This window comes from Chiroxiphia lanceolata, chromosome 3, assembly GCF_009829145.1.
Source record: "Chiroxiphia lanceolata isolate bChiLan1 chromosome 3, bChiLan1.pri, whole genome shotgun sequence".
NCBI classification, from domain to species: Eukaryota; Metazoa; Chordata; class Aves; order Passeriformes; family Pipridae; genus Chiroxiphia; species Chiroxiphia lanceolata.
Window position 1 is genome coordinate 22624999 of NC_045639.1, and position 144179 is coordinate 22769177.

The following is a 144179-nucleotide window of genomic DNA, read 5'->3' on the forward strand; positions in this document are numbered from 1 at the left end:
GAATGTCTAGTTTTTCAGCATTAAAGTTAATGCCGTGTTAGATTCATTTTTATAAGAGAAGTCATTCTATGAAAGAAATTATAAAAATAAATTTGTATCTAACATATATTTTAACTGAGACATATACTGATATATTTAATATTTCTAAGTATATCTATTACAACATATAATATTTCTAAAAAGTACTGAGTCATGTAAGGGACCTGACACACAACCTCATAGAAGAAACCCTTAAAGAGAGGGCCACTGAGGGAGGAAAAATTTGGAAAACTGATTTCTGGCAGCCTGACCCCCGGTGCAAGAGCTTCCCTTTACTTAGCAGAATAAAATCTCTGCTTCAGAATTTGTTGACTTCAGGGAATTTCCTGCAGAAGAAATCTCTCCGTGGAGGCATTTAATCTCTCTGCACTGCACCACGGGGAAAACCCAGGAGCCCTCCCTGACCAGCTCTGCTCTTGCTGGCCCACACATGGGAAAGGCCAGGTCACCCTGTGCTGAAGCTGCGTGTTCTGCCTTCACCCTAACTCAGACCTCTTCACAAGCACGTGCTGGGGAAACAGTGCCATCCCAAACAGCATCTGTGGGTCTCCCTGGGTATTTCCTAACAGAGCTCATGTTCCTGGCAGGTCTGCTCACCATCACTGTGGTAGTGGTTTGACGCTAACATCCATGCTCCCAAATCCCTTGGCAGCTATAGAGGAGGTTCCCTGTGGTCTCCTGTCTGTTCTGCAGTGGGATACAGCAGCAGCCCATGCTGCTCCACCCAGACCATGGGAGGACAAGGCCACTGGGGCCTCATCCAGGTAAGCAATGGGATGAAGTTCTTTTCATCGCTGTTGACATGGGTATGTATTTCCAATTCTGTTTTCTGCTGCTACTTTGGAGTAGCATATTATCAGTTATCACCATGATAGCTATTTTTATTCCAGGAACATTGGGCCTCGTTACAAGGTATATATATACCCTGAAAAGTCAAAAAAATGAATATCAGCTAATTTTTCTCTAATTCAGAAAATAAGCTAAATCTTGATCATCTGTTTACTTTTACATGCTTTCTAAAATCATAATGATTTTCTATGCTAAATAATTTTCTGTGAAGATTTTGGTTTGGGAGCTCAGCTTTAACAACAACAAAACCCAGCCAACCTGTAAGGGCAAGCAGTACTTGCAAGATTTTATCAGTTACTTCCAGAAAACGCCCCTTGGTGCCTATTTCACTCTGCTATTTTAAGTTAATTTGCAAAGCTTTGACAAGGAACAAAGGTTAAATACTTGGAATTTGCACAGGTTGTATGTCATTGCAGAATGCTAAATAAATGTTACAAATAAATGGTAGTACCTCCAAGAAGAAAAAAGGTAGGGCACGGGTGCAGCTGCCCTGAAGATCATTATAAGAAGAAAATTCCTCTGGAGCCAACTGGGAAAGCCGGAGATAGAAATGCAGAGTATTACAGAGGTACTGCTTTTAAGACTGTGTTATTAGGGGACTCCAGGTAGGTATGGAGCTGAGCAGAACTCTTTTACAAACATTTCCTGTTATGTGTTACTCTAAGGAATAATACCTGAAGTACAGGAACCTGCTCTGGTAATACTGGAGTACATTTTAGCAGCGTGAGCTGAGGGCTGAGCTTTGGTAGTTTAGGGATATTGGTAATTAAAAGCAGTGAAAATAGATGTAAATCCAGTGGCACAACATGCTATGGAGGTGGGTATTTGTAGTTATAAAACTACAGTCCTGGATGAGCTTATAGCAAATCAGATTAAATTTAAGACTGCTAAATATTGCAATGGGAATTTATTTCTGTTAATGGGACTCGGATTGTTCTGTTTATGTGTGGTTTGGGTTCTGCTGGCTGATTTTATCAACATATGTTAAATACATTTATGCTGGTCATTTTAGTAGCAGTTGGCATGCAAAGCCATCTCCATCAAAAAGGTACATTTCATCCCTTAGCAAGTAAGAAGTGGACAACTGAAGGAAATAGATCTAGAGCTTGCCCACTGTCATGCAGCAGGAAAACCGTTGCAGAACCTCCAAGCCCTGACTCTCCTGGCAAATGGGGGGTGCTGACAATGCAAGGTACTGTGGCAAACCTTTCCTCCTCCAGCCTTCCTCAGCCATAAACAACTTTTTTACCAGTTCTGGTCCTCATCCAGTTCTGAGAGTCAGTGACGATAATCTGAGCATGCCAAGTCTGGCCTCAGCAGATTTTCTTGTGAAATAAAGAACACAGTGTGATATGCAATTTTCTTCTGAATTCTTTGAATATGTGTCCTGGAATACATGGTTTCTGCTAACAGTTCTGCTATCAGCACTGTTTTCTGCATTTGACTCCCCTTCCCACTTGTATAACTGCGGTATTTTATAGGGAAGTTGTTAACTGGTTATTTTCCCTACTAGTACTCTAGCAAATTGTAGTAGGTTTGAGTTGATATTTCAAAATTAGATTTCTACCTTCACAGCTAATCCTACGAGAAACTAAGCATCCTTGTAGGAGGTATGAAACCAGTGGTGTTCTGGGTGCTCAGCACATCCCTGAATAAGGCCTCATTGGAAGGATATCCAGCCAAAGTTGACAAACTTATAAATACAAAGTGCCCCAGTTTCATTCAAAAAGCTACTTGTACACAAACAAACAAAGTCAGAAAAAAAACCAACTTGTTTCTCAAACTATTTTTAAAAATTCTGAGAAGCTAGTAATTTCAAAATATTTCAGAGAACACTTGAAAAAAGTCATGACCACTAAGATTTTGTTTTATTTTTTTTTTCTTTTTAATATGGCTTATACATATTGTGGTTACTTTTTCTGCAATTTATTCAGAACGTATTTGTTATAATGCTTCTCTGTACTTTTATCATTAGCCTGCACAGATATTTCAACTACAGAGAAAAGATATCTCAGTGTGGTAATAGTGCTCAATTTTGCCTTCTCCTTAATGGTTTTCTTCTTTTGTATTATTCCCATACATACGTGATTCAAAGCATTTGTGAGATGACCTCACTTTTTTTTTGTTGTTGTTTCATTTTGATCTTGTTTTCCTGGCTGAGAGGATGTGTGTCACTTGTGTTTTGAAATGAACTCTGGCAAATACAGCCGCTTCTTGAAAAGATCACTGCTCCTATTTGAGCATGACTTTGCCATAAATATGCAAGTGGGAAGAAAACTATGAAGACTTGTCGTGTGAGCAACCCACGGGCTCAGTCTTTTCTCCTCATTACTGCACAGTCCTGCTTCTGGATCCTTCCTCGCAGAGCACATGACCTACCTCCCAGCCGTACATGACACCGAGTGCCAAAGAAGGGTAATTGTATTATAAGACTTTTTAATTCCCCAACTTACTTCAGCTGTTATCAGCAGCTGGTTACTTCAGCTAGCTGATATGCCTCGGTGTCTTGTAAACATTCGGTCTAGTACTGTGCATTACTCATAGTTGGAAAATCACTTTGACTCCTGTAGCATAATTATGTTAATGTCAAATGAGTCACAGGGAAACAGAAAACTTGTATCAGAGCTGCACCTTAGTGCCAGTTTCTGAATGCTCCTGTTGGCATGACAGAAGTAGGTTAGGGGATTTAGGGGAAAAAACAACTTTCATTTAATGAGTGATTTGAAATTATGATAATAATGATTCATAAGGAAGCCTGCACGACAATCAAGTTCAGATTCACTGAAACATAAAATTGGTAAGAGAATAGCCTGCTTGATTATTTATAAGAGCAAGAATGAAAAGGACTGAATTTTTAAAGACTTACTTTCCCAGGAAAACTTCACAGATATGTTTCGCACATAAACAGCTTTTCACATTCATTATCTAGTTACAAGGGCAGTCATTTATTTAAATTGACATCTTAATTAGATGACATTTCAGAGTTAAGCCCCTCTGATGTTTCATTAATTTTACCTTTCTTGGTTTAGTTAATGCAGGTGATCATTCAGGAAAAAAAAAGCAATACTTTTTCATCTCACTTTTGGATCATAATACAAAAAGCCGGAAGCTCTTCAACAAGCTAAAAGTTCTTGTAACATAACTTGTCCTAACTGAAAGCAGACGAAGGGATGGCAAGAGCAGAATTCATTCCAGAGTTAAAAGACACAGGGACATACATCTGTGATACACTGACCATCTCAGGGCTAAGCTGCAGCACTTCTTCTCAGAAACACAGAGGCAAGTTACTCTGGTATTTGCCTACCAGGATTTTACATGCCCAAACATATATCAATATTCCCATGTGCCAGCCTGATGAATAGGATATACCATCTCAATGTAAACAGAGGCTTTTTTGGTTTTTTTTGAGATGGCTGAAACTTCATTCTCTGGACACAAGAGTTTTAGTATTCTGACAGATTCCAATGTGCTATTTAAGAAAAAGGCTCAAACCTAAGCAAAAGGCAAAAGCTGAAATGAAAATTATAACCACATAATTTAAGTCAGGAAAAAAAAATCACTCAGGGCAATGTAATAAAAATCTCTGTGGATAAGCAACTGCCTTTACCTTAATGTTCTATTTGAGAAGAAGACAAGACTTACATTTCCCTGGGAGCTCCATCTCTCTGAGCATTTCCCTTTCATCTGTTGTCTTCTCATCTCATGCCTTTTCTGACTTCTCTCCACTTACCCTAGAAACTGTTAATAAATTAAATCTCACATGTCCCATAAGAAACCAACTGTTGTTACTAAATTGAGTGGAAATATAAGGTCATGCCATAGGTGACTAAGTACACTCCAGATTTCCCTACGAGCCATGATCTAAATATGATGCCACAGCATCATCTCGACCTTATACTGAGTGAGGGGCTTTATTTCAGAGCACATCCCCGACCCAGAGATAACCTACTATGGCCAACATCTGCAGTTCGAAACTCTCAGCTCTTAGCTGAGTTAAAATTGTAGTTTTTTATGTCAAACATTTTCATGCCTGATGTATCGGTGGAAAATCTTTACTGTAGTACTTGCTGCTCCTGTGTTTCACATAGAAGTATATAGCAAATACATCAAGGACTTATTACTTTGTGAATTAGCATCGTTTTATTAACGATGTGCGTTTGTGGTCAGCCCTACAGAGGCGGACAGACTCTGTCCATGCGATGCTGCTGCCCTGGGGCAGGACCTGGCATTTCCCTTCCCCCGTGTCCGTGACACTCCCGAGTTCCCAGGCCCCGGGGAACAGCTCTGGGGAACCGGAGCCACAGAACCGTGAGCGGCGATGAAGAAAAGAGCTCAACACACCACCCGGGCGGCAGCATCAGCCGAGGCCGATCGGGGCTGAACCGCCCGGGAGAGCCGGGGCGGGAAGATCCCAGACTTGGGGTCAGACCTGCACCCTGGGAAACTGGGAGCTCTCACCGACGGGTCACCGTCCCCGCCAGCCCCTTCATTCAGGACGGCGCTGCGGGGCTGTGCGGGGTCTGTGCGGGGACTGTGCGGGTCTGTGCGGGGCAGGTCCCGGCCCCGGGCCCCCCCCCCCCCCCCCCCCCGCCGCCCCAGCTGCGCCCGTCCGTCAGTGCCGCCCCCCCGGGCGGGGCCGCCCCGCGCTGCCCCTTTAAGGCAGCGCAGCCCCGCGCGCATTCCAGCGGCCGCGTCACCGTTCCGGGAAGCAGGTGGCGTCATCCCGCCGCCCCGTCATCCCGCGGCGAAAGGGGCGGGCGCTCGGAGACAAAGAAAGAATTAAAAATAGAAGGTGAGGGCGCGGGGAGCGCTGTGACCGGCGGGCGGGGCCGCGGCCCCGGCGGGCGTGACGTCACGGCGGGCGCGCGCCTGCGCGGCCCCGCGGGGCCATTTACGGGCGGTCCCGGGGGGCAGGTGACGTCATGCGGGTGCCGCGTCACGTCACGTGCGCGGGGCTCGGTCCCCGCATCCCCCTGTAAGGAGCGCGGGAATGGGGAACCTGGTCCCGGTCTAGCCCTGACCGCCCTCCGGAGCGGGGAGCCGCGGCCGCGGCGCTGGTTCCTGCCGACAGTCCTGCCTCTGAGTCATGGAAGGAGCAGCAGCTTCGGGTGGATTTATGGCTCACGAAACAGAGAGGAGGGTTCTTTGTGCGACACCTGGATTCCCCTGTATTTGGCGTCAGCAGTGGAGCCGGCGGCGATGCTTATCCCCCCTTTGTGGGGTGCTGTGTGAAAGGATAACTCTGTGTCACACTGAGAGCAAGAGCAAACAGCAAAGCCTGGTGCTCTCGCTCCATACTGTGTGCTCTCCCAGTAGAGAAAAGCAATGTGTTACCCGGGGGGATAGTTTCTACGCCCACTGGAATGTGACATTCCCCACAATTATTACATAAGTGTCATGTCAAGGATGCCATTGATATTACGATCCTTCTCTTAACTACAGCAATGACAGCAGTAGCTTATATCTAGAATCTTAAAAGGATGCTGTTTCATTTCTATTCCAGTTGCCAAGGCCGTCTCTGTCAAGAACAGCCTGAGGATGTTCTGTAGCCTTTGTGGTCATGTACTCTCTCTGTGAAGGACTGGCCTTGTCTCTTGTGGCTTTTTGCTAAGAATCAGATACTCTGAAAGGGTATTGGGCCACATATGCAGACAGTATTTGGTAGATGAGGCTTACACACTTGTTACTGTAACTCTATGTGTTTCAATATAAAGCTGCTGGGTCCTTTTGATCCCTTCTCCATGTGGCTTTTTGTGTGTGTGTGAAATTGTGCATAAAAGTTGGTGACTGTATGTCTGTTGCTTTCTGTAGACTGTCCCGGCAGCTTGAATAGATCTTTAGCTTGATTTGCCATTTTCTCAGCTTGTTTGAGTACAAGGAAAATGTTGTGGGCCATGTGAAACAAGGAACTACATCATCAGCAAGTAGCTTCTACTACACTAGTCGCTGTGAGCAGTTAAAAGACATAGAAAAATTCACTAAGAGTTACGCGGTAAACACCAAATAAAGGTCCTTATAAAACACCTGTGAAGTAGCTTGAAATTTCTTGACGGCAAAATGAGCATACCAGCTTCTGTCCCCATGTGGCTGTGCCTGCATCAGCATGCGCTTGCTCTTAAGCTTTCATTTTATGTGAAAGGTAAAATTGTTAGACCAAACCTAGACTAAACTAATCTGAACTAATCTGTACTAACCTGAATTAAATCTCAAATGCGAATATTTTCATTCCACAGTTTAACCAAGTAGTTAATTTGAGATTATTTCCCAATGGTTTTGGATAGGCTTAGCCAAAGTCTTGACTGGAAAATTGAAGGAAGTAGAGATTCAGCCCTTTTTGTGTGGCAACACACTAGAAAAGGCAGCGAAATTTTGGCAATCCTTCTTTTTCAGTCTTTCTTTGTGATAAAGCAGCCTATGTTTGCAGAGGTTGTCTATCCCATTTAAAGGGCTTTGTTGTGCAGTGTAGTGATGGTGGTGTGGTACAGTGCAAACTTGAACTAAATAGCGCTGTCCCAGAGCATTCCAAGGGAGGGGGGTGTGATTAGTAAAGGGTGGCTGTGTCTCCTATTAGACTGAGTCATGCAGGAATAGAAAAGAGAAGTGTGCAAGCTTACAAGGAATGCAAGCCTTTCTCCTTCAAATGCTTTAAAAAAAATGAAATTCCAGAAGCCTGTATCAACAAATTTTTTCTGTTCCTAAAACCAGGATGATAAAGCTGTTCTCTGTCAAAAACCTGGATTACTTCATTAGCTTTTGGAAATGTAATAGCTGCTACTTTTCCGTTAAACTCTTTCTCATTACATGCTACTATGAATATACCTGTTAAACAAAATGGTGTTTGGACCAATATAATTGCTGGAAGTGCAACACAGCAGCCCCAGGATACATTGTCAGTTCTGGAGATAACACTGCATCTCTTCTGAAGGGGGCATTTGCAAGGCTTACGTCATCATTTAGTCACCTGGATGACTGTATGCTGACAAGGAAACAGGCTTTTGTATGAGCTACCAGAATATCATTGCAAAGCTTACTGTAACTTGAAGAAAAAATCTGTACTGAGTGCACGTCTTTGCAGGTGATGTATCCTATACTAGAACTTCCCTGCAAAATAGTTAAATAATCCTCTCATCCTGGAAAAAAGAGGCCTGTGACTTGAAGTGAAGCTTTCCTGGAATTTTCCATTTACCCTTCATGGCTTTCAGGTGGTGCCCTGTCAGAAACAATCTTCCTGGAAGTTTATGAGTACTGAGCAGTATCAGACTATGTATGAGTCTTGCATAATAAATGCCCTCTACAGCAGAGCTATGGATTCTACTCATTTCCATCCCATAATGTGATACATTTTTTTCAATATACTGAATGTCCTCGTGGATGGGATGAACCCAAAATGCTACCAGGCATTGGAATGGGCCTGTCAGCAGCTGGAGAATATTTTCACAAAGCACTCCAATTAAACCAATAGAGTACCTCCAAAACATAAGCCCAGAGCTTAACTTTTTAACTGAGGTGAACACTTAAAAACTGTGGTTTCAACAGAAACATAAATTTGACACCTAATTTTGTCATTATTCTTCCTGTCAGCTCTTTGCTTTCACACAGGTAATAATCAACAGCTGTTCTTTAAGTTCCCTTTTATCAAGGTGTTTTAATTCTTATGAGACTTATGAAGGTCCATGTACATTTAACAAGTTAGATCTATTGATCTGATTAAAAAAAAGCACCATATATTTTCTATTGCCTTCTATCTCTGGAAACCATTTTCAGAGCAGACTAGAAGGAGTTTCTGATGGAAGTTGGATGTATGTGTTCCCTGACTCAACGGGGCTCTTTGTTTTCAAGGAATAGAAATAAAGAGTTTCCTTTAATTATAAGCCTGAGGGCAGAGAGAAAGGAGGGGTGATTTCTGTTTCTCAGTATGATGTTTGTGATTTAGTTCTGCCTGGAGGAGTTGCAGTTTTGTTGCTAAATTATAATTGCACCTTTCCTGTGGCTATAGAGGAGATTTGGCAATGTTACACTTCTGATTTGTGGGAGCTCTCCAAAAAGGTAAAGAGGAGTTTCTTCTGTGACTTGAACATGCTACTTTCCTTCACAATCATGAGGATTTCCTTTTGGTATGAACCAGGGCTGAACGTCAAGTCAGTTCTTGCAGTCTGGCTTTTTCGTTGTGGAGAAAACATGATGCATTTGAAATGTATTTGAAATATCATTTTCTCATTAGATCGTTATGTTATGCAAGGTGGAGAATGGCAGTTACCCTTAAAGCTATTTATTACAATTTATTACACTGTGGTTGTGAATCTAATGAGGGAAGCTGGGATTCAAGAAGGGACATGATGAAAGTTTTTGTAGAAGTGGGCATAGTTGGGATGATGAAGGTTTATGAGAACATTAATGTTTTAAAAAAAGTTTACAAATCCCTCAGTGTGTACAGTTCTTGATCAGGCTTAGGCACTAAGTCAGTATCCTGTAGTTTTCTTCATGGAGCCTCCTGTTTTTCTAGCAATGCCAAAGTAAAGAATTCATGGCTTTTTGCGAAATGAAGGAGTCACCTTATCTTATTCCTTGGATGATAACAGCAGAATTATCAGTGATCATGATGATTCCTTTTTTCCTGTAGAAAAGTGTATTTAAGATGTGAGCAAGAAACTTAGGATATGTGCAGTCTACCACAGGGTGTTTTAGGTAAGTTGTTTAATGCTTTCTGACAAAGACAGATAGTATGTTTTGTGTATCAGAGCAATGTGGTGAGCATAACCTTAAGACTGTTTATCATGCCAGTACCTAAGATAAATAGATATTGCACATTAAAGGCTTTACCCATTTTTTTTACCTTTTACTACTTTCTACAGCGTCTGTAGGAGCTGAAACAATATAGCTATTCATAGATTCTGCTGTAGTCTAATAGTCTCACAAATCTATTTATTCCATTTGTGACATTTGTTACATGATTGAAAATTTGAATAACTTATCCACAAAGTTGCCCTTTTTATTCCTATTCACAAATCCCTGTAAGAGTTAAAAGCATTCAGCTCTAACAAATTTTTTGATGGTTTACTGTGAATTAATTGAAGTTTAATTCATATAGTAAGGCTATCATAGCTTTTTATTTAACAATAAACTTCTTAATAAGTCTCTTAATTTCCAGTTGACATTTTGTCAATTGACCCAGTCCATGCACGAGGTCAGTGCAGGATTGTTACCTGGTAGCATTTATCATGACAGAATAAATGACAGAATTTACAAACTTTTTGTTGTTGCCACCACTGTTTACCAACAGTGCAACTTGAAATTTTACATAAAATGTGATTCACAAGATTCAGAAATAGATTAAGCCCTATTGCTGCATTCTCCATTCTTTCCTGTCCTCACTCGCCTCGCTCCCCACCCCCAAATCAAAGTTTCCAAGACTGTAAAATCAAAATGTTTCACATAAATCTTCTTGGTGCAGCTCAGGCTCCTTGAAAATTTTTTTCTGTTCTGTTTGTTTCTTTAAAAACTTCTTGTCACTTCCTCTGTATCCACTGGGTCTTTTTTTTTGTTTGCTCCAGAGTGATACTTGCCTTTATCTAGGACTGAATATTTAGTGGTCTGGAACTCTGGTGTTCAGCTGTTATTAAAAAAATGTGGATAACTTTATTAAGTTCACAAAGAAACGGCTGTAGTTTACTGTAAATCACAGTGGGAAATATATTTCGCAAAGCAGGAACAGTTGTGTAAAGAAGTTTAAAACAAGTTAAAACCTCGTTGTTTTCCCCAAGGGCTCCTGTTTTTATAACTGTTTAGGTTCATACATTCTTTGGAATTTGTCTTTGCTTCATAATGCCTTAGAAAATGTGAGAGGTTGAAAATGGACTCAATAGATCATGACTACCATTTTGAAACTTCCATAAACAACAGGGCACTGTGTACTGCAGAACATTTATCTAGTGAACACAGCTTAGCAGAGGTCCTAAATCTGTTTCTCATTCAGTTGAATGCACAGCAGAAGCAAAACCAATGCACGAACATGTGTCAAAGCAATAGATTTAAACGTTATCAGAAGTGAACATCATGCAGTTTACACTGGAGGAAAGGATTGTTGCTTTGTTAGAATTTAATCTTTAATTTAGTTGATTTTTCTACATGTTTAAATCTCAATTTTTTTTTAATTGAGTGATTCTGAGATGGTATCTTCTTTCTGCCCCACATTTAAAAGTAATGTAAATCAGATAAAGTTGCTTTCCAACTGGGACATGATCCTGTCCCTGTTGAGTTCAGTGACAGTTCTCACAAACTGAAGTGATGGCGGACTGGGTGTGTAGGTTCTTGGGTGGAAGACACTGGTCCTTCTTGTTTTCCTTTCTTCATATAGATTCATGAGTGACCAAAAGCCACAGGTTTAGCTACTAAAAACCACAACCTACACAATGCTAAAAGTGAAGATCATTTTAAAATTTGTTTGGTTACATTTGACTGGCTATTTTTAAGATCACTTCAATGCGCTGATTTTGTTTGTAGTCTACTGCTCTTCTTGCTAGTACCAGGTATGTAAAAATGTATATTTCTGGTCTTGGATTTGTGTTTGAACTTGGATAACTTCTTACGTTTATGTTGCTGTAAGCGGGGTGCTCTAAGGCTTTCTAATTAGCTTTTGTGTGATTTTGCATATTTCTGGAACTGAGAGGTTTCCTACAAAAGCTTGATTTCTTGATCATCCCAGCAACATCACTAACTTACTTCTCAAAAGACATTTCAGTGTTATCACATGCCTAATTGTAATTTGGCTTTTTAAGCTTTTAAATTTGATCTGTGTTATATACAGTGAAACGGTTTTTAGGGATTGAGTTGCATAATACTTGAATGTTATTCAAAACTCTACTAAAAACTTATTTAATTTTCATCTAATCTATCGTTGGTTTATTAGCATTTTAGAAACATGAATTACAATAATTTGTCATGATAGCATATGTCCTAAAAGCCCTTTGTAATCTGGAAATTTATTTTTTTTTTTTTTTTAACTTTTGTGCTACATGAAACAGAGTACTTAAAAATAAGTCTGATTTTGTTTTAACTTCTCTGATTCAGATTGCTTTTAATAACTGTGATTACTGTGTAGTATCCTGCCTGCCTTCTGGGTAGTTATGCCATCTCTAGTGCAATCTTTGTAAGGGCTTGAGAATGCAGATGAAGAAAGACAGGTTTTATTCTTTTGCTACTTGACAACTGCTGTAGTGTTTTGTTTTTTTCATGATTGCTGTTCTGCTTAAAAGCTAAGTTATTTTGCACTAAAAAGAAACAGTTTTCAGAGCTGTTGAAAATAGGAGTGTATCTGTAATAAAGGTTATTATGATTAATTTTCATGCTTGTTCTCTGAAAAATATAATTTCAAATCTAAAAAGGCATATGTTTGTTTACTTAATGATCCCTTAGAATATGTTCCTGTGTCACTGAGATCAGTAATAACAGGATGAGGTAAGAATTGATTATTAAAGGTAAGATTTTGAAGTTCTTTGAGCATTTTAGCACTAGTGGATGATATTATGCACCAAATAAAGTAGAAATTATCACTTATTTCAGAATGAGTTAGCGTGAGGCTGAGTTTGTTGAAAAGGCCTGTTTTCACTCAACTTGGAATATGAGGATTATCTGTTGACAAATGTATTTAAACCAAACTGGTGTGAATACAAACCAGATGTTTCTTGGGTACATTTTTATAGTATATTTGAACCATACAACAAGGTGACACATTTTTCTTATCAGTATTCCTGATTTTGTGTGGAGGAAATATATATTCTAAGTGTCACTTTGCAGATTCTTGTCCAGTTGCAAATAGCAATCTTGTACAATATTGAGTGCAGCAATGAAAATCTAGATAAAAAACAGAATTACCATCTGTATAAAAGAAAATAAATCATGTTTCTGTAAAACAAATAAGCATTCTTTTAAGATAATTTTCAGCAATCATGTTAAAGACTAGGTTAAATCTTGATTTCACTGAGCACACAAGAGGCTGTCAACGAGTAGCTGATGTCTAACAGAGAATGTAGGACTGAAAACCATGTTAGTATTGTGTGTTCCACACCTAGTTGCATTGATTCAGAGATATCTTCATGTTATAAAACTTTCAATGTCCTGTTTATTTGCTTCCTGTAAACCCTCCAAGTGTGACAGTGAAGATAATGTATGCCCCCAGTCTTACAGTCTCTTTTCCACTCATGAATGTGCTTCACAGGGCCAAGGCAGAGGTGGGACATAATCCCTTCCCTACAGGAGTGAGTTAGCTGCACCCATAGACTATGGTATTGGAATGTTTTAATTCCGTAGCTGTTGATTTATAGTATTTCTAGTAACAGGAGCAAGGGATATTAGTTGGAGTTGGTTTTCCTTTTTTTTCCCCCCACTTGATGTTTCACAAAGATGGGCTTGACAGTTTATGGTTTATTGTGGTCTCTAGCATTTGTAACAAATCTTTTATGATGATGGTACTCATATTAACAATAAGAGCTACGATTTGCACAACTAATTACTGTAAACTGTCCCTTTAATGTGTTGTAATGTTAACTCTTGATTCATTCAGTCACAGCTGTTAATATGGTTGGGAAGATGACTCTCATGGTCTTTGCCTGGTTTTGCTCAGTTCTTCGGTTCATAAAAGAGCATCTCTCCCAGAATTGAATTATAAATTTATGGTGGAAAGTAGTAAATTAAAAGAGAGAAGTCAGAGAGAAGAAATACTTTCTGCCCTTTCCTCAAGGTCTCCTTTAATTTTCGTTACGTGGTGCAATATACAGAGAACATGCTGAAAGCCACTAGTGTCCTTTTTCGGATATCTTCAGATACCTTTTCTCAAAAGCTTAATGGTTTACCAAAAATCCTTATAACATCTGACACTGGAGGTGACCTGAGGTTTTCCAAGTTACTCTGGCAGTTGTGTTAGTGAAGTATTGCATAACTTTCAAATAGGACAGTATGTCCTTCCTGCTTGTATCCCCTTTCTGAGAGCTTCCATTTTAGGATGTTTAGTATTAGTTCATTTTCTTATAACTGATGTTCTGATAATACAGGGTATGAGTTGTACATAATATTTGACTGTGTACAGGTGAGTGCACACTGGAATCAGAACTTTACAGAGATCAAATGAGTCCTTTTCTGAAATACACTGTGCATGTCTATTCCATCTCATCGTGCACATGGAGAGACACCAAAATTCTGAATAAGCTCATGGTAGCCATGTGTCATGACAGTGTGCCCAATTTGAGTCTTTGAGGCATAGTGCTGTTGTGATTAGTTGAGTTCATACTGGAACTATGGCTGAGACAATATACAAGCTCATATTGCATAGTACAAACTTTAACATATATGAAACTGGGAAGTTCTGGTTCTTTCCTCTGTCCTTTTCTAAACATGTTATACAATATGCTTACCTTGTTCTATTTAGATAAATTAGGTAAGAATATGAGCTGGCCATAAAAATGTAATAACAAGTTGACCCTGTACACTTTAACTATAGATATGTACAATGTAGTATAAAAATGTATTTGGCATTTTTGTGCTTGTGTAGCTTTGTCAGTATACAGTTCATCAGCACAAAAGGTGTGTTTGTGTAGCAGTCTTGTTTAGGTTTGATCATATTTTTTTTTCCTCTACTTAGTGATGTTAATGCCTTGCAGAAAGGCAAGAGCATTTTAAATAACATCAGCTTGTTGGGTGAATAGGCCATAGGTATTAGCAGATACACTAACAGGTCTCCAACAGTGACAATGGCTTCTAGCGTTGTTTGCAAAGTCTGGGTATATAAAGTCTAAACAACATGAAGCTGAAACAGGTGCCAGATTTACTGGCATTTAACTCTATTTGTGAGTGCTCAGAAGTCTGACTATTCTCAGACAATATGTCAGTTTGGGAACTTCAGTCATCCTTATTTAGCAGATACCCAAGGGTTCAATGTCAGTTGTCTTGGGGCTGGGTTGTTTTTGCGTCGTGGCTTGTTTGATCCAGGCGCTACTGAAAGCAGCACAAGTCTCTCCGTTGACTTTGATTAGTTGATCACTGTATGACATAATAAGCGTGTGTTTGATTAATTCTCTGCAATTCCAAGTGTGTGCCCACACATAATGGAAGACCATCAGTGGCCATTGTCACTGTTAGTTTTCAGAACTACCTCAGTCTTATCTTCAGACTGAAACCCCCAGTCCTGCACAGTATTACAAATAAGCCATGTAAACAAAAGTTCTTGTCACATAATTGGGCTCAGTAGGAACAACATTTTCTAAACTTGAAACTTTCCCAAAGTCATGGGCACAGATTCATGTGATATGTTACAAAAGTTGCTGATTTCATTGTTTGGTTTTTGAACATGACTTTCAACTTGTAGACAGCTGAAGGTTACTGCAGCCTGTAAGCAGAAGGGCACAAAGGGCAGAGTGTTGCATAGCGATTTGTGCTATGACTCAGCTTTTGCTGAAAGTAATACTCATTTGGTTTCTCCCACTTCCTCCTGATTATCAAGAAGTGCCCTACAGCACTGCAGCAAAGAAACACTGCCTGTTCAAAGAATACTTTCAAAACTTATTAGAAATAGTGAACTGCAGGAAAGAAAAAGCAGTAACTAGTAGAGTTCCTTTCTTAGCTGTGAAGTTTGGGGGAAGTACACATGCTACAGTGTTATTTCTTAGTTTAGGGGCAAAATGTTTGTCGCTTCTTGTATATAGATGTCATAAAACTTTGGACAAAGACAAAAACTTTCTAACAAATATTTGCTGGATAGTATTGTCTTACTGAGGAGATAAAGTGTCAGCTTGTCATAAGTTTTTATATTACCTTACTATTACATTACCTAAATCACCTTAAAATTTATGAATAGCATCCACAATATAGTAGGGAAGTCACATGTTTTTGTATCGTTGCAAAGCACTGTCACTTTGAGGGTTGATGCAGACTTGCATGATGTTCGTACCTTCTAAATAGACTGTGATTCTCAGGAGCGATGAAGTACCTTTTGAAAGTCATATAAAGAAGAATTATAAGCATGATCAGAGTATCAGTCTTCTTTTTTAGAATTTCCCGCTCTGTGAGGTGTCTTCTGCCTTTTTTTCCATTTCACCATGTATATCCATCAGTATTTTCACATGATGAAATGGATAACAGGTCAGAGTGGTATCTACTCTGATCAAAAGCACCAAAAAGTACTCATTCCACTTGGTGCCAAGAAAAATCTATCGCTAATGCTCAGTAGATGCCTCAACCGAGAGCAGAAGAGATGTATCTACTCGAAAAACAAGATATGAAAAGGTTAGTAAGCAGTTTTCCCTTCTACATGTGTGCATAGTAGTCATCCCTGGCCCTATAATGTTCTTCACAATGGAAATTATTGCTGTATTTGAGAATTATATACAGATAAAACTAAGTATAAAGGAACCATTGAATAGCTTTTTAAATATAAATGTGCATCTCTTAGAGAGGATGGGCTACTTTTTCTGTAGTAGCAATGCTTATTGTCTCTCTGGTTAATGTTGTTGTTGTCTTCAAGCCTAGGAAAATAAATGTATTGAAGTAGACTGTAGAGTGTCTTTCATTCTATGCAGAAAGGTTGCTCTAATTCTTTATTAAGAGGCCATTAGATAACAAAGCACATCTTAGAATATTGTCTCTACTCAAAGTATAAGATTTTAGAAGGAAAGTTTTCTGATGGAATTTCTTTAATCTTCTTGGGTATTGGTATTTTTCTTGCATAAAATCTTGCCTCCTACCTGAGGAAAAAAAAGGAATAGGTAATAACTGTAACAGACAGATCTTATTTCTTTCTTACTAGCATGTCAGCATGATCTTGTACTGATTCTACATTTAGGAGCCTTTTTTTGGTCTGCCTTATCCCCTGATATCTGCACATGGAGTAAGAGAGCAGAAAGGTCTTTTCTTCCTTCTCTGTACACTGTTGCTCTGTCTCTTCTCCTTGCAGTCTCTCTAGCATCCTGCCTCTGCATTTCTGGCCCCTGTACACAGTCTGAGCATGGAAGTCATTTGAGAGGAGGGAGCAGTCAGAGTGCTTTTGTGTATCCAGCTCTCTTGTAATAATTTATAAGGAATGCATCAGGAGCACAAATTGTGGAATTTGGAGAACTGCCCTAAGTTGTGCTGATGGTTGTTCATGACCCTGACCCTCACTGAGGAAGGCGCAAGCCACCTCCCTTACATGGTTCCACCACTGCTGGCGTAGAACAGCAATGAATCTGAGTTGATGTGGACAATCTGTAGGTGTTGAGAGAAACCACACGGCAGGAACAACCACTGTGAACTTGACTCCTGTCGTTGTTGTTGGGGTTTTTTTCTGCTGTGTAACTCATGTCCTCACGTTAGCCTAAACAGGTACCACAGTATAAATAAAGTGATGCCTGAGATAATGCGTCCGTTCAAGAAATGCACTCACTTCTGTGTGGCAGGGTGAACTTGGGTGCATGCTTCCTGGGTTCTTTTATTACAGTGGATTTTGCTACTGTCTGAGTTGTTTGTGGATTGTTTATTCTGGAGACATGAGAGTAATTGTGAACAATTGTGAAATGCTAATAGCATATAAGCATTGTAAGCAAGTAACCACACTAGGAAGTGGTGATGTGAGTTGTGTAAATTGACCTTTACCTGTCCTTTAATCTTCCAGTGCCATATCAAGCTGGGTTGTTGGGTTTTTTAATGTATAAATAGGACTTAAATTGAGATCAATATTTAACTTGCAACTTGAACCAAGATTATAGCAAAACTCAATCTAATATCAAATTTCAAAGGAATCTGCGGGAGATTGTCTCTTGGATCAAATAGTAATGATTGATTTGACATTCCAGTCTCATCCCTGTATGGACCTTTTGAAGAATGAAAGTATTAATTCCTGTAAACATAAAGGCAAAACCTAGGGAAGGGAGGGCACTGATCATCCAAGCATGTACTCTGAATCAAAGACTACAAAGAAGCATAGATATATATTTGATTTGCTAATCTTGTGTAAGGATTCAAATTGTATTGCTGTTGTAAAGCTTTCAATTCCATTGAGCTTCCAACTGCCAAAAATAGACCATTTTGTTAGACCATCTCTGAGCATTGTGCTGCCCCACCTACATCTCTGCAAATATCCCAGAAAATTATTCCAAAGCTAGAATAGGCATGTCTAGATTATATTGCAGCCAGTGTTATGACTGTATTTATAATTACTGTAAGTTAACATAATTTTTTCCTTTATGAGAACAACTCTTGGAGAACCTTCTCTTTCTCTTTGATTTTATTATTTCTGTTGGTATAAGATAAAAGTCACTCAGACTAAAGGAGAACAAAAGTTTTTTCTCATGGAAAAAAAATGATATGCTGGTATGAACACATCTTACATGAAAAAAAGTGTGTCGGTTGAACTTCACACTTTTCAAATTCTAAGTGCTGATGTACACAAGAGGTTTTAAAGTAACTTCAAAAAGGACCTTATGATGCATACATCTTGGGTAATTCTGGACATTCTAATTACAGCACTATTTTTACACGTACCCAGATTTAGCCATGTATAGATCTGTAGATTTTCTGTTGTAGGGAAGTGACATAGTATAGAATGTAAAACTGAAATGGCCATATTGAATTAATCTTTAGTGTTCAACTTAAATTCATAAAGATACTTAAATACACTTATTCTCAACAGGTAAGAATTCTAACACTGCAGTTTATAGTAGCAAAAAATTACTTGCTGGAATACTAAGTGACCTGAACTTTTCTAGTCTATCGTTTAATCTAAATGTATTTACCAATGGCTCAAAAAGCATTTTATGTTAAATAAAACTACATACTCAAAAATCACTTGACTGAGGTACAATGTGTTTAGTGAATAGCCAACTTAAGACCCAACGTGAACAACCACCAAAACAATGGTTTAATGCGTGTGGTAGTTTGGCTTTATGAGAATGTTTTGTGGGAGCCACCAGTATGCTGAATTTCCATTAGTTTCCCATGTAAAAGTGATCTTTCTCTCTTTCCTTCATAGCTGCACATCTGTATCCATGGCCACCTTCATGAATCTGAGTTTGCTTCTTGGCTGCATGCACTGGGGGATTCTGTTGGCATAAGCAGAATATAACTATGCCCTGGAAAAAATAGGATTTCTGGATCCTTGTTTGTTTCCTGTACTGGATGTGCATTGCCTGTTCTTTCATTGCTCTGAATGCTGAGCAGACATTACATTTAAATATTAATCCTGCATAGATAACTCTTCTTCCTAGGTCAGCAGGAATGTTCATGGAAGGGCTTGATACAGTTCTGTATTTCCACTTTCAGTAACTGTTGAAATGGCCATCTCTTTTACCTGATAATGTTAATTTTTCACATGAAATCAGGCAGTTCTGTTCTATTTGATGACACCAGTTCAGAATTAAAATATTTTTTCTTAATGCAATGCCATATACATTATTCATAATTGTGAAGCATAGTTACTTAATCAGATATATCTCAAAATACGTACAGAACTGTTCAGGTTAACCATCCAGTCTAATGCATCATCTGTGCCTATGCTGATCTAAAACTTTATCTCATCTGCCAGGTTTTTCACCAGGTAATGTCATACTCACTGTATTTTGCATAACAAGTTATTTGGGGTTTTTAATGCATAAAATGTAACAAGCATTGTTTTAATGAGCATATGGATGTACTTCTCCATATGAGGGGGATATCACAGGGAGTGCAGTTATTAGAATAGGATCAGATACTCTGTTCTGTATGGTAGCTACAGTGTCTGTTTTTAAGATAGGTTGGATACAAATTCCAGATTCCAATCGCTATGTTTCAATTAACCTTTGTATTAATATACCTTGCTATACAAACCACTGTGTTCATATACATTCTTTACCAGGCTGGTGTTCCAGAGAGCACCAATCATACAGTTTGGTAACAAGTAATTTATTTAATGCATATGTATGAATACACATAAAACTGCTGGTTTTATCTATAACTTACTGCTATTCCGATGGATTTAATATTATCAGTTGTAAATTAAATTAATTTATCAAGTTTAGTATTTTCTGTATGAATTTCTAATCAAGAAAGTTCTATCATGAAGAAAAATAATCCAAGGAAGTTATTAAAAACTTACAACAGATAATTAATTTATTTCCTTGTAGCGGATGTTGCCTCACATGCAAATGGAACCTTTTTTACAAATGATTGATTATTAGAATTGCAGAACGTATTACAAAAACAACAGTCATTTACAATAAATATTTAGTTTTCAGTCTTGTGTTCCAGTAAGGCTGTTTGGAAAGAAAACAAGTATTGGGATTTTGGATTACTCACTGTGTAGGTAATTCCTAATCTCTGAAGAATATACATTCTACAGTCCTTGGAAAGTGCACTGATGACTGTATAGGAGATATTGGAATTGCTTATTGCATTACCAAACACTTGATTAGTAAATAATGCTCTACCTAAGAGAATTTTGCTTACAGAGAAATTCCATGTTAGGAATGGTATACCACAGGCTTAAATGAGAACATGTTTTGTTTTTCTCAAATCTGTGATCTGGAATGGCAGCATAGAACGGAGTTATGCTGTGCCAGAAGCTCTTGGTAAAATCCCAAACCCCCACAGAATATATTTAGTTTCATCTTTTGTTAAGCAAGGCTCATCCATGCTTGCAAATCTCTTTAAAAGATATTACTGTTATTACTGATGTGGATGTCTGGAAAATGTGTGTTAACTAACATATACAAACATGCAGACTACGTATTTCTGATGTTGAAATAGTACAGTTAATGAAATTACATGCTTTTGTGGCAAGACTAGCATAAATGTAATTATTCAGAGGCAGGGTTGTGAATTATTTTGATTGGATTTTGGCATTAAACTTGAAGTTAGGTTTGTTTCATGAAGCAGAAAGTCTGCTTTTGGAATGAGATATATGTAAACTTGTTCACAGTATTTCCTTTCACTACCAATCATTCTTATATGCCATGTGTTCTAAACTAAACAGTCTAGATTCCAGATGAATGTTGGTGTCTGCACTACAAACATCTGGTTTATCATCCTTTAGTACTGGTGAGAGATTTCCTCTTTTCAACTCTGAGTTGTCTATGGAAAAATGTTCTGTCTGTGGATTGATCAGGTCTCGTTATCCTCAGTTACTCTGACTTCAGCACAAATGTGGGTATTTTAAATCAAGCCTTGCTGTGTTGATAGCATTTAAAGTTGCCACTGCTCTTGACAGGAATGTTTTCAGGTTTTCATAGGTCAGTGTAATAAATAGGTTTTTATAACCTGCTTTACCTAATTTAATAATTGTTTAAATATATTTCTGCCTTATCTGGGTTACTCCTCCTCCTATAATCCTATATGTTTGAAAGTTAGCTGTAGAAACCTTTGCTAAGCTTCTCATAGTCTGACTTTCTTCATGGAAGTCACGTCTCATATTTAGTTGCTTACTTCATCAGGCTTATTTGCTTAAATGCTCTGCTATGTCAGTGCTTAACAATTTAATCCTTAACAACACTTAAGAGTATTGCATCACCTATATAAGATTTAGAAAGCTAGTGGCCAGGCTGGGTAATTCTAGGAACCCAGTTTCTGTATTAATCTGAGAACTGTGAGTTAATGGTCATTCTCTCAGACAAGTTAATTTTCCCTCTCTGTTTTATATCTGATTTCAGCCTTCAAGAGTTTGGAATTTTCTGAAAAAAACTGAGAACAGGGGTTGTTCTCTGAAATGTATGAAGAAGGCAGGATCAAAATTTGTAAATAAGAATTCTGCATAGAATCGAATACATGACTTTTATTAGAATACTTGTTGAGGTTTCGTATTACAGTTGTGAGATTAAATTCAGTCTATCAAATGAGAAACAAATTGCAGTCTCCTTTGTGCGAGGATCTGTCACCTTATATAAGCATAGATTCAGGACTTTCTTTAAGCCCACATCCAGTGGCTTTTTTATCACACTTTTTGTTTTTCAGCCCTGAGTATATATCAGGAAGGATACCATTACATAGGCTTTCCAAAAGATTTCCGTTTTGCAATGAACTTGCTACCAGGCCTCTGACAAAATTCAGAAAATGTATTCAGCTGTATTTATTAATTCAACAGAATGATATGAGTGATACTGACTGAGCAAAATGCGGTCTAACACTCAAGACATTAACATTTCTGACTACAGTGTCTTAATTTTTAATGAAGCCATACCATTTATTCCAAAATTTCAAGGAATACCCTCAGTATAATTTTGATATTTTCAACTGATTGTGTTTATATATGAAAAATCTAGTTTCTGTTCAGTTTATTTGATTTTATTTCATGTGTCTTAGCCTCCTGGAACATTTCTAGGTGGTCAAGCAAAGAAAGTCAGAAGGCCTCATATAAAACAGAACAGTAGGGACTTGTGATTTAGGGGTAAGGAATAACGAAAGGCAAGCAAAGTAATAGTTGTTGAAATGGATGGAATTAGGATTGGTGAAATGAGGATTCTGGTATGATTTCTTTCTGTTGTCAGAAAACATGATTTTTCAAATGTAAAATGTTTTCTTACAATAAAAAGAATTCTTGTCATCTTGTGGAGAAGCAGATGAGCTACTTCATTTAAATTCTGTTTTCCAGCCAAGCAAGCAAGAGCCTGAGGGAAGTATGGAGACACATTTATTTCATTTACAAAAATGCAGCTATTATATCTTTATTTTCAAGGCCTCCTTGCACAGGAAGCTTCTGGGTCTGAAGATCAACATTCACTGCTTCACGTGTCCCAGACTGAAAGATATTCCACATATGATGTCTTGTAACATCTTGCAGGGAGACACTTGGAGACAACTTACGCATTTCTCCCTATGCAGGGTTTCATTTTGCCACTCTACTGTGGAAAGAACTACTGTCATTAGACAAACTGTTTGGATTAGGAAAGTACTAAGAAATCCATCTAGCTACTTGAAGTGTAGTCAAAAAATTGCAGGGCTTTGTCCTTGTGAAGCAGCATCCTGCTGTTCCAGTCCTTTCTGCTAGCACAAATGGCTTTATGTGGACTGATTTACTTTTAAGTCAGTTATGTCAGACATGTTTCATAAGTCACATTGTGCTTTATTGCTGGAATTAATCCACTTCTGACTTTTTAGGTTAAATTAATAGCGTTGTTGAAAAATGTAAGCTGCCCCTGGCTTGATTATAATAAGCTTGTATGACCATGATCATGATGACACCTAGAGTTTGTCAGTCTCCAGCAATTTTAGCAAGGAATTGTGAGGCTTGGTAAGTTGGAAAATGAAATTATGCCTTTCTTGGTCCTTCACACATCTTCTGCTTCTTAAGGATGACTTATTAATTATATGGGGTTTAAAAGTCAGAACATTATATAGTTCCTTCCTGTTTCAACATTTCACAGAATGGTAGTAATATACAGATTATTCATGGAAAAGTTACAATAAGTTAACAGTACAGTGATTCCCTAATGGGTGTGTTTTGAGGAGTTAAAAAGAACAAATAACAGTGCATCAGCCTCATGCTTAAAATAGGTTCATGGTGCATATGATTAAGTGATACGACTCACGCAGTTTTGATTACTGTGCTCTGATTTTTATCACATTTTGTGAGTTAGGGTTGATTAGCTTCAATAAAAACTTGGACAAGAAACATTCACCGACACTTTCTGTGTTTTAGGAATTGGTATTAAAAATTTGGTATTTGAAAATCACTCTTCAAGGAAGGTGCAGTGGAAAGCTGTGATACAGAGGTGTCTTTGAAAGAAGCCATTTGTGGTTCAGTAAAGATTCTTTTCAAGGTTGTTAACCTGTATATCCTTAAATTATGTTTATATAGCTGCCTGAATTATTTCTGTAGTTTCAGTTGGAATATATTCCCTAACCAAAACAGTTGTGTAACACAGCTTTTACCATTTGCCCTGTGGATGCTTACCTTTCAGTTACAGCTGAAGTAAGCTCTGGCTAATTTCTAATATAGTTGCACTGGTTAAAATTTTTCATACTCATGTGTTTGAATATTAATTAGGATTTTAGGCTTATTAATGTTGTTATTACTGCATTTTGTCAAGACATAGGGCTGTCATCCAAGAAGTCTCTATCTGTCGGTTTACAGTCTTGCCTGAGGGTTGACAACTGTTTTGTTCTTAGAATTTGGAGTGTATCTGTTGTAATCAACTGTTGTTGCTAAAATGTTTAAATCTGTAATGTAAATGCACTGGAGGACTATGAAAGATGCCTTGTTTTCTATTGGATATAATTAAATTTCAGGTTTTTTTAAAATGAATACGTTATGTTCAACTAAAGATATATAAACATATCTTGTTCTATTTGATTTTCTCTTTAAAGTGCTCGTATATTTTCCTCCTCTCTTAGCAGTCACAGTTTTTGCATCAGAATGGGATGTTTGCATTTGAGAAATTTTTCAGCAGAGCTTGCATCTTATTTTCAGAATACTAGTATCTTACTCAAAATTTGGCAGGAGTGTGTGAGCTAAAACAGCCCCTTACAGTTTAAATCTTTCCAAGGTTCGTGTTCCTCACTTAGGAACCATGACATGGCAAAGTATTCTGAGGTTAGTGTGAAACCTGAAGGGTGGTTTTTGTGATGAATACCAGGTCCAGGTCTATACAGTGAATCTGCCTCTTACAGCTGTGTCAGTTCATGTTGTCAGTGTTTACTGTTATCACAGTCCAGGCATAAGAGACAAGGGACTGATTTTTATCATGCAAGATATTATGGCATATGTCATATGAATTAGAGTAGTATCATCTTGCTTCTCTAAATATGTGTGCTTGGGTGGAGGGACTTTATATAACAATGATAGCTGTTCCCTGCTCTCATTGAACACAAGGGGAGATAACTAAGTGCCCAAGCCAACAGCATAATAAAAAAGAAGGCATTTCAGTTTCCAAAAGTTCAAATTAACTTTTAAGAGCAAAAACTCTGAACCACTGTAGTTTGTGTATTAAGTATCACACTGACATTTTATGCTGCCCTTAATGAGATGAACCCACAACTTACAGCATTAGCCACACCTATCTGTCCTGTATTTTACCTAAATCTACCTGTCTTGGAAATGTCTTAAAAATTAAGTCAGTCTTAATTTTGATACTCTAGATAGGCTGTCTGTCCTTCCACAGTCATGGTGGATAACTCTTGGGCTTGCTGAGGGAGAGGCCATGGATGATGTTTCTAGAAGGTGTAACATCTGTGGTACTAGAAGGTGTTCTCCACCTTGCCTGAGCCAATAGTGACATGGTTGCATTATGTCTTTGTGCACTGTGCATGTGACTTTTCCATATCCCTGACCAAAACTTTGTGATTTATCCAGGATAATTTAACTGCATGAGTAAGAACATTTCTGCAGTATGCATCTTTAAGTTATCTTCTAATAGAGAGTTATTTTGCCCTTTGCTAGGCCTTTTTATTTTAGTGGTTGCAGAGGTTAATGGGATGTCTTGTGTTCAGATTGTGATGCTACTTTTATATGGCTGCAAAAAATAGCTTGGTGATACAATCCTTACACTTGTAAACCTGAGGAGGTATAGGATCCCTGGAAGTATAGGTCAGTTGCAGTATTTAAGGGCTCTTCTTCACTCAGAGGCACTAAAATTTTAACCTTTTTAATGTTTGCATGTGAATAATCATGTATTGTTAGAGTTGCACAATTTCCAATTCCCTGCCACCCCCGCCCACCCCAGGCCTTGTTATGATGTGCTGTTGAGCTGAAAATCAGAACCAATCTCCCCCTCTTGGGCTCTGTTCCAGCAGTGTTTATGTCCTTGGGAACAGATGCTTCTTTCTCATACTGTCTGCTGTTTGCCTGCAGTTGTTTCCCAGTTCCTTTAAATCACAGCACTGAGATGCCAGCAATCCAGATACTAGAGATTCTGCTTTGTTTTTCCCAGGCAGAAATGTGATTTAGTAGTTACCTGTTCTTTGACTGGAACTTTTTAAGGCACCTTAATTTTAAGTATTTGGGCTTTCTGTAAAATACTTCATATGCTGTAAATGAAGATGTATCATCTCAAAAACGAGAGTCACATGATTGATTGCAAATGACTTGAGTTTACTGCATTTTGTTGTAATTTGGTGATGTCCTCACCCAAGAAACAGCACATGACTCTTTGTAAGCTTGCCATCTCCAGGAGGAAATTCGATAAGGCTTTCAGAATCTGCGTTGTAAGGCCAGTAATTGCTGTGATCCAATAAGGGAGTGCTCTGTGGTGGCATCACTCGAGAGAGTAAGCGTGGTGTGACTGCTGCTGGCTTCTCGGATCATGCTGTCTAATGAAAGATTAATGAGGAGATGATGCTTTGTAAAAAACATCTAATACTGCCACTAGGTCACAAGTTTGATTTGAACCAATCAATATCATTCATTCTCCTAAAGGTAGCTAATGATAGCATGCTTATGAGAAATGAAATGGCCTGCTATCTAAGATAGCCTGCTCATTCTTACTGTGTCAGCTTTAAAGAAACAGTATTCATTTTATAATGTCATCTAAACCTTATGAAGAAAGAAGAGCTTAAATTCTGAGGGAATATGTTAAGAAAACTTTTTTTATAAAAATGAAACTCAAGACAACTGAACTAAAGGAATTCTTATATTAAAAGTAGAATTAAAACTCAAACGTAAGTTAGAAGGCAAAAAGTCTCATATTCTCAGAGTTAATAATATTTGAAAGAAAAAAAAAAGAGTTTGATTTGACCTTGGGGTTTAAAGATCAGATGTACATTAATGTGTGTGTGTTCTTAATCCATGGCATGACTCACTTGTCCATGAAAAGCAGGGGGTCAAGTACCCACCTATGTCGTATTAACCCATCTGAGGAGAAAAGGAAAGAAGTTGGACCATCATTTCTCCTTCAGGGCAAGATAAGTTGCTCATGTAACGTAGTGAGTCTTTTTAAAAAAATTATACCAGCTATATTAATTCCAGAAAGCAAGTATAGGACACACACAGGAAGGTAGGTATTCAAGTATTTCCCTCAGAGATAATCCTATGAGAGACTGAACAATCTTAGGGTTAGAGAGCAGAATGAGTAAACCCAAAATCAATCTTTTCTTCTGAACTTCTCACTAAAACCTTTGAGCTAGATTTTGCATTCTTACTTTTATCTGAGTAGTATTGTGCTGTGTGAAAGTGTTGACAGTTACTGTAGCTACACATGGAATAAAATACTGTAAAATATGGATAATGGAGCTTGTCTTTTGAGCTCTTGATTATGAGACTTCAGTGTTCCAAGATGTAGAGTGGGAACTCCCTACTTTTCTTTTAAAAAAACAAAGCAAACCCAAAAAAAGCCCCAAACTCAAGTTCAAATTCGCTAATGAAATATTCTGATTTTCATAGCAAAATAGTATTGCTGTTCTCTAGGTGTATATATAGGACCATACTGACCTTGCTCCAGTTACTTTTTAGGTACAACATAATATTCTGAAAAATCATGATCATTTATTTCCTAGATGAAAATAGTATTTGAGTAGTATTCAGGATACTTGCCTGTGTGCTACTTTCTTTCTAAGTCAGTAACAACATAAACTTTGTAAATGTTAGCATTATTTTCATTAACAAGTTACATTCCTATTACCTGGAACAAATTGAAGTTGTCACCAAAAATATCAAGTTGTCATCAAAATAATAATACTAGAAAAATATATTAAAAGCAAAGCAAATTTTCATGGTAACATCATTTTCCAAGAGCACAGGTGCACCAAAGTGCTCCCTTGCAGTGAGTAAGCAGTGTTTGGTGAGTAAACCACTTCTAAAGCACTGAATAGAAATTCTAATAGCAATTTCAGACTTGTATTTTGCCACTTTTACACAGTAGAAAGAAAGATGTATATTGTCATTAGATGACAGTTCTTAATGTTTAGCTTTCTAGTTTTCATCATACAATAGGGGTGAGAACAAATAAGTCACCCCTAGCTGCAATTTGAGGATCTTTGCTTCAGTCACTGAAGCAGTATCTGTTTGATTTGATTTCTTCCCCTCTGTATTGATTACATTTTCCTTCCAGACTGCACTATGATCAATTGCTATCGCATTTCTTGGATTAACTTGGATTTCTCATCTTTTCTATTTCCATTTCCTTTTTTTTTCTTATTCCAGTAAGTGCTTTAAAGTTTTAAATGTTTAAATAGAACCTCTTTCCCATAAAGTCTGGAATTTACCAGGATCCCTTCTTAGAAGAGGAGCATGGTCTAATGGACAACAAGCTGAGAGATGGACGTTGCTGTGTTCTTATCCTAGTTGATTTACTTTCATGGTCTTAGGCAGGTCTCTAAACTACCTACCAGGAGAGCCATGAGGATTAATTGAACAGGCAAACTGCCATGTAATGCTTAACATTGTCTGACCTGAAAAATACTGTACATTTACTGCCAACCTTGAAAACAAACCCAGTGATGTTAATGGGGGAAATGATGGGATTTTTAGTGATCTTGCCTGAAGAATGACAATAAGATTCTTGACTCCAGCAGTACAAATTCATAGTTGCACAGACTTGAGGAAAACACTGTCATTTTGTTTCTCCTTGGTAATCGATATTCCTGCTGAAGTTTCCTGTAGCTCTCAGAGAAAAATATAAGTTTTTCTGTCTTCGTGAGGATCCATGTTGAAATGAATTTCAAACTTGTTGCTATCCAAAGTCCTGGAACAGAAGATAGGGGGAAAAAAAGAGACATGTAGAAGAAAAATATGCCAAAGCTGATATCTACAGAAACAAAGTAGTACATAATGCTGGTCATTTTAATTTGTGATTGTTTACATGTAAAGGGTATTGTAAAGGAGATATTCAAAGTAGTAAATTTTGTCAGCTTATTAATTAGTTAGATCAGACTTTTGTTTCATATGACCTGTTTTATCTATATCTTTAGCATTTATCTTATTTTTATTAGTGTCAAACTGCTCTGTAATTGCTCTATTGTGACTTAATTTTTCTTGAGTGTGAGTGACAAGATGTTGCATGTAATATGTTTCATTCTGATTAGCACTTTGTATCCTGACATTAATACTTCTCTGACTTTCCTGACATCTCACACAGAATATCTTAGTGTTATGTGTGCCACATCATAGTGATTGCTCATAGTCATCCTCTGATGCACTAGAACACCCTCTTCTTTCTCATTTCTAATTTCCAGCTTGTCACGGGAATTCTTACTCCTGTGTGTATGACCATGCGCTTTATGTAATTTCATTCTGTTTCTGTTATTGCACAGTTGTGTGCTCTCCTTTGGTGTGGAATACAATCTATCTTTGTATTAACAGCTTGTCACAGACCTAGTTTCTCTGCCAAGGTCATGAGGGAAATGATTAAATATGTCCCAAGACAGATACTTGAGGAATTACCCTAACAGTTTCTCTCTATCCTGATATTAGAGTTGTTTGAATTGTTTTCTTTTTAACCAGTGCTGTAGAAATACAAGGGCATATATTCAAAATTTTCCCTTTAAGTGTATACACGTATCTTAGATTGTAAAAATCATACTGAAGTATGAAAATGGATCCTCCAACAGCGGTCAGAGAAGTTTCTTAGGAAGTTTCAGACGTTCTTCAGGCATTTGCAAAGCAGCTTCACTCAGTCTGCTGTACCAGCACAAAGATTTCCAAGCCAAGCATCACATTTTAAAAAAGCATCACTGGAATTGCTCTGACTCTGCTCCCCGTGTAACCATGAATAACCATGAATACTGCCAAGGTTGAAGCATGTGTAATTTCTTTGGACAACCTGCTCCAAAGTTTGGGTGGTGAAAAAGTTTATTCTCATGTCAAGTTGCAGCCTTTCTTGTTACAATTTGTCATTTTGTGTCTCATCCTTCGGCCATGCAGTGCTGAGAAGAGCCTGGCTTCATCTTCTTGGTAACCTCCTCACAGGTGTCGAAAAGCTGCCAACAGCTCTTCCCAAAGCCAGGCGGAATAAGCCCTCTTCCCTCAGCATGTCTTCACCCAACCTCTGCTCCAGCTTGCTGACGATTTTAGTGGCCTTCAGTGAACTCACTCTGGTTTATCAATATCTTTCCCATACTGGGAGGCCCCAAAATGGGTGCAGTACTCTTGATGCAGTATTCTCAATGCCTGTATGAAAAAACCTGCATGGGGTTTTTCCTTCACAACTTCCAGACATTTGTTTGTTCTTTTTAAATTTCATCATTTCATATCCTACCTAGGGACCCTCTAGCCCATCTAAGTTCCTTTGGCTGGTGGCCCTGGTCTTGGGCATATTTGACTGGTCTGCCCAGTTTGGTGTCGTCTGGGAACTTGGTGAGAACACACTTCATTGCCTTCTCAAGATCATTGATAGATGTAAAACAGAACAGGTCCTGGTACAGACCTGTGTAGTACTCCACTTGCTACAAGCCTGCAGGCTGAGAACAACCTGTTAACCACTACCTCATGAAACCAGCTATCAAAGCATTTTTTTACCCCTTACATCAAGTCATCAATGACACTTTTTTAATACATATAATTCAGTTATTTTAGAAATACGCTTAAGCCTTGATAATGAGGGACCAGGATAATCTAGAGCAAAGCAAGCTGTGGATAATACTACTGCTTTTAAAGCTAAACTTTTAATCCTAAATTTATTTCATTTATTCTTAGCTGATCCTGACCGAGGAAGTCTCTGAACTGGCTCTTCAGTGTAGAGTTGCCCAGAGTGGTGCATTATAATAATTTGTAATGATAACTTGAGTCTAGTGAGGTTCCCTATCTCAGATGAAGAGCTGTGTGAACTATGTTAATTCTGAACTCAGGCTTGCCCGAGAATCATCTGTGTGCTGTTGCTTAGGCATGATGCAGTTAAGCTAGCATGCACATTGCTATTTTAATTATCTCTGCCCTCTGTCCTGATTTATATGCAAAATAGGTAGCCAACTCAGAAATTTGACTGAGTTATTGGATGTGGACCGACAGTGGAGTCTCTTAGTAACTCGATAGATGAGCCTGAGCACATCTTTAGTTCATATTTTCCAAGGCAACCTCCTGCTTCTATTTGGCACACGATTTGGCAAATATAAATTAAATCATTTGGTAAACTTGTTTTCCGATGTCGTTCTCAAATTAAGCAGATGTTTAAATTATCCTGTTTACCTTTATAGTTATTTGAAATTGTAAAATAAAAGGTGAAGCAGGAACTTCTTTAAAACTAGGCCCTGAACATTTTGTTCTTGAGTTTCAATTGAAGTTGAAACTTTTGGAAAACTTGCCACCGATGTCAATGGGAATAAGGTGGGGCACGTTTATAGAATAAAGACATTATGTTGGCTCTTAGTGGTGGAATGCATGTGAATAAAAATGGTTTGTCTCACTAAATGTTCAGATGTTTGCCTGAAATCACTTTCAATATCCTTTCTTGTTCTCTATACAGTAAAGTATGTAATTAGGGAACAAGTTATACAGCAAACTCAGTTTGAAAAATGGATTTTTAAAGCATAAAAGAGGCAGTGACTGAAGTCCTGCCAGGCTCTATCGAATACTCACATGTATTATATTGTAAACATAATATGGTTATACTGTATGTTGTCATAATAATTGGCAATGGTATTGGAGTCAGTCATTTAGTGCTTTGTTCATGTGGTAATAGATGGCAAGGGCTACAACGTTTGTTGGCAGGAAACTTGTTTTCCTTTCTGTTTTTCTTCGCAAATTGGTTTCAGAATAGTTTTGTGGGGTTTTTTCAAACTGACTGTCTTAGGATCCAGATGGCTTTATCTCTTTTTAATGAGATTTGGGATATGCTCCTTAAAATTGGTGTTCACTCAGTGCTGCCACAAAAGCCGCATTCTTCAGTTTTCTTAAAGCATGGCACTGTGACAAGAGAGACAGGGAAGACTAAGTAGAGATGAACAGCACAGAGGGGTGGATAAAGATTCATTAGGATCCAGGGCTGAAAAGTAGCCTCAGTCAGGGGAGAACATGAAAAATGAGGCTGGAGGACAGCAAATAGTTTTAGATTACTGGATAGGAACAGCTTATCTCTTTGTGTCTGTAGGCTTGATTTCTGTCAGCCTACCTCATGCAGGCCATGCTGCTGGGTTTCAGCAGGCTGACATGGGACGGGACCTATTCCTTGTGAGCAACTGCGGAAAAACTGCCCTATTCATTTGTGAAGGTTCTGAAGGGGCAGTCAGAATAGGTAACAGTGGGGAAATGGGCATTTTTTCCTGCAGAAGCTTCCAGACATTTGTTTCTGAGTTCGTTGCTTCAGCTTTACAGGACACAACCCTCTTCAATTTATTTCTTTTAAGAGCCAGACCACATGCAGGATAGGGCTCTGCAGGGTCCTGAAAGACAATTTGTAGTGGCTTGAGGCATTCACAGTAGGTCTGCATTTCAGTTGTTATGGAGTGAATTTCACCTAATACGGGTTTAAAAGCTGAAAAAATGTTGCCTGTACCAGCTTTCCACCTTCCATCAAGTTCAGACTATAAGCCTCAACTTACTTAGCTTCAGATTCTTGTAAAATCTGAACCAGCACACAACCTGTGCATCACCATTCTTTTACCTTTACATATATCTTTTACTTTTTGCCAGTTTGAGTCAGCTCTTCCTGGCTTTAGTTACCCATGATATAGCCGTACGCTTCTACCCTTTTCAGCCTTCCATGCCTTTTCTTGTAGTGTTTATGTGCTTGTCCTGCCTGTGTCTGCGTCAATCATTTTCCATCTCATTTCACGTTATGTACCAGTCTCCATCTCAAAGCCCATTTGTGTCTAGTCTCCATTCTCACTGTTATTTAGTGCCTGATGCATTTTTGGTAGTCTCCTTTAGATTTCCAGCTGCAGAATATGCCACCTCCATGTATCTCTGGTTCTGCCAGCAGAAAAGCAGTTGCAGTGTAATCAGTTCTACGAGAATGTCTTGTTCCTACAGAGCAGACATTACTTGATTATGTTTTGCATTGATGCGTGCGCTTTGGCTTTCTTTGTTGTCCACAGAGGCATTCTGAATCTGCCTGGGTAGTTAGATAGAAGGGATGACATTCAGCTGCCATGAGATGCCTCTACGTGTAATCAGCACTTAGAAACTGTGTATCTGTGGGTGGAGAATAGCACCTTTAGTTCAGTCTTGAGAGAGAAATGAAAATTGGTAGAATACTTGCCCAAAGTTATATTTATCATGACCTCTGTCACTCTTTTCCCTCTTGGAAGATGCAATCAGATGTGTGACTTCCTACCTGCTGTGGTACTTCCCAAATTATATGGGGGGATTTAACCCAGTACTCAGTCATAGGGAAAATTGATTTGAACCACTAATACAATTTGAAGTAATGTCTTAGTTCTTTAGGGGTCTCATATCTAGGGTATATCCTTCTATAACTGCATTTAGTTTGTGAGTATCTTTTAAAATTCACCAGTCAAGATGGTTTGGTAATTTAAGACTTTGTTGAAAAACAAATATCTCAATATCTTGTCAAATATCTCAACCATTTCCACTTAGAAAGCACACAAATTAACATTGCAGTGTTTTTTTCAACATTTTAAAGTGTTTTTGTTTACCTGCTGGGATGTAGTCCTGTACCTGATGCAATTGCTGTGTTTTTTTCTCACTAATATGTAGCAACATATGTGTGTGTAAATTCTGTTGAACAGTGGATTCTCATCTCAGGTATCATCCTTGCAAACTGCAGTTGTCCTAAGTGCTTTTCTCCTCGATATTCTGATTGTTAGTTATGTAGCTAATCTCCATTTTAAAACAAAATTTGCACATAAAGTATTATTCATTAGGACATGCTAACAGGTTCTCTCCCTATACCAGTGCTCTGCACAGTAAGACATGCATCAGCTGCGTGGATCAAAACAGAATCAGAACAGGAGAGTTTTCACAGCACACAAGGCAGCTGAAAATTGTTTTTCAAAACCACTATAAATTTTTTGTGGTGTACTTTACACCCTGTGAAGGGAAATCTTCATGCAACAGTGCCCAGTACTGTAATGGGGACTCATTTAGTTTGTACTTTAACCATATAAAAAAGTCCTGATGTCTGCACATTTTTCTGTGACTTTTGTCCACTCTGCTTCTTTAGCAATCAAGCTTTTTAGACCATGAATAATCTTGCAGGTAGGGCTGTACTTAACCACTCACACCTCTTTCTCTGTGGGGAATGGCAGAATCTGATAGAAAGGTTTCTTGTACTGGAGTCAGTAACCAGAAATTGGGCCTGCTTATATCCTCTACACTGGAAAATTCGGAAAAGAGTAGGTTTGACATTCCTGAGATTCTAAGGTAATATGCTTGAAGGCACACAGCAACCTAGCAGTAGGAAAATTCCCTCTCCAAATGTTTTACAGCTTTATTGTACCGTGTAGTAAAGAAGGAGAGGAACACACAGACACAGCTTTTCCTTGATGAGTCATCTTATTTATTACAATTCTCCCTTTGATACAGTTATTTTCAAAGAGGCTTAAAGCTCTTGTTTTCTTCAAAGTGGCACCGTTTGTTAGAAAACGGAAAGATCGTGTATTATCTTGTACATGTACGTCTTACATGAAAGGTTGTGTAAGCTTCTCCTTCTTGCACATTGATAAATTCTTACTTACCTTGTTTTGGAGGCTGCTCAAAGGACAGACGCAGAGTTTGTAAGCATGAATGGGTGCTGCACCACTTTGGAGTCATGCTGAACTCTTTGTCCTTCATAATACTCTACCCTTTCAACAAGTGCCGTGGAAAATGTTGGCTGCCATCCTTTAAACAGCACAGTATCTGCATTTCCCTTGATCATCTGTCCCAGAGCAAAGTTCAGTAGGTTGAGGAAGTATTGTTTAAGTGCAATTGATCTAAAAATATACCAAAAGGAAGACTACTGTATATGAACAAATCACGGAGAGGCTTTATATAGGCTTGTTGATATCTGTAAATGCATAAAACAAGGAAGCAGCAGCTAATGACATGGTTATTTGTGGAAAAGTGGAAGATCTGACTGTTATACCATGTTATACCATGTAGAGAGCCAAGCAGTTGCTCCTGAAGAAATTGTGAATGGCAGTAAGAACCCCCAAATTGGAAAATTAGAACTATTTCCATAGGGTTATGAACTCTTTGCTCCAGGTCTTGCCTCTGCAAATCAATGATAAATCACATATTAATGTCAACAGGATCAGGCATTAGTGAAGTGGTGTCAGCTCACTTCTTCAGAAGAGAGAGAAAAATATATTTACAGCATCCACATAGGGGGGAAAAAGCCAGAAGGAACTAGTAAGTCAGACAGTTACTTTGCTGACTCTGTCATAGGTCATTATTACCCAGTTACCTCTGTATAGAGTACTTTATGTTCAACTGCAGTCGTAAGCAGGCAAATACATGCTGAGCTACAACACTCAAAAAGGTATCCAGACTTGAAGACCTTAAGAACTAAAGATGCCATTGAGAATTCCTATGGTAATTTCAGCTATAAATAACTTGTTGTTTAATATGCCATGTTTCTACATGAACTTTGTGTTTACACTAAATAACCATTAGGAACCAGTATTTTCTGTATATTAAGTCAAGGTAGTTAATAATGTTAAAAAGTAAGTCTTTCCTTCGAACGTGTCACTGTAAGACATTTTCCTCATCAAATAATTTTGTTTGCCTTTTTTTTTTAATTCTATTTTGAAATCATTCTTTCTAAAATGTGAAACTTGTTGTCATGATTCACTGCATGTTTCACCAGTGAAAAAGCTGGGTTTGCTTTCCATCTATACATACAAGGAACAGATTAGGACCGGCTTTTTGGTGTGTGTTTTTGGTGTTTGGGGGTTTTTTTGCTACAATGTCAGCTGTTTGTCACCTGTAATTCTTGGTACTTTTCAGACCACGTGTTTTCCAGGGAGGAGACTTGGCTGGTAGTGGAGCTTTTAGTTCTAATGCCCGTACAGTTGGCTGTATTAAGACATGTTTAATTAGAACTGGTTGAGTTTATTAGGTGATTGAAATTGTTCTACATTACTATCTTTAGCTTTCATCCTCACAGTTTTATTGATCTCACAAATCTTATCATGGATGTATATGTTTATTTTCATATCATGAAAGCCCGAAAGTTTGCTGCAAGTCTCCATTCATTATTACTTTGTTAGATCTTTCAGTTTTCAGTTCATTTAATAAATTTTATTGATAGTATTGTGCTAGTTTTCTTAAGAAGAACATCACACACTATTAAGTTCACTGCTCTCCACAAATATATTGCAAATATACAATTAATTTCATCATTCAAATGTCTGTCTCACTTTAATTATTTATTAAATTTATAACAACTTTATTACCTGGAAGCAAGGTCAGACTAACTGTCCATTAGCTCTCCTAGTCATCCTGCTGGCCTTTGTTATTATTGGCACAACATGAATGCTTTTCCAGTCAAGTGGGATTTCCCTGGAATGCCTTAATTTATTAAAATAAACATGATTAGCTCTCAGGTCTTCCCAGTCTTAGTTCTTAGTTGTGAGGCAAATGAATTGGCTGATTTTAAAATGTTGATTTTTAGTGCATGTTGTATAACATCCTGCTTCATTACCAAGGGACTGGGAAATAGTTCAACATCATCATGTGACATAAGAACAGCTGTCCAAATATGGAATCAAAATATTTCTAAAAATGTCTGTCTCTTCTGCATCACTATTAGAAGTTTTATCCTTTCTATCTGGCAATAGGTTTCTGTAACTGCTGGGGATATTGTAGTCTTGATAAGTTTGGGTATTTTTTTAATTCTTCATGTTACATTGATGCTGTCAGCTGTGGACTTTCCGCTGATGTTGCTAGCTTATTTTATCAATATTTCTCCCTTTGTATCTCCTAAGTCATATGGATTATTACTGTTTATCTGCATTATTATATAGTACCTTTTTATTATGAACTTCTGTTTGCACTTGAATAGTTAAAGAAGACAGTATTTTTGGGCAAAATTATCGTTTCCTTGATTGTGGAATTACAAATTTGTGACCATCCTAAGTTTTCTTCTTGAAGAAAACTTCTCACTTATGACTTTCCTACATCAATTTCAATCATCATTTTAATTACTCTGCTAGGATTCTGAACTTGCAGGTTAGTGACAACTGTAGCACATATATCATGCTTATGGCTTTATGCAACAGTGTCTCCCTCATCTCATCTACTCATTATGCCCTCTTAGTGTGATTTGTTGGGTTTTTAAATCAAGTAAATTCTTGCACAGAAGTCACTAATAATGGCATAATTCTCTTGCATTGGGGATATTTTCATGTTCTCTGGCTTATTACCTCTTCCAGTCTCAGTACATAAAGGACTGAAAAATCTCATGCTTTAACATTGTCTGCCATGGTAATTCAACTTTGTCAGAGACTGAGTATGTACTGGATTTGCTTTCTTACCAATGTCCTCAGGTGTTGCTACTTTAATATCCTCCTACCTACTCCAACTTGTCTCCAAATCAACAAGAGGTTAACACTTGCACTGTCCACTTTTTTAAGTTTTTCTAAGAGGTTAGATTATCATGGCAAATGTATTTTCATAAAAAGAAGTCAAAGAAGTCTTTCCAAGTTGTGCACTTGTATGTCTGTTATCCATCTAAACATTCTTACTCTGAGCATAATGTCATCTGTTCCAGAAGTGATGCTGCAAAAGGAAGATTTCAAATATATTTCATCACATTATGTATGTTCTCTATGCAAAATTGTCACCAGCATGCCTTCCACAGTGGTAAACCATGAATACAGAATCTGTGATTCTACCAGCAGAAGCCAAAAGTAATTTTATTGTTTTTTATGATATTATACAGCAGACGCTCCTTTTAGTTTTGTGCATTTTGCCTCTGTGACTCAGACTCCTGCATATCTGGAGGATGTGTCAGCTTTTTATTCCAAACTAGTGTATGTTTTTCTCCTTTTAGAATAGCATGTAGTAAATTAAATGGGATGATATAAAGGGTGTTGAGGGATCTATACTGTCCAGCTGATTTGTAAGTGATGTTAAAGACTGCTCCTAGGAGTAGAGCACAGTGAATATTTTGCAGTGAGCATTCAAATTTGGTCAGCATTTTGAAGCAATAGCCATTCAGAGATGATAAAAAAATGTGGCTTGGACTTACCTCCTTGCTTCAGTATTTTAAATCAAATGCCTTCCAAGGGCAGGACCCTTAGCAGTGTTCTCTGCTCTGACTTCCTCTTTCCTTTCTGAAATATAATTATCAATGTAGTTCTCCTGTCTCCTGCACTCCTAGCAAAAACTCTTTCTTTAATACACATATGTTGCAATTAAACTTTTTTAAAAAATCACTTTATTAATAATTATTTTAGTAATATTCCTGCTTAAACCTGCCAATTAGCTCAAACTAGAGAGGAAACTAGAAGTAAATAATAATTTCTTGTGGTATGTTTTCCTGTCTGAGAACAGACTACTCACAGCATTGAGCAGAGGAAAGGACAGTTGATAAAATTCAATTGCATCTCTTCTTTCATGGGCTTTCAGTCTGGTTTATAACTGAGGAAGGAGAGAAACAATAACCAAGCGGAATTAGGATGTACAAAGAATTTTAAATGCAGGCTTTTATTTTCCTAATTCTTACCTTGACAGAGATTAAGAACTTAATGATGCCTGAGTGTCACATGTTTAACCTGTGGTCTTGATGTGATTTCTCCGGATCACGTTGCTAAGGAAATCTTGAGGGTCTCGTGAGTACATAAGAACACTGATTTCCTTCCTGAACAAAGGTCACAGAAGTACTTTCTGTGATAAACCAGTACAGCCCTACTGCAGTAGCCATGTTATGTTTGATACAATAAAAGCAGAAAAAGTACTAAGAAAGAGTCACAGTGGCTGAGCCACACAGTCTTTCTGAATCCAGACTTGTTTGGATGTTTTGAAAGAGAAAATGAAATTGTCACATGGTTGCTCATTACATAGTGACTGAATTGTTTGAAACTTGTGTGTTTTGGGAGTCTGCAGCTGGGAAATCCCCAGCATGTGACTGGTACAGCTGTGTTTGATGGTGTAGTTAAGCTTTACTGCAGACCTGAGTATTTCACCACATTGCATCTTATACCTGTGGGTGTCTGCCTGTTGCAGCATTCCATTAACTGCCAAACATTCCTGGACTTTCAGAATTTGCATCATCTTTTGATCATCTGAGCTGCTTGAACTGTGCTAATCTTTTGTTGATAAAGCAGTGGAAACAGAGTTCCAAATGAGGCAAAGGCAAATTTCTCTTTAAGGGTGAATACAGTAGCTTTAAGTCATCTGCATTTTTGCCACACTGCCAAATGATATAAATCAACAGTTAAGAAAAGCGGAACTTCTGAACTTCTGCTTTTCTTCAAGCTATTTTTATGCTTATCCATTCCCATCTTGTTCCTGTGTTTCATCCTCCTGTGGCATCTTGTCAGCAGTTGAGATGGTGTGTTGTTTGGGATGGGAGCTCTTTGTTACTTATTGGTAAAGTGCCAAGGGTAATGAGACCCAATTCCTTATGAGGTTTACAAGATTTTTTGTAATACAAATCTAATATCAACTAATGGTTCGTTGGTTGACTCATTTTGACCCACTGTGTTGTCTAATGTGTGGAAGTGTTGGGCACATGCTTCTAGCTGCCTAGTTGGAAATTTGGATCATTAGCAACTGCAAAGCATCCCTGTGGTGACTTCACCTGATTGGTAGTCAGCCTTTTTCACAGTTCTTCCACTCCCTGGAGATTTTGTAACACACTGTGGACTCCACTGTCTCTCCCAGATATGAACTCATAGTGCAAGCAGCAAGCTCCATGACATTCCAGGAAACCACCTCATTACAAAATCTTGTATACTGTGAGAAGAATACACCATTTTTCATTTTTTGCAAAGTATTTGCAGGATGGTATCCCTTGAAAATATATTTAGCCTTTGCTTCTCATATTTACCATATGTTTCTTTTACATGTATGATGTCCAGGTAGAATCTGGTGGAGCTCTGATCTTTCTCTTTTATCTCAACCCTGTGGATTGGGGTTTGGATTATAATGGTGCCACTTTAATCTTTCTGCCAAAGCTTTGCATAACCTTTAAAATACATTTTCCTCTTGGTGTGCATCACCTTGTGTTTCTAGAGACCAAGTAGGGCTTTTTCTATGATATTTAATGAATTAGTTCAAAATGCCTAATACGGTGAGATGTTTCTAGTAGGTTCCTGAGAGGATTTTGGTTGTGTCTAATTTTACGCCTGCAATTATGTTGTGGCAAAAAGATCTGTGGTGCAATGCTGTAGCATGTTAACTTTACCTTGTCTAATTCTCAGTATAAGTTGTGTTTGTTGATAAAATTTAATGTTTGTGCTCAGGGCTGCTTGTTATCAGCTTTACACTGTAAGGAGCAGAAAGGAAAGTTGTACAAATAAATGTCACTTTTTAAATACAGAACAAGATTATCTGCAGATTGGTATATTATTCATATGACATTGTTTCTTTTTTTATAATATTTTTCAGAGAATTATACCTTTACAAGGCCACTACATATTCTTTGCCTTTGCTTATTTCATAACAAAGAGCAACCTGTGCTTTAGTGGATCTGGTTAGTCTAAGGATGGCAAGAGATGACAGAAATGTTTAATAGACCATGTAGTAAGGACTGATTAGCACAATAGCAAAAAAATCATGAGATGTGCTATTATTATTCCCCCAATTTGTTGGTTCCTGGTTTCTATATGTTATATATATTTCTCTGTATTGTGTTTGAGGAAGTAGTCAGATGAAAGGTCACAACTGTTTTATGAAAGTGGGTGAATCATATACTGATTCACTGTGTACAGGCAGTGAATGCTCAGTGTATTTGTGACTGTGCATTCCTGTATTAGTTTGCCATCCATTCTGCTGTGGAAACCAACTTACAAGAGATGCAAATCAGTTAAACAGAAACGGCAATAAAACTTGATGGATGGACTTGTACTGGAAATTATATAGTTCGTTTAAACTGCACATTTAGTACAAATTTAGGCTGCCTTCCTCCCAAATCTTTGACATGTAATTTAGATGAGCAGGTATTTGCTTGACAAAAGTAGGATGCAGGAGCGTGACCATTGCTTTGGTCATGAGATGGAGAATGTACTCCCTTCAGACTTTTGTGATCATATGCAAATGTTGTAGCTTAAAGACATGTTGCCTCTCCAGATTGACATGAAAATACATAGAGCAATGTTGGGGTCAGGGACAGGGTCTCTGTGACAACTCACGTGATTCAGAGCAGCAGTTTTGCTCTTCCTTTCCCGTTAGTGGCACTTTGGGTTGGGAAAACTCCCACAGCCAAGGTTTGAGGAGGACAGAGAGGGAAAAATCACATGACACAGACAAAAATTTGGAGTAAAATAACCACCAAAGATTGTAATCAGGATGATGGAAGAGTCTGGGTTAGTTTTGTTTCCTTTTTCTTTAAGATTGTCCAGGAAAAAGTTGATGCACTTTTAAATGCCACATCTGCTCAGTCACCTGGCTGACATGCCTAGATCTAAGTTACACATCAAATTATATATCGTAGTGGGATTTAGCCAGCCTCACGTGCTTCACCACAGTGGGGTAGGTCACCTGACACTATGAGGAACATAGTATGATAATTAGGAAATCTTGTCTTTCTTCGTTTGTCCCCTCCAAAATAGACAATGTCATGCTTGTGGGAAGATATCATGCTAGCAGTTTTGGGGAGTGATGCTTTTCCCCTGAACAGATACCACGGGTATGGTTACACGCGTTGATACCATACATATGGTTACCCAGCACCTTTTCCTTGTGCTGACATGACAGCATCCTGATTCTCACATGGAAAAGCAACCTTTAGGGCTGAAAAAGCAGATCAAGCCAGCTCAGGCATTTAACCTGTTGTTACTAAACCTTCTTACCAAGACCAGCAAAACTTTAAAACTGGAGAATTTCCTGTAATTTCAACCAGAGCAGACAAGAATCCATCTACTAGAGGTACTATCTTCTACTTGAGGCAGGGACTGTACTTCTCATAAATCATGTAGTACAAAGCTTTAAAACTGGCTAATACAGCCACAGGTGCAGCTGTGATATGGGCAGGGGACTGCATGAGCATTAAGCAGTCACATGACTGGGTACTGCTCTATGGAGTGAGGTTAAAAACAGTCCTTTTGAAAAGGCTGGAGAATCTACTGTAAAGTACTTGGAATCCCAGTCGGTATTTAGGATCCTATCTAGGAAAGTACTGCTGAACATCTGTATAGTACTCAGCAACTGAAGGCTAAGCAATTTCATTCACACATTTCTTGACTGAGGTCTTGATTTTCTTCTAATGACAAGTATAATTACAGCTTGTCTGCTCTGACCTTTACTTGGCTTAATGTAGGCATCCAGGCTTGCAAGTTGTACAGTGTACAAAGGGAGTTCAAGTTTGGTTTTCTCTTACTACACCTACAAGTGGAATGCCAGTCTGATGTGCTCAGAAATGAAAATAAACACTGAGCAGAGCAAGTAGAAGCACTGTTGGACAGAAGGGTTCAGTATAAGTTGGTCACCATAACTTCATTTGTATAATGCCATCCTGAAGATTTATTTTTTTAAGCAGAAGTAAGTCTAAAGAAATTTATTTTTCAGCCTTTCCTCTTTAGATGATATAGGATTAATGTATGTGGTATTGAGCAAATTTTCTAAGTTTCACAGTGCACATCTTGGAAATTACCTTAAAATATATTTATTGACTACTGCTCCATTCTAGCAGCCATTGTGTTTTCTGCAGCTAAATGAAGGCTTTAAAACCTGATTTGCAATATGAATTGATGAAACTGGGAAGAGAGATAATATCTCTGTAAAATATCTGTAACTACTTACCTTCAAATCTGCAGGCATTTTGCAATATAGGATCATAAAAGTGGTTTTATCCCCTCTTGGTAGGCACAGAGCTTATCTCTTTTTTAAATCAAAATGTACAATATTCAAGGGGAAAAACTAGAACTACTGATTCCCCTTAAGTTTTTTTTACAACTATTTATGTAAAATCTCCTTTTCTATGACCAGTTTAAGCTTGTAGATACATATGTGACTGTATCTAGGGGAAGATGCAGCTGGGCTAAAGAGATGTGTTTGTGTGTGCTTAAATATTCCATTTTTAACTAGTTGGGTGTGTTCCTGAACTCAGGTGGTTTTACTGATGCCCTGTATTTGTTGTAATTTTATATTAAAGAAATGATACTGTGTTTTAGAAGATACTCAAGCGTGTCAGCAGTTCTGGGAAAAAAGTAAGCACAGGCTACTCAGATATTTGAACAAATTGTACTAATAGGCAATACTAAGTAATCGTGAGAGGGGGAAAGCACATATGCAGAAGAAGGAGCTGAGTTTGGGAACTAAAACAGAAAAACCACAGAGTGAGTAGGAAGCATATCTCGAGTAGGAGTGAAGCAAAGCTGAGCAAGAGCTCTCAGAGCAGCATCATGCTTTACCAGCTGGGGGCACTTTCAGCTGTCGCATTTGTTTGATTCTTGCACAGCTGGAGAAGATCTGACCCTGTAAAAGGGCTTGTTAGTTTTATCTTGAAAGTATAGCTGATAAATAAATTGGGTGGAAAAGAAGAAAAACAAACAAAGAGTAAAGTAAGCTCTTGTTTCTGCCTTCTCTCTGTGGGAGGTTTCTAACTCTTTAGCGAGAGTGCAAGTACTCGAGTAGTTTGAGTACTTGTAGTTGGCACAGCTGAGAGGCTGAAACTGCGGTGTGGAAGCATAGCCTGGAAACAAGGTCAGGAGTCTCCTAAAAACAGTCTGGCATTGATGAAAGTTTCTATGCTCCCAGCAGCAGAGCTACACCTGAAGAGTCCCACTTCTTCCCTGGCTCCTCCTGTTCCTCTGCTGATCCAGCAACCTTTGCAAGTATGCTGTGAGTGATGGGGTGAAAAGCCCAGTGAGCCAGATAGAAGTGGACAACAGCATGAGAGGACGGTGGAATGCCTTGAAATGAAAAATTAATGCTAGTTATTAAAACTAGCAGTTAAAACGAATTATTGTTTGTGAACTTAGGAATAATTAAACCAACACTACTTTGTAGTTAAATTCTGTACTAGAATCTCCTAACTGGAAAAACCTACCTGAGTTTTGGCCAGGTGCTCAGGTTAAAATGTTAAGAGCCGAATAGTTTGACTAGTGCCAAAGTTAAATGTGCTTCAACAGTGATTAATGGTCATGCTCAGCCTCCACCAAGGCTGTGGTTTCACAAACCCAGTAGTGTCATCTATTTGTCATTCATTCTTGGTTACTGCCCATCTTCACCCACATATTCACGTATGCCATCGTAACAGTTAGTGTGACTGCACAGTGAACAAGATGAGGAAGTTGATTAATGTTTTTTAAAATTCTTTTTTTTTTTTTTGGGGGGGGGGGGAGGGGGTAGGAGAAAGTTATTTTCCTCAATACAGTTCAGTGTATGCCTGGACCAGCAGTTGTCCTGGTGCAAGTAAGGTGGTGGTATAAGCTGGGAGTAAACTGGAGGTAATAAGGTGTTAAGCCAGCACTGTTGCTGAGATGTTTGTGAAAATAAACCTTGTTTTGGTGCAGAGGAGCAGGAAAGAGGGCGTAACTAAATCTTTTGGGAATTTCTGGGTTATATATCATTATTTTGCTCAGAACAGAGGCCTATATCTGAGTGCCTGTGGATCCCCATTCAGATCCCTCCTTTCTGTAGCAGGTTGAACAGGAATCTCATTGCTTCTGGAATGAGCATGCTCTGCTAGAATGGAATGGACGTAAGTTTATTCACTGGTAGAAAGAAAATAAACCCTAAACAACCTAAAATTTTCTGTATGATACTGTTGATCTTTGGTGCAGTCATCTCATTGTCCTTTTCTCCATTGTGCCCTGGGCCCTGCTGCCACGGGAGGTGTTGAAGCATGCAGCATATTGAAGTCAGTGACTTGATTCCTAAATGGGATCAGAGTTGTGTTGTAGGACACAACGAAAAGACAGTGATATTAAAGAATAAAGAACAGTAATTGCCTCTGATATTTTCTTTATTAACTTTATTATATGAATTCATTGATCCCTTCAGTTCTGTGCATAGTTAAGTGGTCAATTGCTAGAAGCCTTTTTCCAGATTTTACTCAGTTCTCAGGTAGACAATTTTCCCATCAAAGCTGATACCGTTTTGCCTGAGAAGGGGACTAGTAAAAGGGAGAGTTTGTGCCATGTAGCAGCTTTAAGTCTTTAAGACTTCTCTGTAACCCCCAACCTGACAGAGAAGCAAAGACACCCCATCAGCTCTGCCTGGCACTCCCAAGCATTCTCACACCCAAGGTTCTCTTTGCTGTGGCTGTATGTAGGTGCTTCTATCTATGTCCCAGTAAATCATTAATGTGCCGTTCTTTTCTCCTCCTCACTTGACTACACGAAGCCTTCTATCTTCAGGTTGTCAGGTTCCTAAACTGGGTTGAGTCCAGGAGTCTTCCCGGCCCGATGCAGCGTTTCCAGGAGATTAGGTTATACTGCTCTCTGGTGGTAAAATATTCTGCTCACAGCCCTCCAAGGCAGGCACTGCCTTCTCTGTGCTGCTCACACCTTAATAATGTTCTTGAAGGGCAGTGATGCTGTTCTGGTTTTGCAAAGGTTGTAACGATGTACAGGTGAAAATTCCACGAGTTACCCTGTTGATAATTAACTCTTCTAATAGAAGAAAATTCACATGCTTTTTTCTGCCCCCCTCCAAAGGGATAAGTGTAGAAATAAAGACGTTCATAAGAAACAAGTGTCGTCTCCAGCCAGTGTCACTTTTTCCCGCAATGAAGCAGTAATCTGAGGGACTTTAGATCTCCAGAGTGCAGCAATTAGGTAAGACTTAATGATTTTCATTAGTACAGATAGATAAAAAGGTGTTTCTGGTTTTGTCTCTCTGTTTTCAGAGGCCACTCTTCAGGACTTGGCAGATAGACAAATCCTCAACAGAGGTCATTTGAGTACAACAACTGGATAGTGAATTTAACACTGATTAAAGTTAATTTGAGGGGTGGCAGATGTATGTGCAGTGGGCTGTAGCTCACTGTGTTACAAAGTATTGCTCTAAAGGCATCCGTGAAGGATTTGCTGTGGAGGAAATAGCAGGAATGCAAGTTCTGTGACTTGTCAGACAAACCACATTATTCTGTGCCTGTGTCCTGTAGTAAATAGCTGTTTGCATGGGTGCCTTTGCTTTGTATGTAATAGCTCACTGACATACAGTGATATCAAAGTGTTGCTTAGACTTTAGTACACGTATGGTTCACCACCTGTGTGGTTGTGATGACCCATCCTTAAGGGAAAGGAATCATCTAAGATTCATAAATGCTTGTGGTCGAAAGGAACAACAAAAGTCAGAGGGTTCACAAACAATCAGAAAGTTTTATTAGTAAATTACACACTTGGCATGGAAATTGGTATGTTAGTTTTCTCTGACCTAGTATATAGGCACATGGCAGTGCGTTTTGGATAAAGGGGTAGGGTGAAAGGGAAGAGAGACAGGAAGAGTTGAACTAAAGAGGAAAAGAGAAAGAGATCAGCAGTCCTGGTTCTAGTGTTGATCCAGCTGATGGGATGTCAATCCTGGTTTCAGTGTTGGTCCAACTGCATTGGTCCAGCTGATGGGATGTCCTGGGGAGTGCAGTCCAGGCTTGGTGGGGGTATGGACAGGTTTCTCCACCCCACAGACATGTTTCTCACTTTCTATGCAAATTAGTTATCATGCGCGGTCCATTCTTTCAGGCCTTTCTGGAAATGGGTCGGAGGGCTTTGGGGGTCTTTAGTGGCCTTAATCGCCCACTATAGTCCTCTCCTACTTCTTGGCCTCATTGCTGCACTTGTGCTGTACTGTGTTGTACTTACCTTCAGGAACTACAACAAAGATGTTTGTCCCAGAAAAGTGCTGCCCTATCTCCGCATAGTCCCCCTCCTCTGGCCCCATCTTGTTCTTTCTCATGGCGTGTTAATACCAACAGTCCTTGGTTATTACTAAAAATTCTTGTCTGTTGTTGCCAACAGTCCTTGGTTGGCTCCACATCCATCCAGCTAGCAGTGTTTGAGACATGCACATCTTCTGGGATTCTGCAATGGTCCACCACGACTCGAGGCCCTGGAGTTATCCTTCCCCAGACTGGCCAAGGAGTGAGGCTTGCTGACAACTGACTTGCTGCTGAGGCTTGAGATGAAGCTGTTCGTCACAGGTTGGAGCCATGGATATCCACCTGCATAAGTGAATTGTGGATAATGTTCACCAACAGCTGTTATTGTTTGATCACTTACAAACACAGGGCTCAATATTGAAACCAAACAGCCCTCCTGTACATAGTCAGCAGGGGAAATATAAGCTCCTCACTTAGGTATTCCCAGTTGCCTGGGGGAGGGGGATTTGCTGATTGGGATGTGCCACATGAATACTCAGATACATCCCTAAGGTGAGACAACATGAACAACTGGGCCTTACAGCAAGGCCAAGGTACATCCTCTTTTAAAAGAGATTTCAAATTGAAAAATAGGTCTACTGCATATCTACATTCATTACTTCTTTTTTTTTATTATTATTGGGGGGTGGGAGGAGGGCAAGTGTTTATTTGGCAGCACAGTTAAAAAACCCTGGCAAGAAAGTGCACAGTAGAGTGCAATATTTCAGCAGAGTGCCCAGTACAAGACTTGAACCTTCTGGGTTTTTTCTGTGTTTTGTTTTTTTGGTTGGTTGGTTTGGTTAGGTTTTTTATTGTTGTCTTTTTGTTTGTTTGTGAGGGTTTTTTGTTTTTTTAATAAGGAATAACTGTATTGCAGCTTGATATGTTGTTTGGCTTACGTGTGATGGCTTCTCCATGCATATGTGTTTTAAAAAGGAAACCAAATTCCTTCTCATACTGGGTATGGGTATGTCAGTTTTTTCCTAAGTAGTGTATCCTGCTAATTTTGGTTCATCACATTACCTGATTTTACCCTATTGAATGCATAGAGCTTTCTCTTTAGAAGCTGGGAAATTCATCCCTTAACTGTATTCCTAACACCTCATCCTGCACTGCTGTAAGTGAGGTCAGCAATTGCCTGCCTTCAATTCTTCACTAAATATGGAAGATTTAACCCATTCCCTACTCTCTTACCAGAACTTTTCATTTAGATCGTTCAAGTTTGTAAGGGTCAAGTCCTTTAAAAATTAATTACTCATCATGTAGCAGTGACAAAGTAGATTTTTTTCAATTAAATTACTTCTAAATTAATATTGCTGATACTTCATAAAAAAATTATCCTTATGTTGCTTTGTATTTCCCTATCTTCAGATTTTTAAGTTTATAAGCCCTTTTGTGCTGATTTACATTCCCAAATAAGCTGTCTTTTTATATACAAGAAATAGTCTTTTATATGTGACATTAAAAACATGGAATTTTCTTATAACAAATACTGTAGATACTACTAATTTATTTTAGTAGATTTAACAACCTGTTTCTCTTTGCTCTTACATGAAGATCAAACCGCTTATACTAGGATTTACAACTCATTTTCAGGAATTTTGTATCAGTATTGACTGGGAACTCTATTTACTATGCAGATAAAAATAAGTAGTACAAATAGACTTAAGGTTAAAGAAAATATTTGAACAGAAGATAGTGCACGTGAAAAGTACATGTTGGAGTGGCAAAGGATTGGAATGAGACTCTGGGTTGACCCAGACCAGTATAGCCTCATGGAAGTTAATAGACCTATCCCAATTTATGCGTGGAGTTCAGAAACTAAATAATGAAATTAAGTTTCAGAGAAAAAGGGAGAACTGCGGATGGGACTTGGAGTATGCAGTGAGGAAGTCTGCAGGTTGCAGGAAGAATACACAGGAGAGATGACAGTAGTGCTTCAGCCACTGGAATATTTTTTCTCTGGTTCTGGGAGTTGGCTAATAAATTGGGGTTTTATATGTGCAAGGTCATAGACTAGTAAAGAAGGTAGTTTAGTTTGTTGTTTAGAAATAGACTTAAATGGTGCAGCCGCTGGATGTCTCTCTTGTTCCACTTTCCTGAACAAGGACCATCCCTTCAGAGTGAACAACCTACATCACAGGAAGATAAATGGGTCAGTGTGGAAAGCCAGCTGTTCACTGCTGCCCAACTGACTGCAATGATATGACATACCAGTCCAACTCTCAATATGAGAGACTATGAGATACAAGCAAGATTAACAGATAAGAAATGCATTTTTCTTCCTTTACAAGGGCACTTTTTACCAGCCCATTCTTCCTGGTTGGGCTCTGTATCACTGTACTAAATCTGCTGCCAATAATTGAGTATTATTTGACAAAATAAGCTAAAATCAGTACTGCCTTTCTCAATAGTTACAATACGTAAGCAAATACTATGTTAGGCTGGGTAGTGAAAATGCACCAGGTACACTTCCTTTTTTCCTGACAGGGATTTCTGGCTTAGGTCAGTTGAAGTAACTTCAGATAAACAAGAACTAGATTTCCCTTTTCTGGAAATGTCTGCACCCGCTATTTAATTCTCTGTTCTGAAACAGAATTGAGAGAGACATACATTTGAAACTTCCCATGAAATCCTATTCTGGAAAAATAGGCATTAAGAGAGACTTTTGGTTACCTGTGTGAGTTGAGGGTACAGGACCAGGCCTTTGTTTTGCTCAGCTGCTGCATTGCTTAAGCAACGGAAACCTTTCTATATGCACATTATCAGCTCGTGTTTGTTTGAGGCATCAAAACTAAATGAATGCAGGAAAATGCTTAAAAAGTCCTTTTGAGATTAAGAACTTCAAGGTCTCTGACTTGCATAGAATCAAAGAATTTTGTACTCCTTCATAGCACACAGCTTTCCATGATGTGAAATACAGGGGAAAACAGAGTAATGCCCCCAGCAGTGATTTCAGAAGGACCTGTGAAGGTGAGTGTTGAGAATTTTGTGTTTCAGTGATTTAGCTTGGCTAATACAGGAATTTGGGGTTAGGGAGGAATGTAATAGAGATCTTTAGGTTTCAAGGTAATGTGATGACTAGATAATTTTTTCCATTCTTCAATTCTCCACACTATTTTCAGAAAGTTTCATCTGTATATTGTGAAATAGTATGTTTCCTTATATTCATATTATGTGTTTAATTCTTTAAATTAAAAAACAAGTTAGATTACAAATTCTGAATCCTAAAAGTCTGATATATCTCAGAATTCTAATGGATTTTTTTTTCCTGTCTATTTTTCCTCAGTATATATGAAAGAAGTTACATAACTTTTTACTTTAGTTGTTGGCCAATATTTGAGCTCCTCTAGTTTACTTATGTCAAAAATGTTTATATGAAGTGATATATCTTTGTGTACATTCTTTGTAATCAAAGTAGGATTAAACCGAGGTCCTGTTTTCCTGAATGTAGCAGGAAAAGAGACAATAGGAAACAGCTCCTTTGGCAGTAGCCCAAGCCTCTCTTTTCAATCAGGGCTGCACTCAGAAAACTCTCGCTCCCTTTTTTCTCTCTTTGTGGGAATTCAGGATCATTCTACAAAGTCCTTCACTGATTTGGGGTGTTTTCTTCCCTGCATATGTAATGTTTCTGACTGGGCCACACCATTTTGCTAAAACTATATGCACATACTTTTGTGTTTGCATCCACATGGCTCAGATTTTTTTGTTTTTTTTAATTTACCTGTCTTGTGGCTGGTACTTGGGAGGTAAATATGTATTTGTCTGCATCCTCTGTTTGCCGCTGCTATATTTCAAAACCATTTTCTTCTCTAGGACTACAAACCAGTTTCATTCCACTCTGTTTCCTGTCAGTTTTCTCTGAGGTTGTCCAGGAAAACAGGCAGGGAAAATATGCCCCCCACTTCTTTGTAAAGGGTGGGTTTAGGAACCAACCTATTACTGTATTTTGAAATGTGCTTTTGTCGGTTCTTTTGAGCTCCACTTCCTTTTAGAGGACCTAAATGGCATTTGGTTTTTCAAGAAGTTTTGGTCTTTCTTATCTCAGACAGTGAAATTTAAAGAATATCAGAAGTGTTGTTTAACAGTCTAAACTAAACCTTAAACAGAGGAGGTGCTCATTGCCATGTTCTAGGGCAGACAAATCTGCATTTTGCTATACTGAATATTTAAAGGCCTTTACTCCTTCTGGGTGTTTGCTTTTCTAGGTTAGTATTGAGAAAGATCTTTGCCTAATCCTGATTATGTATAAAAACAATAATCAGAAGTGGTTACTTAGTGCAAGAGCCAGATTGCATGGTTGTTATCTTAGACTGGCAGTGAAACCCCTGAAGAGTTATTTCATTATGTAAATTAGCATGCAATTAGAAAACAAGGTTTAATTTGAATTTTTGGGGGGATTTTGGAGTTTTCCCCCAGCAAAATCAAGAATAAATCTCATCAAAACATATAGTTTGTTTCTATAGCTTTTAGCTAGATTTAGCAATTGCTTCAGAGTTCATCATTACTTATCCTATAGCGTATCTTGCAACAACATTTGTCAAAACTTTCAGTAGTGTGGATGCCTTAAAATTCTTCAAAAGGAGACATGAAGTGAAAGGGATAATAATATACATGTGCAATGCAGCAGCAGAGTTCTGAAATTCCAGTGTGTTTTTAGCCAAAAGCAAACACCCATTTAATTTTAGAATTCTGGAAGAAAAGTTGATCTATAATGATGTTAATAATTAGAGAGGTCCTTTTTTGGTGCTTAATCTAAATAACATAAAATATATAGGCTTTTGAGCACCACAGAAAACATTAAAGCTGATAGTGTAGGAGGTTATTGTGGTCCAGGGAAAGGAAAAAGGACTGGATTCTAAAATAGTGAAAATCAGCCTGGGTCAGTTGGAGCTCTGTATTTCTCTGATGTACACTGGTTGAAAATTGGTTTATGATTTCAAGTTGCATAGAAACAAAGCAAACAAAAGAAAAACCTGCTATGAAAGCATCAATCTAGGAAAGCATTTGAGGAAGAAAAATACAGTGGAAACAGCACTCTTTCTAAATTAAATTTACTATTGAATTTAATAAAGTTTTCTAGTGGGGAGTTCCTGGAAAATGTGGACTGAAATGTGAAGCAAACTTTGATTGCTCTTTTAGCTGCCTTGATGGTATATTTACAAGAACTAAATTTCTTCATTTCTTTTTTTTTTCTTACTTCTAAAGGAGCTTTCTAGAGAAAAATACCCATGCTTCATAACCACCTGAAGGAGCATTTGCTTGTTTCCAAAGGAACAGCTTAAGAGTTTTATAAATATCAAAGTTAATAGGCTCCTAAAATCAAGGAAAATTGCCTGTAGGTGATTTCTACTTTTACAGAAAGAGCTACTCTCTGAACTGAAATTTTCTTTAAACTTTCTCTGCAGGCCTGTTGCCTATTACTGCATACTTTGCTGTCCTGTTCCTACTTCCTTTAGCTGTTTTAAATCAACAGTGGGTAGAGTAATATTTACATGAAATGTACTTGAGGGTAAAACATGATCTCACAAATTACAGAAAATAAACAATATTAAGTGTAGCTTGTGGCTATAGGGAGATCAGAAACAGTCTAATGGGAACACACTGTTTTTTTGAAAATGCAAGTTATGCTACGTTGTCATAAAGCCATAGTTATGGCTGGATTTGAAGAAGAGAAAACCTTCCAAAAAGTGGCTTCCAGAAAGAAATCTGAGAAAAAAATATTTTTTTTCTTATATTGAGTTGCTATTTGGTATGCAGTAGGACCTGCTTATCCTTTATTTTTGCTGATTCCCCCCCCTCCTTGATTTTAGTTTTAATAGTATTAAGGCACCTAACAATATTGATAAACAGCTTTTACTAAAAATATAAAATAATTATTTTCTGCATAAACATGATAATATTTATATGCCTCATAATGGTCATACTTAGAACAAGAGCTCTTTCCTCCCCTCAGAAGTGCAGGAAAACCTTGTCATTATTAGCCAGCTCACAGAATCGTGCTTATGAAAGGACATGGGCAATATGAAAAGACATGCTAGAAAATTGGGAGGATTTCTTAACAGGCTTTGAGTACTGGTGGACTTTCTCCTGCTAGAGTCTTAAATTAGTCTAAGTGGAGTAGAGTTGATTTTACAGAAGGCAGCAGGAGGCTAAAACAGGACTGAGCAGTGCTGGTTTATAGCACAGGAAGAGTTTGGTAAAAGCTGCTGGGGCTCGTCCCATCAGGACTGAGCTGGTTCCACCCAGGAAGGGCAGGTGAACTGTGATTTAGTTCACAGTATTGCATCCCCGTTTAGGATGCCCTTTAGATACAAACTAAGAGGCCCTTGCTCTACTCTTCCTTACTGTTCCAGGTTTTGGTAATTTCATTTTATGTGTAGACAGCTGTTTATCATGTTAGATATTTGTATTTCACATTCCTTAAATCACCTAAATTCTTTGTCGGTGGGGAAGAAACATTCATAAAGTTATTTATCCACTGTCATGTTTCAGAAGTCTGTTAAGTTTTACTTAGGAGCTTTTATAAAAATCTTTATTTTCGAAAGGTAATTCTAGAAGTACATTGTTACTAATAACATCCCCAGGGAGACTGCTTCCCTCTGGAAAATGTGTGCCTCCTTAGCAAAGATGATGAGATGTTGTAGTCTTAAGAGTGAGCTCTTAATTCCCTCAGTTGCTGTTTTTTGACAAATCCGTCCCTGATGCTCCATTGTGGGGTGTAGTGTACAATAAGGAAAAACATTTTTATTCCTTAAGGCAACAAGTAAGCCTCTCCCTCCTTCCATCCATTCAACTGCAGTTGAACAAAAAACATCACAGGAACTTAAAGGGAGAAATATAATTTAATGTATATTTCTTCTAGTCACTATGTACAATATAAAATAATACTTCATTCCCAACAGTTCACTCTAAAACATGTGTTTCTTCTTTCCCCACTTCACCAGTCTGAAATAATGAGGCAGGAACCAACGACGTAGTTAGGCTGCCTCTGGTCTTCTCTTACTCTGCTGTGACTGACAACATCAGAGTTTCTACTACCTCTCTCTTGATGGGGGGGTCTTTTCAGTTTGTTCCACATTGGCAGGATGGGGGCCTACTGTATATTTTTTTCTGTCTGACTGGGGAAGATGAAACTTAGCATCCTTTGGACTTCTCCACGTTTTGTGTAGTTGAATTGTCTAGAGTGTTAATCATCATTTGATTATTCTGACATTCTTGATGAAAAAATATATGCATTCAAATAACAGTGTAATTACAGAATCCGCTTTTAGCATGAATATATTTCCTCTTAGTGACATTGAAATTATTTACTACTGAAATATTTGTATATTATTTTGACAGATATGCAGTGGGGTATGAGTAATTTTAAGGTGGCAGTTTACTCCATACAGCTTAAAAGCAAGGATTTTCCCCCTCCCCTTTTTCCCCATCACATTTTATTATTAATGGACGCATTTGAATTGTCAGCTTTCCCAAAGCCTGGGTGTATGGGCTGGAATGATCAGATTAATTGCTTAACCATGCTGTCCCTAACTAGGAGTACTGAACACCCTCACGTTCTTGCTTTATCTTTTCCTTACAAGTTGTTCTGGGGTTTTTTTTATTCATCCTGTTAGTTTAAACATAAGGATTGCAAGCCAAAATAGCCTGTAATGTGGAAATGTAGGCTTCCAGGAGCTGTGTGGGCTAGGAATAAACTTTTGACTTTGTCTGGAGGCAGGATGCTAAGACAGCTTAGCTGGCAGGTTAATGGTGATTGTCATGAATATTAAATGACAGAACCAAAACAAAACTCCCAGAGAGACACTTATGCACGAATCTTACATAGCAACACAACCAGCTCAGGCAGCTGGCTCTCTGTAGGCTTTCTTGAAAGAAAACAGTGCTGAGGCACATTGGGATGATTTTTATAAACCGGAAAGCCAATTTGTGATGCACTGTTTGAAAGTTAGAGGCCTTAATGATTTATAGCTTGAGGCAGAAATCTGTTTTCTGAAGTAGGTAAATAACAGGTAAATTATATCTATGCTGTTCTCCCTTGTATTAAGTGTTTCACAACATTTTTGAGTTTTGTGCAGGCTGAAAACGTGTGAACAAATGTGTCTAAGCCTTACTGTTAAAGTTCAGTCTGTCTGGTGTGCAGGTATAGTCCCACTTTTTCCTCTGAAGTTACTCTAATCCTCTTTTTGTTTTGCTTTGGGTTTTTTTGTTTGTTTTGTTTTTTCTCTGAAAAGACCACATCGCAGGGCACAGAATAATGAACTACGTTTGGGTTTGTTTCTGTTTTGTGATTTGTCCCAGACAGCATTAGAACTTGCTATTCACTGAGTTCTTCCTTTGGCTCCAGTGGTGTAAATCTATCTCCTGCTACATGCAAAAATTGCTCCAGCACATGCAAAAAAGTTTAAATTCAGGAAGCTTGGATTTATTTGAAGTAACACCAACGTAGATCTGGGATGATTCCATTAGCAGCACTGCAGTCATGCTCTGTTTCTAAAAGGATATCTAAAAGTGAGACATTCTCTACAGCCTAAAGAGTAATCTTTGTTACACTGTAAGTTGGGAGTCAGATTCTTGCCCCTACCTTCCTTGACTTTCGTGGTTATGTAAATCTGGGGCTCAGTGATTTTCAGACTCCAAAAGGAATGACCTGAAATAACAGAGCAGGTTTTCTTAGATAACTGCATGTAGGCTTGATCCATTTTGTGGTGTTGAGTATAAAAAGATAAAATAAATCTAAACTATTTTTAGGTACAATTAATCAGTCTAAATGAGTTGATGGAAAAATATATAAATGAAAGGACAGTCCAGTTAGAGGAAGTTATGGAGAGTAATGCTTTTATATAAACATTCTTTTATATAAACAACTCATTTGGCTTTCCAAAACCTGCCTATAAATCAAGAAGTGCTTTCCAGTAGCTCATGGAGGCTTCTCTAGGCACGTGGTGCTAGCTGTCTTTGCTTTCAGTTCAGTTCCATTGAAAACAGAATATATCTATTTAAAATAGAATTTTAAAAGTATCTCTGTAAATAATTGATGCAGATATCCCAGTGATACCACATGACTACGAACAGTGTGTGCAATTAGAAATACAAGTGGCCAGCAGATTCCCAGCTGTGAAGAAAACACGTTCAATGAGATAATTTTTCAGCTAGTATCAGGATAACCCCTGATTTATTTCTGTTGTTGTTAAATCAAACACCCTATTGGAATGCAAGGGGGTTTTTTTGGGGGTAACGTACACCAGATACATTTAAAAGGCTTAGACTAACTTATATTTGTGTTTTTACAGTACTGTGAGGAATTTACACACACACCCTCTGACAGGTCTTACAATAAAATGAGCTACAGTATTTTAGAATAATAGTTTGTAACTATTTTCCTATGTGTTAAAAGTTTCCCATATATACATATTACTTTGTGAAGCAGATGCAGCTAGCGTAATTATTCAGATAATATCTTACTTTTTTTCAAGCTGAAAAGCTCCTTTAGGTACTTGGGGAAGTTCAGGTTAATACCTCTCAGTCTTCAAAGGCTACAAACAGGTGATTTGGGATCAGAGGCTCATTGCTTACTTATTTGAAATATCTATTTTATCATAAACTAGCTGAGTCTTGTGGATGAAAAGTTTACCTCTAGCTTCCATCTGCACTTTCATTTTACACATTTTGAATGTATCATTAAAACTCTTCTACACAATGTCTTTAAGTGGCCAAGCCTGAAATACTCTTGGGGTCATCATGGCTTCTGCCAGCATTTGAACAAACAAACAATGGACACGTAGACAAATTCCAAGCAATGATAAACATGGATCAAATGGGTAAAACCCTACTCACTTCGGCTGAAAGATACCCCCGTCACAAAGTGATACCCCTGTGGAGTGAGGAAAGTGAAGTTAGAACTTCATAAAGTAGCAGTCTTGATACTATAGCCATCTTGGGTTCCCACCAGCCCAAATGTCCAACCAACATTACCTTCTTCAAGTGGCTGAAAGTCCCAATAATGATAAAAAACAAAGGGAATTCAAGGTAAATGCCAGCTTATTTAACAGCCAGGAAACCTGTCATTAAGGATTGCAAAGCTGTAGTGAAGCTGAGGATTGCACCTTCATTTCTGTGTCCCTGGTCACTTCTTCATTGGCAAAACTCCAGCCTTCTTTCTTAAATTGGAATGGGGATCATTTAAAGACAAAATGAGAAAAATTGGTAAGTTGTGGACTGAATAGCAGCAGTATGACTTTCCATGAATCCAGGCACCTGCAAGGTATCAAAGCCAAAGGCATCGGTATTTTTGGAAAATGAGACTGAGGATGTCAAGCAAGGAGCCAGCAATCACAAACTGTTTAATTCATGCTGATTTCCCCAGAACTGTATCCAAGGAGGATGTCACACTTTCCTGTTCTCAAGTTCAACCTTATCTCTGAGTGCATCAGCAAGTTTCACCTCTTCTGAAACTGTACTCTCCTTAAGTTATTTATAATCTCCTGCTCCTTCTTGTAAGTAGAGTTTCACTCACCTTCCTTCCCTCTGCCTCAGATTGTTATATTCCACTGATATGCTACTGCTTAACATACAAACCTTTCAGCAGCCTGTTTCCTTCCAGCTGCAAGACATGGTACACTCAAAGGAGACCAGTCAGGGAAATGGGAAGGAATTTAGGGACAATATGTAATATTTAATGTGTAGAATCACAGAGGCTCAGCCCACGTCAAACATCCCTGGTAAGCATGTGTTCTTAAAATCCTTTCAAGTTTACTAAAACTGGTAGTTTGTCTTCTGCGCATTAATGCTGAGAACTTTTCAGATATCACTACAAACTCATTTCTGTCTACCATTTTTATTGTGTCGGGGGGCTATTTGTGACCTGTTCACTTTAAGAAATACATGGAATACAACAAGTTCTAAAAGACTGTAAGATTGTTGCCTTTGTCTAAATTGTTAGATCCCTCTGTTGTGTATCTCAAGTGAACATGTATGTCTCTCTGTAACAAAAAAATACTTCACAAATGCCTTGAAAGGCCTCCTGTCCTGTTCTTAGAAAGTATTGCAGAACTATTTTAAAGTACAGAGCATGGTTAAACAATAAATGAGGAAAAAATCAGTAAAATCCTTGAGGCACTTCCAAGCATAGTGTAGGACAGAGATGTTACCTAATGTAATCTTAATTTAAACATGTAATCCCTTTGATTAACACCCTTGCCACAAATACACTTAGATCTGCTGCACAGTTTGGCAGTTCAGAATGAACACTTTGCTTTTTTGCAAATATTTTTTGGCAAATACATTTTTGCAATATTTATTCTTATTAACAAAGTTTCTAGGAGCTTTGCTCAAACATAAAAATTAATAAAGGATTAAATGTAATTAAGAAGTCTGAGTGTACTTGGACTTTATCTGTGATCATGAGCAAAACAGCACTGCAATGTAAAATCAAAGGCTATGTAGCCACAGCCTCCAACGAGACGAGTAACGTCCTAGGATACTCTTGATCTGCCACAGCTATTTTGAACCAGTTATCAGTTTAATCTATAAAGTTATCCCCCAAGCATTTAATTGCTTGGTAACTAAGCTCTGCAAATGCAACACAAATGATTTTAGGATCTCTGCAAAGCCGCACAGAACTAGGCACAAGGAAGTTTTCACTTCAGTCGTCTTCTAATTCTGTTCTGCCCAAACTGGCTGAAACAAATGCTACCCTTTAAGGGATTTTTTTCATCCAAAGATTTTGTTGTCTACAAAAGAAGGGTGCAAGGCTGTAAGTTTCAGCTCTAGATTCAGACATTTCTGTTTAGGCCTGTTTTGATTCAGTTCATGTGTGTGGCTCTTTATAGTCCACTATCAGGGTTGTCATAATCTTTAAAGCCCCAGGAGATACGCCAAGAAATGGTTAAAATTTTCCCAGTGAAAGGGTTAGATCCAAGCCTCTGCTTTATCTGCTGCCTTTGCACAGTATGAGCAAACTTTGGGTAAAATCTGGAAGGTAAAATATAGACACTGGGACACTAATTTTTTTTCCTTTTTCAGAGAGGTTTCTTGAAGTAAAGGGAAAATTAGGTCATATTTTGATTTTTTCTTGGCTGGCTTATCTCCAAGATGGCTTGCACTCTGTTTCTTTTAAACTTTGGACCTCTCAGAAGGATATATCTCGTGTCAGAATGATAAAGGATCATGTCAAGAAGTACTGCAGAACATGGTAATCTGAACATTCATTAACAGTACAGAATTTCTAATGGCAACAGCTACAAATAACTTAGAGGAAACAGTAATAGGAATTGTTTATTCCAGAGTACTTCCTGTGGCTCTGCAGTTTATCCAGGTGCACAAAGGTCTATTTTTCACAGAACATTAATCTCTGTTTCTCTTAGTTTGGATTTCTTGTCAACAGATGACCCAAGCCAAGGTCTAAGCGTAAGTTTTGTAAACAAGTAAATTAGGACTCACACCTTCTACTAAACAGGAAGAAAAAAAGCTAAAGCAGAAGGTGTTACATAAAGACCAACAGATGGGTAGTAGTTTACATTGTCATCATTGACCACATTTGACAGAAGCAAAAATAGGAAGCACTGTCTGTTATCAGACCTGCTCTGCCAAATCTACCTTGCCAGTATAAATTGTCCCAGTGGCACACTAAGATATATTCTCATTTCCCACCTATTCTGTTTTCTGAGTTAGGGGTTTTTTTTGGTCATGCCAAGATCAGAATCATGCCTATGCTACAAGTGTACTCCTAGCAGTGACACCCACCTACCATAGACTTAGTTCTTTGAGATTCTGATTGAATAGTCTCAAAAACACCCCCTTTTGATATGGCACTGATTGTTCTGTCAAAGCAGACACATTGTATATTATAACTGTCTGAACTGGCATTTGCAGATGGAGCTCTGAGTGAAATAGTTACTACAAATTTAAGAGTTTAGGGATTTTTTTGTTTGTTTTAAAGCATTCAGAGACAAGGGTTGATGGTATACAGCCATTCTGTATACCATGTAAATAACTTTCAGGTTATAGGTTCATGGTTTTTTTATCATTTTACTTTATCAGATTATTACTTATGGTGTGTGTATTTGTCATATAAGTTGCTTGGTTTGGATATTGTTTCCTGTAAGGACAGAAAAAACATTAGGTAAAAGCATAAATGGATGATGGATAATAGAAGCATACGATTGTCATCACTTACATCAGTTCTGGGATTTCAAGATATCCCTGAGAATATCCAGTGTTCATCTGATAATATGCAAATACTAATCAGAGCTACTTAGCACATCTTACTGATGTGCAGCTGAATCCTTCTGAAAGGCAGTTTTTTCACTAACAAATGTAGTCAGATGTTTTTTGACTTTTTTCCTTTCAGTTCAATAAGATCAGCTGAAAAATTAGCATTGGACTTCCTCTGTGAAATTTTTCACATCTCTTCCATTTTCTCTTGAGCAGATGCAAATTACATTAAGCTCGTATCAGATAAATATATTGATCAATAAAAGAGACAGAATACATATGGGAAAGTAGGCTAAACCTTTTTCTTTTTTCTTGTTCTACAGGTTCTTGGGAGTCTTGCAAGAGAAAACTGCAGCAATTTAATGCCTTTCCAAATTATCATTTGTTGAGTATATTGCCTGATGGTAGTTTTGGAACAAAAGTAAAAGGAGGTGATTTACAAACTGTGTTCAGGCTTCTCCCATTCCAAGGTGCTATATTTAAACAGATAAGCATCTTCTTTTAGTTTTTACTGAAACATGAAAGTCTGGCAGGTCTGACAAGTGCAGTCTGAAACATGATCCTACATTGACTCCTATTATGAATTCACAGCCAGCAGTATCATCAGACCTCAAACACAGTAGCTGAGGCTGCAGTTTTCAAAGAAACACAAGGCCTTTCCTGCATAAGAAAACCAATAGAAAATCTGATTTTTTTTAAACCAATGAAACACTCATATTTTGGTAAAGGACTACAAAAAGATTAATGTTCATATACACATTAGAGTTAGGAAAGAAATAACTTCGTTTTATGTGTAATCCCAAATTCTTGGAAAAATCTCAGCTGCTCAGTCTGCAGGATCCAGAGCCCCTGTGTTCTGGCAGGTGGTCTTGTTTAGATTAGGATGCAATAACTAATAACTGTGACTAACAGCTGCTAACACACACATTCTTGGTGGGATTTCTCTTAATTGCAGTCTCTGCAACTGCAAAAATAAAGATAATACTTTCATTTGCATTTCATAACCCCTTCATTGAATTATCGTTGCTTATATTTGTAGTCCTGATGCTCCAGTTGTTAAACAGAGAAGTCTTAAAGCAGGGATGATAGAATCTATCCTGTCACAAAAATTAGTCAAATATGTTAGGATCAAAGTGAGGGACTACTGAAAAGAGTGCTGTGTGGGAAACAGCGACTCAGGTTATGCATCCTCTAAGTGAACGAACCCGTCTGATACTTCTTAACTCGATAAGACTCAACTATTATTAAATACTAAAGTCAGGCAATTCTTGCAGTAATTCATTAAAGATGCATGTTGGAAGCAGTACAGCAAAAATAATAACATTTGCAATGTTATCTGGAAGCAGCAAGTAAATTGAAAAGAAATTCTACACTTTCCAAAGGAGGTTAAACAGCTTTTTTTGAGTGCAATTTATAGATTGTGAGGGCACCTGTTTTACTGGAATATACAGAGGTCAGGGAAATGCAGCTGACTGAACAAAACAGCCATAGCAGACAGCAAAATAAATTTCAGGCTGTTGGCAAGTAAAAGAACCTTAGACATAAAATAGTGCTGTTAATTTAACACTAAAAGAAATACTGGAGTACTCAATGCATTTTTAAAAAGCAGTCAGTAAAAACGTGCTAAGGATGTATGTCCACTTAAAGCCTTATTACCATCACACTTCTGTTGAGTGGGAACCCCAAGTGAAATAGCCTAGGAAGTGATTAAATGTGAATCCTCCAGTTCCCAAACTGAAATACAAACAAAAAGTGCACTCAGTTGTGATAATCTTGTCTTTAATAACAGAATGGACGGACTAAAGCATCTCCCTCACAAACATGAGTGGGGGCAGGTTGGATTCGCAAGGATCCTGCATTACAAGAGGGGGTTTGTATCACCATTTCCTGTTGCAACAGGAGCATTTCTTCACTGAAAAGAACCTGAAATGTAGTACAAATAGAAGCTGAGTTATCTGCTTTGAGATCAGCAAAGGTGACCTTCATAGTAAGAACAGGGAAAGCAGGGAGAGAACAGTAACACTAAGGCACTCAGTGGTGATGAGCTGCAATCAGCTACAACATTTTTGAAAAGCAGCTGGATATGACAGTTCCAGATAAAGCAAAAACTCTTACAATAATCATAGTAGCACAACTACTGAAGCTAAAAAAGCACACAAGGAAGGGAAGGAGAAAATGATTTGTGAAATGCTGACAACCAACCACCCACCATTACCACCAAACCCATACACATTCCTATAAGGAGCAAACTCCCAACTGCTGTTGGTATGTAATCAAAAGGTCAGCAGTAATAATAATAAATAATAATACAAAAGCAATAATCTGAATCAATAGTCTCTGCGATGCCAATTTATTTATTCTACCCAGAGCACCATCCAACAGCAGGGGGGCCCATGGAGTCCCTCCTGCAAATGAAGTGGTCTAAACTACAAAACAAGTTTAGAATAAAATCAGCAACACTGTAAAAGGATGGACAATGCATAGAAACAGCTTTTCTAGTTATTCAACTGACAGGCAGCTGTCCCCTGGAAACTAGAAAGTGGAGAATCACCTAATAAAATTTTCCCTTCAAAAAAAAAAGGCCAAAATGCTAAAGAAAGAGAAAATATATAATTGTATTTTTATTATTTCTGTATTATTAATATAGAATAATATTCTATATTAAGAGCAGCTGCTTAGTTTCTCCCATATCAATTCAAACTGTCACAGTGGCAGATAAATCCACATTCATGACAATTCACATTCTTCTTAAGTTAGTGGAAATCAGTGGTTAGCAGCAATTTATATAGCACAGGCTTTCATGGTCCTCTTGTTGCTGAAAGACTGCCAAGGAAACACAATAAATGGGGTCTGCTTTCACCCTGCAGGATCTGCAGTTTCATATTAGGTTAAATGGAAGAGGAACATGGGACTGCACGCTTCATTAGAACAGCAACGATGAAGCCAGAGTAAGAACAAAATAAAACTAAGAGACACAAAAAATGAGAGCTGAAATTGTCAATATAAAGATGCTAACAATATCCACAGGACACTAAACTGCTATAATAAACTTGTGCTGTAAGAGTATGAGGTAAACAGTGGGCTATCATTTCCTTTCTTTGTCAGAGAAAGAGTGGAGGGAGCTAGAAGGAAATAATCATAATCTAATATAGATGACATCCTTGATAATTATTTTTAAAAATTAAAGTGTCATTTATCCAAAAATAACATTATAGTCATATTTAAAATGTCACAGTAGTTCTCATGGGGGAAATAAGATTTATTTTTCTTGGTTTACACCTGCAGGCTTTGCAGAAATACTCTACAGTAACTGCATTTTAAGAGACTGAGTTGCTTTTTATCCAGTATTCTCAAACCTATCAAATATTAAACCCCACAATGCTTTTTAAAATGTAAGCCTCTATTGCACCTCTTTGTACTTGTGATACCTACCCTGACACGAAGCGCAGAGAATTGACTTTAGCTTGTCTAGATAATGCATTCACACTTTTCCAAGGAGTAAGAAACAATTTGGGATTTACAAAAAGACTGGTCATGTTTCAATTATTAAAACCTTCCTTCTCTCTTCTAAGGAATAAAATTTTACATTACACACTTGTAAACAGAGAAATCCAAGCAGAAAGAATTTGCCTGTTAAATAATTCCCATATTTCACAGCAAACAGCCCAAGTGCATGACTACAGATCTGTCTGTTTCCTCTAAACTAAGCCTGCATACACATACATATTTTCTGAACAGAAAACGGGCTTGTGATAGCTAATTGTTGTAATGAACTCCAGAACATAGAATCAATCTAATATTCTACTGTGCCTCTCCTCAGGCATTCTGTAGGTACAAAAATGTTCCTCAAAACTCATCTTTAATGTTGAAATGTGGCTGATCTTCAGGTTTAAAGTCTAGGTTGGGGCTGCCATCCTCATTCAGAATTCGTCGAGAAGTATAGCCAACAATTGGATATTTGGCCTTATAAACATTATTGAAGATATCATCCAGGGATTTCAGTTCCTCTTCTGTGAGTCCTGTCTAAACAAAATAGGGAAATGAAAGTCCTGTCTCAAAGAACTAAAAATATAGATATTTACATGCATTTTTTCTTTTTTACTGATTACTATAAAACTTAGGGTCAGCTTTTGGGTTTACTTTGCAGAGTATGATGAACAAATTTAATTGTATAATTTGTAATTTTATTCTTTTCATTCGAATTCAGCCTTGACAAAACTTTAATATACTCAGGTCAAACAAACCACTAACCTCCCTTCATTAACCTCCCATATGTAAATCACATCTCAACTAAGTAAAAACCCACTACCAGAGTCAGCATCCACTGCCACGTCAGTGACACAGGATACACTAAACCAGCTGACAAAAAAAGTGATTTACTCTCTTTGAGAGCATTTTTAAACAGCAAGTGATTTTCCCTTTACACGCTTACATAAGTTGCATTGATTCCACAGATAAAAAACTCTCCTCTTGAAGGCTGTTAGCACCTTTCATGAGCAGTAAATACATATCTATTTTATTTATTTAAAGAATATTAATGTCTTTTGGTTTTAAACATGTGAATCATCTTAAATAAATACAAGTAATTTAAAATTATTATTCATCATCTTTCAAAATAATTTAACTTTGAAAAATGGAATTAAACCAATGGTCCATTTTCTTACTATGTCATGTGTAAGATCTGCTGGATCCAGAGACATCTTTGCAACTCCTCTTGTTGAGTCTTTTCCAACCAAAGCATTGTATGGGGCTCCTTTTCCATAAAATTCTGTCAGATTTAAAAAAAAATAAAATCCAGAGATGATCTGACAATGTACAGGCTATGTTCAGCCTCTGCTCTTCATCCAGCCTCTTAAACTTGCCAGTGATCTGAAAGCAACAGTTTAAGTCTAAAACCCTCCTTTCCAAAACTGACTTTGGATTTGCTACTTTTTGATAATATATCCTAGTCTTTAAAAAAAACCCCAAACAACAAAACCAGCCAACCAACCAACCAACCAACCAACCAAAACAACAGAGGGTGGGGTTATATAGCTGTTCAAATTCCTATACTGCAGTCTTAAAATTTACCAATTATTTAAGGAGCTGTGCTTTACATTCCTGTATTTGTAGCCTCCAGAATTTGCATGGCAAGCCTTGTCTAACTTGGGATTTAAAGATCAGCCAGCATGTATGACCAGACAAGCTGCGCTAACAAGGTTAGTATTAACAAAGCAACAAGCTGTTTGTTTTCTTATGATGACATTGAGACAAGTGTCTAAGACCCTCATGGCCCCTTCAAACATTTTATAGCAAATCTGGATTAAGTAGCAGGAGTTCAAATTAAAATATCTGTAGTTCTTAGGGAAGGCACAAACAACAAATTCAGCCATAGATGGTTTAGGTGTAAATGACAAGACAAGAAGCCTCATGAAATAAGAAAATTTTTAAGGAGAAAAAAAATTACTTGGCCCCCTGCACTACTTTTAGAATTACAGTGAACTCTTAAAAGAGTTTTGACCAGGCCATTTGGACAGCACAGATGGATGAATACCAGCACAAAAGGAAAAGATGAGCTGCAGCAGTGTTGATATTGTGTAGTGCCATACGGGTACAACCAAGTTAGCTTTGATCTGGTCAGGACAATGAAGTGCTGTAGCAGCAGCTTCCATGTGGCCTGACCCCACATCTGGTGACTCAGGGGTCTGGGCAGGTGTCTTCAGCATTTCTGTCAGCAGTGCCCAAGCTAACTGGACAGTGCTGGCTTGTCTATGTGTGCTGTAATCTCAAACCAGTGTAAGTTCTATACAAAACCTTTGGAGGGGAGCTGTCAGAGGAGGAAAACCAAGTTTTTTAAATGAGGAAAAACGTGTTCTTTTTGTTGCAGGCTTCTAATACACTGGGAATATTTAAAAACAAATGACCGAATAATAACATGAAAACAAAGCAGACAGCTCATGAGAGGCAAACTAACCTTTTCCAGAGGTAACATCAAATACTACTCCCTTCACCGCCAGGTAGATGGGCTGTCCTTCCTGGAAAGAAAGCCATCAATATATCCTCAGCACTTAAGCGTAGGCAAAAGGCAGTTAGTTTTAGCTATGAAATCCATAAGCACTCAGGACATAAAGGAGAGAATTAAATTATCTGTTGTGTGTTTTCTCTTGTTATGTGCATATACCAGCGTACGCATTCCATCCCTTGACATTTCTTGCTTGTACTTTAAGCTGTCCCTGATTTTTTTTTTACATTTTAACAATATGCAACGAGCAAATCTTTTTAATGTAAACAACACAGTCATAGAAGACGTTCCTCTTGCAGGTCACCTCTTGTCTGCTTGAAGCCCATCCACTGCATCTTTCTATTCCTAATGCAGATGGATATTGCCCACAATAAAAGGGTGTATGGCCAACAACATTCTTTATTTGATTAAGAAACAACAGATGAACGCATAAACACACAAATCTAATCTGCTGACATCTGTTTTACTTAATAAGACAGTGCTTCTGCTTTGTCTTTTACACATAAGATGTATTTTTAGTCAGATGTTGATTAGTTTCTTGTAAGTATCTGGAGAAGACCCTGAGAAGGTCAGCCAGCAAGTTTTTTCAGAAGAGAAGCTGATGTGTGTTAAGACAGGACTTCATCGTTTTGAATGTGAAGTTCTGCTGAGGTTTCTGCATCACAGAAAGCTAAAAACTTTTAAGTTGAAATTGCGTTGTTATTTCCATAATCTTGTAAAAAAAAAAAGGGGGGGGAGGTGTGTCTAAATACATGGTTTACTGAATTAGAGGGAAAAATATTTTGGCTCCAACTTACGATAATCTGAAATTCCCTGGCATGAGTACCTTGCCAAGCAGGCAACCAATAAAACAGGCACATGCCATCTAATTGTGTGCGTGCAGCCTCAAAATGGGCAGCTGCCAGCCGGACAGACGAACAGAGGGACGCCTGCAAACTTCTCACGGTGCCTAAAAGGCAGGTGATCCCCAAAATTCCTGGGCCAGAGGGATCGAGGGAACAGCGCAGCACAGAATCATAGAATCAGCTGGGTTGGAAGGGACCTCCGAGATCATCAAGTCCAACCCTTGATCCGCTACCGCTGCGGTTACCAGACCATGGCACTAAGTGCCACATCCAGTCTCTTCTTAAAAATCTCCAGGGACGGAGAATCCACCACTTGCCTGGGCAGCCCATTCCAATGTCTGACCACCCCCTCTGTAAAGAAATTCTTTCTAATATCTAACCTAAACCTCTCCTGGCACAACTTGAGACCATGCCCTCTTGTCTTGCTGATAGTTGCCTGGGAACCAGAAGCAAAGCACGGCAAGAGAAAGAACCAGCTTTAAGGCGGTTTCAGGGCACGGAGCGGCAGGAAAGGAGGGAACGCGGCCCGGCCCGGCCCCGGCGCCCAGCACCCCTCCCGGCCGGCCCTACCTGCTGCCCGTCGTATCTGGCCAGCTCGGGCTCGGTGAAGAGCCTCACGGGGGCCTCGGCCTGCGGCCTGAAGCGCAGCTGCGGCTCGGCGGGGGCGGCCGGCAGCGCTGCCAGCAGCGCGGCCAAGAACAGCCGCGGCGCGCCGCCCGCCATGCCGCGCAGCCCCGCTCCGCCTCCCGCCTCCCGCCTCCCGCCTCCCGCCTCCCGGCCCCGGCTCCGGCTGCGGGAAAGGACGTGGGATGTGTACGTGCACCGGGGTTAAAGAACCAGGCGCGCAGTGCGCGGCGCTGCTCCCAGGAAGAGTCGCGGTGGGCTCGGCGTGCGGAGCTCTGAGGGGGCCCGCAGTGTTTAGCCTGGGGAGAAGGAGGCTCAGGGGGGACCTTATCGCTCTCCAGAGCTGCCTGGGAGGAGGCTGTAGCCAGGTGGGAGTCAGTCTCTTCTCCCTGGTAACGAGCAATAGGACGAGAGGAAATGGTCTCAAGTTGCACCAGCGCAGGTTTAGATTGGATGTTTGGAAAAGTGCCTTCACGGAAAGGGTTGTCAAGCACTGAAACCGGCTGCCCAGAGCAGTGGTGGTGTCACCATCCCTGGAGGTATTTAAAAGTGTAGCTGTAGCACTTAAGGACGTGGTTTAGTGATGGACTTGGCAGTGCTGGGTTAATGGTTGGACTCCGTGATTTTAGAGGTCGTTTCCAACCTACACGATTTTATGATTCTTTTCCATACAGGATGCACAGCTGGCACTTTAACACATCTAGTAGTAAAAAGATTCCTTAATTTTTATCCTTTTTCCCTTCTGAAGTTTCTCTGCTTGCTGTTTTGAATGTTTATTCACAAACTCAGGACACATAGGATAGGCTTCATCTTTATGATTTAAAAAAACCCAGACATTTTTAGCCTAAAAACAGAGAGAATAAATAGGAAATTTTCAGATTACATGTTTTCCCCATGCTATAAATACATATCAGGAAAACATTAATGGCTGGCAGAAAAATAAGTAGCTTGATGCTTATAATTCCATATAGAATTAAGAAAATTAGAAACGTTTTACAATTCAGATGCCTATATCCCATCCCTCCCTGCAGTGCTGGCAAATGAGGACCTGAAGGATTTAAAGCCTGGATACTGCAGCACTCAGGCTTCCTGACTACTGTGCTGGAATTCAAATCCATGCTTGGTCAATCTCCACAAGTTTTGTGAAAGCTGAACAGTTTGGAGAAGGATCTGAACAGTAAATAGGAGGTAGGAATGGGTTTGGTGTTTATTTTAAGGATTGTTTATAAATTCTTCCCGTGTAAAATCCATATATGTGCCTCAGAGGACACCTGTTCCTCATTACCTGAGATAACACTCTTGGCCAAAGGAAATTCTGTATATTGGTGTAAGCAGAGCTGAAGTAGATAATCCAAAGCAACTTCCCATAGTTCTCTTCTGGATGACAACAGCAGCACAAGCACAGGGGACTGAGGGCATGTCTCCACAGTATGGGGGTGACAACCAATGGGCCACATCCCCGTACGAAGAGTCGGGCCAAGCCTGCAGAGCCAGGGCATAGGGAAGCCAAGTTGCTGTGGCTGTCTGGGAGCTGACTGCCACAGGCTGCTGTCTGGTGTGGCAAGCTGAGTATTGGTCTTGTTAGGGTGAAGGTTTACAAGGTTGTTACTGTGATTCTCCTTAAACAGTGAAGTTTGCCTACACTGCCTGAACAGTAGCTTGGCTTCCGAATGGGCTTTCCATTCTGTCTGCCCATCGTGTCCATTTGATGACTTGACATGCCATAAGACAGGTACAAAATGTCAAGCAGAAAAGAGACCTTCATTAAGGCTTTGGACAAACAGCTTGTGAATGCTCCTGTTACGTGTGAGAAAGAGTTCTGGCATTTGCCTGGTTACTCTATCTGCAAATCTCTCACATGCCTTCCCCAGAGCTGCTGGGAAAGATGCAAAAGTCTGATTTGTCAGTTTGGTTCAATCACATTATAGATTTACCTTTTATTCTAAAATAATTATTTATTAGTGTCACCCCAGGGGAGGGCTGCAAATGCTGAATACTAGTTAGCATCTGTCTGAAATGTGATTTCGGGCCTGTTTTTGAACGACAACCTTCTGAAAAACAACTAACAAGAACTAGAATGTTTTCTTTCTGAAGGGAGAAGCTGTTATTGTCGAAGGACTTCAAACCTTGGTTATTAACTTACTAGGTGTGGGTCTTGGGTATAGGGAAATGATCTACTGAGCAGGGAATCCCCTGCAGTGCTGCATCTCAACGCAAGAAATGTTGTGCATGCTTTTTCTCAATGATGAAACATTAACAATTACTTCCGTGCTGGCAAAGGAAAAAAATAGCCGTGTAAGTATTTGTGGACGGATGGGTCATGAGTCAGCTCTTAGGCTTTTATCTTCCTGAAGTGCCCCACTGCTGTGGGCACAGCATTGGTGGGTCATCCTAGAAGCCCTGCAGAAGTTCTATCTGGTTGCCCAGCGAGTCTGTTGTTTTGGTGTTCTGCTAACCGTCTCGGGCAGAAGAAAATAAAAATAAAAATTAAAAAAAATTAAAAAGTAATATTTTGTGCAGTCTGGGGAGAGCTGACAGAATTATCATAACTGCTATTCCGACCTAGCTCCTTCTTGTGTTAGCAGAAGTGCATGTTGTAGAAAAGACCCATCTCCCCGTCACTACGCAGTACTACACACCTCCTGGTAGAGAGAAATGTTGCAGCAAACCCCACAAAACCCCTCTCACGCGTGAGCCGCGCTGCTCGCCCCCCCTCCGGCCCCTCACGGCGGCCCTGCCCGGACTACGCCTCCCAGCAGCCCCGGCGCGGGGCGGGAAGCAACCGAGGGATGGGCGGGGGGTCCCAGCGCCTGCGTGGCTCTGCCCGGCCGGGGCGGCTCGGCTCGGCTCGGCTCGGCTTGGATTGTTCCGTCCCGTCCCGGGCGCGGTGTCGCTGCCCGGCCCCGTGCGGTGCCGCCGGGTGCCGCCCGGCCCCCGCGGCGGCCGCTCCCGCCGATGCCATGCTAAAGACAGAGGTGTCCGCATCCTACCAGGAGGTACGGGGGGCCGGGGCAGGGCTGGAGGGCGGTGCGTCCCGGCTGGCCGGTGGTGCCGAACCCAGGGCTCGCCGCTTGCCCCGCGGTGACACCCGGCGCTGTCGCCGTGGGCTCGCTCGGCTCCGGGCTGCGGCTCCGCCGGGTACCCGCGGCGTCGGGGGGCACCTGCGCTCTCCGGAAAGGAACGGGGGGTTTGGGTGCGCGTAATCCCGTGTTTCGTCTCTGAACGCGGTTAGAATAATGGGCAGCGGTTGTGTTCGGGGCATGAGGTAGGTACAGCTGGCCGGTGGATTCTGTAGCCGGGGTTTGGTAACAAGGGGATGGTCTGTCGGGTGTGAGAAGCGGCTTTGGTACCAGAGCTCCCGCGCCCGAAACTGAAGGCCTCTTTATCACCCTGCCAAGACCCCGAGGCAGAGCCTGGTTTGCATATCAATGTACAGGCTCAGCAACCGGAATTCCTTGCTCCTTCCTATCTCTCCTATTAGAGATACAAGCTATTTGTGCCAAGTTCAGCAGCGGTAGAGAGTTACAGCAGGGCACTTTTCTTTTACCTGCAAGATACAAACAAGTGTGGATATTTTCCTTCCTCTGCACGTGACGGGTATTTTGGAGCTCAGTTTTAATACGTTCTAATTTAGTTTAGTGCCGTCTGTTTAGTTTCAGCTTCTGGTTTTCGTGCCAGGCTAGAAAGCATTGGAAGGTGATGAATCAGCGGACCAGCAAAAGGCCTGTCTGACCAAGTTCTGCTTTTATTTAAGAGGTTTTTATCCAATAGGAAGATTTATCAGGATGAACTTGACTTGTGTGCTTGTAGATAGGCGATGCACTTGGGAGAGTTAGAGAGAGTTAATGGCATGCACTGATGCCTGAAGTATGGACTGGACTATGCATGTTATGTGTATCAGCCACCACTGACACTGGTCCATACATTTGGGATTGTCCCAAACTCTATGGCACAAGTCTAGATGGTATGTGTCTAAGTGCAGCACCTGTGATTCCATCCCTTCTCCAGTGCCTGCAGCAGTCTTTGGTGCTTCTGCCCCAAGCAGGGATGCTCAAATGTCTGGAATTGCCTTTTCAGAGCTTCCATTTATCTAGTACTTTTCTGTGTGCAGATCTGAAAAGGAACTGCCGGGACATGGGCAAGCTTCCTCAGTTGTTTCACACTGAGCTGTATGCACTGAGCCCAGAGGAATGCTGAACAAAGTCTGTTTCATGCCCTTCCTGCCCTTGACATCCCATCCTATCTCTGAATCCTATTGCAAGCTTAACTGCCCTACAATTTATGTTCCTTCTGCATTAGCACCATGCTTCACCTCTTTATCAAAAATACAGTGTAGGAAGAGCTGGCCTGTGAGGGTGAACACAGCTGCTGTGCTCCAGGTTCACTGTTGACAGAATCTCCAAATCCAAGACAAGTGACAGCTGTGAACAAACCAGAATCAGCTGTCACACAGTAATGCTGTGCTGGCTCCCCAGTCATTAGAAGAGTGTGTCTGTGACTTGTTGGGTTTGTAGGTCTGTGCTGCAGTGCCCTGTAGACACAATGTGCTGTGTGCCCTATGCTCTGAACGCAGGGGCTGAGCCACGGACAGTGTGAGGCTCTTGGTCATCTCAGTGGTTGTATGCAGCTTCACCTCTTGTCAGTTCAGGTGTTCAGGATCTGTGGTAAAATATAGTTGATTTTAGGGAAGGGGTCTTACACATCAACCTACTCGCTGCACCTGAGGCAATGTTAGTACTCCTGCTTTTGACTGACTGTCCTTACTGGCTGTCCTCTGGTTTTGTGCGTGAAAACATTATGAAACAGTGTCTGCCTTATCAACCAAGATAAAAAAACATAGTTGCATATTGTTTGGGTTTCTTGTTTTGTTTCTAAGGGATAATGAAAGTCTACGTTTTCTGAGCTTATCACAGAATCATTTAGGTTGGAAAAGACCTCCAAGATCATCTTTTTTCTACTTGTTAAAAAGATTGCTGTAGGTTCTCTTGAGAGGATAGGAAATGTTGCATATTGTGGTGTTGTTTAAATTTGTGTTGGGATCTCTTTGCTGTTAGGAATAGAATTTACTTACCCTCTAAATAACCTCAGTCAATGAGATACCTGTACCCGGGGAATCAGAGAGGTATGGGAGTCAGCTGAGAAACTGCAGTGACTTGGTAACTTACATTAATTTTTTGGACCAGCTCTGGTATAAGGAATTAGTATAATTGGAACTGGCTTCTTAGTTTATTTAGCTTAATCAGTACAAGAGGTTCAGTGAGTACTCTTCTTGTGTCAGAATGGCTTATTTTGGGTCAGGTAAACAAATAGAACTGGCATGTTTCTACAGAAAGAAGCAATGTGTTAATTTTCCGTTATTTTATGAAGATAATTGAAAAAAATATCTTCAGTTGGACCCTGGTAAGTCTCCTGCAAATGAGCTGAGTTTAGCCTGTTAGATACCTGTTCACACTATGCCACAGGAAATCATGCTTTATTTATGTGCTAAGCATTTAAAAACAACTGGGTAACTGCTTTCATCTGGCTTTGCATGGTGGAAATGAATACAGAAACACAGCAGGAGGTGATGGAGACTTTACGTCAGACTTTGAAGATGTAAAATGAGTGGACTGTTTCCTAATAGGTGCTAATGATGATTTGGTAATGATATAATGATGATTTCAATACTGAATTAAAGTTGGGTGAAATAAAAGCACTTCTTTATGGATACATGCGTGTTACTGTTGAGTAAGTTAGGGGTGTAAAGTTTACAGCATTCAGTATGGCTGCTGCATTAACTGTGCCCCCATTTTCTTTGAAATAGGAACAAAGTTAATCTCCCTTACCCAATTAGATAGGTGATGCTGAATGGTTAGCTTGGACAGTTACTGTGCAAGACATGATGTGCTGCAAGCTTGTGTGCCAGTTTGCCTTTTATGTCATTCCCTGCCAGAAAAGAAATTTGGAAAACACACAGGAGATTATCTGTCTATCTGTCTGTCTATCTATCTATCTATCTATCTATCTAATGTATAAAAGCTGTTTTTCTTCACAATCTCACATGAGGCATATCTGATGTGACAAGCTTCTGATTCTGACGCAAGTGTCTTGGCAGTTTGGGCCCAGAGCTCTGAATAGCTAAACAAGAAAACATCTGGTCTCTGTTGCTGCTTCAGAAACACCGTAAGACTAATTAGTTGCATAACCACTAATATATAATAATCTGTACAGTGAAATCAAATAAGTACCAGAAATATAGGGATATTTGACTGTTGTCTCATAAAGACCTACCTATGTGGCTGAGACTGCATTTGAGTGACTTGGCTTAACAACTGTCAAAATGCATCTCGTGGTTTTTGCACCTCTTTATTAAGAAGTGCTAATGCTCTGTTTGCTGGTATGTGCTGTGGTTTGTTTATGCCTGAAAATACGTTCTTCAGTGACAGAATGAAGTTCCTGCTTACATCAGAGGACATTGTCCTAATTGGAGGTTTAAACTGGGTTGGAGCTGCCAGGGAAATAATTACTTGGATCTTGAAGGAAAAGGTGGTGTTATTGTTGAAGCAGCAGGGTAGAAGTAGGTTAAATTTAATGTGGTGTCTTTCTCTTTTTGCAGTGTGCAAATCACTGAATTTTTAGCTTTAGGTTTTAGCTGTAAATATAACTCTTGTCTGGTGAACAAGTGGAAGAGATGCTGGGTGCTCTTGGACTGGGGGCATGTTTTTGTGTGTTTGGTTAGTTGGAGCCTCTTTTATTTGTACCGTAGAAATTCCAGCAATTGCAAGTTGAGAGCATGTTTGGAAATTGAACCACTCTTTTAACTACACAGCTGAGTGAAGATGTGGAGCGAGTATCTGAAAACCCAACAGATGAGAGAGAAGGAGAGATGGAAGTTCATGAAGATGCCAGCTCTGTTATTTTACCAAGTAAGAACTGTTGACCCAGAAATTATTGATTCTTGGTGCCTGATAAACTACTGCTATGTGTGGCTTTGGTTATTTTGGTTTTGTTATTTTTATTGCACTTCTGAAAACAAACAAAACACTGAATTATTAATTTTTTGTGAATCAGTAGTGATAGAAAGCCAAGGAGGTTTTCCAAGGACTGATATGAGAATATTTCTTTGCCATGAACTGTGCTCAACCAAAGAAGATGCAGCACATCTGGCTCTGAGGTAGCTTAGTATGTCATCTTCCTTTGCGTTGTGTCTGACTTCAGTTGCAGTATCTGTGGTGGCAGTGGGTTGCAAGCAAAGTCTGTGCCAGCTTTATGTGAGCAAGATGCAATATTGAACAGATGTGCTTTTAAACAGATTTTTAGTAAGACTATTTGGGCCTGCTTTTAGAGGGTGTTAAATGGGCTTATTGCAGCTCAGGTGTAGGCATTAAGGTAAGCCAACCTGAAAGGAGTGTGGCCTCGATGTCTTGCAGCCGTTCAAGACATACTTGTTTCAATAGTACAGTCTTATGCATATCAATGTCCTAATTAATTAGCCTTGGCTGCCATCTCCTAACATGTAACTTGGTCTGTGTGTGACCACAGACCTTTGTAAGAGGTTATGTGTGCAATAGGATTTACTAAAAGGCTCGTGTTTGCTGTGGGAAGGAGCAAACACCAAACCGTGCCATTAGACTTGAAGAGCAGCACGTGGGACAGCCTCAAAGGGCCTGACTCATTAAATTATGCCACACAGAACAGTCAGCATGAAGTATGGCTACTTATCTCCTTTCTTGTGTTGGATTTTAATGGTCCTTTTTTGTGTTCAGCTATGTCTCACTCACGATCAAGAGTACATGAGGTTTTTCCTTAGAAGTATTTCCAAAAGAAATGGCAAATGCACGGAGTATTTGGGAAAGCAGTGTCTGTGTGAAAGTGAGACTGGTCTGAAGATCTTCAGAGAATAAGGTTTGAAGGCGAGGAGACTATAAGAGAATTGGCTCTGACTTTTTTTAACTGTAATTGGGAGAATCCTTTTTTGAAATTTTATGTAGAATGCACAAGGAGTTATGAACTGGAGGGTAACAAATATCTAGTGACTTCTACTGTGGTGGAGATGCAATGCAGAGAACTGGGCAAGAGCATTAGAGTATTAAATCATTCTGCCAATGCATATGCTGAGTGTGTAAGAATCACCTCAGGCTGGGAGGCAGGGAAGGGAGTTGTTTTTTCCAGAGGCAAAGATTGACCATCAACAGACTTTTTCTTATGAACTTTGAACTTTGTTTCTGAGTTGTTCTTGAAAGGAGACCTTGTTTCCTGACTGTAGTATCCTTAAGCTGAGTGCCACGTTCTGACCTGTGAGAAAGAGGATGCTTATATCTCATACTTGAGAAGCATCTTAGGATGCTTATATCTCATAATTGAGAAGGAAGCATCTGTTTGACTAATCATCAAAGCCAGCAATAGCTGTGGCTTTTTATGTCAAGCTGAGTTTGAGGCTTACTTTCCTCTCTAGTGATTGATCTTTAAATGAAAACTGAGTAAATTCAGCCTGAATATCTGTATTTTAAAGTCCTAATCCATATTCTGTTTGGTTTTAGATGGTGAACTGGGTACCACTACCCCTTCTTTGCGTTTCAGCAAGACCTGCTTAAAGAATGTTTTTTCAGTAATTCTCCTCTTTATGTATCTGCTGCTCATGGCTGTAGCTGTGTTCCTTGTCTACCAAACCATCAGTGACTTCAGGGAGAAGCTCAAGCACCCAGTGATGTCTGTCACTTACAAGGAAGTGTCCTTGTATGATGCGCCCGGTAAGAACTGTAACAAACAAAATGGGTTAAGTTGTTGTGCACATTTTTCTTGGATTGTTAAAAATTTTTGGTGTTGATTCTCCAGGGCTCAGATTGCATATAATACTTTAACCCAGGTCTTTCACTTCCTCTTTTTTTAGTCTATGTTGTGTTGACTTTGCACAGAAATGTTGACATCGTATGGGAGATTGTGGGAGCTTTTGTGCCAATAACATGAATGACAGAAGCTGTGATGCATTATGCAACATTCGATAGATAAGAAGTGTTTTTAGGCTCCAGAATGAGTCCTCTTTTAGAGAAAGAAGATAATTCCTTTTGGAAATATCCCCAAAACTGCATTGTTTAAACAGGGTAGCACATAGGATGTTTGTCAGGGAATTCACTGATGCACTGGACAGTGAGGTGCCATTCACAGTAAAGAAGGTGAATTTCTCAAACCAACCACAATGCCACTTTCTGCTTCCATCCTGCGTTGTTTACAAGTTCATATTGCATCAGTAGGCAATGAAAATGTGATGTGACTGCAGGGAACAATGTTGGCATAAAAATGCAGCATGGCAGCAGAAACTGCGTTGCAGTTTGCAAGAGGAATTACTCTACGTTTTTGAAAAGTGAGTTGTATCCTTATTATTTTTTAAAATTATCCAGCAGCCGTTCGTAAATAGAGCCGGGGTATCAAGTGCAGCTCAGTCAGTCATTGGGCAGTTTCCAATTTAACAATGACATTCCAGTGTTATTAATTACAAATAACCACTCCAGTAATTGTGGCTGAAAGGAGAGTGTTTCAAAGTTGTCGCCATATTCCTGTAGTTGTTTTTCTGTATAGTAAGTTAGGCTTAGCTCTGTAAGTAGGTCTTTGTGTTTGGGCCATGTGGATTTGACTGTAAGCTCAAGCTTTCCCTCCTTTTTATTTTTTCCACATGAGCTTTTCATACAGCAACAGGAAAAAATTTCATTTAAAGAAGCAGAGCAACATACATATAAATCCAAAAGTACTGTTGGGGATCCCTGCTAGATCAGAGAACCTAAATTAATATAGTCCTTTAGTTTATTGCTCTGTTAAAGTGATGAGATGACAAGTTGCAAACACAGAGCTTTGAAGAAAGGAATAAAGCATTTATAGACTGATACATACTGACTGCTTTGACATCTCACATTTTGATGGGCACATCATTTCAGTTGTGAGAGTTAATTATATCTAATAAATAATACTTTTTTTTTTTTAGTTGGTCTAGATTATCTTCCAGCAAGCTTGTTTACAATAATAAATGTGGCATATGTGGTGTAACAGAATTTTGAGGTTTGGGTCTTGTATTTTGCTAGCCTTCTAAAGCTGAGGTGGCTGAAGTTCCAGCGGATGTTGTTGGACTGAAATGGGAGGTTTACAAAACATAGGAGTTTCCAGCCAGGTGAAGTAGTAGCCTGCCTACCCAGTAGTATAAATAATAAAGATGGCAACAGTTAGTGCTTATTTGATGTCTTTGGTTTTTATCATGACATCATATCCAGTGAAGAGAAGACATTAGATGTTCTGAAGAGCATCTTTTCAGTTTTATAAGATCAGCCAGCGATCTTTGATCTGTCACGTATAGTTCATACATTATTTCCAATTAAAATTTGATTGCGTCAAATGCCAGTGTCTGAAAACATGGACAAACTGAAGCACTACCTGTCCATTTGACTTCACTAGTCTCCTAACTTATTTTACGGATTCATTTGGGGTGAAAGGGACTGATGTATTGGCTGCTGGTTTATGGAAAGACTAGGGAAACTTAGTAGCTTCTGTGAACCGTGAGTTATTGTAACAGAATATGAACACTGATTTTTTTGTCAATGCATGGTAGGGGTTCTGTCCTGATACAGCTCGTGCTTTTGACCTGCTCCAGAAAAATGCAGAAGTGCATGGTTTAATTTGATTGTTTTACTGGACCTTGAGGATAGCTCAGTATCCTGTCAGATTAAATTCCAGAATGAAAATCTATGTACTTGGGAAGGAAATCAGTGCTCTCCAATGTTTTTCTCCCAAAACAGGTATTGCCTTTTACCCAGGGAAGGCTCGGCTGCTTAGCTGCAAACATCATTACTACGATCACATTCCTCCTCTGATAAATCCAGGTCAGCCAGGACACATTGACTGCACCACTCAGAGAATCAACTACACAGATCCTTTCACTAATCAAACTATGGTAATAATAATATAATAGAACAAAGCTTATTCAGTATGGGTTTTCTGCTCGTAATTGTATTTGAAAGTAAAAAATATTTACTACGTGCTATAAAAAAAAAAATCCTTTCTTCCAGGTTTTTTTTCAAGCCATCTGTCCTTTTGTTTTCAGAAATGTAAAAGACCTCAGTCAGTGTGTATATGTGTTTTAGAAGATCAGCTGTCGTGTGGGTGTGTGCAGCACAGAAACTTGAATGGGATAAAATACTTCATTTTTCACAACAAAATTCTTGCTTCATTCTTGTCCTAAATGAACTGGGAAGCATTCTCCTTGGTATTGTAAATCTGGCTTTGATTGAAAGCCGTAGCAGTTATTCCATTAAAGCAAGATAGCTAATCTCTTTTTGTATGTTTGCTGGGATTTACATACTATAATTGTCACACTTGGCAGAATCTTAGATGGCCACCAAGCATTTCATTACACTGAAGTGCTGTGAGCCAGCAAGATGGGTGCACTGGGTGATTGTCTTAAATTGCCCTTAAAAATGCAGGGAATCTAGCTGCTATATAAAGAAATGGTCAAAAACCCACAAATGACCGTATTTAATACTTTAGATAAAGTGATTGCTCAGATTGTTTTTAAGGAAACTACACATGAACAAATAAACTATCTAGGTACCCATTTGGTCATCTTTGTTCCTCTTCATATTTTACTTCTCATCTAGTCACCATTTGTTTTTGGGAAGCAGCTCCTTAGTACATTTGAAAGTAATAGTCTAGGTGCAAGTCTAATTTAATTTCTGCTCCTATATGCTCTTTTTGCATGTTTTAACAAACTAAGAACATGCAATTTTATGGTGTGTTGTAGATTCATGTAGAAGCTTGCTGATCCAGTAGACTGTAGTCCTGCAGTGGACTAGAGAGGCACTGAGGCAGAGACCTCTGATGTTCTCCACGTCAGACTCCAGATTAACTTTTTTCATGTCAAGAGCAAAGTTCCAAGACTTTAATACTCAAAACAGTTTTGACTGTCCTCCTGCAGAATGCAGGGCCTTGACTGGTAATTCCATGTGAACCCAAAGGATGATGACAGAATTAAAGCCGGTTTCTTAGAAAAACACTAAATCTTGATGTAAAGACTTCATTTTTAAACTAAAAGGATGGATTTAATTGGCATTCTTGTCAGATATTTTAATAGATGTGTACTTAGTAGCAGCCAAGAAACTCTCAATGTGTATTATACAGTATTAATGGCAGTTGACAAATTCTTGAACAGGAAATGAGGATTCCTTTGCCACTCTTACCATCTCTGTTTGCTTACAGAAGTATGCTTTGGTTGTTCAAGGCCCTCGTGATGTGAAGAAAAAGGAACTGGTGTTTTTGCAGTTTCATTTAAATGAAACAGACCAAGATTTTAGTGCCATTGACTACCTTCTGTTTTCTTCTTTCCAAGAGTTTGTCAACAGGTATGTAAAGGGATGAGCTGTAACTGCACTTGCTACCATAATACTTGGGAAAGCAAGCTTTTTTAGTAAAAATCAGACAGGCTTTTATGTATTTTTTTTTTTTTTAGTGTTTGGGTTATGCTGATGCTCTTTCATATCTTTGTTTGCTGATCTTACTTTTTAGGAAATGCATTGAGAACTTTTTCAGTGGCAAAACATGCTCTCAGGTGTGCTCAAACCATTTGTTGCTGCAATTTCTGGAAGTTTGAAGTTTGTGCTGGCTTACTGCTGTCTGCTGCTGTGGGTGATCAGGAAGTGTGCTGTCCTGGGTAGTGTGTCAGGAAGTGCAGAGAGAACACCAATGTTTCTGTACCATTTGGGTTTCTTTAAAGCAGTTACTGTAAAGATCAGATCCCTAGATTGATTTGTTGTGATTTCATTGAAAGATTAACCGTATTTTGTTGTCTTACTGGCTTTATGTAGGATTCTATAGAATGATTCATATATGGGGTTTTCAAAATTGCTTCATATTTCTTCAACATTGGTGCCATTAGAGTGACTGATCACCTTCTTCTAATTTTAATAAGAGTGGAATTAATCTTGAACTTTCTTCAAAGCCCCACCCTTTTTCCCCTGTGACAATAAATTTCATACTTAACTGTTTAAGTTTTGCTTTAAGTTTAACAGTTCAGGTTCTGTTCTTCTCTCTGTGATCCAGATTAAAAGCTAGACAAGAGATATTAGTCATATTGACATCTGATAGAAAGCCCTATTTTGGTAATACTTGCTCAGTGAAAAAGGGGCAGGGGATAAAGGACATATGCAGAATCAAATTGGGTGAGGGAAGGGAAGAGAAATAACAGATTTTATTGTAGCAACACATTCTCAGAGGTTTGAACTTATCATAATGGTGCTCTCAGATACAGCAGAGACTGGAAGTGTTCAGTTGCAGTATCTCTGGGTGGCTAAAGGCCAGTTATCTGAATTTCCTTTTTACAAAGCTTTTCTACTTCAGTGAAGGAGAGATTTTAGGTCACTAAGTACTTTCTGTAACTACACTAAAACACCTCATAAAATGCTAATGTTCGGGTATTTTAGGCATTGATATTTTAGGGTGAGAAAATACCAGTTAGAAGCAGTGATGTAGAAGGTGCTACTTGTTCCTTGTGTGCTAGTTTTTCTCAGTTTTTGTGGCTTGTGCTGTGGTTAGAAACACATACAGTGGGACTGATTTCAGCAAGGTGCTCAGCTGCCAGACACCAGCACTGTCTGAGACCATCCCTTGTGTTGCATGTGGCTCTTTGCAGAATGAACCAGCTTACAAGACACAGCTCAGTCTGTGCATACCTGGGTCTTGGAAACCACGTTTCTGTGCTTGTTTTATTGACTTGCAGATAAGCCATTTTAAAGAGTTGTTTCTTCCCAAGTTCAAACACACATGGCCCCACTTACCTGGCAGTATTTCTGCAACAGTGCGTGCTGCTGGCCCAGGCGCTTGTGCCACGTGTCGTGCACATGCAGGTTAGATGTGCAGAACAACAGTGTGCTTGTTGCAAAGGTCTGAGCTTCAAGGCTGTGCTTGTGCCAGAGTAGGTGAGTCGGTTAAGAATCATCTGTAAGATGCCTGGGAGAAACCTGGATCGCAGCCTTCTGCTTCCAGGTTTGCCAGGTCAGACCGGTTACATGGCAGATTGGTCCATGAAAAGACGTGGAAGTGTCACTTTGTTCCTAAAGAAGCTGCCTTGTCCCTGTGTTGGAAGGCACCAGAATGGAGGCCAGGGGAGTGAAGGCTGGGTTATGTTTGGAGAAAAGTAAAAAGAAGATGGGGATGTCTGTTCGGGGATGTATCCTTTGTGCTTGTTTGAGGCAGGTAATAGGAATGGGAGTTAAAACTGGTTTTGAACTAACCCAGGTTAATGGTAAAAATTGGCAAAGGCGTGTAGGCCTTAGTAGTAAATGATCTGCATGTCTAGATGAAATACAGGAAGAGAACCAGTTGTAGACAGGAGGCCAGTGGTGTCTCTTTTACAGCATCCTCCAAACCTTAATACTGATTATATGGCTTGTCTTGCTCAGTATTGTGTTTGTTGTCCTTCTGTCCCGGGGCGTGAACTGGACAGGCTCGGGGCAGGTTGGAAGTTTGTTTCTCCTGACTATGAAGTGCGTGTGAAACTGCACTGCATATGTGGAGTGCACTTGTTCTGTCCAACTTCCAGTAGAAGAGAAAATAGAAATGTTTTCTGCTTCATCAGCAGATGCTAAATTTAGTTGATGGGAAGTCTGGACTAAGATATCTCTAGAAACTGTTGTGTGTCCTTCCATAGAGCCTCTGAAACTTCAGTTAGTGGCCTTTGTCAACTACTTGTCCTGACAAAGTGTCTCACTTACTGGTTATGAGAGCACAGTATTAGCACTGTGTCCAGCAATTCACGTACAGTGTTATCAGAGATGCTAAAACTCACTAGATATCATCATTACCTTTACAGTTTTTTGCCATGGCTGCAAACAGCTTGTGTTGGGCTAGGCAAGGAGGCTGATGTGAAACATATAGGGTATTCCATCATCTCAAATCATGATCCAAACCCCCCTTGAAACTGGTGAGAAGAGGTCTGCTGTATCTACACCACAGTTTCTGTGTAGGCAGTATTATGTGCAGCTCGTTTTCAGCAGCCTTTACTGATATAATTATTGCTATTTAAGGCAAAAGCATCAGCCACAAGCCGTAATAAAAATGGCATCTAGAGACTTGTATCTTTAAGGTGTTTTTTGTGGCATAGCAAGTGGTGAGGACTCAAGCAAGGTCCAGTTGTTTCTGTCGAGGGTTTTATTTTCTGCAACTCTTGTGTTAAAATCGAATCACAGACTACATGAAACTGGCACTGCTCTCAAGTTTTGTTCTGGTCTCCACAGAACACTGCTGCACTGTGTGCTGTTGTTAGCCTCTGAGTTGGAGGGATACTGCTGCTGTCTTCTTTTCTTCTTTTTTTTTTAAGGCAGTGGCAGCTGCTGTCTCTACCATATTAATTGAAGGGAAGGAAATAATGAAACCCTTGCAAATTACCCAAAAAGTGTGGCTAAAAATACAAATTCCTTTCCTGAACTATCATTAGTATAATATATGGGTTTTAGAAGAAAATCCTCTGAACATACTACTGACAAAACTATTGTTAGTGTAGCATGTAAAATAACTCATGTCCTGTGAAATTATGGATACCAGTCAGAACAGATCAGAGATTATTAAAGGGTCTAAACAGAGCTCCGTGTTCATGTCTCTGATCTGAATTGCTGCAAGCAGAGAAACAAATTATAACAGAAGTGTCAAAACATTGGGAACCTCACCAGCTGACCCTTTATTAGATCCCATGGCTGTCTGAGAGTTTTCTGGTCTGGATAAATGCAAAAGCAGTAAACACAAATTGGGTTTGAACCATCTGTGGTTTTGGCTCTTGTTGTTGCATTGGAATCTGATGGTGGGATGTCCTAAAAACTGCCTCTGGCTCTCGTGGGTTGGTCCATAGAGACTGGTGTTAGAAGGATCCACTGCAGCACTTACAGAATTAGGTCAGTGACTCCCACAGTTGGGACAAACACAATCTCTCATGGTCTGACCTTGACTGCTCTGGGCAATGGGCTTCCCTGTTAGTAGGTTGAACAGTCAGAGAGCACGAGCTGAGAGGAGACCAGGGCTTTGTAGTTCACCCGAGTGAGACGGTGGCCTCTTGCAGTTCTCTTTCTCTGCTGTGATGTAGCAATTTTTGCATGGTCTTGAGGCACCATTAATATCCTGAGAGAGCCTGGTGCAGATTATTCTAGGAACCTTACCGTACTTCTAAAGGACAGTGTAATACGAAGAAGAACTCACTGAAAAACAACAACAAAAAAAGAAAGAAAAAGCCCTCCAACCAACAACAAAAAAAGCTGCATCTTTTGTAGGTTGTCTGTATTTGGGATGAAGAGGGAATTAAAAGAAACTGCCTGGAGAACTGTTCTTCAGCTTAAAATCACTTGCCTGCCTTGTGTTCATTTAGTTGTGTGTGGTTTTAAAGCTGCATTATTTGCCCTCTGCCATAATTTATGCAAAGCTTCTGCCTCTGCTCTACTCCTGCCATCCCCCCCTTTTTGTTTCCCTCCACACACTCTGTGGCAGTGGTCTGAATTATGGGCAGATGCAAGGAGATGCCTTCTCAGATCACTTCTCCACAGCTTCTCCTAGGATATTATTAATCCTTCTTTTTCAAGCCTACAATTACTGTTGAGGACTGCTGTCTGCCTACCATGTAAGTTGTGGCTGTAACGTTCAGCTCTGTGTCATAACTTCCTGCCTCAATTTTCCACGTTGGTTTGGAAAGCTTTTCTAGGATGCTGTATTTAGTCTGACATTAGGCATATGACTGGCTGGCAGAGTGCTAATTAAGTATGTTCCTCTTGAGGGAAGAGCACTCCAGTGCTCTTCTGTTCTGTCCCATCAGCTGCTGCTGTACCCACATCCAGGAGGGGGAAGAAGTTGTTGTTGGATTAGGTGTCCCTGTGTCCCTGGTTTGTATGGTGAGGAGCAGTGAGGCGATGGGCTTTGTCCTTATGTTCTGCCCACATCTTTCTTGTGGGAGTTGGAGAGGTGCACTGCCATCCTCTTGGGGTCACTAAAAAAGCACCTAATGTCACAAATAAAGATATTCTTAACTTGCTAAAAAACCCTTGGAATAGCATCTGTCTTGATGGGTAGCAAAAGAGTGTTAGTTTTCCTTTCCAGGAACGGTTCTCCTTTCTATGTGTGTGTGCAACGGAGTTCCATGTTTGAGCCATCACCTGAAGCCCTGACAGGAGCAATGGCTTTGGTGGGTTTTACCTTCCTATGAGTATGTGCATATTCACCTATTAAGCCTGAGCAGGAGGCATAGTACAGAGGAGCCTGTAGTGTGATATTCTTTTTACCAGTGTATGCTTTTCCTGCCTTTTGGACAAGGCCACCTTGGTTTCTAGGAAGAAAAGGAGCCCTGATTTTGAAAACTAAGAAAAAAAGACAGGAAAAGTCCTGAACCAGCATTGACTGGATTTGTCCAAGTCTTCCTGATTGGACTTTTGTCTGGGGCAAGAGGTTGCTTCTTCAGCTCTGCTTCTCTTCTTTACTTCTTTGCATCTTTCTCCTGAAAGACCAAAACACTTTAGTCTCCCAGTGGACCTGGTCATGCACACCCTTTGCCATACCAGAAAAGTACACTCTTTCCCTTCACTAGGAAGAAGGAAGTTTGGGTCAAAACCCTCTCTCTTGTTTTAAGGGTCAACATACCCTGAATATCTCTCTGCAAACTGAATCTGTTGTTAGTAAAAATAGGCAGCATGGACTTTAATGATACATGACTCATCACAGTGGTTTACCCCTTCTTCTCAAATGAAACCTTGTTGGAAAAGCAGCTGCAGGGCTAGGCTTATTTCATAGGGATGACATGAAAGTGGCTAAAATCACAGTAGGTAAATAATAGGAGATGAATAATGGAGGGAACTCCATGTAAATGGCATGGTTAATTCACTGTGTCCTGTGCAGCTTGTGGAGAAGAGATGGAGACCAGATATGTCTCTTTAGTTGCAGCATGAGGGGTATTAGAAGCCTTAAAATGGCTTACAGTCACAGTATGAAAAAAGATCCCCAAACAAACAAACCAAAAAACATACAAAGCAATCCTGCTGTTCTGGGGGTTACAAATATCTGTGATTGCATAATATTGGGGAAAGAGCCATGTTGTTGCAGATGGGAGCCTTACACCAAAGGTTTAGTGTTTCCAAAATAATAGGAATATACTGAATGCCAATTTCAAAGCGTTTTAAGTATGTCTGCATTGCAACTGGTTTATTTGGCAACCAGTTTACTTGCATCCCAGAAATGAGGTGAAGCAGCCTGCCCTGCCTCTAGGCTTTTCCTTCTGTCTCTTGCTTCTTAACATGGTGACGAGTTGTTTCCTGAGGTCCTGGCTCTGCTCCTTTCTGTCCCAGAGATGACCGATAAACAGAACTAAACTCCCCTATGAGGCAGAACGATTCCCCAGGGCAGGCAGAACTCCAGGGTCACAGGGCACCAGGTAAGTCTTCTGCGGTTAAGGATGTGTTACCATTAATGAAAACATGACTACACACAATGTTTCAGATACGTTGAATTTAGCAGGTGAAAGATAAAAGGAATTGTGACCATTTTTTGAAGTGCCTGTAGGTCTGACGTTCTCCTGCCTACAGTGCTCGGAGGGTGGTCAGTAAAATAATGGTCTTTTTCCTTTAGTCCAGAAAAAGAAAAATTCATGAAGGATTGTGAGAGTTCATACTCCAGCTGGAAGTTTTCTGGAGGCTTTCGAACTTGGGTCAAGATGTCCTTGGTCAAAACAAAAGAAGAAGATGGTAGTGAGACTGTTGAATTTAAACAAGAGGTAAAAAAAAAAAAATAAAAAGGAAAGAAATAGTGGCTTGGGATCTCTTAGTTTATTAAGAATTAGTTACTGCCATAGTTTTAAATGATAACTGGCCAACAAAACTAATTCCTGGGGCAAGTAGCAGTATGAGTTGGAAGCGGGGGGGTGGGGCATGTTGCTTGGTTTCTGTTTAATTGCATCCACTATGCCATTTGCTACTGCACAGCTTTGGCTGTACAGTTACTCATGTTCTTTCTTAACATGGAGTGGTTCTCTAAAAGTGTAAATGTTTGCTTGTGCTCAGCTGTTGGTTTGGCCTAGTGACACATCTCAGGAAAATATCTAATAGGCAAGCCAGAAATTCAGGCCTCAAATGTGTTATACATGTCCCCTGTAGTCTGAGGTAAGGGTCCAAAGAGACTGACATAGAAATATTAACACAGCTACCTTTAGTTCAAAGTGGAGAACAACTGCCAAAAGAATTGTCTAAATAATAGGTAGTATTGGAAAGAGGTATTGTTTAGGTTACCATAGGGGCTGATATTAGGATGAAGAGGTAAACATAAGCCTTGTATCCTTTGTAGCATTCTCATGTCTGCTTTTTGTTTGGGTTTGGAATTTTTAGCTGTTGAGTGTCCTTAGAGACACGGAGTGACTTAACTTTACATCATTTAAAACTAGAAAATATCCAGGTGGAAGATGCAAACTTATCTGGAGAGGAAATGAGTTTGACTTTCATTCCTGTTCTGTTCACACTAATGGACAGGAAAATAATTGTGTTTTGAGTTTGTTTTGCTCCCAGTGTTGGTTGGAAAGGAAGTGTCTCATCAGTGCTGAGCAGTGAGGATTTTAAAAGCAGTCCTTCCCAGAAGTGTCTCTTCCAGAGACTACACTTTCACTTAGTCCATGGTATGCTTGGAAAGAGTATTTTGAGGAGGAAAATGAAGCAGTCTTCAGTTCTTCTATCTTTAGTTCTCAGAGTTACACGGCATAGCCTTAAGGGAGGAGCAGAGCTGTGACTGTGAGGTGGGTACCCTCCTACTCCACTGAAGAGGACAGGAGGCAAATCCCAGAGTCCTGCAAGTCCCAAACTGATGCCTTAGTTTGGAGGACAGGAAAGAATGCATCATTCAGCTGCTGCCATGTAAGCACTGGCAGCAGTTGTCTGTCAGTCCTTCATCTCCTACAGCTCTGTATCACTTGCCATTTGGTGCTTACCAAGTATAGGATTTTTGAAAGTCCTCCTTTGGATGCCCAAGTCTAACATATCTCAAAGTGAAAACAAAAGGCTGACTCAAAGTCAGGGGAAAAAAGGAGCTTTTTGTGACCATAAAAATCTGTTTAGTTCAGCAGTTACGGACTCTGATCATCAGGGTAGATGAATGCTGTGTGGGGGGGTTTTTGTTTGTTTTGTGGGTTCGTTTGTTTGTTTTTAATAAAACCGAGGAACTAGGAATGAGATCCCTATTAATAAAACAGCAGAAGTTGAAACAGCTCAGACATAAATTGCACTTGCTTTGTTTGACAGTACAACATCTGCTCAAATTGCATGAGGAAGTCCATTAGCCTTTCAAATCTAAAACTGGGAGCTGGCATACCAGAAAGATGGATACAAATACTAGGTCAAATAGCACAGTCAGTCACCCTGCTAACTAGCCCGGTAGTCATTAATCTGAATTTTCTTCCTTCTCATTGCCTTCATTTAGCTTTGTGTACTGGTTGTTTCCCAGTGTGCAGTTTTCTTGGATGAGTGTAGTTGGGGTACTGGTACCCTGCAATAAGGAAATGAGCTGTAGAAGTATGGGGTAAGTCTGCAGCAAAGGTGTTTGACCAGAAAACAGGAGGTGGTGAAGCTCCCATATGCTCTGAATGGACACACATGGTGTTCTAGCTCCTGCTTCTACTTGTTTGCAGCCTAAAATCTGGTCAGGGCAGGGTCTATGGAGAAGACTAATAGAAACCTTGAGGTATTTGTAAAGAAACTGTGCCGTGGTAGATGGGAGGCTCTTGTAGCAGGTCATCCCTCATACAATGGAAAAGCTTGTAAGCAGGTGAAGATAGCAGTCTGTTTAGGGAACTTCCAGCTCAGCCTTCCTCTACCTGGACAAAACGGGTTCATAAAATATGGGAAAGGCAGGTTCTTCCACGATCTGTCTCATCTTCCTATTTACAACTCTGAAATGAAGTTACAGTACTGCTGGATTCATTACTTCCAGTACAGAATTAAACAACTGTAGGACGAGCAGCAGTACTCCCTTGTGCACACACAAGATGTAGACACTCTTTTTAGGGTTGGAGAAGGGAGAAGTCTCTCCATCACTGTGCTTTCCTGTGAGGCCACTGTCTGGCTCTTGAGTGGTTTGTACTGTCCCCTAGGACACAGGTGCAGTTAGTTACTGCCTGTGTACAAACCTTGTGTAGTTCCCCTCTGGGCTGGGGGTGGGTGTTACAATACAAAGGTTTTTCTGGGGGCTGATGTCCTAATACTTTCCTGACTGTAGTTCTCAAGACTGTGGTTTCATGTGGCTGTAACATAGTCTGGTATCCTAACCCAGTTCCCTGGTTGGAATTGTGCTACAGCTCTCTGCTGGTCACTGTTAGTTTCAAGTGCTAACCTAGTTAATGGGCAGTACTGGGAAGCATAGTTTTGGTTCTCAACATCTGGGCTTTTCTCCCCTTCCATTTTCATTCTGCACTTGCCGGAATCTTATAGTTTATTCTACAACTGATTTTTCAAAAAGGAGTCTTCCTGCCACCACTGTGTAGTTCTCTGGTAAATAAAACTAAATTAGCATCCATTCATGAGAACTCTCCAAATGTTGTATTACTCTAAGTAAATGAATTTTGTAAACTATTTCCCCCCCCTTGAGAGGCAATTAAAAAGTGGTATGTAGTGTGATACTGAGTGAGAAATAGGAAAATAATATGAACATGAGACAGACAGAGGAAACTACCCTTTCCCTGTTTTGGAAGCTCATTGTTCCAGGTAGAGAAAGGCTGAACTGGAAGTCCCAAAATAGTCTGCTATTTTTACCTTCTTGCAGGCCTTTTCTGTTGCACAAAAGACTCATTGTACCACCGAAGAAAGTAACCTGCACCTTTTTTTTTCCCTCTCCCCAGACTAGCGTGGTTAACTATATTGACCAGAGAACTAAACCAAGAAGTGACCAGCTGTTTTTTGTGGTATTTGAGTGGAAAGATCCTTTCATACAGACTGTTCAGGATGTGAGTAACACCCTACTCCCCATGTGAATTGCTGTCTCATGGTTTGTGTGTGCATGCACTTACCTCTGTTGTCTCACTCCAAGCAGAAATGCAGAGGAAGAGTGAGGTTACTTCTGAAATTTCAGGCTAGGCTCTTCCTTGTATCCAGTAATGCATAGTCTGTGGAGGTCAAGACCATCTGATGCTTTCCCTTGGGTTGTTGACACTCAGCATTCTGCTTGCAAGTGGAGGTACACGTAGCTAAGAAAAGCACCCTATGTTCTAGCAAAGCGTAGTTTCAGGTCAAGATGGAACTTTTTCCTTAAATAAGTGTGCTTGGATAAACTGATTTAAGACTCTTTTTTTTTTATTAATTGACAAACAAAAAACCTAGGCTTAAATAATAAAAATAGCCTAGTGTATTTTTTATCATTAGAATAAAATTTGGTACTGTTATTTAAATGTACAAAAAGTACTCTAAAAATCAGCTAAATATGCTGCAGCCAGAGGTGTAGGATGTGCCAGACATGATGTGCCTACACCATGATCAATCCCTGGAGCACTTCAAAGATGAACGCTGCAGGTACGTGTGCTGTAAGCATTTCATCCAGAGTTTGTTTTCCTAGTGTTCTAGGGGAGAAGGACAGATACATTTGTCCTTCCCAAAAAAATGTAGAGTGGCAAAAGTGTGCAGTGAATCTGTTCTACCTTTTGCATTTAAAATTATCCTACCTGACAACCAAGGTCCAGCAGCAAAATCCACAGCGTTCTTGTGTTCCTGCCCAAAACCAGTGTGAATGCAGACTGTGTGGGACAGGAGTTGGGAGCTGGTCCTTTGCACTCCTGCTGTCCTGTCCGTGCTGGACCCAGGCACCTCCTTGGCCTTGAGAGTCAGGTCATATTCCCAGACCTCTCATTCCTCTCTGCCAAGTAGGGTTCACACCTTTGCCACCTTCCAACTGAAAGCTGCCCTTGATCCAGTGGGTTGGGAGTATTCATTTCCTGGTGCTGAAGAGGCCATAGTTCACAAGCATTGGCAGCTTTCAGGAAGATTAACAAATATGGAAAGCCTATATAAGACCTGGCTCAGGGGTCTGAGCTGGCACTCTACTGACACTGTGCTGGCTGGCCCAAAAGTGTATCCTGCCTGTTCATTGCTGCCTAAGCCTAGCTCTGCCTGCTACATCAGGGACCCTAGAAGTCATTCTTGTGTCTAGAGGTGCAAGGAGAATTCCAACTGTTCTTGAACAAACATAGTAAAAAATACAAAGTACTTGCTGTAGATCAAAATCTGGTTTAGCACTCTAATGGTAGCTGCTTTTCCTACCTTTGTCTTCTGAAAGGTCTTCTTCCATGTGACTGCTTCTTTTTATAAATATTTAAATGATGCAATAAAGTTTAATCTATTAATTTCAAAATTAGCGATTTAACTGTACCCCTAAAGTTTTAAAACAAGTCAATATCCTAAAATAGCGTAAAAGGAATTTAGCAGCAAGTAATACTGTGTTTTATTCCTCCTGGAAGGAATCAGAAAACCACAATATGGAGAGAAGGTGCTACAGGCAACCTTTGCAGCATAAAGGAATATGCTGCAAAACACTTTGTTTAGGAAAATGGAACTGTTTGTTGTTTAATAGGTGTAATATATGATGAATTGGATGAGGGGACTAGTATTTTTCATCTCTTTCAGATTATCACAGCAAATCCCTGGAACATGATTGCTCTTCTTTGTGGTATCTTTCTGGCTCTGTTTAAAGCCGCAGACTTTGCTAAGTTAAGTGTTAAGTGGATGATCAAAATCCGAAAACGACATCTGAAGAGGAGTCGTCAAGTAATGAACCATATAAGCTGAGACTAAGGCTGCTTTTTAACTGTTCATAGCAGGAGGGAGAGAAAATAACTGGAATAAACTTCAATCAGTAATTAAAGCTGAAAACCAGGTATGTTTTTTGCCAGAAAGATGATGGCTGGAGGAACAGCCTAGTGAACCGGCCTTTGAACTTCAGAAAGGAGCTAACTCTAGGACAGGTCTAACAAACTCATGCTTTTCTATTCCCAATTTAACAAGTTTACCTCAATGTATGGGGGAGCCAGGGGGAAAGAAGAGAAGTCACCAATGTTCATGAATTCAACACTGTAGTAAATGGTGAAAAAGTGGACAGAGTTTGAGCACTTCTCAAACAGACCATTTAACTTCTGCATGAGCTGTGAGCTGCACCTGCTACCACAGCACAGTCACTGCCCTGACTGTGCTTAGAAGAAGGTAAAGTACTCTAAAAGCAGCCTGGCCTCCCTTCTCCAAAGTATGTTTTAAAACAAAACACACTGGAATTCTATTACATGTCATTTTTGATTTATAGTGACTTTAATATTAAAAAAATATTTCAAATAAGATACTGTGTACCTTCTTTGAAAATACCTGTTCTCACATTCAGCTGGAGCTTAACAGGAGGCAGTCCAGGCAGAAGTGTTACTGCACAATAAGGTAAAAACCAAAAAAGCTATTCCTGATCAGTCCAACTCAAAGGAAAGTCAAGCAACATGATAAACTGGGGGGGCTTAGCTGATGGTCCATTTCCAAGTCTTTCTCAGGCTGTTGCTTATCCCTCTTTCCCCACCAGTCTTTGCTAAGGAAGTGAAAAATAGTCTTTCATCAGCAGGGCATTGAAATGTGATTCTCTTTTATAAGGGGAATGACTGCTAACTAACTGTGCTGGGGTGGTGGTGTCTTTTTCTTCCTTATAAGTCCTGTGTTAGTTGAGATACCAGACTTGGACTTGTGGAGTCTACAGGGCAGCAGTGCACCAGTGTGCTTGCTCTGAAGGCTTTGTTGCAAGAATGCCAAGTCATATTTTGCTTCTTCCTTCCTCTTCTAAGGGTATTAATAGAGGAATAAGTAAGTGTATCAAAAGTACCCCCTCAGCTTTTTTCCATTCTTTTTTGGCTTCTTTGTTCTTTTGGAACAAAATTTTCTACTTTCAGATGATTCCCCGAGCAAATCAAGGCAAACACAGCCTTAAACAAGGGAGCAACAACTCCTTGACCAAACACAGCCTTAAACAAGGGAGCAACAACTCGCTGTAGTAAGATAAACAAAACAGCAGAACTGGCTGTTTGGGAGAAAAATGTTTGTATGTGAGAAAGGTGGTGCTCAGTCACCACTTTATTCAGTACTTTGCAGTGATGGTCTTGAACAGGTCCTGTTCAGGACTTCAGGTGAGACAGGTCAGCAAAGTGCACAGCAAGGAATGAATGAGCTTTAACTGCACAGTTGAAGCCAACTGAGCTACTCCATCCCTGTTAAATGGTGGGGAATAGGACAGAAACCAGGGGAGGGGTGTGGATAACCCCCCCACACACTTAGACCATCCACATCAAGAAATACCCCATTGATTTTGCTACATAACAGCCTATGCTGGTAGGAGAGCATTCCATTGGCTTCCCCAGTCAGCTTATAGCCCTGTGCTTTCCCAAATACCCAGGGAACAGGCCCTCAGCCCTGTAAGAGAGAGACAACTGAGCTTTCTTGATTCCTCACTGTGAAAGAAACACCCAAGTGTTCCTTTAACAAATAATATTACAGCTCTTTCTTGGATTTTACAAAAACATTTAGAAACAACAATTAGATCAGGTACTGATGGATCCTGCTCCTCTTGCTGGATCCTACTGCATTTTTTCTTCTTTCCTTGCCCACAAGCTCAGAGAAGGTAAGGTGGAAGACAGCCACAGCTGCAGGGTGAGGAGGAGGTATCATTAAATAAAGAATACATTCCTTTCTGCAGTATGTACTTCCCCCCCCCCATCAATAAATTCCCTCAGCAATCCACTTCAGTCACTACAGCTCAGCTATCAAGATGTTTTGTTTTATAAGGAAATGTTGTTACAAGAGCAGGCCCGACAATCCCAGCCAAGAAACCTTTCTTTTACATACCTATTTATAGGACTGATTCTAACTGCAAGGGTTGCACAATTTGGAAAGGCCTCTTACAGCTACTGTGTTGTTTTTGTATTACAAATAGGGACATCAAACTTAAGTACCTTTTTGAACAACTTGTAACAATTGCAAATGTCAGTGATTTGGTCCTTGTATCACTGCAAGGTGTTCAATTCCCCAACATTTATATAATTACCTTTAGGCTGCAGGACAGCTGAAAATATTTTGAGTCACAAATTTAGGGGTTTATTCTTCTAAGTGCAAAAAGGCACTAAAGCACTAAACTGAGGTGAGCTGTGCCTGTGTGATGGTCCTCTCCCTTCAAGAAGCAGCACTGTGAAAGGTAAAGGATTCCTCCTCCCCCCAAATTTTGGGCAGCTAGCTACCATGGCAGAGTCTACCCTTTTATATAAAACTGACAGTTAGAAAGTAGCAATTAATTAGTTTCGATCTGACAGAGCTGTTGGAAGTGTAAACCCCTTCAGGTACTGCTAGTCCCATATCCTCTGTGAAACACTTAAGAAGCAAAAATGAAGCAACAATAAAAGTGTAATGAAGTTGACTCAAACAGTGTAGCAAAGACTTTCCCAGCCCCCCCGAGAAACTCCTTGAATAGTGTCAGTAAACCAGCCACACAGAAGGGAAGGGAAGCCCAGGACACCTGCCTCAGCTGTTCTCACCACCAGGGAGCAGAGCCAAGCCTTCCACCCTACTCACCAAAAACAAACCCCAGCAGCCTGTGCCTCCAACACTTTTGCCACTCAGTGAAAAGCCACAGGTTAGTCAGAGACTCGAGCACTTAAAAAAGGTTATTCATAACAGTCATACTAATTCTCCTGGTCTTCATAAACACAAAGATGTGAGGTACCGCACTAAATACAAACATAAAGACTTTATTGAACGCTGCTCAATTCCCCAAAGATCTTTCATTACAAAATTTTTCCACACAACTGCAATTTAAGAGATTGGAATGGTACTCTGATAAAAGATGTGAAAAATACTTGATCAAGTAAACAGACAAGACTTCTACTGTCAGCTTTCCACCTTTAAGAAACAGACTGCATTTTCTTTAAAGAAAACAAGGAACTATTTCTTGACATTCACTTTCCTCTTTACTATTTAAAAAAAAATAATGCCAATTTTGGTCTCTTCTTCAGTCCATGAGATGCTAAAACTAACACAGAAACATCCAAGATAGTCTGTGAGAGAGACCTGCACTATTCTGCAGGGTCCTTGGGCTGATGAGGAGCATCATTGATGGGCTCTCTAGAGGAAGCTCCATCCTCAGCTGTAGCAGGAGGAAATCCCTAACTAGCCCAGGACCAAGACAGCAAGAATGGGGTAGAGGCACTGGCCACCCCAACCTGTTGCAGCTGACTCTCTCCCTACCTTGCCTCCTATGTGAGCATTATATAAACCTAAATCTGACTCCAATCAGGAATTCAAGGACAGCACTGTATCCCAGTTCCTTTCAATGCTGTAAGGGGCACATATTGAGTATCTCAAGTTACTGGTAACGTACCTTGGTTTTATTTGAGAAAATACAGCACAACTAGAAGCCTTTTCTATCATCTTAACCAAAGTATGCAGCAATGTGAAAAGCACATACAAAACAAAGAAAAATGTGTACATAGCAAACTATACCACCTATGTGCAACACAATCAAAAATTCAAGTCATAATTCTCACCACTCCCATAATTATTTCACTCATTAAGGATGATAATTCAGTTCTATGAAACGTTGGAAGTGACAGTCTATCAATAATTAGACAAATTTACAATATGTGTGATAATGACATCACTTAACTGCTGTGTTTAAATTCAAATCCTTACATTTGCCAGAGAAAAAAATTGGCTGTTTCTTTTATACTGATGAGGTTTCTTTTGCAAATCCTTATATATTTCAAAGGGTACAAAAAAGAATGTCTGCCGAGTAGAGGTGGTCATTTCTTTTATTTGGCACTTGTATTATGTGCATTGAGCACGTTGTGAGTCTGCTTTTCTGCCATTGCCTTCTTAAGCTTTAACTCCTCTAGCCTTCTCCACAACTCTTCACGTTCCAATTCCTTCTTTTTCTCTCTGTAGAAAAGAGTGAAGGATCGATTTCAGGTGTGTTTTAAGTGCAATCTGGAAAGGCAGTAACTTAACTGTGACTTACGTCTACTAATACCTCTTGTAAGTTTTTCTCCAAAGCTATTTTTAGAGGCAGTTACAGTTTCCTCAATTAAAAAGTGAGTGTACAAATCAGTAATGGTTAGTGGTGAAACTGTAGCTTTGCTCCAGCAAACACAAACAATTGCTGTAGTGTGGCCTTGCACAGACAGCTGCAGTTCTAAGAAGCTTCTTTATCACATGCAAACAAAATAAGGGACTAAGCATTATGAGGGGAGAAGAGCACAGCCACTGAAAGGAGACTTGGCACCTGGTCTCAGCTGGCCAAGGATAACCTACACCCTGCCTCCCTTACTCCAGCAGTGCTGCTCAGTAGGTTAGTAGGGTAAGAGACGTTTTTGCTGAGCTATGAAGCATTCTCCAGCTCAGCTGTCTTCAGACACCCCTGAGGCAGCAGAGCCAGCAGCAGCTGAGCCCAGTTTCACCACACAGGAGAGCATGTGCTCCCTGCACAGGCAGGACAGGGAGCTGGGGACTTCTTGCCACTTCCTGGGCCTTCAGCTCCCACCACATCACTGCATATGGGAGCTTCACACAAGGGACATCCCACAGCAAACATCTCATGGGCAGTTCCACTACAGAACCCCACAGGCACAACAGCAAAGTAACATCTGAAATTACATCTTCCATACACAATCTGCAATGGGCATTTGAAAAAAGAACCAGTACCTTTGCCTTTCTGCTTTGTATGAGCTTGTGAGTTCATCAAAAAGCTTGCCATTCATTTCCATCAGGGTTTTCAGCACATTGTACACCAGTGCCACAATGGTTCTAAAACAGAAGCAGCACAGCCATTAGAGTTACTCAATGACAAAATTAACTTCACTAAACAAACGTTTGATTTCTTTTTTGGACTCTGAGTTTCTTATTCAAGATACGACTGTAAGGTCAGTGAGTTTCTGAAACAAAATCCTCTCCATTTCATTAATTTACAGAGGAAATTATAGTATAGTTAAACATTTTTTGAAATAGCTATTTAACCTTAAATTCCTGACTTCTGTAATATGCACAAGATACAATTATTCATGCTGTGGCTGTACTCTAAAAGCCATTCAATTATGTTAACCTTTAATAAACCAAGTTTTAACAACAACTTTGTAATATTTGAGTAATGAAATATGAGAGTCTAGAAAAATAAAACTTCTGGCTAATAGCTTCAAGAAGGCAACAGAGGAGCCACAGGAATGTGGTTTAGCACAACCACACAAAACTCTCCCAGCCACATTTCTGGGCAGCAGGCAGTGTTGCTGCACATGCCCCATTAGAGAACTGAATTCAGAACATCAGATAATGGTTTTGGGTACCTTATTTTCTTTAAGAAACTCAACAGCTGTGTGAGCAACACTGGCTGTGTGTTACTTGGCTGACCTTATTTCCACAATAGGTATCACCCTTCTTTTTGTGATAACATTCATACTTCAATAAACTGTCATAAACACTGTGTTGTTTATCTCCTTTAAAACCACTCTTAGTTACACAGAGAAATACAAAAATAGCAACAAAATGAAACACAAAAAGGTACCTGTCATTAAGCTTATCACTAATCAAAAAGTAGGTAAATGTCTTCCCCCTCTTTTCCCTCACTAGTAGTTCCCCACTGACTGCAAGGCTGCAGCCCTGTGAGCTTGAAAAATGAGTAGAAAAAAAAACCTAAGGAAGTAACCAAAGGACCAGGTTTGCCTTTTCAGTACACTCTGTCCATTGTGGTACTAGGAAATCTCCCAGCTGTTCATCAGAGCCTTGCACTCATTCAGAACACACAGTATGCTTTGCCTGTTTACACACTTTTAATTTTTCTCTTTTTTTGTACCCTCGCTTTCATGTGGTTTGAAGTCAAAAGCTTATTCAGAGTTTTGGTTTTCTGAGAGGAAAAGCTTGATTTTGAGTATGTGGTTAAGTCCATATCAGATAGCCAGATGGATATAAGCACATTTTGCTGCCCTCCAGAACAGACTAAAACCAAAGGCTTAGACTTTATTCCTCAAACCTCCTTGTCCTCAAGGTATGCAATTATCCTGTGTCTTTTACTTCCTTCATAAAGATCAACTTCTGTCTACAGATAGAGAAAGAGGAATAATATCCTCCAAATTTGTTGAGGTCCCAGGTATCTTGATATTCAAAGAACTAGTTCCCCAAAATTTATATTCAGTCTCAGCTACTAGATTTATAACTAGACACACCATCTAGATAAATTCAGAATAATTTCAAAGCCTCCAAGGGCTTAACACAGGACATCTAATTTACTCCAGGGCTATGGGAGGTTCCTGCTCACCCTGGCTTTTGCCTGCACAAGCTTCACATTGTGCACAGACCTGCAACTCAATTCAGGGTGCTGGCACCAGCACACTTTGCTTTTTAGTATTTCAATATCTTTCAAGTATGATATAAAAATACTAATATTTAACTTGTGGCATTAAATATAATATGAAGTAGTCACTCATTTTTCAGTCCTACCATCCATTATACTGGTAGGCATTACTCTTCTCTGAGAATATCTTTTCCCCTTCTTATCTCACTGGGCAGCAATAACTACTTATTAAGACCCAGAATTTTATTCATCTTAAAGTAGTAAAGGACAGTAAAGCATAAATGTAGCAGAAGCAACCCTTGGAAATGGTTTTGGTCTAAGGAGCATTAATCTGTATTTTGAACTAACACAAAAGATCAAGTGTGATTACAATATAAAGACCATCATCCAGTTTCCTCATACTTTTTAAATAAATTCCAGGTCTCCATCATAGCAATGCAGAACAGTGAAAGCACAATATAGCTGACAGTGGCATTCATCTGTCAAGCTCACTATCCAAACCTGAAACAGTGGACAGTTTATTTTTATAGATAAAGGTAAACACTACATACGGATTCCAGTGTTCTTTGGAGATCTTGTACAAACTGCCAAACATAATTGGTAAAATTTTATCAATGTTCTCTTCAATCAGGCTAAGAATATATTCATTATTCCAGAAGTACAAAGCTCTTTCTGCAACCTGAAACACAAAGTTTAGGGGTCAACAACCATAAAAGAAGTTATTGCAAGGTTGGGGGGGGGTTATACTTTTTTTTTATTTACCTGAAAATGTGAACTTGACACACTCCTGGATATTTGCTTAAATAAAGGCTCTTCTATTTTTTTGAATTGTGACGGTTCTATTACATCTAAGATTTCTTCAATTTCACCTAAAAACATTACCTGTTTATATAAAAAAAGGGATGAGAATGTTCCGTATCGCCATTGTAAACAGAAACAAAATACAGCTTATACATTAGTCATGAATCCTGCAAAGAACACTGTGTATAATTACAATACATTAGACATCCACAGGGTTTTTGCAGCCTAAAAGAAGTCAATCATCCATTTCAGCTACCAGGATACAGCTCTCCTCTTGGGCTTCTTTTGTGTAAACACTCTGAATACTTCACACTGCTTCTGCACTTTATTTCAAGAGTGGCTGCAGAGATTACAATTATGCAAGATCTCCAAAGTAAGTTTTCAAGTGATAAATAGTTAATTCCCATATAAAACTGCAACCAGCAGAACGCTGGGTGGGTGGCACAGAAAAATTTAACACCACTCAAAAAACCAGGGACAACAGCATTAAGGGATCCTGCTTTTAAAGAGCTGTCAGGGATGGAATCTGGTAGCAGAAATTAAACTCCTGGTTTTTAAACTCCCTTTAACTACACGGGAGAAACCAGGAAAAGAAAATTTCCCAAGATCATTTAAAATTACTTGCCTGCTACAAAAAAAGAAAGTATGTTTATTTACCAGACACTTGCTCAACATCTCAAACATGTCACATTGCAGATGACTACTTTCAACCTGGTCTATATCTACTAAAATACTTCTCACCTCAGAAGATTGTTTCTTTATACAATATCTTAATTAGAATGCAACTTTGAATATGGTTTTAAAATAGTGAGAAGAGAGACATACAAAACAATTGCACTAAGTCACATGACAAAGCTGAGTGCCTCAAGAAGCTTCAAGAACTCCAAGTTTTCTGCAAAATCTCTTGAGCACAGCGGAGGGAAGGTTTGTGAACCTGCCCCGTGCCATTTTACTTCACAGCAGACACCAGAAATGAGAGACAAAACCAACCTCTTTCTGACTGCATGTTTTGGGCCAAAATTTGAGCAGTCCTCTGATTACCTATATGAAAAATACAAACAAGTTAAAGCAGAACAAGTTTCTATTACATACTTGATAAGATAAAAAAAAAGTACTCGTTTGCTTTTCCTTATCCAGAGGTTCAGTGAAAACTGAATACAGCTAAATGCAGTTCCACTGAAAATAAACTCATTTAAATACTTAATCTTGTTTAGGTTATTAGAATAACTTAGACCCTCATCACTTCACATGTCTGCGATTATCTGTTCACACTCCACTCCCATCCCAGTACATACATTAACTGATAGGATGCTGATCACATCAAAGCATCACAATATGAAGTTAACCCCCTGTAGCTAAATTTCACAGAACGTTTTTTTGTCTTCTACTCATCCATACTTTGGGGAACACCTGCCTTGGCACCAAAGGTTTGGAGCCTGAGAGGAAGCGCTATAATGCTGCCTTGCACAAACAAGGTTCTACAGAGGAGCCATGGCCTCCAACTCTTCCTTTTCTCTTCTAGAATATGAAATGTTAGACTGGAAACTAAAGTAAGAAAGATGTGAACTTGCAGGGAAAATATATTCCAGTATCTATACTACCTTACACAAGACCAGAAAAAAAAAAAAAATCTTCGGGAAAATTAATTGGAAAGTACAGAGCCCAAGAGGAATGGTGAGAACACAACAAAGAAAGGCTGGAGGCATTTTTCCTAGAAAGAAAACATCTCATGTGGCATCTAAATTACAAAATTAATGCTGGCTTTAAAAAAAAAAAAAAAAAGCTGTAGCTATGTTTCACAAGCAAAAACATTCTCAGAGCTTTCATATGCTTTCATTCCTAGAAAAAGACCTCTATTTTTATGATACAACAGCACCTAACTGATCATATCCAAAGGGAAAACTTATTCAACTATTTGAATACCTTCCATATTTGCTTTTTGTCATGTTGAATTCCTTTGGCTTTCCAGCTGGCCGTTTTACTCACAACTACATGTACTACCAAAAGTGGCTTTCCAGAAGAAAAAGTTAGTATGACTTTAAGCGCCCACAAGTCTTTATCCTAGGATACTCACACATCCCGCTACTACACAACTGACTGTCGCTTCAAATGACACTGAGCAAATGCAGAAGCCTCAGGCAGCTGGTAAAGTTCTATGCTCAAATCCACAAAAACAGAGCAAGTTACAAGGAAAGAACAGTTTCCTCACAAAGCCTTGACCACACAGTTCCACCCAGCTGGCTGGAAGATGCAGACAACTGAAATATTAACACCAGCATCTGACACTGATGAAGGAGCGGGAGGCTGGGGTCAGCCCACACAGGTGACACCTTTGCCCTCTGGCCCACAGAGCCAGAGCTCCCTCCCTGGAGGCAGGCACTGACCTGGCCTCCCCACTGCTCCATGGATGGAGCAGAAGAGCTGGGGCAGGTGGCACAGTGAGGGGGGAGAAGTTTTCAGTTCCCCCATTTCACTGCAGTTACCAGATCAGGCAGTCCTTCGCTCGCTTGCTTCTCCTCCAAGGAGTCAGACTTGCATGAATTAATTACATTTGTTTCGCTAGATTAGTAATTTAAATTTGTGTATGTAAAACCTCTTTCAATCTAGGCCTGTTTTCTGTTAATTACCTTATAACTGAATGACTGTTATATACTATCGAGATTTCATAATTCTGCAGAACAAACCCATACTTTTCCAGGCATAATAGCTCATTCTGCTGACAGCCTCCCTTCCCTCAGAGCAATGCAAGTAAGCAAAAAAAACTTCAGACAAGCACATTTGCCAACAAAAAGTGTGAGAACCTACCATACACCCCTAACTGGAACACGAATTTACTGGCCTCAAGAACGCAAAACTGAGTTTTCTAGAAAAGTCCACTTTACAGCACATGTTACTCCTAGAATGTCTGAGTATACTTTGCTACAGAGACTCATATTCTCAACTTGATAAAGAAATAACAAGTTTGAGTTTAAACAGCATAACACCTCAAGAAGATTCCTCACTCCTCCTTGCTGGAATATCAGTTTCCAGCTTGACTATGCTTTCATATCGAAAAGCCAATAAATGCACATCTATGTTTATAGATTTTATTCAAAGAAGTAGTCAATATAAATGCAGATCTGAAATCCTGTTGCTCTTACTACACAAAAGGCTTAGGATTAATATTCTTCCTTGAGCTACAAAATTCCCATAAAGTGACTTACAACAGTAGGCACCTGCTAGAAAACTTGTCCCACCTACAAGGACTGCACGTTTAACCTGATTTCTTCAATGTAAAGGCCACTGCACTTAGCAGGGTTAGGTAACAAACTCTTCTTGTCAGCTCTGCAAACATCAGCACTGACCTGAGGCAGACTTCCATAGCTACAAGAGCTTGGATTGAATGTCCTCTAAATTGACCCTGAGTGACAATTCCTGCCAGAAAAATAACAGTAAGGTATGCGTGAAGACAGCCTTCTGATGGAGTTCTTAAAATATTACTTGACCTAAAGCCAAGAAAAATTTCCAATGCTATCTCATCAGTCGCCCCAAATTTTAACATTTACTTTTCAAGCATTTCAGAAAGTTTCTTAAAGCTTCACTTCTTATCATCTTATTAACTTTAACTTCTCTACAAAACAAGTTTTACTGTGCGCTCAGAGTAATGACCAAAGCAAACACAGGCAGTGACTCTGCAGTGAATTCTCATATCTTCTCCATTCTAAATTCTCCTTTACTGATTAAGAAGCAACCAGAGTTGTATATACCACAGTCCAGACAAACCTCAGAATTGCACGATGGCACTCCTACTTCAAAGCCCTACCTTCTTCACTTCAAAGTCTGGGTTTGGATCTTGCATCACACTTGTGTAAATTCATGTCAGCAAGTTCTGACTTTGTCACGTTGTCACTTCATTCACTCTTGCAGGTTTTTATGTAATACTACACACTTTCTGCTCACATATCAACTTTAACTGTCAGAATGCCTGGGCTGTTTTATCGCTTGGCTTAAGGAATGTGGGTTATGCAAGTCCTTTCTCCTCACCCTATCCCACAAAATAAGCTAACTGACCAGTGTAGCTGGGAACACTGCAGCACAGGGGGAAAAAGATACTTTCAAACACACAAAGCAAATTGCTAGACACCTTCCACCACCTACAGAATAACTTGTCAGCTGATGGGGAACATCAGTACTGAAGTGCCTGTGCAGAAAACAAGCTTCTACTGAAAGACCAGTGAAGATCAATGGTGCTTTCCCAAAGCTGTTTATCTTTTATTCTTCATAGAAAAAGAAATAGAATCTGCATAAGCTCTTCATTTTTCTGTCACAAAAAAAGATAAAGTACTTAAAACCAGCATACTCCTAGGGAAAATATTTTTGATTGTCCAACTAAAACCAGTTTCTGCTGTAGCTGGCCTGACATCATCCTGTGTTCCCACGAGCTGCCGCACTGCCCTGGGCCTCCGTTCTTTTTTACGGGTCCTGCCAAAGCCCTTGCACGAAGCACTGCAAAACCCTTTTTAGCTGAGCTGTCAATATGTATTATGGGAGACTGTCTGGCAAAAGCCACTGATGCCTGAAGCACCTGTATTCTGACTGCCAAGAGGCACCCCAGGAACTGAAGAGACAGAGCAGGAACAGCGCCTTTGGAATTTCAGAGTTCTGTCTAAATAAAGTGTTGTTATTCTTTTCAACTTCTGTTTTGGGATTGTTTATTCCCTAAAACATTACTACTTCATGCAGTGGCTAAGCACAAGCAATCAATACCAAAACCCTTGAAATTTTAGTTCTTATGAGGAGAGAATACAGTTGTGACAAGCATAGGAATTTGCATGATAGAGCACAGAATTAAATAAAAGTTTGAGCCACTAATATCTTGGCCACAGGTTAAGAGAACTGCCCTTCCAGACCCAGAACTTTCTTAACAACTGTTCTAGATTTAATTTTTTCCCCCCAAGAAAACCTCACCTTTGGATCTTTAATCAGGATAGCACAGACAGCACTGCTATACAATTCAAACAAGTTACACTGAAATATGTAATTGAAATTAAAAATAGAAAAAAAATTAAACTGAAAAACACTTACAGGCTCTGTTAAGGTTGTATCTTTTTCCAGGAACTGTACAACACAATAGGCAAGCTAGAATGTAAGTCATATGATTATTTAGTTTAAACAGACACTGTTTAGACATTGCAGCATAACTATCACAACTTCTAATGGAAGCACTTCAGATCATGGGCAAACCCAACCCAAAACATCCCTACGCAGCCACTTCATATTAGTCCAAACTAAACAAAACAGCAATTAAAGCAGCAAGATATACAGGCCTGCTCTATCTTACAAAACCTTCCCACATACTAAAAATCATCTTTTTTTGCCTAAAGAAAATTTCCTAAAAGAAAATTACTTTTAAGCTTGACAGGTATTTCCTTAACTCAGATCCAGTAACCAGGCAGATTTTTCTTTACATCAATTCCTGTATCAACATTACAGAGTTATCATTTTCAAACATCTATATTGGGGTAAAAAAGGCCATACTTTCAGTAAAAAACAAGTTTTAACACAGGTTTGACTGAGCACACATTGCACACTGCTCAAATACTAGACACCTACAGCACACAACATTCAGTGGTAAGATTACAGGTGAAAGAATTTTAACACATTCCACAGCCACAAGAGATCAGGCAGCTGCTGACCAGCTGAGTGTCCTGTCCCAATGCAGCAATGGCCACCAAGTGCCTGTGGAAGGGTGTAAGAAGTGGGGAAGCACAATGTCATCAAGCCATCAGCACTGCTCTCTCTCCCAGCCTCTAGTGGTTTCTGTGCAGGGGTCTTCTCAGGCCAAGGTGCGATATTGCATGTTAAATAATTGCTTAGAGTTTAGTTAATTAGCACATAATTGAGTAACTAAACGACCATCCCATGCAGAAACCATACAATAATCCTATCACTGAAGCAGTTACAATCCTACATTCCATTAAGACTGATTTTAAGAAGTCACAGTATTTTTCATTTAGCCATATAAAGCAAAGACAAAATTGTATACATGTGTTACATTTCACTACTCAGGATGCTTGAATTCAAGCATTACTTTTCCTTCTTTTTTTTTTTAATCTGCTATGCCAAAGCAGATAATTACAATGCTGTAATTGCAACAGGTCTAATTTATTTCTTTTACCCTTAGGCTATGGATATATTTGTGTAGATTCAAAAACCAGTAAATTATACACATTAATCTCATAAAATCCCTATATATATATATATATATATATATATATATATATATATATATATATATATAGTACAGTATTGCTTTATTGTTCAAAGACACAAAGACTCAAGCTTAATTCAGCTTTAAGGCTTTCACTTTCAAGGGTAGGCTACATTTGCACTATAGCAACAAAGCAACCAGGCCACTTCGGATTGACAAGCAGATTTAACATGGGCTTGCATCCTTGGGATAACAGGAAACCAGGAACACACAGTGCTGGGTGCATGTGCAAAGTGTTTTATGGAGGGAAAGAGGAGTGATCTGGTCAGCAGACCAAACATGACTTTTGGGTACATAGTACAGCTGAATTAATAGGGCCCCTTTCAGGAACCCATGAACTGGATTTAACATATTCCAGAAAAAGAAGGACAGCTTGCTGTACTGATCTGTCACTGAGAACACCTTTGGGAGGTGACTGGCCCCTTTTGTATCACTGACTCATTCCAGGGAGCAGCCGATTGCATAGCAATAAACCACAAAGACAAGTGATTTAATTAATTTAAAACTTCATATGAGAATTAGGAATTAACAGAGCTCTTTACTTGATCCTGTTTGTTGACTATACAGTCATAGTGACTTCACTTTAAATAAAAACCCATTTCCTTGTATCTTTAGTCTATAAAGAGCTCTATTAAGTGAGCTAAGTTACAAGGCAAGTTTTAATTAGCCACAGCAGAATTACTTGCAAGTTTGCATCAAATACATTCAATATTCAAGTGTCATATGTCTGGAAAGGATACAGATTATCCCTCAAATAAAATGCTGAATATCTGTGGCAAGTATAAGAATCAAAGTCAGATGAAGAGCTGCAGCATTCTGACAGTGTGTCATGGATCTACATAATTTCCAGCTGATCCAGAGAGCTACTATGCATTTCTGCCATTTATAAATGGCAACAAACATTCTCCTCCCCACTCCATCACTGGTATGTCTTTAGAAATAAAAAAGCACTTCTGAAATAAGTACCTGGCCATACTCAAGGTTCCTTTAGAAACAGCATTTAAGTTACATAAAAGAAATAACAGCATGAGGTCCTCTGATTAAATGAAACTTAAAGTGTGACAAGACTACAAGCAAAAAAGCTTCCCACTTCAGTTGACATGACTTCAACTCACTGTTACATTCTTTCACTTGTAATATATGCTAAATATTACATCCAAATTACCATTTAAATATAAGATCTATAAGATTTTTTTAAAAGTGTGACTGTGTGACCGAATTTGCAAATATTTTGGAATATCGATATTATAACATATACTGTTTTAAAGTTTCATTATTTTCAAATGTATATACAAAAAACCCCACCACGCTTAGAAATAGGCAAAAGCTTACCTGTGCATGAAACAAAGCTAATCCCTTTGCAGTATGCATGGGAATCAGAACTTTCATAAGGAACTGTTTGTGTTCTGCTTTCAGTGGCAGTGCAAAACCATTGATAATACTGAAAACATGAATAAGCAGGATTTATTTTTAATTAAAAAATATTTTTTCCTAGCAAGTCAAGAATTTCTTTAAGTTCAAGAGACACTCCATTTCCAATTCAGTTTATAAACCTGATTATTTTGAAGCCATGAAATAGCACTACATATGAACAACCTTTAAAGTTTTGGTATCATGAGAGTTTTAGACTCTTGGTAGGAATATCAGAGAACCACAGTAGAAGACAAATAATACTCATTAGATGAGCTGAAATATTTTTATCATGGCCTCCATTAAGTAAAATCATCTACAGTAAGTCTTGCTGTCCAATTATAAAGCTTAGATGTATCAGAAAGCTGATCCATATCACCCACCATCAATAGCAACTTGGAGAGAAAAAAAAAATAGATGGCATACAATTTTCAACTACTTTAACACTGCAGTCTGAGCATTTGTTTTGAGATTGTCGAACAACCTTTCCCTTCAAAAACAAAGTTAAAAAGTTTGTCATTGATTCAGTCATATATAAAACAGACAGAAGTCCTTCAGGAAAAGGTTGGCTTCTTTTTCCCCCTTACATTTAAAGGAAATCTGAGAAAATAATGGCATCTCTTTTGCTTGATTTTCATGAATTTTTTTTCCAAAACAGCTTCACAATGTTTGTATTTTCAGTTAGACCAGAAATATTTACAAAATTTTCTACCGTGAAATGTGTGTGACAATTTTGGAAAAACAGTAAAAAACTACCACAGAGAAACTTCAAAGTTAAAAATTAAATTAGTGAAATAATGTAAAAATAAGGTAACTAAAAAAAAAAACCCTAGCACTTAAAAGGCTTTCCTGAAGAGAATCTAAAGAAAATCAGCCTGCTGAGGATTAAAGCATTTCATTCAGCATGAGGGTGAAAGTTAACATTCAGTTTCTGAATCAAAGAACAAGTCATCTATCAGATGTAAGATAAGCAAGGGCAGATAGGCCTGACAAACAAGGACCCTTGAGAAACATTTTGCCAGTCATCTTTAAAACTTGCACTGAAAAATGAATAATTTATACTCTGTATCCTAATTTAATACTCATGTGGTAACCCAGACAGTATTAGATTATCAGTGACTGCACTTCATCACTTGTTGCTGTAATAACTCTCTTCCCCCTTCACTCCCAAAGCAGAAAAGCTGAAGCAAACACCCACAATAACATGTTATATTTCTTCTGTGTCAGATCAAACTTACCTTCCTAATATCTCAAGAAGTTCAGCAACACCATTGAAGTGCTCTGTTTCATATATAAACCTGGTACCAAAAAGAGACAACCATCAAAAATTGAAACAGAGGATCAGAGATCCCAAAGAAATAACCCTTAATAAGCTTGAAATATTTGAAAGCCAGATCACAAACTAAAACCAGGTCTTTTATTTCAAGAATAAATCACTGCAGACCCAGACCATAAAGGCAAGATAAAATATTCCTCAACACAGCCACACACGCAGACAGCATACCTGAGGAAAATGTTGTTTATCTGTTTCCTGATGAATGCTCTTAAACCAAGGAATTTTCCATAAATTCTATGAAGAACTGTCTTTAGGAAATCACGTTCTCGTGGGTCTTCACTATCAAAGAGCTCCAACAGCTTTAAAAATTAAATTTAAATGTATTACTTTTGAAAGACTTGAATTTTGTTTTGTTCCTACCTGATTTGAGTTTTATTTTTAATTTACAAGATTACATTAGAAAAAATAGAATTACCTTAACTGTAAATTTTGTTTAGATGTTGATAGTATATTTTCAAAGTTACATTTTTAATAAAGGTGTTTTTTTTAATAAACCCAGCAGCTTCATTCCCTTCCAAAGCCTGTATACAAAGACACCAAAGCCATTCCAATAACTATTATACTATCAAAATAAAAATAAAATTGCAAGAATGAGATGATCAAACCACAGGTAAGTGGTTTATACTTGTTAAGAAATCAGAATGAATCAAATCTGTGCCATTTATTTACAATTTCTTAATTAAAAACCTTTACTAGTTATCTCCAAAAGATACTTATGTCTTGATGGCTAAGCAAAAGCATTCCTATATAAAAGATTTTACAATTAATGAGGTCATAAAATAAGCACAAGATAGGTAATTATTAACTGATTCTCTGCTAATACTGACTAAATGCTGCAAGAAGCTAACAAGACTCTGCATGCAATTTTTTTGTAGAAAGTTTTCCAAGGACACAGAAAAGACCATACTCACTCGAAGACATCAAAAAATACTCCAATCACATTACAGACCATTAATTTCAGGGTTTTTTTCCTGCATATTCAAGTAACAGCATATTCAGAAATGCTAGCTAAGTTAAGTTACTACAAATTAGTAACCTAACTCAAGCAGTCACTACCATCTCCTGCTCAGCCAATGCCTCTGGTTGGGTATATCTGTACCAAGCAGCACAAGGGACTGGAAACAGCTGTTCAGGAACTTTGTTCAGGCTCATTTCAATTTTATATTTAGAAGGAATTTCTCAAGGTCACTACTCCACCTTTTTTCCCCATATATAGCTAGCTGTTCACTGCACTGTCTTTCTTGCACTCTAGAGAAAGATCAAGTGAAATGTCAAACTGAAACTCTGCAACAAGGCTCTTAAGGACCATGGGTCAATCAGTAAACTGGATAGCCACAGCCAAGAGTTCAGCAGCAGCTTCAGGCCTAAATTTTATGGGAAAGTTGAACAAAACCGAGAAGAAGGAAAACATCTATGAACAAGAATAGAAGAACCAAATAAGTGGAAATTAAATGCAGTCACTGAAGGTGGGGAAGGAAAGAGTCCATCTATGTTTTCACTTTTCACTGCTGTATTGTGATGGCCTGCCAGCACTCACTCTTCAGATACTGAGCAAACAAATATTTTGACATGGTGGAAAAAAAAAAAACCCTCTGAGTTCACCTTGAACAAAAATTGCTGTGGTATTCTACAGCATAATTCCTTGAGCAGCTATATTTAATATGAAATTTCACTTCATTTTCTTGCTCATACATTGTTATTTTGCATGGTGAAGCATGATCTTCCTATACTGTACTTTCCTGTACTTTCTTATTTGATTCTTCTTCTGTGGTTGGTACATGACAGTAAAGACTGACACTATTTAGACACAAGTTAACAGATGCTGGAACACATTTCATGTATGGTAAGCACACAAACTTTTTACAGGAAAATAGTTTGCTGCAAGTTTTCCTGTGATAAATCCATTAAAAGAAACAAACAAAAGCATTACAAAAATGTAATTAGCCCACTGTTGAGTTGACTGAAATTAAGTTAAACATCATTAAAAACACAACTTGCAGGCACAAGTTACAAATATCTTGCACTGCAAAGCACTGAGGTTGATACCTCAAAACGAACTGTTGCTGAAGCTACTAATTACATATAGCCTCTGTGGTATGGTGTGCTGTTTATTTACTGTTTGGCAGAAATCACTGCTGAAACAACTGAAATTTACCCTGTGTCAACATGAAAACTTTAAACAGCCCATCTGAAAAATTATGCTTGAGAGGTGATTTTTAAATCTAGGAGTGGGAAACCCCGCCACTTACCTGCTGTACAAATTTCTGGTCAATATATCGCTTTGCAATGCTAGGCTGAAAATCCGGGCTCTCCAAAAACCTCAGGAAAAATTCATACACCAACTACAAACATTGAAACAAAAATTTTTAAGTCAGTAAGTACACCTTAACACAGATCTCAGCCCTGTCACCACCACCAAAGCCAGTGGGACTACTGACATGTTTAAAAACTACCAAAGGAAATCAGAGCCTAACACAATTGCCTAATCACAGCCTCTACTGGAATTTACTGAAAGAATTACAGTAAGTATCAAGAACACTTTAATTCCCTGAAGTGTCAAAGCTTAATAAATAACCTACTGAAAATATCTCTACTGGGCAAAAAACAAGTTCTAAATGTTACATACGTTCACATTTCCCGCCGTGTTAAGAATTCATCATGTAGAAATAAGTTACCAAACACTTGGCAGCAATGAGGGTAAAATTAAGTGCTCTAACATCACATAATTCATTAAATAGATGAAAAAAAAGCTGCTAAGCGTTCCCGAAATTAAATTTCAGCTGCAAACTCCAAAAACGAAGAGCCACATAAAAAAGCTGAATGAATACACAGAAACTGAAAGAGCTAGGCTTAACATTAGGTTTCTATATCCTGAACACTCAATTCTAATAACAAGATCCTGTGCAGATTTATCTTCAATATCTGTTATATTTTGTAGCATATTATTTCTGTCAGTTCAAGTCCCCATTTGCTACAATCCCACAACACCCACAGACAAAAAAATTTGTCAGGAGACAGAGCTAGCAAGGGCCTGGGGTAGCAGAGGGAGGCACGAAGAGGCCAGAACACAAGTCTCATATTTTGAGGTTCATCAAAAGGCCAAGACACAAAATACTGTCCTTCTGTAACGATGTTAAGATTAATAAAATATATATAAGGCATCTCTTAATTAAGACTGAATTGAGAGGGAAGATTTCGTACATTTAGGTTCTATTCAGAGCTGTTTATGTTCTCAATGCTTATTTCATAACTCCATGTTAGTTAAACAACTGATTAGTAATAATACCAAAATGCAATTTAGGTACATAATGCTATCACTGTCTGGACTTCTAAATAAAACCCACGCAGAGCTGTGCTAATACTCACAGGCATGTATTTCAACTATTACCCCTCTGAGAGCTCTAATTAAACTGAGAGCCAGCACCTGAGTAATTCATAATTATAATTATCAAGTTCACTTGAGAGAAATGTGTGACAGTAAGTACTTTTTATCTAGAACATTTGAGTTGACAGTTACACGTAGCCTCAAGGAAGGTGTGCTGCATCTGCAAAGCAGAAGCTCAGAAACACAAGTTACCCTTCACTTTCTCCTCCTCTGACAGACTGTAATAAGAGCTTTTCATATCAACAGCTTACATAAAATCACAGAATTGTTAGGGTTGGAAGGAAGGAACCTCTGGAGATCATCTAGTCCAACCCCCCTGTTGAGGCAGGGTCACCTCAAGCAGGTGACACAGGAACGTGTCCAGGTGGGTTTTGAATGTCTCCAGATGAGGAGAATTCACGACCTCCCTGGGCAGCCTGTTCCAGTGCTCTGCCACCCTCAGTGTACAGAAGTTCTTCCTCATGTTGAGGTGGAAGTTCATGTGTTTTAGTTTATGGCCATTGCTCCCTGTCCTGTCACTGGGCCCCACTGAAAACAATCTGGCATCACGCTCTTGACACTTGCCTTTGAGATCCCCTCTCAGTCTTCTCTTTTCTAGAATAAACAGATTCACGTATATAAATTTCATGTAACTGTATTGTATTAAAATTGCATTAAAACCCAAGCTTCCCTGTACAGCCTTAATTTAATAACACACAGTTGCCAAATAGACAACATAAGACAGAATTTTTAAAAGCTTGGTAACAGACAATTCAATAATATAATTTTAAATATTAGCATACTCCATCCTCTGTCTTAGAAAGAGAGCTCAATCATGGCTGCTTCATATCTTCCTCAAAACAGGCAGTGGAAATGAGTGCACCCCCACCAAGTCTGCAGATGACACCAAGCCTTGAGCAACCTGATCTACTGCAAGGTGCTCCTTCTCATTGGAAGGGGGCTTGGACTAAGGTCATCTTTAATAGTCCCTTCCAATCCAAAGCATTCTATGATTCTACTGACATTTTTCAAATTAGTAACTAGATAAACTCATTAGTTATTTTCTACAGAAATGGGAAACATATGGCCAGAGGGAGGTTATTAGCACAGCTTTACGGGGATTAATTTGGAATTAAATTTAGTAAAGACCTCTATAATAAATTGTTATATTAAATATTTCTGTCAAGACTGTTCTTTGTTGTGGTCACTGTGTGATAACCACTTAGACAATATTGGAAGCTACCACAAGTGGAAAAAGATAGGAAAAAAAAGTATGTCATATTACCAATGAGAAAGGACAAGTTGACCCTGAAGGCCTGGAAGAATAAATACAGGATGAAACTCAAGGACTTCAAAGTCACAGTGTTCCATGAAAAAGCTCTGATAAGCATTTGCAAGCCCTTAAGCCAAGAAAGGGTTAACAATAGGATGACTAAGATCCAACTACACAATGAAGCCATGGAAGTGATAGATGAAATCCTAGGATATTCCAGGAAGATACAGACAATCCTAATAATTCCGTGATTTGATCGTCTTTCTTGCAGGGACCACTAGAATATAATTGCTTTAAGCTACCAATTCCACCAACTGTGCAACTCCCTGAGCTTCATATATACAGGGGCTTTAATGCCAACCTGTTCAACCTAGTTTGGCTGTTACAAAGCATCTTAAGCATTGCCTTAAAGCAACGTCTTTCAAGTGGCACTCATTTTACCGAAGGTCCAGAGTCTTCTCTTGTGACTACACACTCTGGTAACTTACTAAGTCATTATCTGATGATATTTTAAAGAGAAATGCCAACAGATTCAAGCAGAGAAGAGCAGAGATTCAGATTCTTTTCTTTCCCCTCCCAGAAAACTGGCCACCTGACTGTCAGATCAAGATAGAATTCTGAATTTGTTTGCAACTAAGCAGTCACAAATAGAAGTGAGCAAAACATCCATCCCTGCTCCCCACAGTCCTTTAGACTATGCCGAAAATAATAATGCTTTTTGATGGAAGGGAATGGTTGTGCACACTCCCTTTCTTCCACACACAAAATCTGACACTTCCAGCAGCTTTGTGCTCCTGGAGGGCAAATAGTAAGTTATCAAACTCAGTCTTCTACCATCCAGTAGCACATGAACTGTAAAAGGAAGGAGAGGAAAACAAAAACTGTTTCCACTGTGCTGTAGTAAGCAATCTGTTCCAAGGGCAGCATGAACAACTGATGCAGGAGAGGGAAATCCACAATTAATGACCAGACAGCCTGGCCAATACTCTTTTAGAAAAGGCATGGGAAAAGCTAAAAATAAAATTTCAAATAACACCACAGGCTATGAACCTCTTTCATTTTCTCTTAGACAAGCCTAAAGTACAAGTGAACTGATCACAAAAATCAAAAGTCCTTTTCTATAAAAAGAACTAGAATTTAATTATGTCCTGAAGTGAACTGAGCTAACATTTACAAATTTTACTCGTGAGACAGAGGTATTTAGAAGTCAGATGGTGCCACTATGGACTTTAAGAGACATTTGCATAGCCCTTGCACCCTCTCCACTCTACAAAAATCAAGCCTCTCATCTAGTTCAGTTACAGACATTTCTCCTATGAATTGGAACTAGCCATATATAAGAAGATAATTATCACAGTCTTTAACCTGCAACAGTTTTTTCCTGTGATAATTTAACTCTCATGTGGTTTAAGTCTCAAATACTATGCTGAAGACATACTTCTTATACACAATATCTGAAGTCCAGTTCTTAAATAAGAGCATTTGTTGGTACAGTAGAACTGTAATATTAAAGGGGCAGAGTAGCATTTTAACTCTCAAGAGGGAAGAGAAAATGGTATGCAGATGTGCAGTAGCTATTAATCTTCTACCCACTACTACAAGTTGCTACTTCACTTTTACCAGATACTACTTATATAAAATCAGCAATGAACTACCCAAGGTATGAACTTAGATGATTATAGCTTTTAACGGTTTGAAAATAAAGTAAAATTCGGCAGCATTGCAAGTCAGTCACACAATTGATGCAGCAATGCTATAAAAATCATGAGATTGGCACAGAAGTGCAACAACAGAATAACTGACCAACTGTTACCAAACAACACTGATACTGTGAAGTTCTTGCATGGAGAGAGGGAAGAGGATGGGAAGAATGAGGGGATACCTATTTCTTGCTCAAAAGACAAATAAGAGTTTTACTCCATTTTTGTCATTGTCACAAGAAACTGATCTGTTCACATTTAACTTATATTTTATTGAAACCACACTAAGAAGTGGCTCAGTTGCAGAAAAACCTCTTAAGTAAAGAGCATTACCTAAAATATCTATATTTCAATACATACACCACACTTTACAGTGCAATCACTCTTAAAAAAAGAGTATTTAAGCAATTTAAGAGACTTACATTCTGCCATATTTATACATGCTAAAAAACCCACTACTTCCCCCCCCAAAGTATAAAAACTAATTGTATTATAAAAGCAATTTTGATGTTCTTACTGAGGGCACAAACTTACTTAAGTATTCACATTTCTTGCCTTACAAGAAGGCTTGAAAATAAAGGAATCACATACCTGTATGTGGGGCCATGAGGCTTCAAGAGTTGGTTCATCTTCTTCTGGATCAAAATCTGGGTTATCACTAGGTGGAAGTGTTCTGAAAATGTTAGAACTTATCTGCAAGTAAAAAAAAAAAAATAAAAAAATGTATCACTGCTTATTTTTCCACAGATCACACTCAGTAAGGTAGTGCTTTTATCCTAAATTCATATGAAACAAAACTACCTAAAAAAAAGTAACATAATAACCACATTTGTGATTCTTTTTTTTCCCTAAACTTCAAAATACAAATAGCCAAGAGTCTGAAAACAGGGCAATGAAAATAATGAGCAACTTTTGTCCAAACCACTTTGCAAGTTTGTATTTAGACATGGTCATAATTAAAATTTTCCCTGAAACTATGGAAGTTAAAAAAAATTGATTTCCCTATATAAAAAACAATTTTTAACTATGTGATACTGAGGTTTTATATAAGACAACAAATACAGTATGACTAACCAGTTATGATTTAAACAGAGCTCTCTCCATATGTAAGACAGACAATCCCAAAAATATATCTTATTTCAGGGTTCTTCACTTTACTTCATTTCAGGTTATTTCCGTTTACATTTTTCACTCTTTCACCCTTCCAAAACCTTGAAACATCTTGAAATTTTCAAAGTTAGAAATATGTAACAGTAACTTCTTGATTTCACAAAGAGAAAAAATAGCTACCAAGTTACTTTTAGTAGGATGTAGTCACATCAAATCAATTTCAAAGGGGCAAGTTTAAAAATGTTTCTTCGGGGATTTCTGAAGTATATAAACGTTTGGATAGAAGACCATTCAGATGTCAAAAGAAAAATGTCATCTCTTCCATCAGATATAACATACTGGATTTAAAAACCTTTAGCATGAACAAAAGAGAACATGAAGTTAATTTTACTTCTGCATTTTCTAATGTTCTTTCAGGAACACGTTTAGCCCAACTCTTTCAATCACCTTTCAAACTCTTTTAGTCTTTGTGATCAAATCTGTTTCAATTAGCTGCTCATCACCCAAGCCTACTAAGCACAAGAGAACATGTCTGACAGTTTGCAGCAAATGCTCCTGCACACCTTCCATGGAGTCTCCAAGGTGTTTGAAGAATCTTGCAAAAAGGACTTTAGAGAAAGACCCTGAAGTCACCCAGCTGGCTCGACACAGAAGAATCAGCTGCCCCATTAAACAAGATAAAAAGCTGCTGCATAAACTGACTTTTCCTTTCCTCCCATGCCCTTCATTCTACATCCTGTTGCTGTCTCCTGTCGGGACACAGTAAAGCTGCAGAGTTGCTGCTCTACAGTAGAAGAGCAATGATGTTCGTATGGATGGGCACGACAGCCGTCTCCAAACTTATTGCACAGGAAAAGCAAACAAACTAAAACCCCCCAACTAAACCCCTCACAAAAAAAGTACAGTCGTCCTTTAATTTTGTAAACACAAGGGACTTGGGATTCCAGAGTAAAAGAACAAGTGCCTGGTGGGGAGGGGAAGAGGAGGGGGAAATAGGAATCAGAGAATGTTAATTTTAATCAAGCCCAAAAACCAAGATTACAATTCTGGTTCTGTTATTTGCTTTGTCTATTCTTATTAGATAAACAACAAAACACCCTGCAACATATGAATCAGTCCCCTACAGAGGATGCTTTACCTCTGCTTACAAGTCTTCTGGTTACATCTTCTGAAAATGCATCTCTTTCTAGATGCATCTTGCTGAACTGAACTGATCAATCCTTCAGCACAGAATCTCAGAGTAGTGAATGCAAACATTTCAAGTCCAAAACAAAGGTACCAACTATCAAATATACTTCTGTAGCAGAAACAAACAGCAAGCCTCTCAGCCAGACCTTTAAAAAGGTAACTGTATGATTTTTCAGACTATTCAGTACTTCCACTATTACCGATCTCCTGAGAATATAACAAATAAATATTAGAATAAACCTTACACCCCTTTTATTTAATAGCCTGTCTCCCTAAAAAAAAACATGTTTGTTTTCTTTATGTTTGCAATACTCTTGCTTCCCATCTCATTTGCCAATTTCTAAGGCCTTGCTAATAGTACTGATCAAAAACGTGGTTCGGGTTAAAACCTCCATTGTTCTTCTGTTGGCAAATTCACCTCTATATCCTCTTACATTATTTAAAACCTTCTCTTTCTTTCATAAGTGGCATCTTATCCCAGAACTGATTTGAGAAATATAAATCATAAAAGGTTTTTACAGCTGGATAGGTTTCCAGATAATTTAGAAAGCTGATGCTGGGTTTAAGTTTTCCAAAACCGGTATCAGAAAATGTGCCAGTTAATGTATTGAGATACAGCAATTATACTTTATTAAAACAAAATAAAAAAAAGTCCCTAATTGTCTGTACACTTATCAAGCATCTCAACATTGAGCTACTAGGTTCAGTTCACATTTCTGAGCATGCAGATTAAGCATACCTGATTGCTTTCAAATTCTGAATTCACAACTCTCCTAACCTGCTAGGACAATCTTATCTACACTGGATTTTTATACACTGTTGGGGAATGAGGGGAGCTTGATAGGCACAAGGAGATAGAGGAGTAACAGAGAGACCATATGAAGAAAAGAAATGCAGGGAGACATCCTCACCTGCACAGACCTTGCCTATGCACTGGTCAGGAACAACATTTCCTTTTACTCCTGCTGTCTTTAAGGGATTGTTGACTCAGCCTTCCCAAGACTCAGGCGACTCCAAGGAAACCAGGCTGTTTCCTTTGCAAGGTGGAGGAAAGGTGTCTCAGGCCTAGGGGAAGACAAGGGGCTTTGGAAAGAAATTGGCTCTGCTTCTGCCACTGATGCCACTTGGGTTTTTTTCGGGGAATTTCTGTTGTCTGTCAGTCCTTTCCTACCAGTCAGATGACAGCTGGATTTCATTAAGGCCAATTTCTACTTTTTCATCCAAAAAACATTATCCTTCAAACTCTGCCAAAAAACCTCATATGTTTTTTTCTTTTAATGCAGTAATACTGAACAGTCTAAAAACTTTAAAAAAACCCAACCCAAACAAAAACCAAAACAGTAACTTTTAAATCTCATAGAAGTTTTCCTACAAAGAAAGGCCTCAAGTCTGACACACATGTTATTTGGAGGGAGATCCATCCAGAGTTTTTTCTGAAAGCTGGTACTTCGTCCTAATTCACAGCAAAGACCTTTTCTGCTGCCAGTTGCCAGGGAGATTAGAAATACTATTCAGGCTTGGAGGGATCTTTTGTCTCAAGCTCTCAAAAAGCTCTCACTGAACATTTAAGGCCTTCTTCATTTTCTGTCATTTTAGGGGAGAAAAGGGGATGGAAATTTGTTATGGAAGGAAAAACAAGCATCCACAGAGCCCAATCATTTGCACAACAACAATAACCTCAAAAGAACAGCTCAACACCACCTTACCACCAAGAAAAGAAAACAACTCCAACACAAAAGAAAATCTCCCTTCAACAAGTCGGATGGGGTAGTTAGTATATTCTTTCTTCTAACAAGAGGCTATAGAGGGCACACAGAATAAGAAAATACTGCAAGGATTCAGGCTTGCTGCCACCAGCATCAAGGAAAAAAAAAAAAGAAGCTTAAGAAGAGGTGAACATACTTTGTCCTGTTATTTTCTTATGTAAAAAACATTTAGGACAGAAACTCAGGTCATTTAAAAAAATGAAACCATAAAACCTCCCCCCAGTGTCCTAGATCTTTTGTAAAACTTAATAAGCAACTGCTGAAACAGCCAAAATGATTGAAAGGGTTTCAATAATCCTAGCCTTTCAGTGTAATGGCAAAACTTCTATGCTTATTTACATTAAAGATCTGATCTTCCCTCTCAGCTGCCCACAAAAAAAAAAAAAACAAAAAACAAAAAACCACAAAGAAAACAAACAACAAACAAAATAAACCTTGAGAAAAAAATAGCTTGTACTGTATGAAGAAGTTGTAGGCTGTATATTTTAACTGGTCTGCTTATGTTCCTGAGAGCTCTTTTAAAGTCAGCATTTTATCTATGTAAACTTAACCAAAGTTTAGAAAACCATTTACCTAAATGCATGGGCACTAAAGCCATTCTTTTTACATTTCAAATTTCTAGGAAAAAAACAAATACTAAATATTTCAGATTATTTTCCAGTGTCCTTCAGTTGTGTTCCCTGTACACGGAGTACAGGCCTATCTAAAACTTCACTTAATATATGCATATAAACACCTGGAAAAGTCAGCAGATAACAACCATAAGTATCTTGTTGCTTATTCAACAAATCATTTGTAGAAATTGCATGGCACACGTCATCCTATGATTTACAACTTCAGCAAGCCACTTAGGCCACTCCAGCACAGCTCTCCAAGGCCAAAATAGTAAAACAAAACAGCCATATAAAGTATTTACAAAGTAGAGCTGCTTTCTCACACGGATAAGCCTTTCTGCTGTCACTAGTACCTGCACGAATCTTTACCAGAAAACTTCAGCCTAACACTCCACTGCCACTTGTAAATAAACAAAGAATGGCAAGCATCAATATATTGCCATTTTCTGACTGAGAACAACTTTAAAGCTTACCCAGACTCCAAGCATCTGCAATGTACCAGTTTTTTATTTTAATTAACCTGAATGAATCACGTTTCAGCTAATAATTAAAACTTACAAGTTGTTTGTTTTTACAAGCCTTTCTAAGCCAAATTATCATTAACAAATTACATTATACTGTATAAGCAGAATAACCAGCAGCAATTCTGAGTTAAATGCCACAAGAATCACAAACTGATTAAGATATTTTATTAAAATTCAAACTATAACGTGAGCATTCTACTTACCATTTTCACTATGTCAGCATAAGCTGATTCAACAATCACTCCACGATTTGTTGAAACATATTCAACCAGTTCATTCAGTGTTGCTCTCTTAATTTCTTTGCTTTTCAGGTCTGAAACAGAGTCCATGAAGTCAAAGAGGACACAACACTGTTGCAGCTTCTGACAAAAAAGATCTTGCTGCTCATTGAAGGTGGCATCTATAAAAACAAACAAACAAAAACAAACAACCCTTAAGTCTGCAGAAGCAAACACAGGATTTCTAAATCTATGTTGCTGACAAAAATTTGCATAGCTATGACTGGGGTTTTTTTTAGTATGGGGAATAGTATGCTCTATAGCCAGCAAATCAATAAGCAATATTGTCAAACCTGAAAATGTGTGTTTGAGTATGTTAGAATGAAAGACCCACCATTCGCGACTTTTGGTACATGCAAGACATAACAGACAAACATAGGGCAGTAAATATATTTACAGAAAATCAGTGCCTGAATTAACTTCATCTGAAATGCATTGACATTGATAAGTCCCAGTTCTCCCCCACCAAAAGTCATACACAGAAGCAGTGCATCATACTAACCTTTCATTCATCCGATTTGTCTCATTCTGTTCCCTAATCCTCTATTATGTAACCTGCTTAAAAGCTGTAAAATCTGCTTTGAAGGAACCTTGTCTTTTTACCCCAATGCAAAATGCTTCACATACTTTTGACATCATGTGATGAATGTTTCTCTTAAGAATCAACTCCAATATTTCTAAAGGATTAACCCTGAATGTTAATGCTTTGGTCTAAATAATTTATTACAATCTTAGTCATGTAAGGGTTTTTCAGATTTTTTGGCCTATTAAGACAATGTGTTTGGCTATGACTTGACATTTGCATTTTAGAGTGCAGCACCCCTATAACCTGATATAAGCAAACTTTCTCCATTAGCATTTCACATTAACTCCAAAAAAGATGGATTATTAAGCACTACACACTTTAAAAATTTAATACATCCTTAATATGTTGTAACTGTTCCAAAGTTGCATGAACACAACAAAAGCAGTCATGGTTTTAACTGAAAATTTGGGTTAATGTGCCTTTTGTTCTTGTTTTAATTATTTGTGGGGGTTCAAAGCCACTTTGGCAATGTAGCATCACCTCATCTGTCAGCCAGTTGGGACTTCACTTATTCTGTGAAAAAACCCTGTATTTCCAATTTTATCTCCAAATAAAGAATGTTCTCCCCCCCCCCCCCCCCCCCGAATTTTCAAGATAGGTCTATAGCCAGACTACATCCCTTAGCAATACTGCAGTGAGTGAATGATGCTAATAGCACTGATGTTCCATCACGAAGGAATTATCAAGACAAGAAAAGGGCAACTGCATTGGAACACTGAGTACTGAAAATCTTAAGTCTCACTTTAAAACCTGAACAAATCACAAAAAATCTCTCACGCTTCTCTTTGTTTCAGAATGATTCTAATTGAACAAACTTCATTTTAAGATTGCACCTTTACCAATTCAGACACTCTTTGGTAATGCCAGTTTCTCAAGTTTCTTACCAGAAAACCTTTCATTTAGTGGCTGGAACAACAACAGTAAAAACTTGGGTTTAGTATTGAGTAATTATCTGATAGAATTCTTTCATTTCCATAAGCAAAAAGTAATTGTTACAATGGACTGGCACGCCTCCACTGTAATTCAAACTGCTCGCTCTGCCCTGAAAATTCCGACTCCAGAATACTGTATTGTATTCCCTTTCCCCACCTGACAGTTACGATCCTATTAGCTGAGCATAACAACTTCAGTGAGCTTTTGAAAAAGCCAGCAATTACTACTCCCTCATGAAGAACAATTCACTTTTGAATGTCAATTCTGCAATTTTAACCGCTTTTCTTTTGAACAAAAAACCTTGCAAGATGCTTATTTTGCTCAGATAACTACAAAGACACAAATTGTTACACTCTGCAAAATAATGAACATCAGCTGTAAAAACATTTGTAAGTTACATAACATTTCAGTTCAGATCTTCTAATATTCTAGAGCGGATTGCATGAGTAAGTATTGTATCATAGCAACAAAGCAATAACAGTGACATGCTGAGGATAAAATCCAAAAAGCCTAATTTAAGGAACCGACACAGGGAGGACAGCTTTTTTTGCCGCTGGCACCAAGCTGATAGCCAGACTAATACAGGAGTCAAGCCTACTTGTTTTTCCTCACTACAAACTTAACTACACCCCAAGTTACAAAGGTCTCACAGTGAAACACAGCTAATACAGAGTAGTTAGCTGATGATTAAAAAAAAAATAAAAATAAGCAAAATTTACCTAGAGGTTTCAAAAACCAGCGGACAGCATCCAAATACTTCTAACAGTGGTGAAAACAGACTAAAGATCTAAGGTTAAAAGCCAGTAACAGGAATTCAGACAAAATAACTATATCACTACCTTCCCTAGAATATCAAAGGAATTCCTGCATTAGCCACTTTTAGTTAGATAACAGAGTATCAGGGAATCTCTCTCCTGCCATGAATCACCAGTCCATTTCAGGAGCAACCTGATCTATCTCAATTAGATAAATTTCCCCCAAATGAAAAACCGGCCCCTTAATCTGTTTCGTTGTTCTTAAAACATTTAAAGCAAAACCAAAAGAAGTATTTTCTTCTACACACACATTCTTTTTTCATACTTGTAAGGGGAAATCATAATTTTTTTATCATCTTATTATTTTAGTGATCTGAAAGATATTAAAATTATGCGCAACCACGATAATAAATAAGGTAACAAGAGAGCCAGTTCTGTTATATCAGCACAACCTGCCTGCGTGTGCTCCATCTCTGTTTGACACATTGCACATTTGTCCCAGGAATGTTATGAGAGGTACCATGGGAACCACTAAGTGATTGGGGAAAATTTGTTTGTCAGATAGTGCTCTTAACTTCTCAAAGCCTTGTCTTTAAGTATCCCAGCACAGTTGAAGCTAGACAACTCTATCCCACAATAAAAATCATATTATAATAGTTTATTCTAGTTCTTTGAATAAAATAAACTGCACCACCACAATTGCGTCAACACTGCACCTTTTATCTTTAGTAGTTTAACGATCCGTGACGTGATTTTTAAGCCAGTTTCCGTCTAATATCTATCAAGATTTACACCATACATGTGAAATTCAAGATAACTGCTATTCTTCAAATGCCCTAAATACCATAAGGACCATAGAAGATAAATTAAGTTCAAAGTAGACAGCGGATGCCTCAATGAAACAATCCCAAATCAAGTAGGATGGTGGGAAATCCTGAAGACAAAAACTTAACATCCAGCACCAAAAGAATTATTGCAAATTATGATCCACTTTAACCATGACTCTTTCTTGCCTCTGGTCGTTTCCACGATGGATAGTAAAGTGTTTGTACCTGATCAAAACTGTTAATTTGATTGTTGCACTTCATAATACTGAAATTCTCAACAGACTATTTCTACTGTTTACAAAAACTCCATCATTACAGACACATATATCAGCCACAATATTAAGCAATAAAATTTACAAGGAAGTTGACCTGGAAGTTCACCCTGAGCAGAAGTTATTAAACATTAAAACTGCATGATTGTACAGATTTGTCTCTAAATTGAATGCTTTTAAATTTATAAGGTCATCAATGCAAATCTAAGCATGAAATATTGAGTTAAGAGATGAATCTCTCCAGGAAAGGCCCAAACAACATAGATAGGGAAAGAGTTCACAATCAAAGAGCCACCTCACTGGTAGCTACAAATTGGAGCTACAAACAGCACTGGATCAGTAGCCCAGGGACTACAATAATGTCTTCCTACAGGATACTTAACTCCTATGTTTACAGGCCTTTCTGCCAGAAAGAAAAGATAGATACTTCTCCTTTCTCATCACTTGTTTACCCAAGACCTTCAGTACAAAGCCAGAGAACCTAACATAATCCTTGCTTCAGCAGCAAAAACCAGACTCTTAAGCCACAAAACCTCTCTCAGCTACACAAATGGCAAGTTCAAAAATCATACTTTCCCTGCCAGTACAAAGTAAACCCTCTAGATCACTTCCAACAATTTTCCTTTTTTTTTTTCTTTAAAGTATCTCTAGTTAAATATTTCTACTTTTTCCTGAAGAAGCTAACCCAGGAAGATGCAGAAATCAGAGAAACAACCAATAAGTTTTTCCTCTGACAGCTTCTTAAAGCAGTTCATACACAGCCCTTTCAAGCACTTCGAGGACAAGGACACTATGGAATAAAGTACCATGCATGTTGTACTCCTTGGAGTAAATTGAACTTGGTGACAATCCTACACTTCTACATAATTCCCTGACAAACAATCCATGACAAGGATCACGTTGCATTCCACTGTGCAAAGTTTAGCAATTAGTGCCTGTTGTCTGATTACATTTCCTACGCTGTGTGCAGTCGTACTCAATGGTGGAGGGATCTGCTAGAGCGGAATGAAGCCTTAACACTGACATGGAGAGAGGAGCACATACGTGTACTTTGAGACACCAAATCTTTGGGTTCGGGGCTTTCTTCACATCAGTAAGTTATCAGCACTGTTGTGCAGCCTGATCTTTTCAGAGACATCATTAGTCTGAAAAGGAGTTGGTCTGATAAACCAAGAACAGGGACTCCAATTTAATATAAACTTTATTTCTGTCCTGGAGTGTTCTTGTGTACATTATTGTTGTGATTTCTCTTAGCATCAGTGTCAACGCTGATGTTACAGGCACAGTAAAGCATCTTTAAGAGATGCAGTTTTGATGCAACTGATGTTAGAACAGGGGACTGAGCATGTTTCCAGGTTCTCAGAAATCTCCATCTGTAGCCTGACAGGCAGCAAAGCAGTTGGTTGGCAACAAGGAGAGGAGCGTCTCCCTGCCACCCCCCCCTTGCCATTTATTCCTCCCTTCCTCTTCTCTGTTCCCAGTCACATCCATCCATCAGCACTGGCTCTGGAACTTGTCAGGCTCTTCCATAAGCTGCTTTAACCCAATAACATGGTCATATTAGCGAGGTTAAATGGCTTCTGGAGGGGCCTGATGCACATCAGCTCTCACACAGGATGAGAGTTGGGAGCAGAAGCTCTGCAGTGAGTTGCTAAGTTAAGTTCACCATCTCCTGTGGAAGCACTTCATCCAACTATAAAGACATGAGATAATGTATAGGTAGGCTTTTTCAGTGAAGTTAGATATTTTTGGGGAATAACACATTTTGAGGGTTTTGGTTTATTGTGGGTTTTGGTTGATTTTGTTTTATATCACTTTAAGTTCCTTTTTAAAGAAAAATTTGGCCCCTGTATAAAATAGCACAGCGTAGTTGGCTACACTGGTAGTGTATAACATTCCCCAGTAACTCCATACACCCATAACAGATTTTCCCACAATTCCAGCTTTTGGTAGCTCAACAACCCAACTGAAACTGATAGGTCTACTCAGATGAGCACTCATGCAGCACTTTAGGCATCCAAGGAACCTTTTCATCAGATTTTCCACAGAGAAAAAACTCTGTTACTCTTAGGAATAAGTACCATTATTTAGGAGACCAGGACTGTAGGTTTTTCCTCTTCCCCCTCCATTCTGGGTTCAACAGCATGCATTTTCAAATTACTTGTTACCCCAAAATCTAGAGCTGTTGCTGGGACTCTGGAAGGGGCTAAGTTCTTTTGCATGTCATCAGTAAACAGACCTCTGACTTTCCAGGACAGATAAGGGAGTCAGATAGAGCAACCTTATGCATCTTTAAAGTTAACCAGTCCTTATATAATAGTAGGTTTGTTCACTAGAGAAGAAGGTTTGGAAGACAATGAAGTAAAATGGTATTTTCAATCACTTTTGAAAGGAAATTTATACTACCTGTAGGAGATTTAAAAAAAAAAAAAAAAAAATACTTGGCACAGAATTAAAGGTACAGAAGGCACATTGGTCAATCCTGTCTAGGACCTGTGGGTTCATACACTTAACCTCTTCGTTTCAGAAATCAGAAAGTCTGCAAAGGTGCAATCAAGATAACAAGCTGAGCTTCTCCTGTACTTCCATGTTTAGGTAGACTATTCTGCAGATGGTCATCAGGCAAGACTTGCACTAAACATCCACATAAACCATACTTCAAAACACAGTGGTACCCTACTTGCTCAACTATCCCTACAGCACACATTTCACCCAAGTTAACATACACCCTTCTCCCATCAATTATGCAAAGTCAAATTCAAAGTGGCAAAAACACCCACCTAAAAATCATACCATCATCCAAGTAAATAACTTTTTTCTTTTGAAATAGCTGAAAAAAAAATCATAAGTTTTGCTTATTAGAATATTCTGGATTTAAGATCAGTTTTGGGATACATGCCAGTGAAGGAAGAAAAAGAATTCACATATTAGATGACAATAACAATCAACAGTGAATTTTATTCACACACTGCATTGTGGTTTACAGAGTTAGTTACAAGTCTAGGCTATGGATAATTTTGAAGTCACTTAATAAAAGTACTCCTGGAAAGCCATCTCACATCCAATAACAGATATTGTTTGTTCAGAGAGTCTCATCTGCTGCTCCACATGGCCAGCAGTTGACCTCAACAAATCAGTCCAGAAAATCTGAAAAGCCCATGCTGATCTAACAACATCTGTCACAAATTCTGTGACATGACTTCTTGCAATGATAATAAACTGCAAGTGTCTTATCTAGATTATAAGAAAGCTTGGAAGACAGTACAAACAATCTCATATAGTTAAGAGTCTCCAGCTACTACCATGTTAAATTCCTTGATTTTAATTAAGTTTTGAGTCAGCCAAGACACTTTAGACAGTAAAAAAGTACCCTGCTGAAATGCTTTCATATTAATAGCCCTATTTCCTACTGTCTAATTACAGAAGACAACACGCAGTCAGACGCAAAAAGTAATAGAAATTATCGTCTTGGTCCTTAAAATGTTAGATAGCGAGACTCTAGAAACCAGGTCTGCCACAATTCACTTCATTTCTACCATAATTCCTCAAAAAGGAGAATTAAAGCACCACTGATTCTTTAAACAAACAAAAAAAGACTCACCAAGCATACCCACCATTGAAACAGGGACAAAAAACACCCTAAAGTCACCCTGAACAAAGTGTACAACCTGAACAATATGAAGGTTTCCTCAAGAGGATACCAGCAGTTCAGAATGTAACTGAAATTCAGCTCCATGCAACAACAATTATAAAGAAAAACAGAAAAGAAATTTTGTCCACTGACTTGACACAGTTGAATCAATGCTGCTTTTGAAAGTACTGAGAAGTTGGGCAATTTGCATATGGTCAACCATATGAAGTTTTGTTCAGAGCGATACTATATTTACCAGAACAGGCAAATAAGTTTCACTTCTTACACAGCTGAAGCATGTTTTCAAAAAGCAATTACCTTACTACCAAAACAATTACCCCCTACTCCTCTTGTATATGAAACAAGCTTTCTCTCATCAGTAAGTCAACTATTATGTTCCCCAATGCATTCACTTATGTTTTTGGCATACACTGCAACTGTATTTGCTGTCTTCATTTAAAACCCATCAAGCAGTTTCAGTGACTGATCATATGCCACAGCAGGCCTATTCTGAATATATCCAGAGCCTCTAAGAGCTCACCATTCTCTCCTGCATGCAAGACATTAGCCCAAATAATCATTTCATTGGCCTGACAAAGGTGGAATAGCTCATGATTAATAAGTAACAATGATCTTAAAATTAATTTAAATTAGGAACCCTGACTCTTTAAGGAATATAGTGCTAAATTTAAGGTCGATAAATCCTAGCACAGAATTAAGATGCACAGCCAAGTCACCAAACTGGGAAAAGGGGAGAGTAATTTATGTCTTGAATGGGAAATTGTGTCTCAGAAGATGTGAATATCGGATGGATGGCAAACTTTAACTTAAAATTACAGAAGCTGACACAAAAAATTAAAACTGTTTTCCCAAAACAGAAAAGACAACTCCTAAATAGCTTTTGTTATACTGAAATGCAACAAAGGTTTGTGTTATGGTAAAGCAGAGATGCTTTCAAGAAATCCTCCTAACAAGAAGGCATAAGTCAAAGCCCTGAGTATGTAAACAGGTCTCTCTTTAAAGTCTAACTCAGGTTACATACATTGTATTAGCCACAAGGTGAAGGCACCCAGAGAGGCTGGCACACGGCAACTTGCTCCTGCTACCTCACTCCTATGCCAGGAAAATTCACCACTAGCAAGACCCAAGAGACCCTACAAAAATGGAAAGAGACAACACACCAAACTTCTGAGACTGTCGAATGAAAAGATCAGAAAGGACAATCGGTATGATGCTCCATGTTCCTGACACAAACTGTTAATTATACTTTTCCCCAGCGGAAGCACTTACCCTTAAGGAATACTACCTAAAGCATAAGAGTTCAACAAAATTTTGGATTGTTGCACGTAATTTTGAAGATGTAATATTACCCTTCAGGTCGTGACGAGGAGGGCTCAAGGAAGCATTTCACAACTAACCTGCTAAGAATTAAAGAATAACCTGAGCAGCTCTGCTCCCTATTTTACCTCACATTAGCTGTAGTGCTCTGCACTTACATTACCAGGGAATAAAGAGAGATGAAAAGCAGGTGACAAAAGCTGAGTGCCACACAGGCTCAGTTTAATACCCATTATACAGGGCTGCACTAAAAACATTTTTGATTCATAGGAACCTGAGCTCTCTGCTATGAAACCAAACTTTCTAAGTTTGAAAGCACAGAAATTGTATTTACAATTTTCATAGAATCATAGAATCAGCCAGGTTGGAAGGGATCTCTGAGATCATCAAGTCTAACCCTTGATCCAACCCCGCTGCAGTTACCAGATCATGGCACTAAGTGCCACATCCACTCTCATCTTAAAAACGTCCAGGGATGGAGAATCCATCACTTCCCTGGGCAGCCCATTCCAATGCCTGATTACCCTCTCTGTAAAGAATTTCTTCCTAATATCTAACCTAAACCTCCCCTGGTACAGTTTAAGATGGTGCCCTCTCGTCTTCCTTATAGCTGCCTGGGAGAAGAGACCAACTCCCATCTGGCTACAACCTCCTTTTTCAGGTAGTTGTAGAGAGTGATGAGGTCTCTAAGCCTCCTCTTCTCCAGGCTGAACAACCCCAGCTCCCTCAGCCTCTCCTCACAGGACCTGTGCTCCAGTCCCTTCACCAGCCTTGCTGCTCTTCTCTGGACCTGCTCCAGCACCTCAATATCCTTCCTGAACTGAGGGGTCCAGAACTGGACACAGCACTCCAGGTGTGGCCTCACCAGTGCTGAGTTCACGGGAAGAATCACTTCCCTGGACCTGTTGGCCACACTGTTCCTGATCCAGGCCAGGATGCCATTGGCCTTCTTGGCCACCTGGGCACACTGCTGGCTCACGTTTGGTTTCCTGTCAATCCAAACTCCCAGGTCCCTTTCTGCCTGGCTGCTCTCCAGCCACTCTGTCCCCAGCCTGCAGCTCTGCAGGGGGTTGTTGTGGCCAAAGTGCAGGACCCGGCACTTGGCCTTGTTGAACCTCATCCCATTGGAACCAGCCCAACTCTCCAGCCTGTCCAGGTCCCTCTGCAGAGCCCTCCTGCCTTCCAGCTGATCAACACTCCCCCTCAACTTGGCATCATCTGCAAATTTGCTGATGGTGGACTCAATCTCCTCATCTAAATCATCAATGAAGATATTAAACAGAACTTAAGTAAACAGAATTTTAGTAAGTTCCCTTTATATTAAGTCAACAGCAAAACTCACATGTGACTGAAATTACAGTAGTTTATAATTATTAAGTGTTAATAATGAAGTAGGTGATATTATTAAGATTAAAAATCTATTAACTTGCATTCTTCCCCAATCATTTCCTCACCTTATGCAAGTATAAAATTAATTTTAAGATGAAGTTGTTCCAGTTTGACATCACACTAGAACATGCAAGTCAACATTACAAATCAAGTTTGTTTATGTTTTTCCAGAAACTGAAGGAACACCCATGTAATTTTCACATGGCAATATTTGTGCTCAGTGCAATATAAAAACAGCTTTTATTTGAAACCAAGGGGTAGCTGTTAAACATTTTGCAGAAGTACAGAAACTCATTTTGCCTTTAATTTAGCACTTAGCTATTTTAAATGTGAAGGAGATGTATAGGGGAGTAATTTAATAGGAAATGTGTGCAAGAGGAAACATTCAATCTAGCTTTTCAAAAGGGAAGGAAAAACCGCTTCTCGCCTTGAATCCCTCCGTAAATCCATGTGGAAGTTACAAGTACTGGATATATTCCTTGGATAAATACATAGCTTACGAATTGGCTGAATCAATGTTTCTTACTTTTCAGTCTTCTCAGATAAATAATATGAGATACTTTATAATAACGCTACAATAGGAAGAACTATGATTAAATTAGACAGGAAACACAGGTGAAATTCTGGTTTTGCTGCCGTTAGTGACCAAACTCCCACCAACCTGACTGAGAACAGATCATCCTGAGCAGACAAATATTCGAGCACTTGCAGGATCTCTTTGCCTACTTCACTTTAATTAAACACTTAGCCTCATAAGTAAAAGGTTGAGTTACTTTTTCATCGATTTTAACCACGCTCTAGCAGCTATGTTCTATCAAAAATTGTAAACATCAAGTATTTAGTAATGAGGGATCCTACACTTACGCATATTCCCTTTTGGCAAAATCTCTTGGCTATTTTTAAACTAAATTTACACCATTTTCATGTACTGGGTTTATTTTGATCCTGCTTCTTTCTCTTAAGGGAATATACACAGAGATGAATTACCAAATCGTGTCCTTCCTGACTTTATAAGGGGACCACGCTTACGCCTCTCAAGAGGGTTCTGACATTTGCACCTTAATTTGTCTTCTCAAAATAAAATTACTGCTTTTCTACAGAATCCAGTGATGCTGAAATACACAAGTTTACTTCACATACATAATTCAAAATTGAAGTTAAGTTCTCATTTGTTGCTGTTACATACATGTGGAACCAAAACTTATGCTGTTAGCAAGACTTCAGTCTTTTATGTAGGCCATATTTCAAGTAAGCATAGAATTTTTAATAGAAAACAGGATACACTTTTGAAAAGTTTTACACTATTACACTAAATTAGAACTTTTGTTTTTAAACCCATTTCCCTATGCTTTCCTATAAAATTTTACTTGGGAAGAAAGTAATATAATTAAAATTGTATTATTTTTAAAAGGACCGACCATCTACAGAAATAAAGTAACCCATTAAATCACTTCTAAAAGTTCATTTATTTATGCAGTGATGCACTCTGTTAATTCTCAAATACAACTACAGCAAAAATAAAGCTGTTTACCCCTTCATATTCAGACATTGCTGTAACTTTTTATTCCTGCTCTTCTTCAGATCAGCCTTCATGGCCCAGTCTATACTGTCCTTCCCTAAACCTGCTCTTTCAGTTCTGAGAAAACCTACCATGCTGCTTTCATGCCTGCTACCCACAGCTTGTCAAGTCTCCAAGTGTGTGATCGTCCCAGATATAAACTTTTAATCAGTAATTTGAAACTCATAACATATGGAAAGTTCTCCTGTTATGGCAGGAAGTAACTTAAATGTCTTTTAAATTCTCAGTGTTTAAAAATCACTTCCTAGAATTACAACATCTTCCTTTTGCAGCACTGTTCTTGAATATACATGTGCAAATAAACTTTTTTGTTGTTACTCGCACTTTGACCTCCCAACTCCACAGCAAGATTTGTATTTTTCTTCTGAACCCTATTATATCAAAGGTGACAAAACCCACCAATGTCACCAAAGCTTTGCTTGGTAAGGTCAGGAAAAGCAATGGCAAAGAGATGAACGAGAATGAGATAGAAACCTTTTCCCAGTGGTACCCAGGCAACATAACGGCACGATTTTTATTTTTTAATCTATAGCCTTTTTTCACCATATCCATTGCAGCAACACAAGCTACTATTTTAGCAGGCTACAGGTCTGCTAAATTCTGATCAGGCTGCTGTTTCTTCCCATAGCCTTCTTACCCTTAAACACTGAGCCCTAGTACCCTGCATGTACATTTCACCAGTCTTTCCCAGCTTCACTTGCCAACCTCATCCCCAAAAGTGTAGCAGCCAGAAGCAGTACTGCTAAACACAATGACTGAAAGTGAATTTCACGCTCTAATCACAGTCACTAAAGTTACGCTCTCCTCAATTTTAAACCTCAAGAAAAGACTCATTTGATGAACCAACTCATCTGCAATCGATTCCTGATGTATAGAAAAAAAACCCTAAGCCTGTGAAGTTTCAGGAAGACCACGTGAAGTTCAAAAAATCCAAGGCTGCGATGAAAAGCTATGAAGAAATTAGAAGGGAATATGACAAGAAACATTTCCAGTAATTTTCACAGCCAACAGGATTGTTGAGACTCCCAACACTGAGCTCACTGCAGCCACTGGCTTCTGCCCTTTTTTCCTGCTCAAGCTTCTCTAATCAGTCCCCCAGTTCCATACTATCCCCTCACCTATAATGTATTTCTGGGCTCTTGCCTATAGAAAACTATAAGTTTTCCATGGGCAGAGCAGTTGTGCCTAGCAGTGCTGCAGACAAGAAACCCAAGGAAAACCACACACAGCAGCTTCACAGAGCAAGGCAGATGGGAGCAGCACAGCACATCCTGAAGGATCTATATGTAACAGCATAGTAAATACTAACTCATCAGTCTTGGTGCTGAGCTGCAACAGCTAGAACTGGACCAAAGAAGAATCTGGACCAAATTAGATTTTTTTTCTTTTTTAATACCAAAAATATACAATTTATTTTTCCTCTAGTCTTAGAAGCAGTTTGAACTGTTTTTTGCTGAAACTAAGAAAATTAGCCTGAGGAACAGTTCCAAATAAAACTGTCCATACTTGGCATGGAAAACTTCAGTACAAACAGTTCAGCAATGTTGTAAGCAGCTGAGAATAAGGTCTTGTGAAGGAAAACTAGGCAACCTTAACTATGATGAGTTCTGCTTTTAAGTCAGACGTATACTATGAAATAGGCATCTTGTAGAGATACTTCACTGGTCATGACAGAAACTAGTTCAGCGATTGTCTGATAAAATCAATGATTCAGGCATTAAAAAGAAGCTGTCACTGTCCAGTTTCGAGCAGAGCATTTTGCCAAGGGAGTCTTATAAAACAGATGTTATTTACTACCTATTAGTCTAATTTATCTGCAGTTCCAACCTTCAAAATCCATGTGCTGCTATGGAACAGTAATTTTAGCCTGTTAGATTAAAGCCAGAGTCAGGATGACAATGGTACAGAAGCTGAATTTTATGGCCTTCTCAATGGAAGTGTCTTTTTTCATCAGAACACAATACATATCCCCTCGGTGCTTAAACAGAATATTAATCTGTCCAGAACTGTTGATACAACACCTTTTCAAAAGCACTGAATGATTTTAAGATAGACAGATATTAAAAAAAAAATCTGCAGATTGAAGTAATCATCTTTTCATCAGACAGCATGGACCAATAACTAATTCCATTTGTATTTCCTGCAGCAGCTAACACTAAACTCAGCACCTGCAAAACTACTATCTGACTAAGCTAGAAAGCAATGATTATGGAAAAAGAAATCTGATACTAAGCTGGCACACAGAAGATGTGAAAGATTTAAATAGAAAAGTTCATGTGAAGACTGTCAATAGGCTCTATATTTAGGAGTTGCTCTTGATGGAAGTATATTCCAAGACCAAAAATTCAAGTCTATGGATAAAAAAAGGTCAATTTGTTAAGAATTAAAGACTAAAATGTTCCACTCCATAAACTAGGAACGGTTCCTTAATATAGAAAAAAATTCAAACAGCTCGTTTTTCATGGAACTACTAAAGCTTTTTTATCTATTATAGGTTCTTTATTTCTCAAGATTGTACCTTCACTAAAAAGGAAGTTTTGACTATTTTATAGTACACTCTGCTGAGATTATACATAAGAGTTAAACCTAAATTCCTCACAGAACATCCTCATTCTTCATTTGAAATACAGATTCACTCTCAAGGAAAAACTCACCCAAGTTGATTGCAGTTGCAAGGGATGTTGACTACAAAAGGTAGAGGATGAGGGACTACAGAAGAGGAAATAACAATGACTCATTAGGGATAAAAAAAAAAAAGTGCAAGTCTGAGACAGAAAACTCATTTCACTTACAAATATTTATTAAGGCTGTAGTAAAAGTAAACCATTCTAAAATTTTAAAGCACATTTTCCTTTAGGGAGTAAAGGTAACTTAACAGAAGAAGAAAATTCCTCTCAGCTGATTTTAATTTCACTTACTTTTGTCACTGAAGCATAGGCTGTGGGACTCAAAACAGGCTATGGGACTCAAAACTCAGAGTTTAAGGTTTCAACCGATCCTCACAGATTAATGAACACACAAGTTTTACCCATACGCTTATTAGGCCTTCCTGTAACATTTCCACAAAAGTACAGGAACATGGCAATTGGTTTTCAGTCAAACCTGAGCTCTCTCTCTCAAGGGTTTAAGTAAAGAAAAATACTACAGTTAACACCTATTTTACAGCCTGTATTTGAATGCTGAAACTACACACTGGAAGGTCTTCTTAAAAATGCCTTATTCCAGTATACTTCACCTCCACAACCCTCAGCCCCACAGAGATCATTACAACTCCTGTTACCCTAAGGCTAAAAGATTTCTGTACTACTTTCCAGTTCTTCTGCTGTAAGGGCCAGAGTTTTCTCTGGGGGGAGACAACTTAATTTGGAAGTGAATACTGATAATTTATTTTCACGTATTTATTCTCTGAGCATGATATAGGAAAAATGCCTGAGGTGATATGCATCTTCCCAAATGGATATTCACTATTGAGAAAGGCATCAGAAAATGTTTATTCTTCCCAGCTGCAGGTGACATGTTTGGTACACAGAGGGGAAAAAAACAAAAGGAAAAGATCTATTTGCTTTACAACCTGACAGACCATACTAACTATATTAAATAAACCACTTTCCACCTGTATTTTTACATGCTTCTTCAACCAAAAATGACAGAGACAAGTACTACATCTATTGTAAAGAGTCAGATCAGGTTCCAAGGTCAAGTTATATCTCTTTTTCAAAAACAAAGGTAACTGTATATTCTATCACAGCCTGTTAAAACAACCTTCTATTGAGACAATCACCACTTCTTAAGACATTTAAAATAACACTTCCTTTGCCAGACTTCTTTAAACTCAATACTCTCAGAATTGTCCATGAAGTGATAAAATCCCACTGTTAACCAGCACGTTATTTTGGCTGCAGATTCTTAAAAATATTTATATTATGTAGACTTTAAGGTAACAAAATGAAAAGGGAGATGGGGGAAAAAAAAAACCAACTTCAACTTCTAACAGATTTAACAACCTTTTTTTTTTTCTTTTAAATACAGTCACTGTGTCTCCAGTATTTCTTTTTCAGTTTTTAAATAATACAGTAAAATGTTATTCTCCTGAATAACAAACACTTGAGAAAACCTGCTAAATTAACTGAAGAACACATTACTAATTTATTTTGAATATCCTAAGTTTGCTGAGTTTCTATCTAAAAAGAAAAGATATCATCACACACAAAAATAAGCTAAAGGTTGATGACAACACACAAGGTTACTTCCCCTCCTCTCAATCTCACTCCCCCAACAACACCTCCGAGGGAAGAGTACCTACTATTTGGGTACTAAGTGGGACTGTTACCCACTAGTAACAAAACTACCGTACCACTGCCAGAAGGAATACACAGTCAAATGATGGAATTTTGGTAATGCACAGCAGCAGCACAATTAACTCCAGAAATAGGTACTTTTAAGATTATCTGTCTAAAGCCTTTGAAACAACACAACTCTGCAAGTGTGTTACACAACCTGATCTGACCATTTCAGTGGCAAACAAAACAGTCCCTGGAGAAAAGGAAAAATCCCACAACACTCTCTACACCCAAGAAGGTACTTCCTGAAGTGGATGGGTAGCTTTCATTTTTGTTCTCGACCATCTCTTCCCCCAGTACAATAGATGCAAGTGTTTTAGGCCAGTCTGACAAATCTATTGGGGAATTTTAGAATACTGTTTATACTTACTTTAGAATATTTTTGATGAAACAAGTCAGTACTATAAACAAGATGAAATATTTACAGTAGCATAATACCAAGCTGCTTTTTCATCTAAAACCCACTATTTTTCTCCCAACAGAGGTTTGAAACACCTCAGATTTAGCCATTTATTTGAAGAGATCTGTAAAAGCAAAATGTCTTATTCAAAATGTCTACTTAAGTGTATGCTGAGCACCCGTAGGCATCAGTATAATGACTGTGCTTTCCTTTTTCAGCCCCTCCCTAGGTACTCTGGCTGGTGATTCTGTAGATGATACTACACTGGCAGCATCATAGCTAATACTGATTCCCATACTAACTTTAGAGAATAAAGCAAAGCTGCATCTTCCCAAGACGTATGTAATTAGAACAAAAAGTTACACAAAACAACACATTTACAGAGAGAGCAAACTCTTTCTAGAACCTTTTTTGGTTTCAGGGTCCAGAGAGCTTTAAGAGAGAAAGGGAGAGAGGGAACAACAAGCAGGTGGAAAGAAATTATCCTATGTCCACAGCTATGTTCAGGACAAATCTAACATCACATACCCAAGGGAGAAAAACATGCAGAGGAGTGCTGCAAAATGGAGGACTTTCTGCAAACTACCTAGCTGGGACACTACAGCTCATAAGAGTATATTTTGCCCACAACTTTTGTTCTGAAGCAGGTCTATAGGGTAAGTCTTTACATTTGAATCACAGATGGGATTTTCCTTTAAGAACTTAAGGCAATAAGGAAATTCAAACTACTATAAAATCCCACATAACTGAAGAAATTCCTCTGCTGGTTTACGGCCTCAAATTTCCAAACATCTGAGCTGCTGATGCCATACAAAATTTCTCTGTGTTATAAGTAAAAAGCTGTAAAACCACACTCACAAAACTACAAGACTTAATAACACAGAGGTAAAAATTTAATATTAAAATCCCAGCTCAGCAAAGAACGTAAACTTGGACATTTTGCTGATTTAAGCTGGAATTACTCCCTGAATAAAGCATATATGTTTAACTGTTTGCTGGGTCAGGACTCAAACTTTCTGAAGTCTGCCACCTATGTGTAATACTTACCAAGTGCCTTTACAAGGTCTCAAGTGTGGTTTTCTAAAAGTGATCTCCGAGGAAAATACACTGTCTAAACAGTACGTGAACAGCAGAAACCAAATCTTGATTTCAAACAAGTTATCTTGGTTATAAATCCCTCAAATCAAACTAGTGCACCGAGACAAGACACAACTTCATACAGAAATGAAAGCCCAAAACAAGCAGCAAGAACATCCCTTGCTGTTGTTAAAACTAACACTGAAAGCTGCTGCAACAAACGTGTGAAAAACCCAAACAAACAACCCTGTCCTTGTTACTCCCCTACCCAAGCTTATCTGTATTTAATAACATTTCTGCTAAGACCCATATTTATGATTCACTTATATCTGCCACTCAAACAGAAGGGAAAATGGACCGTGTTGAAATACTACAGACATGACTGTAAAAGCCACCAAACGCAAACTGAAAAAGAAAAATTACTTAATACCTGGGAATATTTTTAAAGTTTGGCATATCTCATTCAGATTTCAGATATTTGCTACAAATAAGAGATATTTTTTTCCCACCATCATATGATGCAGCTTCAAAAGCCTTAAGACTTTAAAACTGGTGGGAGCAAAATTAACATGCTGGGTCACATTAAGGTAATCGCTCTCCCTTATTTTTCAGGTCCCTGACAAATGCTTTAGTAACGAGTTTGTATTCTCTGCCTAAAAAGTACTTTTTCTAATTTTTAAAACATACAGAAATCTATTCTGATATTTAAAGCTGTAGAAGGTTGCAATGAACTTCGTTTCACTTTTGTAACCTAATGAACTGAGCCTTCTTAGAGTTTAGCTGCAGTACAGAGGATAAAACCTTCGCTGTCTATCTTAAGTTCAGCATCCAGAGTTTTCATTCACTTGTGAGCGTTTTCATATATCACTGTGCAGGAGAAGGTCTCCGAGGCAACTCCCGAAGACCACCAAAACGCCATTCAAACACTGTCCCAAAAGCGGTGCGAAAGAACCGAGCAGCCAAACGCAAACTCTCTCCGGCAACTCGGGATACCATGGCACGGGCACAGAGTTCCTCTTGGCAAAATCCCCCGTGGGAGGAGCCACCGATCGCTCCCAGGTTTTAGCGCTCAATTCCTTGCCCTCCTGAACTCAACTTACCGTCTATATTTTCTTCGGTAAGACCTCAAAAAAAGCACACGAACTAGCCAGAAAAGGGGGGTGGCGACTTAGTGGCCTCAGCGCCCGGGACAGCGAGCGACAGCCAACCTGTGCGACGCTGGTTTACGTGAGCAGAGGAACCAGAATTCCTGCCGCGGGGTCCCTACCTGGAAAGCATCGGGGGCAGGGGAGGACACGGCTAAAGGGCAGAGGGCGCGGGGAAGGGGCCAAGCCAGGGCAGGCGGTGCCGGCAGCGGCACCTGCAGCCCGGAGGGCAGGGAAGGAGGGCGGGCTCGTACCTTTGAGCTGGGGCAGCGGCGAGAGCTCCACGGGGCTGCCCTGGCTGCGGAACTGCGAGGAGCCCTGCGAGCGCTTCTGCCTCTGCGCCTTGCGCACCGATTTCCGCGTGAAGCCATCCACCTTCTCCGCCGCAGAGATGGCCGCCGACATGGCTGGGCGGCGGGGCGGCTCTCCACGAGCATATATTAGACCGGAGGAGAAGCGGGCGGGCAAAAAAGAAAGGGGCTTCAAACAAACAAACAAACAACAACAACAACAACAAAAAAAAAATCACCACCAAAAAAAAAAAAAAAACCCTCCGAAGTCTTGGCTGCCCTCGCACGCCGCGCCGACGGGGAGAGGAGAGGCGCGGAGCGGGCTCTGCCGGGCGCTGGGGAGGCTCCCGGGTGGCTCCTCAGTTCCTGCTTCCCTCGCCGTTTCCTCCCCGCGCGGAGCCGGCGGGGGAGCGGAAGGGGGGGAAGAGGAGGAGAAGGAAAGGGAAAACAAACAAACAAATCCAAAGACAACTTTGCCCGGCGGGGCGGGGGCGGGCGGGCGCCAAACTTTCCCTCCCGGGGTCCCGCTTCTCCTCAGGGCAGGCGCGGGGCGACCCGCCGCGGGACGGGCTCGGCGGCGCCGCTGCCCCGCTCCCGCCTCGTTCGCTCCGCGTCCCCTGCAGCCGAGCCCGCTGTCATCGGCCGGGTTCTCCCCCGGGCTTCAGCCGCTCGCTTCCACACGCCTCTTCTTCTCCCCCTTCAGCCGCCGCCGGGAGCTCCCCGCCGTCATCCCGCCCCGTCCCGGGCCGCCGCGAGTGCCGCCGCCTGAGCCCCGGAGCCGCCGGGCAGCGGCCGCGCAACTTGGCGGAACGAGCGGAGTTGAGCGGAGGGAGGGGGAGGGGGCGGGGCGAGGGCGAGAGGAGCTGCCGCGGCTGGCGGCGCTGGGTGATTGACGGCGCCGAATAGCCAATGAGAGGAGAGCTCCGCGGAACGCCCCTCGCCCCCCCGCGGGGGCTCGGGGAGGACGCGGGAGCCGGGACGTGCGGCGGGGACGGCGTGATTGACAGGCGGCTCGCCCAACCGGGAGGCGGAGGGGCGGGGTGGGCGGGGCTCTCCCGGCGCAGGGAAGGGGAAGGGGCGGGATGGCGAGTGGGGTACGCGGCGGCCAATCCGATGGGCGGCGCGGGGAAGCGGAGTTCCCTGCTCCGCTGCGCTCCCGCCCGGGGAAGGCACCCCCCCCCCCCCCCCTCCCTGTGAAGCCCGACCCCGGAGATGCTTCTCACAGCGACACCGTTAAAGGGGTTTTGGAGTTGGAGCCGCGCGCGCCTGGAGTCGCGGCGGCGCGCGGATGCGTTTCGTACCATCTTCCAAGTGCTCCCGACTTGTTTGGGTTTTTTTTTCCCCCACTCTCCCGACACCTCATCGCTTTAGGTCTGCTTTACATCTCCGCGTGAATTTGGCTCTCTGAAGACCGGTGTTAACGCGGTGCTGGCTTTCTCTCACCGAGCCACGGTCTCGTTTTGCGGGCTGGAGGCACAAAGTTGGCTGGAACGAGCACATGCTGAGCTCCCAAGGAGTGAATATGTATGGGAGTAACTAATTCTTCTGGTTTGTACGGTTTATATGGTCCAAGCTGGAGGTGGACCGTGAGAAATGAGAGTTGTGGCTGCTGTGGTGTATAAGAGTCGTGACTGTGTGTGCAGTACGTGGTTGCCTTAAAGTCTGACTTGCACTGCCCCATTTCCACGTACAAATAGCTCCCCCCGCCCCGTTTTGAACTGCAAATGTGGGATGCCTTAGCTCGTAGTCATTCACCTAGAGATAAGTTTTATGCACATCAGCACATTTCTTCTTACTACGTAGTTTTAGATATCAATTCAGCAAATAATTTTTTGTAGTGTTTTAGATACACACTCAAGTTTCAGTAGCTGTGGTAGGACATAAATACTGTCAGGTAACCATAAATGTTTGTCAAATACCTTCATGACTTGGACTTTAATCATTGTATGTATAAAGCATAAATCAAAAGCCAAAGGTAGATTATGGCTTTATGTGAACATAAAAGAAGTCTAAGACTCTGTAAGCCTGTTCAATAGAAACTGTTTTCTCAGTTTCCTTCTGTCATTCTTTTTCTTTTCCTCTGTCAACACAGCTTCTACTTTAAATTGCACACCTCTGGTCTTTTTTGCTTTTGCTTTGATAATCTTTCCTGTTTGGAAATAGATGAAGAATACTCTAAGAGAATTCTTTTCTGTGTACTTTAGATTCTATTCTGGATGCAACATATCTAGAAATTATAGGTACCAGTGTAATACACTGTTATCTTTCTTGTAGGTGCGTAACTTTTTCTTTCTTTTTTTTTTAAATATATTACAAAATCAATTTTACAGACAACATGGCAGTCTTTAAGCATTTCTCCTTTAAACTGCTAGCTCCTGTATTCATTGCAGTAAAGAAAATCCTTGCATTCCTTACCTGGTTAATTCACATTTAACTTCAAGGCCCACAGCTCCTGTTGAGAGGTCACTAGGGCCCAGCCCCTGGATCAGTGTGTCCCTCTGTTCCTGCCTGCCCTCCAGCAGCTGTCATTTTCTTCTGCACCCATTTTTAGAAACTGACACTGCCCAGTGTGTCCCGTGTACTGTTTATTGGCAACTCAAGCCTTGCTGCCAGTTCCCGGTATAAAAGAGTCTACCATAAAGTTTCATCAGTTAAATATTGCAGAGTTTGTTAAGAAAGCCTTATATAAGTTCTAAGTAACGTAAAAATATTTTTATGAGGTTTAAAATATTTTCTTCAAGGTTGCTTAGGCTTTGGAATGGCTTCCATGCTGTTTGAAACTATGCTGTAAAAACCTGTTGGCAGTTGTAATTCATGACAGAAAGACCTCCATAAATAATACTTGCCATGATGGGATTTTCATGTCAACTGCACTGGAAGATGTTTTCAGACCATATTGTCATATACTGTGATATACAAAAAAACAAACCAACCAAACAAACTTGAAATCCGAGTCAGCCAAGCAAAAAGAAACTGTTTTATTCTCTCAAATAAATAAAAGGAATTTTTAGCCATTGAGTTTTGTTTTGTCTTTTTAATATAACTCTTCTGTTTCAGAAAAGAATGAGCAACATTGCTAGAGAGCAGCTACAGTTTCCAAAATGGAAATGGTAATGTTTGAAATAAGGTACACTTGGAAAGCAGTTGAATTACATGGATGTATGAAACCATTGGAACGTACAGGCCTGCAAGACTGGGGTATTTGGAGAAAAAAAATATGAAAGTGAGAGCTCTGACAATCTGAAACAACTATGTTTGAGAAGGCTGAAGATTTCCCTTTCCTGCTTTCTGCACATGCTGCTTCCTACACAGCTGTCGGAGCTGCACTGAGTCAGCTTCTGAACCCCCTGGTTTTCAGAGTGTATTTAAAGGCATACAATGATGATGCCAGGTTATAAGCTGCTGGCTCCAAACCCAATTCATAGAAGTCCGAGGTGTCCGCAGAGAATGTTGTGAATAGTAGTTTTATGCCAAGTTATTCCCACTCCTAAATCAGAGCCCTCAATATGCACCAAAGTGTTGATTCTACAAAACCTCTCGCATGTGTCTAACTTGACTTGGAAGAAGGCTCATTATCATTCATGATCATTATTTAAAATGGAGAAGCAACATTCTGGAGCAGATTTTACTAAAAGTCACATTTGCAGTTCTTAATATTCAGTCACAGATAATTATTTCCAGAAGTAGGAAATAATTAGCTTTTTTTTTTTATCCAGGAGAGAAACCTTTGGAAAGGTGAACAAGAATATGACATATCATTATCTTGCAGAATCCTGTCAAACTTGGCTTGCAAATGCAATGCTTCCAGTAACATGTTGCTACTTGGTTTTTGCTTCAGGGAGTTGCCTGGCTGCCAGCAGATGAGGAGTTAACTATAGCTCTGCTTTCCCATTCTTCTGTACAGATGCTTGGAGGCCAAGCTATGGTCCAGCTCTTCTCAGAGAGAGTGGAAGAATATTTTAGTAAAGGGAATGTCCTAAGTGGGTGAACTCTCAGACAGGAAGCTTTGTGGAGAAAACTTAGTTTTGTTTCCCTCACAAAGTGAAAATTTGTAAGGAAAAGCCCTGTTGGGGCTGCGACCATGCTTTTATTTACTACTGCACCACTGCAGCAGTTCTTCAGGGTGTTTCATAGAATCATAGAATAATAGAATGGTTTTTGTTGGAAGGGGCCTTAAAGAGCATCTAGTTCCAAATCCCCTGCCTTGGGCAGGGACACCTTCCACTAGACCAGGTTGCTCAAAGCTCCATCCAAGCCTCTTCCAGGAATGGGGCATCCACAACTTCTCCGGGCAATCTGTTCCGGTGCCTCACCCCCCTCATAGTGATGAACTTCTTCCTAATATATGATCTAAATCTACACTTTTTCAGTTTAGAGCCATTGCCCCTGGTCCTATCACTACATGTCCTTCTAGTAAGTCCCTCTCCAGCTCTCTTGTAGACCCCCTTTAGATACTGGAAGTGCTATAAGGTCTCCTCAGAATCTTCTCCAGGCTGAGCAACCTCAACTCACTCAGCCTGTCTGCAAAGGAGAGATACCCCAGTCCTAGCTTAAAATACTTTCTGGGCTAAGGCTGTGCTCTTTCAAGCATGCATGGAATTAAGTTTAAGCACTTGGACTGTCCCAGTAAAACCAAGTGAGCTGTTCACCTACTTCAGGTTAAACGGTATGTTTACATGTTCGGTGGTCTGCACTGGCTAGTCATTTTCTACCGTAAGTGTTCCAAGTCTTAGTCTTCTGCTTGATAAATCCTTAAATAAATACAGCATTAGTTATCTCATGGCCATCTGTCACCTTCCTCCCAGAGCAGAATTCAAAATTCTGGGATTGGAACTCAGAGATTAGTTGGCAAGACCATCTTTGTAAGGGTCCTGAGTTTGATTTCCTTCAGCATACCTATGAACATGTCATTAAGAGTATTTCCAGGAAAAACTGTATGTATGGGTGTGTGGACACAACAGATTGTTAAAACTAACTCTGATTCATGTTGTCATTTTAAAAGCCTTTTAATTGAATCTTCTGTCCGACAATCCAATGTGATCGTGTTGCAAATAAAAAATGTATTTTATGAATTTTGTACACACAGACACATGTACACTGATTATTGTAACCAACAGTCCAGTAAAAATGTATCCCAATTTAACTCCGTAGTTCTTCCAGTGTCTTGAACTGCCATTTTGGGTGGGAACAGGGCTGTCTGAGAACTCAACAGTCTTTCTGACTCAGTAAGAAGCAAAGGATCCCTTAGGGGTACAGGTTTACAACCAAGCTTTCAGGATCAGTTAGCGTCTTTGCCATAATGACATTTCCTTAGCAAGAATCTACAGAATATGAGCATATGTGTATTTATTAATCTATTTCCAGTGCTGAAGATTTCTTTACATTTTATATATAAAATGGGGAAAGATCTGCAGCAAGAGGAGTGGATTCATAGTATTTTTAAATGTAATAAATGGTACCTGTATTCACTGAAATGCAAAAAAGACACCAAACTGCACCAACCAACCACCACTGCCAACAACAAAAACACTGTAGCCCTTCCATTTTCTAAATGCTTTTGTCTGTGGCAAACCAGGCCTTTGTAAATGCCAACGAGAACTGTCTTCAGCTTTACAGTCTTCTATAAAGAATGTTGAACACAGCATGCAGGAAATAAAAGGGAACTACTTCTGTTATGAAATGTTTGCACGTAAAAGAGAACACCTGGAAGCCTGAGTTCTTTCAGAAAAAATTCCTAATGCTCAGTGAAGGGAATTAAACAAACAAACAGCAAGGTTTATTCTGTCAGCTTCTCAGCAGGCTAACAAGAATTACTGCATGCTAAGAATCAGCTGCTCTTGGAAACTTAATAAATGTGGCAACCAGAAAAGTACAAAATGTGGCCAAGAGATGCAAACCAGATATACAGGCTGCAGTGAAGAGAAATGAAGAGGACTGGCAAAATCTATCCCTAAATCCAAGGTGGAAAGACGTTGCTGTACCAGGGTTTCCAAGTATTTTGACAGTGCAGGATACTCACTGTAAGGAATTGAGTCTGAATCTAGCATTGTAATTCTGTTCACTCGTAATTCTATTCTCCTTGGGGAATAATAGCAGAAAAGTATTTTTATATTTTCATCTGTCTCTGCTGTGATTTAGCAACTGGAAACAAAGAGCCAAGTCAGCCGAACAGGCAGTTCTCCACGGCCTGCTAGCAAGTGGGCTGGCACCCTTCGTCTGCAAATCTGCCCTCTCTAACCAGGCTTAGTTTCCAGCTATAGCTTTTCAGGAGCATTGTTTAACCTTATTTTGCAAAACCAGAATGAGTGC

The 144179-nt window shown here is 39.3% G+C and overlaps 3 protein-coding genes and 2 long non-coding RNA genes across 10 annotated transcripts; 2 read left to right on the plus strand and 3 right to left on the minus strand.

Annotated features, from left to right (window-relative positions):
• Positions 1-5536: 5536 nt before the first annotated feature.
• Positions 5537-60321, plus strand: LOC116784805. Its single transcript, XR_004356249.1, has 3 exons — positions 5537-5680; positions 49550-49628; positions 60197-60321. It is a non-coding gene; the product is annotated as an uncharacterized LOC116784805 (long non-coding RNA).
• Positions 37655-39483, minus strand: LOC116784806. 2 transcript variants are annotated; one of them, XR_004356250.1, is made up of 3 exons: positions 39432-39483; positions 37878-37962; positions 37655-37771 (listed from the first exon to the last, which is right to left on the minus strand). It is a non-coding gene; the product is annotated as an uncharacterized LOC116784806 (long non-coding RNA). The 2 variants fall into 2 exon arrangements; XR_004356251.1 differs by lacking the exon at positions 39432-39483 and adding an exon at positions 38355-38508.
• Positions 60322-61635: 1314 nt separating the features above from the next.
• Positions 61636-67450, minus strand: NENF (neudesin neurotrophic factor). Its single transcript, XM_032683782.1, has 4 exons — positions 67290-67450; positions 65827-65887; positions 64538-64641; positions 61636-63896 (listed from the first exon to the last, which is right to left on the minus strand). The coding sequence occupies exons 1-4, from the start codon at positions 67440-67442 to the stop codon at positions 63720-63722; spliced, it is 495 nt and encodes a 164-aa protein (XP_032539673.1). The 5' UTR covers positions 67443-67450; the 3' UTR covers positions 61636-63719.
• A 2780-nt stretch (positions 67451-70230) lies between these two features.
• PACC1 (proton activated chloride channel 1) lies at positions 70231-91672 on the plus strand. Of its 5 annotated transcripts, none has more exons than XM_032683773.1 (8): positions 70231-70339; positions 74152-74248; positions 75863-76072; positions 78104-78258; positions 79560-79702; positions 85950-86094; positions 89197-89301; positions 90971-91672. In XM_032683773.1, the coding sequence occupies exons 1-8, from the start codon at positions 70304-70306 to the stop codon at positions 91130-91132; spliced, it is 1053 nt and encodes a 350-aa protein (XP_032539664.1). In that variant the 5' UTR covers positions 70231-70303; the 3' UTR covers positions 91133-91672. The 5 variants fall into 5 exon arrangements, with proteins under 5 accessions (XP_032539664.1, XP_032539666.1, XP_032539665.1 ...); XM_032683775.1 differs by having other exon boundaries at positions 75971-76072; XM_032683774.1 differs by having other exon boundaries at positions 70242-70339; positions 74089-74248.
• Positions 91673-94091: 2419 nt separating this feature from the next.
• On the minus strand, positions 94092-138606 carry PPP2R5A (protein phosphatase 2 regulatory subunit B'alpha). Its single transcript, XM_032683772.1, has 13 exons — positions 137835-138606; positions 119234-119430; positions 114420-114521; positions 109741-109833; positions 107660-107790; positions 107394-107453; positions 106078-106186; positions 103560-103613; positions 99486-99536; positions 98457-98576; positions 98246-98373; positions 96056-96157; positions 94092-95293 (listed from the first exon to the last, which is right to left on the minus strand). Exons 1-13 carry the CDS (start codon positions 137983-137985, stop codon positions 95167-95169), a joined length of 1425 nt encoding a protein of 474 aa, XP_032539663.1. The 5' UTR covers positions 137986-138606; the 3' UTR covers positions 94092-95166.
• Positions 138607-144179: the final 5573 nt, after the last annotated feature.

Excerpts from the sequence above, each read along its gene's own strand:
- PPP2R5A (XM_032683772.1), bottom strand. The coding sequence starts at position 137,985 with ATGTCGGCGGCCATCTCTGCGGCGGAGAAGGTGGATGGCTTCACGCGG. Across the intron at positions 98,577-99,485 it reads AAACATGCAGTCAGAAAGAG|GTAATGTTTTTAGGTGAAAT; the intron begins GTTGGTTTTGTC and ends TTATATAAACAG. Across the intron at positions 98,374-98,456 it reads TGTCAAGTTCACATTTTCAG|GTTGCAGAAAGAGCTTTGTA; the intron begins GTAAATAAAAAA and ends TTTGTGTTTCAG.
- NENF (XM_032683782.1), bottom strand. The coding sequence starts at position 67,442 with ATGGCGGGCGGCGCGCCGCGGCTGTTCTTGGCCGCGCTGCTGGCAGCG. Across the intron at positions 65,888-67,289 it reads CCAGATACGACGGGCAGCAG|GAAGGACAGCCCATCTACCT; the intron begins GTAGGGCCGGCC and ends CTTTCTTTCCAG. Across the intron at positions 63,897-64,537 it reads CAGATCTTACACATGACATA|ACAGGACTCACAGAAGAGGA; the intron begins GTAAGAAAATGG and ends TATTTTGTTTAG.
- PACC1 (XM_032683773.1), top strand. The coding sequence starts at position 70,304 with ATGCTAAAGACAGAGGTGTCCGCATCCTACCAGGAG. Across the intron at positions 70,340-74,151 it reads TGTCCGCATCCTACCAGGAG|CTGAGTGAAGATGTGGAGCG; the intron begins GTACGGGGGGCC and ends TTAACTACACAG. Across the intron at positions 74,249-75,862 it reads CAGCTCTGTTATTTTACCAA|ATGGTGAACTGGGTACCACT; the intron begins GTAAGAACTGTT and ends GTTTGGTTTTAG.